General features: G+C 46.3%; 6 protein-coding genes and 1 long non-coding RNA gene across 10 annotated transcripts; 3 read left to right on the top strand and 4 right to left on the bottom strand.

The window, feature by feature from the left end:
• Positions 1-41,079: 41,079 nt before the first annotated feature.
• TK1 (thymidine kinase 1) lies at positions 41,080-44,760 on the top strand. Its single transcript, XM_077253467.1, has 7 exons — positions 41,080-41,366; positions 41,639-41,670; positions 41,746-41,859; positions 43,006-43,099; positions 43,181-43,270; positions 43,735-43,854; positions 43,947-44,760. The coding sequence occupies exons 1-7, from the start codon at positions 41,301-41,303 to the stop codon at positions 44,121-44,123; spliced, it is 693 nt and encodes a 230-aa protein (XP_077109582.1). The 5' UTR covers positions 41,080-41,300; the 3' UTR covers positions 44,124-44,760.
• Positions 44,761-54,003: 9,243 nt separating this feature from the next.
• Positions 54,004-64,273, bottom strand: SYNGR2 (synaptogyrin 2). The gene is made up of 4 exons (XM_077253466.1): positions 64,043-64,273; positions 58,592-58,829; positions 57,076-57,218; positions 54,004-55,797 (listed from the first exon to the last, which is right to left on the bottom strand). The coding sequence occupies exons 1-4, from the start codon at positions 64,139-64,141 to the stop codon at positions 55,597-55,599; spliced, it is 681 nt and encodes a 226-aa protein (XP_077109581.1). The 5' UTR covers positions 64,142-64,273; the 3' UTR covers positions 54,004-55,596.
• A 4,133-nt stretch (positions 64,274-68,406) lies between these two features.
• Positions 68,407-98,615, bottom strand: LOC143766079 (uncharacterized). Its single transcript, XR_013213518.1, has 3 exons — positions 98,486-98,615; positions 71,586-71,738; positions 68,407-69,356 (listed from the first exon to the last, which is right to left on the bottom strand). It is a non-coding gene; the product is annotated as an uncharacterized LOC143766079 (long non-coding RNA).
• On the top strand, positions 78,394-99,698 carry AFMID (arylformamidase). The gene is made up of 11 exons (XM_077253464.1): positions 78,394-78,472; positions 79,162-79,252; positions 80,484-80,588; positions 80,826-80,874; positions 81,674-81,759; positions 84,515-84,587; positions 90,788-90,885; positions 95,549-95,627; positions 98,505-98,634; positions 98,894-98,998; positions 99,079-99,698. Exons 1-11 carry the CDS (start codon positions 78,443-78,445, stop codon positions 99,106-99,108), a joined length of 876 nt encoding a protein of 291 aa, XP_077109579.1. The 5' UTR covers positions 78,394-78,442; the 3' UTR covers positions 99,109-99,698.
• Positions 99,699-111,907: 12,209 nt separating this feature from the next.
• BIRC5 (baculoviral IAP repeat containing 5) lies at positions 111,908-118,348 on the top strand. The gene is made up of 4 exons (XM_077253465.1): positions 111,908-112,057; positions 117,340-117,449; positions 117,594-117,711; positions 118,121-118,348. The coding sequence occupies exons 1-4, from the start codon at positions 111,908-111,910 to the stop codon at positions 118,217-118,219; spliced, it is 477 nt and encodes a 158-aa protein (XP_077109580.1). The 3' UTR covers positions 118,220-118,348.
• Positions 118,349-118,941: 593 nt separating this feature from the next.
• On the bottom strand, positions 118,942-123,201 carry LOC143766076 (uncharacterized). Of its 4 annotated transcripts, none has more exons than XM_077253460.1 (8): positions 123,109-123,201; positions 122,365-122,584; positions 122,186-122,269; positions 121,888-121,976; positions 120,506-120,691; positions 120,294-120,431; positions 120,029-120,221; positions 118,942-119,603 (listed from the first exon to the last, which is right to left on the bottom strand). In XM_077253460.1, exons 2-8 carry the CDS (start codon positions 122,516-122,518, stop codon positions 119,326-119,328), a joined length of 1,122 nt encoding a protein of 373 aa, XP_077109575.1. In that variant the 5' UTR covers positions 122,519-122,584; positions 123,109-123,201; the 3' UTR covers positions 118,942-119,325. The 4 variants fall into 4 exon arrangements, with proteins under 4 accessions (XP_077109575.1, XP_077109574.1, XP_077109577.1 ...); XM_077253459.1 differs by lacking the exon at positions 123,109-123,201 and adding an exon at positions 122,817-122,972; XM_077253462.1 differs by lacking the exon at positions 123,109-123,201 and adding an exon at positions 122,817-122,921 and having other exon boundaries at positions 122,365-122,579.
• A 17,330-nt stretch (positions 123,202-140,531) lies between these two features.
• Positions 140,532-142,770, bottom strand: SOCS3 (suppressor of cytokine signaling 3). The gene is made up of 2 exons (XM_077253458.1): positions 142,636-142,770; positions 140,532-141,349 (listed from the first exon to the last, which is right to left on the bottom strand). The coding sequence occupies exon 2, from the start codon at positions 141,262-141,264 to the stop codon at positions 140,680-140,682; it is 585 nt and encodes a 194-aa protein (XP_077109573.1). The 5' UTR covers positions 141,265-141,349; positions 142,636-142,770; the 3' UTR covers positions 140,532-140,679.
• Between the last annotated feature and the right edge of the window lie 845 nt (positions 142,771-143,615).

Genomic DNA, 143,615 nt, shown 5'->3' with positions numbered 1-143,615 from the left:
CTCAGCCGCAGGCCCGGTCTCCGCTGTGCGTGGAGACCGGCGCCGATCTCGCAGCTCCACTGGTACTACTCCCCCGTCCGTGGCTCCAGACGTTCAGTTGCTCCTTTCTCTGCTAAGAACCTGCATCCTCTTGGCAGGTCTCCTGGAAATGCTCTTAGGAGGCGCCCCCCGCTTCCTGCACATACTTAAAACACCAGGGCACCTGTTTTCTATTAGGGCTGTCTGTGCTCGTATGCCCTGTGCATAAAAGGCATCCTCCCCTTATGGGAGGTGCCTGGGCAACTTGTTCATTCCGTTGATTGTGGCCTCCTGCTCAGGCCACACTCTGCGTACTGAAGTTTGTTACTTGCGTTATACTAATGTGGTGCCCCACGGTCCTGGTCATCACAGTAGCATTGCTTTCCTCACGGGGAGAGTGATGTTACGTTTGGAAGCGATGAAGGATATCTTTTATCAGGTAACCACAATGCATACAACATGTTCACACTCCAGGCCAGAAGGGGGAGTTCTAAGGTTTTTGTAACTAACCTCATCATTCCTGAAGCGGTTAGATCCATGCCTTCATCTCTGAAATTATTTTCTACACTTAGATAATATTCGTCTACTGATTGTCCAGATTTCTGAGCCACCACTCCCGTTGTTCCTCTCTGCCTCTGTTTTTCCCTCATGAAAACCATTAAGTGATCTACAAATTGCGTACCTGATTCTATCGTTTGTAAGGCACCATCTCCTGCCTGGGGCCTATGTACCTGTAGATTTGCTAATAGCTCCTGGAAGAGTCCAGGAGTCATTTTCATTCTACATAATTCTTCTCCATCTGCCCAAACTCCAGCGTGAGTCTGCATAATTTGCTGTATATATTGTGCAAATCTAACTGGACACTGGGTGGGATCTGGTGCGTTATGCAAGAGAGACATGCCTTCAGCGGGGGACCAAGGGAAATATTGTCGAGTTTGGTGATATCTAGTTCCCATTACTCCGTCAGCACCAGGTTCCCTAAAGGGTCTTGGTACTACCCTAACAGGGGCAAGTACAGCGCCATGTCTAGGTGTACCACAGGCTAGGCAATCATTTCTCCAGTCTGGATTTTGTTGTCCACAGTGCGGACATACCCATCCTCCTGGTCCGGCTAAACTTTGAGGTGGTGTTTGGAGAAAAGATGGGGCATGTGGGTTAAGGTATGGGGGTGGGGTGTTCTTATATTCCACATTTTGTTTTTCTCCATAGCCTGCGGGTCTAATACACCACTTTTTATTCTGTTGATTATATGTCCATCCCTCTTTTTCTGCTACCCTAGAGACATCAATCAACGCTTGGATCTGATCTATCCATTTCTTGTCTCTGATTATGCCTTTTTTTTTTTCCTGAATTCCTTCCCATTTTTTTCTACTAAAGGCTTCTGCCTTAGTAACTCCAAACTTACTAAAAATCTTTCTCAGCCCCTTAGTGGCATCTTCACCACTTCTCTCCTTTATGATAGTATAGATATCTAATTCTTCTGGTTCCGACTTTGTTTGCTTATTCCCCATTTTCTTATCCTGAGCTTTTTTCTTTTCTTGCCCTAGGTGGCGTTTGGGTATGAGAATACCTCGTTACCTTCTTCCTAAGGAGCTAGGATGTTTAACGGCTTCTGCGTACCGTGTTGATGTAAGAAAATCCTGATTCCTACACCTATAGCAAACAACACAAATGCAACCAGACAGAGGATCAAAATACAACGTATCTTGTCCCAGGCTAATTTATCTGTCCTGGGCTCATACTATCATACACTTATCCGTCACCAGGTTTTCGTCAAAGACAGGATCAGAGATTGAACATAGGCGCGGAGGTCTCCCCGAAAGGACGCAACCACGTTGCCCAGTGGGACAGTCACTTCTTCTGTTTCAACACCCTGGGCGGCTTATAGGGCTATTCCCAACTTCCACACACCTTCTATTCACATTCACTCTCATTCAATGCCGTACTCCGTGAGGTGGTCAATTCCTAAGTAGTTCAAGAACCCGAGCTATAGGTATCCTCCTCTACTAGAACTACCCGCTAAAGGACACGACACAGAAAATCTTACGGACAGTGCAGGGCAGATATAAGAGATCTAACAGTGTCTCTTACCTGGCCAGGTTTTTATTCATCTGCCGTCCATTATCCCAGATTCTCTTTTCGTTCGTATTCTGCCGGTGTTCTTGAAGGAGTACACAGACCTCGGGTCCCTGTTCAGGCGCCAGGAAATGTCGGGACCACACTCAGTCGGAGCAGCCTTTGGAAGTGGGGAATCACCAGAAATAATACACAAGACACGTCTCGTATAGTATATCACTGGGATAAGCCTCTGAAGCACGCCTGCCTTCAAGGTGCTATCCCCTCTTTATATAGTTGTACAGGTAGTTTCAGTGGTTATACAAGTTTTGCTTGTTTAAACAAAGAGAGAAAAGAGAAGACAAAAAAAACAGTTTCGGCTATGTGATAGTTTCACAACAAACAAAACAGTACAGTTTTGCCTAAGTGGCAGTTTCACAAACAAAAAATAGGATTTCACACTATAGCTAAAATGTCCTTGAATGGACAGGTCAATATTGATCACAAATTCTTTTTGGTTCATTGAGGTAACCATTTTTGTTCCGCTCTTCACAACACTGACACGCAGCTTTAGGGCTTGCGTGTCATTGAGCGGCGGCAGGAAGTGATGTAATCGGAGGAGGGCAGACGCGCTATGCGCCGAAGTTACCGGCGGCGTGACCTATACTGCGGGCCGAGGATTGGACATCCCTAGGTTAAAAGCTCGGCTTTCCTTCACCCCGACACGCCCCCGGAAGAAGCTGGCGGCGAAACGCGCGTCGGGGTGAAGGGACGCTCGGGAGAAGTTGTGCGGCAGGTAACATTACATGCTTTCTTATTCTACCCACCGATTTGTAGTGAGGCTGCTGTGCCCTGTATATTAGCCCACTGTGGCATGGATATATTCAGTGGGGAGGTTTAGCATTTTTATAGAGGTCCTATGGTTTAGGATCTCGTGTTTCACAATAAGTGCCGCCCAACTTCTATTTAAGTGAAGGGGGTATTATGTCAGCATGTGGGTGATAGAGGTATATTTCATCACCCTCTAGTATATGTTTTATGCAGAAGGTTGCCACATGCAGATTGATGTACCCATTTTCTTCTTGTCCCGAGGCGTTCCTTTATACGGTATCTGATGTATATTTTGGATTGAATCATTGCTCTATTTTAATTATTTATCAATAAATAAAATTTTATATGGTATTTGTGGGATCTCTTCTTTGTCCCATTAATATTATTATGGGACTGTGGTTTGTAGTTATAATAAAATATGCATATATTGAAATGCTTAAATTGCGGGTTTTTGGTCGCCACAATGAAATGTGATAAGGAGAGATGAAAGCATGGTATATACCCCAAAATAGTCATAAAAACATCAGTTTACCATGCCAAAAATTAGCCCTCGCACAGCTTCCCAAGCCAAAAACAATAAACAAATTATATTTAATAAGTAACGGCATTGAAAAATGGGAACAAGATAATATTTAAACCTGCAAGGTCTTTATAATCGTATTGATCGGGACAATGATATTTCCAAGTGATTTTACTGGAGAAAATAACCATAGGAATAATAGTGATGAGGGGGCACGTGCGCACTGCTATTTTGATGACGTACTACATGTATTCATTAAAATGGCGCCGGAGTCAGCACGTTCACATACCGCGATCTGTGCCGCCATTTTATTGAAGACACGGTATATGCGAATACGCTGAAAAGTGCAACTAAAAATGCTCGCCACCCGAGTGTAGAATGGGTTCAATAGCTAAATTTATATATATATATATATATATATATATATATATATATATATATATATATATATTTTGTCCTCTTCTCTAGGATGGCTGGAGATGCGGCATTCTACAGCCAGCCAATTACAGCGCTTGTTCATGAAAATATGCAAATGAGCTGGTGGGAAAAACAACCGACTTCTCAACGAATTTCTCCTAAATATTCAGCAGGGGCGGTCATTTTCTCAGCAGGGGAGGGTCATTTTCTCTGCAGGGGTTGGTCAATTTGTTAGCAGGGGTGGGTCAATTTGTCAGAAGGTCACTTTTTTTTTTTTTTTCTTAGTCTCCATAAGGTAAGTGTCTGTGCCATGACTGGCATATACCGTATTTTTCGGACTATAAGACGCACCGGACGATAAGACGCACCCCAAATTTTCAGAATAAAAATAAGGAAAAAAAAAATGTTTCAAATTGGGGTACGTACGTCTTACAGTCCGAATTCAGCTTACCAGTGAAGGGATCACCACAGGTGGAGAAGTGGTCACAGGGGCCTTTCGGTGGTCCAGGCTGGTGCGTTGGCCTCCAGAAAATCCCATCCCGGGCTGGTGCTCTGTGCTTGGGCAGGGGTGGAGTCTCTGTGCTCCGGGACAGTGCTCCACTCCAGAACAGTGGCTGGGCTCCGGGGCACAGGCTGGGCTCTGGGGCACAAGCTGTGCTGCAGGCAGTGGCTGGGCTCTGGGGCACAGGCTGGGCTCCGGGACACAGGCTGGGCTCTGGGGCACAAGCTGTGCTGCGGGCAGTGGCTGGGCTCTGGGGCACAGGCTGGGCTCCGGGACACAGGCTGGGCTCCGGGGCACAGGCTGGGCTCTGGGGCACAAGCTGTGCTGCGGGCAGTGGCTGGGCTCTGGGGCACAAGCTGTGCAGCGGGCAGTGGCTGGGCTCTGGGGCACAGGCTGTGCTACGGGCAGTGGCTGGGCTCTGGGGCACAGGCTGTGCTGCGGGGCTGTGGCAGCGGCTCTCTGGGCTCAGTGGGGGCTCCGACGGCATTTCTTCAAAGCCCGGAGGCCCCCCGCTCATCCGGCATGTTGCGGTGGCCTCCGAGAACATGGGCGCCAGGAAAATAGCCGCCTGGCTGGCGCACGCTCAGATTCAGATCTTGTTGCCGAGATCTCGCCCCGAGATCTCGGGAGACGAGATCTCGTTGACGAGATTTGAATCTGAGCGTGCGCCGGCCAGGCGGCCATTTTCCTGGCGCCTATGTTCTCGGAGGCCACCGCAACATGCCGGATGAGCGGGGGGCCTCCGGGCTTTGAAGAAATGCCGTCGGAGCCCCCACTGAGCCCAGAGAGCTGCTGCCACAGCCCCACAGCACAGCCCCTGCCCGCAGCACAGTCCCTGCCCGCAGCACAGCCACAGCTGCACCAGCATGGGAAGGGAGCCTGCATCGGGACCGCCGCCGCTGCCGCATAATTTGTAAGTATTTTCCGACTACAAGACGCACCCCCATTTTCCCCTTACATTTTTGGGGAAAAAAGTGCGTCTTGTAGTCCGAAAAATACAGTAAATAGAGAGGAGGTATGTATATATAACTGTGTGCGGTGGAACCAGGGATCATGGAGTGTCCTGGCATCTATGAAGCTGTACCTTGTTAGGTGGAGATGGAGGTGTCATGTCATATATGAAGCTACACGATGGACATGCTGAGATCGAGGTAGTGTCATATATGGGCTACGTGGTGTTAGGTGGACGTGCTGAGATCATGGTAGTTACATGAAGTGGTCTCCCCCACGGCACACACCTTTTCCTACAGGTTTGGAGCTTAGTGACGGGTGCGGCACTGGGGTTGTGGGTTCAACTTCTCCCTTTTTTATCTGGTTTCAGGTGTGATTAGTTTGAAGAAATAGTTAAAAAAAAAGCTGAGTCTCCATATATGTTTCAAAGGGACGAATTATGTGAAGAGGAAACACTGACTAGTGAGCAACAACTTAAAATACAAATGAACACTCAGGTTTATTCACTCTATGCCCCCAGATCACTATTTCTGCTATACTCTTGCACGTTGGGAGTTCTAATATAATGCTTTCCCCTAAGTAGAATATAACAACTATAATAATGCCCTCATATGCACAAGAACATTCTTGTACATATAGGGGTAGTATTATAGTAGTTATGTTCTTGTCCATAGGAGGAGTATTATAGTAGTTATATTCTTGTACATAGGGGACAGTATTATAGTAGTTATATTCTTGTACATAGGGGCAGTATTATAGTAGTTATATTCTTGTGCATAGGGGCAGTATTATAGTAGTTATATTCTTGTACATAGGAGGCAGTATTATAGTAGTTATATTCTTGTACATAGGAGGCAGTATTATAGTAGTTATATTCATGTACATAGGAGCAATATTATAGTAGTTATATTCTTGTGCATAGGGAGCAGTATTATAGTAGTTATATTCTTGTACATAGGAGCAGTATTATAGTAGTTATGTTCTTGTCCATAGGAGCAGTATTATAGTAGTTATATTCCTGTACATAGGAGCAGTATTATAGTAGTTATATTCCTGTACATAGGAGCAGTATTATAGTAGTTATGTTCTTGTCCATAGGAGGAGTATTATAGTAGTTATATTCTTGTACATAGGGGGAAGTATTATAGTAGTTATATTCTTGTACATCGGGGCAGTATTATAGTAGTTATATTCTTGTACACAGGGGGCAGTATTATAGTAGTTATATTCTTGTACATAGGGGCAGTATTATAGTAGTTATATTCTTGTCCATAGAGGCAGTATTATAGTAGGTATATTCTTGTACATAGGGGCAGTATTATAGTAGGTATATTCTTGTACATAGCAGGCATTATAGTAGTTTGGACCTGGTTGACCTTTATCTGCGCTTGCCCTTTCTGGCGCCATGATTCAGAAATGCTTCAGGTACGGTTTGCATTTACTGTAGTCTTGCTTTTAATACATTTAGGAGGCCGTAATGGCACAGCGAATATAAACGTAGAGTAGGACTGCCCCATTTGAGACTGCCTTGGCATGGTGGGGTGGCTCAAAGAATTGATCGATTGTTTGCTAAATGTCTCATTTTGAAATACAGTTAGAAATTAGTATGTGCATGTGCACTTTATGTATTGCGTTCTGATCATAAGCAGCGCTGGCTTCTCCCCTTTTTTATTTTGACTGTTGCTCTATATTATGCTGTCCTCAGATTAACAAGCAAAAGCCTGCAGCCAGATTCCCTGCAATCCAAGTGTTTGACATGAGAGTTTTCACTATGAGCATGCCAAAATAGTTCGATCTTTGCAACAGAAGAGCGAAAATAAAAAAAATATATAAAAAACCTCTTCAAACCATCTTCCTGAGACATACCTCTCTAAATAACGCTCCATAAAACGTGACGGTGAAATCACAGTCTACTGTGCACATAGATATATCCAGATCCATCAGAAGTCTCTTATCTTCCTGGCTGTTCACGGTGGCCCGGATACGCTGCAGAGGAGAGGACAGAGTAAGGCTACGTTCACATTTGCGTTGTTGGGCGCAGCGTTGGCGACGCAACCAACGCATGTACACCACGCAGCGTTTTGCGATGCATGCGTTGTCATTAGATAGTAAAGATCAGGAATTTCGGCGCAGGGAAAACGCTACAAGTAGCGTCCTCTGTGCCCTGTCTTGTGCGTCAATATGACGCATGCGTCGTAAAACGCATTACAACGCATACCGGCGCATGTCCATGCGCCCCCCATGTTAAAGATAGGGGCGCATGACGCATGCGTCGGTATCCGTCGACGACGCTGCGCCCAACAAAGCAAATGTGAACGTAGCCTTAGGCGAGGGAAGAGTGCAGCTCCTAAACTAGAAGGGGATCATTTACACAACCAGAATGCCCCTTTAAGAAATGGACAATCCAATAACCTTTTTTTTGCAAGCATTATATATCAAAAGAAACCAGTCTACCTCTACAGATTTGTGTTAAAGGGGTGGTACAAGATTACAAATACAATTCGGGGAGGTGCCAATGGGTTACTATCACACCCGGGGTACTACTAAGTACTACTGAAGGACTCATTTGCCGCCATCTTGCTGCTGTTATGCAGCCCAACAGGTGGAACAGCTGCGAGACATTCAGCAGAGGTGACTCACATGGGTTTTTCAAGCACGCTGCAAACACTTGGGTAGCGCATGAGCATGCTCAGATAACGTCTTATCCGAGCACTTTCGCTCATCATAAAATTATAAATATTCCGTATTGCTGCAAGCGTGAACGCCTGGCCTATCAAAAAAATAAATAAACCCATATTGTGAATATCCTAAAAAAAATAAATACATTGTTAAAATCTAGAAATGCAATTTACTGCCCACCACGACCCCCTCCCCAAAAAATTGCAAAAAAAAAATCACATACCCCAAAACAGTACCAATAAAAAAACGACAGCTGACCAGAAAAAAAAGAAAAAGTTACGAGTCTCAAAAAACAACAATACGAACCTAATGTGTTCAAATGATGCATTTTTTGGAAGCAGCAAAATATATTAAAAACAATGAGATTTTTGTACTTACAGCTAAATCCCTTTCTTACTGAATACATTGGGGTCACAGTAAATGTGGGTATAGGCCCTGGCACTGGGTGAAAGTAAGGTGTTGGCTTTGGCCAGTGAGCTATACCGCCTGCTGCAACTTACATGAAAACAAGCAAGAACCAACACTACCTGAACAGAGAAAAAGAATGATGCTCAAAGGCGATTGGAGCAGACCCTGGTAAGGAAGAAACACAGAAAAACAGGGTGGAATCTGTGCCTTCCCTTTATGTATTAAACAAGAGAGATACAGTGCGTATAAAAATCCTTAGTTTTAATAGCAGTAAGGAAACCAGGTACAGTTCGACATCCTAGAGCAGTCTCAGAGGGTGGGCAAAACCCAAAAACCAACCCTGTAGTCCACCTAGGGTTTTACAGCACCTTACAAGCCAAGGTGGAATCAGTGAAGGCCATAATGAAATTCTTGAAAGCCTGGCAAAAAGTGTAGAATGATCCTCATATGGCTACATTGCTGACCTATAGGTGGATGCCGAGCAGCTGGAAGGAAGAATTCCAAGCACAAAGAGAATAGGGTGGGGTGCTTAGATTTTGGAACATATTGGTAGGATGGGTACAGGGGACATTCCCTGAGGAACTCTACATCAAAGGCCAAAAGATATGACTGAGGGTGTTAAAGAGGAGGAAATCTATACCGAAAGAAAAAACAAGATTGGGTAAGTGAAGAATCTTATGGGATGGACAACCCAAAGCTTCTACCAAGGAAGTAAGACTTCCAAGTCTGGGGATAAACCCTGCCAGACCAAGGTTCATCAGCCACCAAAACCCAAAGCTTCTACCAAGGAAGTAATACTACCAAGTCTGGGGATAAACCCTGCCGGACCAAGGTTCACATTAATATTGCAAAAAAAATAAATAAATATATATATATATATATATATATATATATATATATATATATATATATATATATATATATATATATTATATTGTTAGGAAAAGGCCATTCAAAAATTTTGGGGAGATTTGTAGAGGATGTGAAATGTATATTGTTCCTTCTTCTCCCCAACCCCTTTTAGACTGTTCAGTGTGTATTGTTAATGTGTTCATACACGACGGTGGCACTGTTACACAAAGTGTATTGTCACCGTGTACAAGAGTACTGCTACACCTTATGTGTATTACTCTGCATATTTACAGGTTTTGCACACACGTCGGTTAGGGAGAGCAAGTGCCCCAGGCCCTTATAGTGTTAGGGGGAGTAGTCCCCCAAGTTGGCCACTAGATGGGGGCATCTTAGTACACAGACATAGTGATAAGTATAGTTAGAATAGGAGGGGCACGATGGGGATAAGTATAGTGTAGCTTCCTGTTTTAGTCAGTTGGGGCCTGGGCGTCCGTGCAGCTCATACCGGGGCTGGCTAGCCCAGAGCACGAAGTGCCCCACAATGTTCTGTTAGGAAGGAATAGGCACAGCGAAAGTATCCTGGGGGCCAGAACTAAGTACAGAGAGAGAGAGAGAATACAGCAACAGCAGAATCAGCAGTGCAGCATTAGTGGGACTGCAGCTACTGAACAGAAGGCTGAGCCATTTGGGAGAAAGTGCACCAAGATGTTGCAGATTTTTGCATGGGCTGCCATTCTCAGAACCGGGGCGAAGCGGCGGGAAATGCCCCCACGAAAAGCAGAAATACTGGACACTGCGGAACCGTATAGTACAGACCTCCCCGAATGCGGGCTTAGCGACAGGCAAGGGTCAGAGACACCGATGCTGTAACAATGTGTGCCCTGGATGACAAGTTGCTGAGTAAAGATGTTGGAGTTGAAGTGAAACCGGACTGTGACTCTTTATTCTTGGAATCGTCTGCAGAGGTAACTGAGCCGTACCGGGAGCCCCTGGTGGCGTAGAGAAGAAGCACTGATGTACTTTAAGGGAAGGGGTCCAGGGAGTAATACAGGGTGTGATATCGGCCATGGCTACCGCTCTAGCACCCCCTGGCCCTTCCTTCAGATTCACAAGTAGTGGACTGCTGCTGGAGTCATTCCTTCAAGAGCCACCACACACAGATGTATCCAGGACATGGGCTACAAGTGTCGCGAGGAGGAGGACGAGTCCCCATTGACTTGCATTGGGTTTCGTGTTTCGGTCAGCCCCCCCAACATTTCACACGATCCGACTTTTGAGAAAGTCGGGTTTCACGAAACCCGACTCGATCCTAAAAAAGTAAAAGTCGCTCAACCCTAGTCCACACTGCCAAAAGTACCAATACCTGATTTACAAACAACGGTATCACTGTGCTTGATGGGCCAGCAAACTCGCCTGAGAATCTATGGGGTATTGTCAAGAGGAAGATGAGAGACACCAGACCCAAAAATGCAGATGAGCTGAAGGCTGCTATCAAAGCCTTTTTATCCCTTAGTGACGGAGCCACATTTTTAAAATCTGACCAGTGTCACTTTATGTGGTAATAACTCTGGAACACTTCAACAAATCCCAGTGATTTTGAGACTGTTTTTTTTTCGTGACACATTATACTTTATGATAATGGTAAATTTAGGTCGATATGTTTTGTGTTTATTTATAAAAAAAATGTCAGAAATTTGAGAAAAATGTTTAAAAATTAGCAATTTTTAAACTTTGAATGATTATCCCTTTAATCTGGATAGTCATATCACAGCAAAACATTAATAAATAACATTTCCCTCATGTCGGCTTTACATCAGCACCATTTGTAAAATGTTATTTTATTTTGTTTGCATTTGTTAGCATTTTAGGAGGTTTAAAAATGTAGGAGTAATTTTTCTTTTTTTTCAAGGAAATTTACAAAATGTATTTTTTTAGGGACCTATCCATGTTTGAAGTGCCTTTAGGGGTCCCATATATTGGGAAACACCCAAAAGTTATACCATTTTAAAAACCGCACCCCTGACATAATGAAAAACTGCAGTCAGGTAGTTTATTAAAGAGAATCTGTCACCCCAAAAATGGCCTATAAACTAAGGCCACCGGCATCAGGGGCTTATCTACAGCATTCTGTAATGATGTAGATAAGCCCCCGATGTAACCTGAAAGATGAGAAAAAGAGGTTAGATTATCACACAGGGGCAGTCCCAATGTGGTCAGGTCCGAAGGGCGTCGTGGTCCGGGTCCAGCGCCTCCTACCTTCATACGATGACGTCTTGTCTTCCTGCCGTGGCTCCTGTGCAGAAGTACTTTGCCCTGTTGAGGGCAGAGCAAAGTACTGCAGTGCACAGGCGCTGGGCCTCTCTGACCTTTCCCAGCCCCCTTATTTATTAACTATTTTGTGTGACATGACACTCTGATTTAAGGCACAAAAATTAAAAATGTGAAAATTGCTACATTTTCTATTTTTTTTTCCAAATTTCCATTTTTTTCATAAATAAACGCAAGTCTTATCGAAGAAATTTTACTAATAACATGAAGTACGATATGTCATGAAAAAACAGTCTCAGAATCAGTGGGATCAGTTGACGCGTTCCAGAGCTATAACCTCATAAAGTGACAGTGATCAGAATTGTAAAATTGACTTGGTCATTAGCCCCTTAACGTCAAATGACGGACAGAGTCCGTCATTGGACACTTCCCCCCGCTTGGTGCAGGCTCCGGCAATGAGCCTGCACTTTTTCCGGCACATGACAACTGATATGATCAGCTGACATGTGCCCCCTAACAGCCGCGAGTAGAATCACAATCCACCCGTGGCTGTTAACATGTCAAATGCCGAGGTCAAACTCTGACAGTGGCATTTAACATGCACGCGCAGAAAGCGTGTCATTACCTCCTCCCATCGGCGCCCGTATCACATGACCGCGGGTCGCCGATGGGTCAGCATGACAACCAGAGGTCTCTTGAGACCTCTATGGTTGTCACTGCTGGATGGCTATGAGCACCATCTGGTGGTCGGCGCTCATAGCAAGTGTGCAATTCTACTATATGGTGATCTGATCATTGCCTGTATGTAGCTGAGCAGATCGAGTTGTGCCAGCTTCTAGTCTCCTATGGAGACTATTGAAGCATGCCAAAAGAAAAGAAAAAAAATTTATTTAAAGAAAAAAAAATATGTAAAAGTTGAAATCACCCCCCTTTGGTCTCATTAAAAATAAAACGAAAAAAAAAAAAATCAAACACACATATTTGGTATCATCGCATTCAGAATCGCCCGATCTATCAATAAACAAAAAGGATTAACCTGATCGCTAAATGGCGTAGTGATTGAAAAAAAAGTCAAAATGCTAGAATTTTTTTTTTTTTGGAAAAACAGTGACAGTGCATTAAAATGTAATAACGGACGATCAAAAGACTGTATCTGCACCAAAACAGTATCATTAAAAACGTCAGCTCGGCATGCAAAAAATAAGCCCTCACCCGACCAGAGATGAAGAAAAATTGAGACACTATTGGTATTGGAATATTGCACAATTTAAAAAAAAACAACAATTTTTTAGCAAAGTTTGGAATTTTTTTTTCACCACTTAGATAAAAAAGAACCTACACGTTTTATGTCTATGAACTCGTAATGACCTGGAGAATCATAATGGCAGGTCAGTTTTAACATTTAGTGAACCTAGCAAGAAAGCCAAACAAAAAACAAGTGTGGGATTGCACTTTTTTGCAATTTCACTGCACTTGGAATTTTTTTTCACATTTTCTAGTACATGACATGGTAAAACCAATGGTGTTGCTCAAAAGTACAACTCGTCCTGCAAAAAATAAGCCCTCATATGGCCATACTGATGGAAAAATAAAAAAAGGTATGGCTCTGGGAAGGAGGGGAGCGAAAAACGAAAAAGCAAAACCGAACAAAGCTCAGTGGGTGAAGGGGATAAAGAAAGGGTAAAATTTTATGTTTGTTGCTACACTCTTGTCCTCAACTTCAATTTTTTGCCTGTTTTCTTTTTAATACTGTATATTCCCTATTTCTCACTCTATAAGCCCAATTCATTATTTGCGTTGTCCCTTTCTTTTATCTGTCTCTGGCTATTCGTTGACTTTTGCTGAGCCAAGTTCCTCAAAATGGTGCACAGGAGTCACGGGTTCTGTAGCCCAGCTACCCCTGAACAGATGCTCTATGGTGGAATATACTGCTCCTGAGATTGATATGTGGCATAGAAGCAGAGAAGGAATAGGGAGTCTGTCGTTGCAAGGAATATCTGCTGTCATCTGATGGCGTCTGCATTGTCTCCTATTTTGGTGAATTTTTGTAGATATTTCACGGACAGACTGATGGACCATCTGAGGAAACCTAATGGAAATGTCTGCTGATCTGGCTATTGTGCAGCATGACAGACATGTATGTGTTGAGTGGTCTGTCATTCAGGTACTACCCAAGACCCCAGAGCTGATCTATCCACATGAAGCAGCATGAGATCTTGGATATCCTGTCCGCTTTTGTTGCCCAGTTTCTTCTTCATGAATCCAGTTACACTCACCTCTTTCTCTTCTCACCTTCATTCTTTTCCATAAGTCTTCTCCTTGTACACTGGACATTTTCTGTAATCTCTCCAAATCTGTAGAATGCTATCTGATCACTGTTATTGACAGATGTCAGAGGTCATGGATTATTGGTGATATCTGCCTTCAAGTGTTTCATGTATGAAAAAAACCTGGCACTCAACTTATTGTATCTGGAGATATGTTTTATTGTCAGCAACAAAAACGTTTCGGTCCCAAAACGGACCTTCCTCAGTTACTGAAAGTGCAAATAACATATAAAATAAAATAAAATGAACAAACAAATAAACAAAGTATTTACAATGCTGGTCATCCAGTGTATGGCAAACATGGTGGTACAGTTGCTACAGTAATACAAAAACAGTACAGAACCAACCAATATTGGCACAATGCTACTTTGGATGGTGAGTGGTTAGAACTATTGTAAGTGAGGGGGTAATCACATACCGTTAGAAGTAGAGGATTGGAGAAAGATGTGCCCGTGTAGGCAAGTGACAAGTGGTTTCTGTAAGATAGGGCATATAGCATAAGTATTGGACCAGGGAGAGGGTGATTGTGATAACTTAGGAAAGAAAAAAACTTCTTGCACTTCTGCAAGGTAAGCCTGTCTCCAATGCGAGCGTTTTTTCCCTAACACAGCCTGGGCGTGCAAGCTGACAGTTTTGCAACCCTCCTTACCCCCCCCCCTTTTTTACCGATTAGGGCATTGCCCACTCAGCCTCACACAGACCTAAGGTCTGCATCCTCTTGGGTATGATTTTTTCTTTCCTAAGTTATCACAATCACCCTCTCCCTGGTCCAATACTTATGCTATATGCCCTATCTTACATAAACCACTTGTCACTTGCCTACACGGGCACATCTTTCTCCAATCCTCTACTTCTAACGGTATGTGATTACCCCCTCACTTACAATAGTTCTAACCACTCACCATCCAAAGTAGCATTGTGCCAATATTGGTTGGTTCTGTACTGTTTTTGTATTACTGTAGCAACTGTACCGCCATGTTTGCCATACACTGGATGACCAGCATTGTAAATACTTTGTTTATTTGTTTGTTCATTTTATTTTATTTTATATGTTATTTGCACTTTCAGTAACTGAGGAAGGTCCGTTTTGGGACCGAAACGTTTTTGTTGCTGACAATAAAACATATCTCCAGATACAATAAGTTGAGTGCCAGGTTTTTTTCATATATGGTTATGGTGTTGGAACCTACCTGAGCACCACTAAGATTAAGGCAGTGCACGAGTCTAACTTTTGGTTTGGTTCAAGTGTTTCATGGACCTGTTCAGCTTCTTTGGAGATGAGATGAATAAGTTCTCCTTCAGTGATGTTGTGGAGGAAGGTTATAGGAGAGGGGCAGTGGTCTGTTATACATAGGGATTGTGGTGGCTGAACAGTAAAGACTTGCCTGGCTTGGTCGATTTTATTTTTGAAATGTGAGGCAAAGTCTTCTGCAGAAATGAAGAAGGTTGGAGGAGAGGGCAGTGGTGGGCGGAAGATGGAATTAAAATTGTTGAATTACTATTTGGAGTTATGGGATAGAGAAGATATGAGGGTTGTGCACAGATTTTTGTGAGGTTGGTGTGCCAGGTTTGTCTATTGCTTCATCGTCTCCTGCTATGTACAGGAGGGGCAACTGAGTCAGTAACAGATGAGAATGTGGCATCGTTGAGAACGGTGCCAGTGTCTGCAGTGTGGAGTGAGGACATGGTGGAGAGTGGTGGAAAATAGGGAGATCTAGGTGTGAGAGTGCCTTGGTGTGAGGTTTCTGTTGGGGAGTCTGCTAACTGCTGGACTTGGGGGGCAGGTAAGGACAGGGATGAGAATGCAAGTAGGTGATGGTCAGATGGGGAAAAGTGAGGATGTGAGGTCAGATAGAGAGAAGCGGGTGAAGATGAGGACTACTGTATGTCCATCTGTGTGGGTGGCTGTGGAGAACCATTGTGCAAGACAGAATGATGAAGGCAGTGACAAGTTTGGAAGCCCGAAACTGGTGGTTCATCAATAGGGATGTTGAAGTCACCCATAATGATGGTGGAAATGTAAGAAGAGGTAAAGAAGTGTAGAATAAAAGCAGTGGCCGAGCCCAGGGTTCGGTATGACAGCCACTTGGAAATTGAGGGGGGAGTAAATAAACACAGAATGCTCTTCAAAAGAAGGGGTAATAAGGAGGGTAGAGGTGCAATTGGGTTGCAGGAGCTGTTGTTAGACAGAAGACCAACTCCTCCGCTATGCTTATTTCCAGGGTGAAAACAGTGGATGAAGTGAAGACCACCATAATACAGTGCAGCAGGGGTGCTGTGTCGGAGGGTGTCAACCATGCTTTAGTGAGGCCCAGAATAGCTGGATTACGAGATGTAATGAGGTCATGAGTGTCATGCTCTCAGCCGCAGGCCCGGTCTCCGCTGTGCGTGGAGACCGGCGCCGATCTCGCAGCTCCACTGGTACTACTCCCCCGTCCGTGGCTCCAGACGTTCAGTTGCTCCTTTCTCTGCTAAGAACCTGCATCCTCTTGGCAGGTCTCCTGGAAATGCTCTTAGGAGGCGCCCCCCGCTTCCTGCACATACTTAAAACACCAGGGCACCTGTTTTCTATTAGGGCTGTCTGTGCTCGTATGCCCTGTGCATAAAAGGCATCCTCCCCTTATGGGAGGTGCCTGGGCAACTTGTTCATTCCGTTGATTGTGGCCTCCTGCTCAGGCCACACTCTGCGTACTGAAGTTTGTTACTTGCGTTATACTAATGTGGTGCCCCACGGTCCTGGTCATCACAGTAGCATTGCTTTCCTCACGGGGAGAGTGATGTTACGTTTGGAAGCGATGAAGGATATCTTTTATCAGGTAACCACAATGCATACAACATGTTCACACTCCAGGCCAGAAGGGGGAGTTCTAAGCCTAGTTTAGGGTGAACTCCCCTATAAATAGATTGTGATCTGGAGGGAAAGGAGTTCAGTTCAGAAAGTGACAGACAGAGGAGAGAGCAGACTGACATAGAGTGTCAGGAGGTCTGAAGGGGCCGTGTGTTGTGGATTCTGTTTTTGGGCTCCCTCTGGTGGTTACGGCTGGTACTGGGTGACTTTGGTGGGTTGCGGTCTCTGGTTTCCACCTGTCCATCAGAGGCTGGGTGTTTCCTATTTAACCTGGCTTTCCTGTCATTCCCTTGCCGGCTATCAATGTACTCAGATGTGCTCAGTTTGGTTCCTGACTACCTGCTCCCAGATCTCTCAGGATAAGCTAAGTTTTGTTTTTCAGTTGTTTGGTTTTTTGTCCAGCTTGCTAATTATGACTCTATGCTAGCTGGTAGCTCTAGTGGGCTGAGTTTCTCCCCATGTGCCATGAGTTGGCACATGGGTTCTTGTAATCTCAGGATGGTTTTTGATTAGGGTTTTTTGCTGACCGCTCAGACCCCTTTTGTATCATTCTGCTTTCTAGTTATAGCGGGCCTCATTTTGCTAAACCTATTTTCATCTCTATGTGCGTGCCTTCCTCTCATTTCACCGTCAATACATGTGGGGGGCAACTATACCTTTTGGGGTTCATTCCTCTGGAGGCAAGCTAGGTCTTTATTTCCTCTGCAGTGCTAGTTAGCTCTTAGGCTGGCGCGTGGCGTCTAGAATCAACGTAGGCACGCTCCCTGGCTATTTCTAGTTGTGTTTGTCAGGAGTAGGGCAGCGGTCAGCCCAGGTTCCATCACCCTAGAGCTCGTCCGTTATTTATGTTATTTTGCTTGTCCAGTGCGACCCCCAGCCATTGGGATCCATGACAGTATAGCCGGCCCACAAAGTGTTAATTGTTTGGGCTGAAGCAGGAGAAAAAGAAGTGTTTAAGGGAATTTTTTTTTTTTTTTTTCCCCTCAGAGTTTTGCTGCCTAGCCCTTAATTGCTGTCTAGCTGCTTCTTACCTCCTCTTAACCCTTGAATGGCTCTGACCTTAGCTGTTTAACATGGATGTCCAGAGTTTGGCTTCCAGCCTGAGTAATCTTGCTGCAAAAGTTCAAAACATACAGGATTTTGTTGTTCACACTCCCATGTCTGAACCTAGAATTCCTATTCCAGAGTTTTTTTCTGGAGATAGATCTACCTTCCTGAATTTCAGGAACAATTGCAAATTGTTTCTTTCTTTGAAATTTCGCTCCTCTGGAGACCCTGCTCAGCAGGTTAAGATTGTAATATCTTTCCTGCGGGGCGACCCTCAGAATTGGGCATTTGCATTGGCACCAGGGGATCCTGCATTGCTCAGTGTGGATGCGTTTTTTCTGGCACTGGGATTGCTCTATGAGGAACCTAACCTGGAGATTCAGGCTGAAAAGGCTTTATTAGCCCTCTCTCAGGGGCATGATGAAGCGGAAGTATATTGTCAAAAATTTCGGAAATGGTCGGTGCTTACTCAGTGGAATGAGTGCGCCCTGGCTGCAAACTTCAGAGATGGTCTTTCTGAGGCCATTAAGGATATTATGGTGGGGTTCCCTGCGCCTACAGGTCTGAATGAGTCTATGGCTATGGCCATTCAGATTGATCGGCGTTTACGGGAGCGCAAACCTGTGCACCAGTTGGCGGTGTCTTCTGAACAGGCACCTGAGACTATGCAATGTGATAGAATTCAGTCCAGAAGTGAACGGCAAAATTATAGGCGGAAAAATGGATTGTGTTTTTATTGTGGTGATTCAGCTCATGTTATATCAGCATGCTCTAAACGCACAAAAAAGGTTGATAAATCTTTTGCCATTAGTACTCTGCAGTCTAAGTTCATTTTGTCTGTAACTCTGATTTGTTCACTGTCTTCCATTTCCGTCGATGCCTATGTGGATTCGGGCGCTGCCCTGAGTCTTATGGATTGGTCATTTGCCAAACGCTGCGGTTTTAGTCTGGAGCCTCTGGAAGTTCCTATTCCTTTGAAGGGTATTGACTCTACACCATTGGCTATGAATAAACCGCAGTACTGGACACAAGTGACCATGCGCATGACTCCCGTTCATCAGGAGGTGATTCGCTTCCTTGTACTGTATAATTTACATGATGTACTAGTGCTTGGTCTGCCATGGTTACAAACTCATAATCCTGTCCTGGATTGGAAAACAATGTCTGTGTTAAGCTGGGGATGTCAGGGGGTTCATGATGATGCACCTCTGATTTCAATAGCTTCATCTACTCCTTCTGAGGTCCCTGCGTTTTTGTCTGACTATCGGGATGTTTTTGAGGAGCCTAAGCTCAATTCGCTCCCTCCTCATAGGGATTGCGACTGTGCTATAGAATTAATTCCTGGCAGTAAGTTCCCTAAGGGTCGTTTATTTAATCTGTCAGTGCCAGAGCATACTGCTATGCGGAATTATATTAAGGAGTCCTTGGAAAAGGGACATATTCGTCCATCTTCGTCCCCTCTGGGAGCAGGTTTTTTTTTCGTGGCAAAAAAAGATGGTTCCCTGAGGCCTTGTATAGATTATCGCCTTCTGAATAAGTTTACAGTCAAATATCAGTATCCATTGCCATTATTGACTGATTTGTTTGCTCGCATTAAGGGGGCTAGGTGGTTCACTAAGATAGATCTTCGCGGTGCGTATAATCTTGTGCGGATAAAACAGGGTGATGAGTGGAAAACCGCATTTAATACGCCTGAGGGCCATTTTGAGTATTTGGTAATGCCTTTTGGACTTTCTAATGCTCCTTCAGTCTTTCAGTCCTTTATGCACAATATTTTCCGTGAATATCTGGATAAGTTTATGATTGTGTATTTGGATGATATTTTGGTGTTTTCTGATGACTGGGAGTCTCATGTTCTACAGGTCAGGAAGGTGTTTCAAGTCCTGCGGGCCAATTCTCTGTTTGTGAAGGGCTCAAAGTGTCTCTTCGGAGTCCAGAAAATTTCTTTTTTGGGGTACATTTTTTCTCCTTCTACTATTGAGATGGATCCCGTCAAGGTTCAGGCGATTTGTGACTGGACACAACCTACATCTGTTAAGAGTCTTCAGAAGTTCTTGGGTTTTGCTAATTTTTATCGTCGGTTCATTACTAATTTTTCCAGTGTTGTTAAACCTTTGACTGATTTGACTAAAAAGGGTGCTGATGTTGCTAATTGGTCTCCTACGGCTGTGGAGGCCTTTCAGGAACTTAAGCGCCGGTTTTCTTCTGCTCCTGTGTTATGTCAACCAGATGTTTCACTTCCTTTTCAGGTTGAGGTTGATGCTTCCGAGATTGGAGCGGGGGCGGTTTTGTCACAGAGAAGTTCCAATGGCTCGGTGATGAAGCCATGTGCGTTCTTTTCTAGAAAATTCTCGCCCGCCGAGCGCAATTATGATGTGGGTAATCGGGAGCTTTTGGCCATGAAGTGGGCATTTGAGGAGTGGCGTCATTGGCTTGAGGGTGCTAGACATCGTGTGGTGGTCTTGACTGATCACAAAAATCTGATTTACCTTGAGTCTGCCAGGCGTCTGAATCCTAGACAGGCTCGTTGGTCGTTGTTTTTTTCTCGTTTCAATTTTGTGGTTTCATACCTGCCAGGTTCAAAGAATGTGAAGGCAGATGCTCTTTCCAGGAGTTTTGTGCCTGACTCTCCTGGAGACTCTGGGCCTACTGGTATCCTTAGGGATGGGGTAATATTGTCCGCCGTCTCCCCAGACTTGCGACGTGCATTGCAGGAGGTTCAGGCGGATAAACCTGATCGTTGTCCACCAGAAAGACTGTTTGTTCCGGATGATTGGACCAGTAGAGTCATCTCCGAGGTCCATTCTTCTGTGTTGGCTGGTCATCCTGGAATATTTGGTACTAGAGACTTGGTGGCCAGGTCTTTTTGGTGGCCTTCCTTGTCAAGGGATGTGCGCACCTTTGTGCAGTCTTGTGAAGTGTGTGCTCGGGCTAAGCCTTGCTGTTCTCGGGCCAGTGGGTTGTTGTTATCCTTGCCTATCCCGAAGAGGCCTTGGACGCACATTTCCATGGATTTTATTTCAGATCTCCCTGTCTCACAGAAAATGTCCGTTATCTGGGTTGTGTGTGACCGCTTTTCTAAGATGGTTCATTTGGTACCCTTGCCTAAGTTGCCTTCCTCCTCTGAGTTGGTCCCTTTATTTTTTCAGAACGTGGTTCGTTTGCATGGGATTCCGGAGAATATCGTTTCTGACAGGGGATCCCAGTTTGTGTCTAGATTTTGGCGGACGTTTTGTGCTAAGATGGGCATTGATTTGTCTTTCTCGTCTGCATTCCATCCTCAGACGAATGGCCAGACGGAGCGAACTAATCAGACCTTGGAAACTTATTTAAGGTGTTTTGTTTCTGCTGATCAAGATGACTGGGTTGCCTTTTTGCCACTGGCCGAATTTGCCCTTAATAATCGGGCTAGTTCTGCTACTTTGGTCTCTCCTTTCTTTTGTAATTCGGGGTTTCATCCTCGTTTTTCTTCTGGTCAGGTGGAGCCTTCGGATTGTCCTGGAGTGGACGTGGTGGTGGACAGGCTACATCAGATTTGGAATCAGGTGGTGGACAATTTGAAGTTGTCTCAGGAGAAGACTCAGCAGTTTGCTAATCGCCGTCGCCGCGTGGGTCCCCGACTTCTTGTTGGGGACTTGGTGTGGTTGTCTTCTCGTTTTGTCCCTATGAAGGTCTCTTCTCCTAAGTTCAAGCCTCGGTTCATCGGTCCTTATAAGATCTTGGAGATTCTTAACCCTGTGTCTTTTCGTTTGGATCTCCCAGCATCGTTTGCTATTCATAATGTGTTCCATCGGTCGTTATTGCAGAGGTATGAGGTGCCCGTTGTTCCTTCGGTTGAGCCTCCTGCTCCGGTGCTGGTGGAGGGAGAATTGGAGTATGTTGTTGAGAAGATCTTGGATTCTCGTGTTTCCAGACGTAAACTCCAGTATTTGGTTAAGTGGAAGGGTTATGGTCAAGAGGATAATTCCTGGGTGGTCGCCTCTGATGTTCATGCGACTGATTTGGTCCGCGCCTTCCATAGAGCTCATCCTGATTGCTCTGGGGGTTCTCGTGAGGGTTCGGTGACCCCTCCTCAAGGGGGGGGTACTGTTGTGGATTCTGTTTTTGGGCTCCCTCTGGTGGTTACGGCTGGTACTGGGTGACTTTGGTGGGTTGCGGTCTCTGGTTTCCACCTGTCCATCAGAGGCTGGGTGTTTCCTATTTAACCTGGCTTTCCTGTCATTCCCTTGCCGGCTATCAATGTACTCAGATGTGCTCAGTTTGGTTCCTGACTACCTGCTCCCAGATCTCTCAGGATAAGCTAAGTTTTGTTTTTCAGTTGTTTGTTTTTTTGTCCAGCTTGCTAATTATGACTCTATGCTAGCTGGTAGCTCTAGTGGGCTGAGGTTCTCCCCATGTGCCATGAGTTGGCACATGGGTTCTTGTAATCTCAGGATGGTTTTTGATTAGGGTTTTTTGCTGACCGCTCAGACCCCTTTTGTATCATTCTGCTTTCTAGTTATAGCGGGCCTCATTTTGCTAAACCTATTTTCATCTCTATGTGCGTGCCTTCCTCTCATTTCACCGTCAATACATGTGGGGGGCAACTATACCTTTTGGGGTTCATTCCTCTGGAGGCAAGCTAGGTCTTTATTTCCTCTGCAGTGCTAGTTAGCTCTTAGGCTGGCGCGTGGCGTCTAGAATCAACGTAGGCACGCTCCCTGGCTATTTCTAGTTGTGTTTGTCAGGAGTAGGGCAGCGGTCAGCCCAGGTTCCATCACCCTAGAGCTCGTCCGTTATTTATGTTATTTTGCTTGTCCAGTGCGATCCCCAGCCATTGGGATCCATGACAGCCGTGTAGTCTGAAGTACTACAGCTCCTGGAAAGAGACATACCGAAAGCCGAACATTGTTCAATGAGCGTGAAGGAGAGCGAAGCACAGGAGTGTAACATCAGGGGAGACCTGCTACGAGCAGGCTGCCTCCCTCTGAGGCGCAGATGACCAGTAGCCGGACCACCGAGGTTGTAATGGACTCTACGACTTACATCAGAAAATGGCAGGACAGCTGAACTGCAAGTTACCTGTCCACCACACATACTTGAGACACAGTACCACATAGAGCCCGGGGCGTGCTAGAGTCCCTGTAAAAAGGCTTGAGTTACCTGTCATGCAGGTATTGTCCTATCCTATATGGGGGACAGAGAGAAGAACTGGGAGGACCTTATCTGAAGCCATAGGCAGTAAGGGACTACAACACCATTGCGCTAGAGGAAGGCTTTTAACTCCACCTGGTAAAGGGGACCCTGGATTCGCTTCCAAGCCGGCCGGACCCTGCCTACCCTGTGATCTGGAACCCTGGACTGTGGCTGCCTGAAGTCTTCAGTAATCCAGGTAAAGAGACTGCAAACCTGTGTCCTCGTTCTTTACTGCGCCATTCACCATCTTCCATCTACACACCAGGAGCCCTGGGTATATACTTCACCTGTGGGACGTTATACCATCTAGCTGCCATAACATCACCCAAGAGGACCCCTTAAAGCAGCGTTGGTCCACCCTGACCGAATACCACAGGTGGCATCACGAACATAAACTCTATTCACTAAACCCCTTTAAAGACTTTCCCCTTTTACATGGGCGCCCAGTGCCACAGACCGGGTCAACACCGTGACATCCCCCTGCGAACAATGGACCCGGTATCGGGTACCCCATGGCACTGGCGGGCGACTCATCTTGGCGTCACAAACAGGATGGACTGACCCAGCAAATCGGGTCATGTGCGCCTAAGAGACCATGCCTAACTGTGATTTATTGAGACTGTGCATTGTGAAGTGCCGTGATTGCCGCGCCGCGTGGAGTGCAAGGAGGAGGAGACAAACCTTCATGGGCGGAGCAAGCCAGAAAGAGCGCGCTGAAGGCAACGGGTGCCGCACTGCGAGAGGAACGCTGGAAGTAAAGACGCCTTACAGAGGAGCCAGAAGTGAGGACGCTGCAAAGTGCCGAGCAACGCACCGGAGGAACCGCTACCAACTCCGGAAGAGGGACACCGGCCCCTATAAGGTTAGCAAGGTGGAGAAGCTATGTCAGACCAGGGGGAGAAATTGCGGCGGACGCAGCCGCAGCCCCAGTGATGCCCCAAGACCTCGGGGTGGACGCGGCCGCAGCTTTGAGTCCATCTCAAAGTATGCCCTGATAAACTGAGGAACAAAGAAACAGACCTAGGAACATCTCCACCCATGGAAGATGAAGAGAAGAAAATTCACACTGTTCTTGGAGATTTTCCCCAGTCTTGGACTCAAGTACATCAGGCCATAGTGATACCTGTCTTAACCTTTCCCCAGCCAGAAATACAAGAAGTGACTCAGAACCATCCTGAACCAGAAGAGACTTTACACCAGCAAGTTCAAGCAGCAAGCGTCACCCCAGCAGTGGAACCAGAGAATCCACCCTCTGCTATTGGTGAATCTGTGAATCCAGTTTGCCAATACAATGCAGACCTACAAGTAGCACACACACTAGTGGGTCCACTACAGTAACAGCAGACATGTTAGATCTGGGACTACGCAGGTCTACTCGCAGTACTAAAGGTCAAATCCCAACTCCTTACAGGGATTAAAAATGTCAATAATTGCTGTTACCTCTTTGAATTGCTTGCTTACATTGATTACAGGTTTAAAATGGACAATAGGGTAATGGACAGTGAATTACCCAAAAACTGTATTTGTACATAGTTTGCACCCTCAAAGTGCACCCTGGTTCTACCCACTTGCCGACGTGGGTAGGGCCTTGTTTGCTTGTTTCTTCACAGACGCGAAGCAAAACCTTCTGGCGTGGCAAACCCTGGGTCTGTATATGCCTTGTAGCCCGCCCAAACCTACGTTGGGGGTTTATGACGGGTCTCTCGCTTGGGTACTTTCATTTATAAACAAAGACACCCTGGTATAAAACCAGATGTACTTTTATAAACTTGTTTTTGCAACGTTCAAGCCAAATATACCTCCCATTAAGGGAAGCCACAGTTCTATAATTGTTCAAATGTTTTACAAAATGTTTGTATTATGTAACCTGTAAATGTTGTTTTCTTTTCCCAGCTCGGGAGTACTGGATTTAATGGCGGGGGGAGTGTGGCGCCCCAGGGTCCTGGTCGCCACAGTAGCATTGCTTTCGTCATGGGGAGAGTGATGTTACATTTGGAAGCGATGAAGGATATCTTTTATCAGGTAACCACAATGCATACAACATGTTCACACTCCAGGCCAGAAGGGGGAGCTCTAAGCCTAGTTTAGGGTGCGCTCACCTATAAATAGATTCTGATCTGGAGGGAAAGGAGTTCAGTTCAGTTAGTGACAGAGGAGAGAGCAGACCGACATAAGAGTGTCAGTGAAAATGACAGACAGAGGAGAGAGCAGACTGACATAGAGTGTCAGGAGGTCTGAAGGGGCTGTGTAGTCTGAAGTACTACAGCTCCTGGAAAGAGACATACAGAAAGCTGACATTGTTCAGTGAGCGTGAAGGAGAGCGAAGCACAGGAGAGTAACATCAGGGGAGACCAGCTAAGAGCAGGCTGCCTCCCTCTGAGGCGCAGATAACCGGTAGCCGGACCACCGAGGTTGTAACGGACTTTACAACTTACATCAGAAACCGGCAGGACAGCTGAACTGCAAGTTACCTGTCCGCCACACACACCTGAGACACAGTAACACATAGAGCCCGGGGCGTGCTAGAGTCCCTGTAAAAAGGCTCAAGTTACCTGTCATGCAGGTATTGTCCTATCTTATATGGAGGACAGAGAGAAGAACTGTGAGGACCTTATCTGAAGCCATAGGCAGTAAGGGACTACAACACCACCGCACTAGATGAAGGCTTTTAACTTCACCTGGTAAAGGGGACTCTGGATTCACTTCCAAGCTAGCCGGACACTGCCTACCCTGTGATCTGGAACCCTGGACTGTGGCTGCCTGAAGTCTTCAGTAAATCAGGTAAAGAGACTGCAAACCTGTGTCCTCATTCTTTACTGCGCCATTCACCATCTTCCATCTACATCCCGGGAGCCCTGGGGATATACTTCACCTGTGGGAAGTTATACCATCTAGCTGCCATAACATCACCCCAGAGGACCCCTTAAAGCAGTGTCAGTCCACACTGACCTAATACCACAGTTGGCGTCACGAACATAAACTCTATTCACTAAACCCCCTTTAAAGACTTTCCCCTTTTACATGGGCGCACAGGGCCATGGACTGGGTCGCCACCGTGACATCCCCCTGTGAACACCGGACCCGGTACCGGGTCGGGGCGAGTCACTAATGCCTCTGTCTCCTCAGAATCCTCCGCTGGCAGTTCCCTATTCTGAATCCTTGTGGACTCTCCGGTTTCCACTCTCCTGGCTGACCACGCCGCTCCTCACGGAACTATCCAGATATTGCTGCCGGCTGGATCAGCCTTTCCCGGGATTACACAGATCCAGGATTCTCTCCATCAACAGAACCAGCATTCCACTGTCTTGTTAATACAGTCTGTACGGGTCATCCCTTTAGTCCGGGAACTGCGGCATTTAGGCCACCTGGTGTTGCAACGGGGAATCCCTGTTTAGGGGTACACCTTACCCGGAGCTCCACTACATGGTTCAGTGTCGTGGCCCACAGGGGTCTTCCCTCAGGCACCTCTTCCTTTTTGTTAAGCTTCCTTTAAATACATTTGGTTTTTGGAAGCTCGTTCTTCTTTCTCTTGTGTACCGGGTATACAGCTACCACTGCTTCATCAGTGGTCTAGTGAGTCCACTATACATCCCCACGCCTTGAGTACATAACAGTGAGTTACATGGAGTTTGTTACAGGTGGAGTGCTCCAAGGAGAGGGAGTGGAGGAGCAGGGGTGGGTGAATGAGTTTTAGGTAGGGACATAATGACTGAATTTGCAGAGGGTGTAGCCACAACCAGGCCCGCGTGAGAGGTGGGCCTGCCGACACCAGCACACATTCAACTGAAATGTATTGCAGCGCAGAGATCCGCCAGCTCCCTGCAATGCAATACAAGCCAGCAGGACTGTGGAATTGGAGTTGGTATAAAATGGAGCGACTTCGACTTCTAAAATATATTTTAAAAAGTTACAGTAGTACAATCTAGATTGTGATGTAAATGTTTTCATAAGAATTTGAAAAAATTATGAAATGGCCTATAAATGTGTGTTCTGTTCCTGAGATCTTGGCTTTTAGTTGAGATGAATCTGTGCTGCACTTTATGCACATGCTCAGTGCTGTGGGTCGGGGTCAAGGAAATTGAGGAGTCAGAGAGAGATGCTTGGCTTATCAACTCCACAGCCCTGGCTGCCGGCCAATCAGAGGTAGGCAGCTGACATTGGCATGTCCGTCATGGGTGCACATAGCAGTGACATCATGTGCTGCCTGTGCCTGGCATGGCAAAGTCAGCTACTTGCATCTGCCCTGGCTATAGAGGAGGACGCCACACGTCATGGCAGCGGAGGAAGGTAGGAAGAATCTTTTTTTTTTTTTTTTTTTTAAGGCTATGTGCACACATTGTAGATTGTATGCGTTTTTGCCGCGTTTTTTTGCCGCGAAAACACATACACAGCACAGCCCATTGAATTCAAGGGAATTCCGCAATGCTGTGATAATGCTGTATATTTTTCCGCAGCGGAATCGCATCACGGAAAAATACGTAGCATGCTCATTCTTTGTATCGCCGCGATTCCACACACATAGGAATGCATTGATCGGTTTACTCTCCGCATGGGGCTATGCCCACCCTGCATAAAGTAAGCGGATCATGTGAGGATGGTACCCAGGGTGGGGGAGAGGAGACTCTCCTCCAGGCCATTGTTTACCATATCCCTGTTGAAAAAAAAAAGAATTAAAATAAAAAATAGTGATATGCTCACCTTCTGGAGGCCCCCGGATCCAGCCCAGGCCTTAGGGATGATCCCGGCAGCTCCTGTTCCCAGTGATACTTTGCGACAATTACCTGTGATGACGTAGCGGTCTCGCGTGATGCTACGTCATCTGGGGTCATTGTCGCGAGGCATTACTTGGAACGGGAGTTGCCGGGAGCATCGCGAGGATTGGGGAGACTGTGGGGGCCGCCGGAAGGTGAGAATATCACGATTTTTTAATTTTTTATTATTTTTAACATTAGATCTTTTTACTATTGATGCTGCATAGGCAGCATCAATAGTAAAAAAGTTGGTCACACTTGTCAAGCACTATGTTTGACAAGTGTGACCAACCTGTCAATCAGTTTTCCAAGCGATGCTGTTATGGTTTCCAATGGCAAGGAAACATCAGAAGCATAGAATAAACGGACAAGCTCTCGGGTGATGGAAACTAGAGCTGACCGCGATGCTAAACCTACACACCACACTAGAAGTAGCCAGGGGGCATTCCTGCGTTGTCTCTAGATGCCGCGCGCCAGCCGGAGAACTAACTACCCCTGGTAGAAGAAAACACAGTCCTGGCTTGCCTCCAGAGAATGTCCCCACAGGAGATAGCAGCCCCCCACATATAATAACGGTGAGAGCAGATGAAAAGACACACGTAGTATGAAAGCAGATTTAGCACAGAGAGGCCCGCTAACTAAATAGCAGAAAGATACAACAGAGGACTTCGCGGTCAGCTGCAAAACCCTTCAAAACACCATCCTGAAATTACCTTAACTCATGTGACAACTCATGCCACTGGAGTGGTAATTTCAGCCCAACAAGAGCTTCCAGCTGCAGAGATTCACATAAGTGCAAACTGGACAAAACATACAAAAATAGACTTAAGGACTAAAGTGTCCAACTTAGCTGAGCAGAAAACTGGGAGCAGGAACATGCAACAGAATCACTCGGGATAGGGATACATTGATGGCCAGCATTAGAATGACTGAGGAGCAAGGTTAAATAGGATACTCCCACATCCTGATAGGAACAGGTGAACTGAGAAGGCAAAGCTTGCAGGACACCAGTACCACAAGAGACCACCGGGGGAGCCCACGAACCGAATCACAACACGATGCTACAGATCGCTTGGAAAACGCTAGCATTCTGCAAGCTAATTATGCTTGTAAAAGCTAGTGTTTAGCTGGAAAACGCATGCCAATTCCGCATGCGTTTTACTGGCAGCTGGGAATTGCGGAATTTCCGTGGAAATTTCCGCGCCAATTCAGCAACGTGTGCACATAGCCTAAATGTGTTGGAGAAGAGCTGCTGAATGGAGGACATTATTACAGGAAGGAACCTAGGATGAAGGACATTATTACAGGAAGGAGCCTAGGATGAAGGACATTATTACAGGAAGGGTCCTAGAATGAAGAACATTATTACAGGATGGGGCCTAGGATGGAGGACATTAGTACAGAGGGGCCTAGAATGAGGTGCATTATTACAGGAAGGGGCCTAGGATGGAGGACATTATACAGGAAGGGACCTAGTATGGAGGACATTATTACAGGAAGGGACCTAGTATGGAGGACATTATTACTTGAAGGGACCTAGTATGGAAAACATTAGTACAAGAAGGGGGCTAGGATGGGAGACATAACAGGAAGGGGCCTAGTATGGAGAACATTAGTACAGGAAGGGGCCTAGTACTGGGGACATTATTACAGGAAGGGGGCTAGTATGGAGTACATTATTACAGGAAGAGGCCTAGGATGGAGGACATTATTACAGGAAGGGGCCTAGTATAAAAGATATTAGTACAGGAAGGGGCCTAGGATGGAGAACACTATTAAAGGAAGGGGTCCAGCATGAGGGACATTATTATAGGAAGGAGCCCAATATAGAGGGCATTATTCTGGAAGGGGACCAGGATGGGAACACTATTAGTGGAAGGGGCCAAGATGGAGGACATTAATGCTGGAATGACACAGGATGCGGGACATTGCACCAGGAAGAGGTCCAGAATGGAGGACATTATACTAGGAAGGGACCCAGGATGGGGTACATAATTACTGTAAGTGGCCCAGGATGTTAACTTTATACGAAGAGGGGGCCCAGGATGGGATACATTATACCAGGAAGAGGCCAGGATGGGGACATTATTACACAATGGGGACATTACATGTGAGTTGAACACATTTGTCTTTATGGGATCTATAATGCTTCAAGGGCCCATACATCTGACCAACAGGCAGGTGTTGGACCATGTCCAAATTTTAGGCTAGAGAGGTTGCAGTAATTTTTAGCAGTTGGGGAGTGATAGAAGGCGGAAATAATGGGTATTAGCTACGCACAGTTCCGGCGTTAAAGGCAAGCATACCAGGCAGCTGCCTAGGGCCCCTGCTTCTCCAGGGGCCCACAGCCAGTGGCGTGTCGCTAATTGCTGCACACCAAGTGGCCACTATGGGTCCCGTGAATAAGAGGGGCCCGGCACCGCCCCCCCCTCCACATCAGTTGAAAGCAGTGATGGAGGTGAGAGCGTCACGTGACGCTCCCTCTCCCATCACTCCCCCTCTGCCTCAGCGTGTGGCAGCAGTGGTGCTGATGAGACGCTCTGCAAAAGCCATAGCAGCAGGGGAATGAGGAAAGGTAAGTATTGTGTGTGTGCACTATATTGTGTGTGTCTGTGTGTATGTGGTTGCACTATACTGTGTAGGTGTGTGTGTGGCTGCACTATACTGTGAATAGGGGCTGCATTACACTGTGTGGGGGGACTGCACTATACTGTGTGTTCAGGCTGTACTACAATGCTATGCAAATTATTTGGGACAAAGCATTTTTTAAGTAAAATCGTATGTGAGGGCTGCATTATACTGTGAGTGGGGCTGCTGTCATGATCTCCATGGCCAGAGAACTAGCATATGCCTCTATAGGAACAAGCTCTTGGAAGATGTAACTATACTGACCATGAACTAAACCTACCGCATCATCTAGAAGTAGCCAGGTAGCATGTCCTACTTTTTATCCCTATATGCCCAGCGCCGGCCGGAGAACTAAATAATGCTAGCAGAGGGAAATATAAGACCTGACTCACCTCTAGAGAAATGCCCAAAAAGGAGACAGAGGCCCCCCACATATATTGGCGGTGATATGAGATGAAACAACAAACGCAGCAGGAAAATAGTTTTAGCAAATTTGAGGTCCGCTTTCTAGATAGCAGAAGACAGAAAGCATACTTTCATGGTCAGTAGAAAACCCTAACAAAACACATCCAGAAATTACTTTAGGACTCTGGCATTAACTCATAATACCAGAGTGGCAATTCCTGATCAACAAGAGCTTTCCAGACACAGTAACGAAACTGCAGCTGTGAACTGGAACCAAAATACAAAAACAAAACATGGACGAATGTCCAACTTATCTAGTAGATGTCTGGGAGCAGGAACAAGCACAGAGAGGCTTCTGATAACATTGTTGACCGGCAAGCATCTAACAGAGAAGCCAGGTTATATAGCGACACCCAGATCTAATCAGAACAGGTGAACAGGGAAGATGATGTCACAAGTTCAATTCCACCAGTAGCCACCGGGGGAGCCCAGAATCCAAATTCACAACAGTACCCCCCCCTCAAGGAGGGGGCACCGAACCCTCACCAGAACCACCAGGGCGATCAGGATGGGCCCTATGAAAGGCACGAACCAGATCAGAGGCATGAACATCAGATGCAGTGACCCAAGAATTATCCTCCTGGCCATATCCCTTCCACTTGACCAGATACTGGAGTCTCCGTCTGGAAACACGGGAGTCTAGGATTTTTTCCACAACGTACTCCAACTCACCCTCAACCAACACCGGAGCAGGAGGCTCAACGGAAGGCACAACCGGTGCCTCATACCTGCGCAATAACGACCGATGAAAAACGTTATGAATAGAAAAGGATGCAGGGAGGTCCAAACGGAAGGAAACAGGGTTAAGAATCTCCAATATTTTATACGGACCGATGAACCGAGGCTTAAACTTAGGAGATGAGACCCTCATAGGGACAAAACGAGAAGACAACCACACCAAATCTCCAACACAAAGCCGAGGACCAACACGACGGTGACGGTTGGCAAAAAGCTGAGTCTTCTCCTGGGACAACTTTAAATTGTCCATCACCTGCCCCCAGATATGATGCAATCTCTCCACCACCGCATCCACTCCAGGACAATCCGAGGATTCCATCTGACCGGAGGAAAATCGAGGATGGAACCCCGAATTACAGAAAAACGGGGAAACCAAGGTGGCAGAGCTGGCCCGATTATTGAGGGCGAACTCCGCCAATGGCAAAAAAGCAACCCAATCATCCTGGTCAGCAGACACAAAACACCTCAGATATGTCTCCAGGGTCTGATTAGTCCGCTCGGTCTGGCCATTAGTCTGAGGGTGAAAAGCAGACGAAAAAGACAAATCTATGCCCATCCTAGCACAAAATGCCCGCCAAAATCTAGACACAAATTGGGTTCCTCTGTCAGAAACGATATTCTCAGGAATACCATGCAAACGAACAACATTTTGAAAAAACAGGGGCACCAACTCGGAAGAAGAAGGCAATTTGGGCAGGGGAACCAAATGAACCATCTTAGAAAAACGGTCACACACCACCCAGATGACAGACATCTTCTGAGAAACAGGCAGATCTGAAATAAAATCCATCGAGATGTGTGTCCAAGGCCTCTTAGGAATAGGCAAGGGCAACAATAATCCACTAGCCCGAGAACAACAAGGCTTGGCCCGAGCACAAACGTCACAAGACTGCACAAAGCCTCGCACATCTCGTGACAGGGAAGGCCACCAGAAGGATCTTGCCACCAAATCCCTGGTACCAAAAATTCCAGGATGACCTGCCAACGCAGAAGAATGCACCTCAGAGATGACTTTACTGGTCCAATCATCAGGAACAAACAGCCTATCAGGTGGACAACGATCCGGTCTATCCGCCTGAAACTCCTGCAAGGCCCGCCGCAGGTCTGGAGAAACGGCTGACAAGATAACTCCCTCCTTAAGAATACCTGTGGGGTCAGAGTTGCCAGGTGAATCAGGCTCAAAACTCCTAGAAAGGGCATCCGCCTTAACATTCTTAGAACCTGGTAGGTACGATACCACAAAATTAAACCGAGAAAAAAATAATGACCAGCGCGCCTGTCTAGGATTCAGGCGCCTGGCGGTCTCAAGATAAATCAAATTTTTGTGGTCAGTCAATACCACCACCTGATGTCTGGCCCCCTCGAGCCAATGGCGCCACTCCTCAAACGCCCACTTCATGGCCAAAAGCTCCCGATTCCCAACATCATAATTCCGCTCAGCGGGCGAAAATTTACGGGAAAAGAAGGCACAAGGCCTCATCACGGCGCAGTCAGAACTTTTCTGCGACAACACTGCCCCAGCTCCGATCTCAGAAGCGTCGACCTCAACCTGAAAAGGAAGAGTCACATCAGGCTGACGCAACACAGGGGCAGAAGAAAAACAGCGCTTAAGCTCCTGAAAGGCCTCCACAGCATCAGGGGACCAATTAGCAACATCAGCACCCTGTCTAGTCAAATCGGTCAATGGCTTAACGACATCCGAAAAACCAGAAATAAATCGACGATAAAAGTTGGCAAAGCCCAAAAATTTCTGAAGACTTTTAAGAGAAGAGGGCTGCGTCCAATCACAAATAGCTTGAACCTTGACAGGATCCATCTCAATGGAAGAGGGAGAAAAAATATATCCCAAAAAGGAAATTCTCTGAACCCCAAAAACGCACTTAGAACCCTTGACACACAGAGAATTAGACCGCAAAACCTGAAAAACCCTCTTAACTTGCCGGACATGAGAGTCCCAGTCATCCGAAAAAATCAGAATATCATCCAGATACACTATCATAAATTTATCCAAAAAATCGCGGAAAATATCATGCATAAAGGACTGGAAGACTGAAGGGGCATTAGAAAGACCAAAAGGCATCACCAAATACTCAAAGTGGCCCTCGGGCGTATTAAATGCGGTTTTCCACTCATCCCCCTGCCTGATCCGCACCAAATTATACGCCCCACGGAGATCAATCTTAGAGAACCACTTGGCCCCCTTTATGCGAGCAAACAAATCAGTCAGCAACGGCAATGGGTATTGATATTTAACCGTGATTTTATTCAAAAGCCGATAATCAATACATGGTCTCAAAGAGCCGTCTTTTTTTGACACAAAGAAAAAACCGGCTCCTAAGGGAGATGACGATGGACGAATATGTCCCTTTTCCAAGGACTCCTTTATATATTCTCGCATAGCAGTATGTTCAGGCACAGACAGATTAAATAAACGACCCTTTGGGTATTTACTACCCGGAATTAAATCTATAGCACAATCGCACTCACGGTGCGGAGGTAGTGAACCAAGCTTGGGTTCTTCAAAGACGTCACGATAGTCAGACAGGAACTCAGGGATTTCAGAGGGGATAGATGATGAAATGGACACCAAAGGTACGTCCCCATGAGTCCCCTTACATCCCCAGCTCAACACAGACATAGCTCTCCAGTCAAGGACTGGGTTGTGAGACTGCAGCCATGGCAATCCCAGCACCAAATCCTCATGTAGATTATACAGCACTAGAAAACGAATAGTCTCCTGGTGATCCGGATTAATACACATAGTCACTTGTGTCCAGTATTGTGGTTTATTATTAGCCAATGGGGTGGAGTCAATCCCCTTCAGAGGAATAAGAGTTTCCAAAGGCTCTAAATCATACCCACAACGATTGGCAAAGGACCAATCCATAAGACTCAAAGCGGCGCCAGAGTCGATATAGGCGTCAGTAGTAATAGATGACAAAGAGCAAATCAGGGTCACAGACAAAATAAATTTAGACTGTAAAGTGCCAATGGAAACAGATTTATCAAGCTTTTTAGTACGTTTAGAGCATGCTGATATAACATGAGTAGAATCCCCACAATAGAAACACAACCCATTTTTCCGTCTAAAATTCTGCCGCTCGCTTCTGGACAGAATTCTATCACACTGCATGCTTTCTGGCGTCTTCTCAGTGGACACCGCCAGATGGTGCACTGGTTTGCGCTCCCGCAGACGCCTATCGATCTGAATGGCCATTGTCATGGACTCATTCAGACCCGCAGGCACAGGGAACCCCACCATAACATCCTTAATGGCATCAGAGAGACCCTCTCTGAAAGTAGCCGCCAAGGCACACTCATTCCACTGAGTAAGCACAGACCATTTACGGAATCTTTGGCAGTAAATTTCAGCTTCATCTTGCCCCTGCGATAGGGACATCAAAGTTTTTTCTGCCTGAAGTTCCAAATGAGGTTCCTCATACAGCAAGCCCAAGGCCAAAAAAAACGCATCCACATTGCGCAACGCAGGATCCCCTGGTGCCAATGCAAAAGCCCAGTCTTGAGGGTCGCCGCGGAGCAAGGAAATCACAATCCCAACCTGCTGTGCAGGGTCTCCAGCAGAACGAGATTTCAGGGACAAAAATAGCTTACAATTATTTCTAAAATTCTGAAAGCTAGATCTATTCCCTGAGAAGAATTCCGGGAAAGGAATTCTCGGCTCAGATACCGGAGCATGAATAATAAAATCTTGCAAATTTTGTACTTTCGTGGTGAGATTATTCAAACCTGCAGTTACACTCTGAAGATCCATTATTAACAGGTGAACACAAAGCCATTCAAAGATTATAAGGAGAGAGAAAAAAAAGAAAGACTGCAGCATAGACAGACTGGCAAGTGATCCAATTAAGAGCACAGAAAAAAAAAAAAAAAAAAAAAAAAACTCTCAGCAGACTTCTTATTTCTCTCCTTTCTCAGCCAAGGATTTTAACCCTTTAGTGGGCCGGTCAAACTGTCATGATCTCCATGGCCAGAGAACTAGCATATGCCTCTATAGGAACAAGCTCTTGGAAGATGTAACTATACTGACCATGAACTAAACCTACCGCATCATCTAGAAGTAGCCAGGTAGCATGTCCTACTTTTTATCCCTATATGCCCAGCGCCGGCCGGAGAACTAAATAATGCTAGCAGAGGGAAATATAAGACCTGACTCACCTCTAGAGAAATGCCCAAAAAGGAGACAGAGGCCCCCCACATATATTGGCGGTGATATGAGATGAAACAACAAACGCAGCAGGAAAATAGTTTTAGCAAATTTGAGGTCCGCTTTCTAGATAGCAGAAGACAGAAAGCATACTTTCATGGTCAGTAGAAAACCCTAACAAAACACATCCAGAAATTACTTTAGGACTCTGGCATTAACTCATAATACCAGAGTGGCAATTCCTGATCAACAAGAGCTTTCCAGACACAGTAACGAAACTGCAGCTGTGAACTGGAACCAAAATACAAAAACAAAACATGGACGAATGTCCAACTTATCTAGTAGATGTCTGGGAGCAGGAACAAGCACAGAGAGGCTTCTGATAACATTGTTGACCGGCAAGCATCTAACAGAGAAGCCAGGTTATATAGCGACACCCAGATCTAATCAGAACAGGTGAACAGGGAAGATGATGTCACAAGTTCAATTCCACCAGTAGCCACCGGGGGAGCCCAGAATCCAAATTCACAACAGGCTGCATTATACTGTGTGTGGGGGAGGCTGCATTATACTGTGAGTGGGGGGAGGCTGCAATATACTGTGTGTTCAGGCTGTACTACAATGCTATGCAAATTATTTAGGACAAAGCATTTTTTAAGTAAAATCGTAGGTTGGTTACCAGTCAGTGATTCAAACCAGTTTTAATATATAATAAATAAATCTTGGTCAACTAGCCAGTGGAAAAAAGTAATTTTCAGAATTTGTATGTAACAGTGCATTATAACATTTTATTTTTTTGCTTTTTCCCAATTAATTTGCACAGCACTCTGTTTGTGGGGGCTGCACTATACTCTATGAGGGTGTGTTAGGGGTCGAGTTCCCACCTCTGCACAGGGGGAATCTCAGGCCATCTCCGCTGCGGTCTCCCATTCTTCTCCTGCCACAGTGGAGCCTGCTCAGCGGAGAGGTCAGTCCCAGCGTCTGGCACAGTCTGATATGGTGTGAATGGTTACTGCTGCCTTTCCAGGCTCAGCCATTGTAGCCAGTACTGGTCAGTGGCGAGCAGACATCTCTGGGACTAAGTCCTGCTTTTCCCCTTCTGAGCATGCCCAGGGTAAGTCCTCTCATTGAAGGTCGGGGGTCACATACTCAGGTCCTGTAGCAGCTCCCATTGGTCCTCTAGGAAGGTCCTGTAGTTGCTGCAGCTATAAAAGGTTCGCATGGCCGCACGACCATGCGCTAGTATTAACTAAGTTGTGTGTTCTGCGCCAGTGTGGTCATGTGTACGTGGTTTCAGGGTTCGGCTGAAATAAGCCCCTAGAATACCGGAACCTCCGGTGAGTTTTGCGTCTGCTATTCTGACTGCATGACCACTGTTCGCTCTATTTGGTAGCTGTGTTCCTCTGTGAGGTTAACAGGGCACAGCGTTCTCTTTTCTTAAGTGACTCTGTGAAGTAAGGCTGGTTTCACACTTGCGTTTTTGTCTGCAGCGTTTTTTGCACAAAAAACGCATGCGTTTTTCCCCCTATATTTAACATTGAAAACGCATGCGTTTTCTGCACATGCGTTTGGTCGCGTTTTCAAACGCATGCGTTTTTTGTCTGCATGCGTTCATTTTCAAAAATGCTACCTGCAGTATTTTCTTGCGCGTTTTTTTGCCGCGAAAAAACGCATGCGTTTTTTCGCGGCAAAAAAATGCATTGCTGTCTATGTAAACGCATGCGTTTTTAAGCACATGCGTTTGCGTTAAAAACGCATGCGTTTTTATAGAAAAAAATCAGAAAACACACTGAAAAGCCACCCACCACCATCAAGGTGATAAAGGGATCCAAACCCTAACCCTAACTCTACCCCTAACCTCACCCCTAACCGTTTAATGAACATTTTCTGACAGTCATATTGCCACGTATTTAAGTGCCACGTATCACGTATTTAAGTGCCACGTATTTAAGTGCCACGTATTTAAGTGCCACGTATCACGTATTTAAGTGCCACGTATTTCAGTGCCACGTATTTAAGTGCCACGTATCACGTATTTAAGTGCCACATATTTAAGTGCCACGTATTTCAGTGCCACGTATTTAAGTGCCACGTATCACGTATTTAAGTGCCACGTATTTAGGTGCCACGTATTTAGGTGCCACGTATTTCAGTGCCACGTATTTCAGTGCCACGTATCACGTATTTAAGTGCCACGTATTTAAGTGCCACGTATCACGTATTTAAGTGCCACGTATTTAGGTGCCACGTATTTCAGTGCCATGTATTTAAGTGCCACGTATCACGTATTTCAGTGCCACATACTTAAGTGCCACGTATTTAAGTGCCACGTATCACGTATTTAAGTGCCACATATTTAAGTGCCACGTATTTCAGTGCCACGTATTTAAGTGCCACGTATCACGTATTTAAGTGCCACGTATTTAGGTGCCACGTATTTAGGTGCCACGTATTTAGGTGCCACGTATTTAAGTGCCACGTATCCCGTATTTCAGTGCCACGTATTTCAGTGCCACGTATTTCAGTGCCACGTATTTCAGTGCCACGTATTTCAGTGCCACGTATCACGTATTTAAGTGCCACGTATTTAAGTGCCACGTATCACGTATTTAAGTGCCACGTATTTAGGTGCCACGTATTTCAGTGCCATGTATTTAAGTGCCACGTATCACGTATTTCAGTGCCACATATTTAAGTGCCACGTATTTAAGTGCCACGTATCACGTATTTAAGTGCCACGTATTTAAGTGCCACATATTTAAGTGCCACGTATCACGTATTTAAGTGCCACGTATTTCAGTGCCACGTATTTAAGTGCCACGTATCACGTATTTAAGTGCCACGTATTTCAGTGCCACTTATTTAAGTGCCACGTATCACGTATTTAGGTGCCACGTATTTAGGTGCCACGTATTTAAGTGCCACGTATCCCGTATTTCAGTGCCACGTATTTCAGTGCCACGTATTTCAGTGCCACGTATCACGTATTTAAGTGCCACGTATTTAAGTGCCACGTATCACGTATTTAAGTGCCACGTATTTAGGTGCCACATATTTCAGTGCCACGTATTTCAGTCACGTTTAGGGTTAGGGGTAGGGGTAGGGTTAGGGTTTTCTTGTTTTTTCTTGTGTTTTGTGTTTTTCTATAAAAACGCATGCGTCTAAAAAACGCATGCGTTTTACCGCGTTTACATGCGTTTTTCACACATGCGTTTTTTTAAAAAACGCATGCAGATGAAAACGCAAGTGTGAAACCAGCCTAAGAGTTCACTTATACTGCCATATAGTACCGTCAGTTACTAGCAGCAGGTTTCTCTCCTGCACGGTGGACCCCGGGTTGCGAACGCACCTATTACTCTTTAAATATATATTTGGTGCGTTCCGCCAAACTCTAACAGGGGTTACATTATATTCTATGAGGGAGGCTGCATTATACTCTATGAAGGGGGCTACATTATAATCTATGAGATGGGCTGCATTATACAGTTTTAAGGACCATGGTCAGTGCATTATACTCTGTGTACTATATGGGACCTGCATTATACGGTATCGAGGACTATCTCTCCTCATCATTCTTCCTCAGCCGGAGTAAAGAGGCCGGGAAACAAGAGTCAAACAACTTCAATATTGTCCATCACTCGTTTAACGGCCTGAACTCAGCGCATGTAAATATAACAGAAATGTTTCTGTGCGATATGTGAGCACTTGGGGCCCCACTTTAAACTTTTGCCTAGGGCCCCACTTTGCCTAAAACAGGCCCTGGCCATGTAGGACCAGGATTGGGCGATATATCGCTAGCAATGAGAGGGAGAGGAGGTTGGAGAAGGATATTCATGGCTTGTTTTGTATTTTAAAAGGAGGGATCTCAGGTTTCGGAGCAGGTGAACAGGTGAGGTCAGATGAAAGGAGAGATACGTATTTAGTAAGTGATGGAGTATGGCCCAAACCGTTTGGAGATAGTGAAGAGCAGTGTTGTGGGAACATGAAAGGCAGGTGCAGTGAGTGATTGGTCATAGCTCTTACCTTCTGGTCACTCCTGGCACATCCTGGTATATTTCATGGTGCCACATAAGCAACACATAACATGTTTCCAGGCATGGAGCAGAGGCACCCTCTGTGCAATACTGTTTATAGGGGCACCGTCTGTTCAGTATTATATATAGGGCACCGTCTGTTCAGTACTGTATATAGGGCACCCTCTGTACAATACTGTTTATAGGGGCACCGTCTGTTCAGTACTGTATATAGGGCACCCTCTGTACAATACTGTTTATAGGGGCACCGTCTGTTCAGTACTGTATATAGGGCACCCTCTGTACAGTACTGTTTATAGGGGCACCGTCTGTTCAGTACTGTATATAGGGCACCCTCTGTACAATACTGTTTATAGGGGCACCGTCTGTTCAGTACTGTATATAGGGCACCCTCTGTACAGTACTGTTTATAGGGGCGCCGTCTGTTCAGTATTATATATAGGGCACCCTCTGTACAGTACTGTTTATAGGGGCACCGTCTGTTCAGTACTGTATATAGGGCACCCTCTGTACAATACTGTTTATAGGGGCACCGTCTGTTCAGTACTGTATATAGGGCACCCTCTGTACAGTACTGTTTATAGGGGCACCGTCTGTTCAGTACTGTATATAGGGCACCCTGTGTGCAATACTGTTTATAGGGACATCTTTCTGGGGGCATCCTCTGCTCAGTACTGTTCCTAGAGTCACCCGGCTAATCCATACTGTTTATATGAGCACCCTTTCTTTGAAAATGTTGATGGGGGCACTCTCTAACCGGGGCTGTGTATAGGAGCACCTTCTTGGGTCCCTTCTGACCAGTACTGTATATTGGGACAACCTCTGACCGATGTTTATAGGATTACCCTCTGGCCAATACTGTACATAGGGGATGCCTCGGTCCAGTACTGTTTATAGGGGGCACCCTCCAACCAGCACCATGTATAGGGGCACATTGTGATCTATACTGATACTGGGGGGCACTATCTGACTGCTCTCGAAAGGACCGTGGCATAGTAATGTGTACACTCCCCAGTATTACACAGAGTACAGGCGGGATGGCCCCGTGTTCTCACACTGGCTCCGGTGCGGGAGGTGTGTGTCCCGTGGTCACTCCGGTGGATAATATATATATATGTTTCAAAAAAAGAGGCAGCACTCCATTAGTCCAATATAAAACGTGCAGGGTTTGATTTACCCACATATTCAAGCAACGTTTCAGCTCCTAATGAGCTTTTCTCTTTTTTTGAAACTTATTGACTTGGATAATCGGAGGACTGGTTGTCTGGGGGCTTTGCACCCGAAGATAAGTATATTTTTCTTGTGCTGTTCCTTTTTTTCGTGATATATATATATATGTATGTATGTATGTATGTAGGTATGTATGTATATATATATACTGCCTCTGTGCACTGTACTTGGCGGTAAAAGCCGCAAACGGAGCTGGGAGCCGCTCTGGGCGGGGCTTGGCGTCCCTTTCAGGCTTGGCAGTTATCTTGTCCCTGATTGGCTATCGCTTCGTGTAAGGAGCAGCTGATTGGCTGCCTTTTAAACCACAGCGCGGGAACGCTTTGCGGCAGTGTGACCGGTGTCTCCGTCTTCTGCGCTTCTTCTCCTCTCGGTTCCCGCTCTCTGCACAGCCATGAACTGCCTGAATGTGGCGGAGATCATGCCCGGCTCCCCCAGCAAGATGCGCGGCCAGATACAGGTGCGTGTGCACGGGGCGGAGGACTGACCTGCGCTCAGCACGGGTTTGCATTTGGGTGGGGGAGGGTGGAGATCCTCCTGAAGCTGCTTTGTGAGTAACCTGCCTACATCTGGGTGGGGGGTCACATAGGAATGTGCAGGGGTGCACAGACGTTTGCTTATGGGACAGGAAAGGGTTTGTTTGTTTGTGTATTTTTTTTTTTTATTGAATTTTTTTTTGTCCCCAATTCCCGGCAGATGGGAAACGTAACGTGTCTCTGTTCTTTCCTGCAGGTGATATTCGGCCCCATGTTTTCTGGGAAGAGGTGAGGACCCTCCTCTGGGGGTGGGTGATGGGGTGGGGGGTGACTTTCAGGCGCTGACCCCCTCTCTGTCCCCAGTACGGAGCTGATGCGTCGGGTGCGGCGGTTCCAGATCGCGCAGTACAAGTGTATGGTCATCAAATACGCCAAGGACACGCGCTACAGCACGGAGCAGCTCGCCACGCACGACCGGTAAGGGAACGTCGGCGTCCACAAGTAAAGAATCTGTGTACATTGGGGGGAAGCAGATACTGTTATTTTTTACTTACAATTTTCAATTGCAGCAAAACTAACCCCCCCCCCCCCCCCCCCCCGAAAAAAAATAAATAAATAAAATGTTTGCAGCTTCACTTTGGACTTGTGTCTCCATGGTAACAGACTACAAATCCACAGTGCGTAGTCTGATCCTGCTGCCTTCTAATCTTCCTGCTATTCTACATCAAGTGGAAGACACTTGACTGTAACCTTGGAGACACATAGGTTTACAATGAATAGATAAAATAGTGGGGGGGGGTGTATGAAGTTAACATGTTCTTAGAGCCTGGCCTTTCATTAAAGGTTTCATAACAAGGCATATCACTTTTAGATAAAAATGTGTTATTGCACCATCACAACCCCACCCAGTGTTCACTGCACCTGCTGAGATTGTGATCCTCAAACCTGAAGTTTTGAAGTTCAGGCCTTGTGGGTTTTTTTGTTTTGATCTCTCCTCCCCCCCCCCCCCCCCCCCCCCCCCAATCCTTCTACATAGCTAAAAGAATATTTGGTGTTGCAATTATCTACAGACGCCACCAGGGGGAGCCTAGTTTGCATGAATAGAGAGAAACTATGCCGCCACTAGGGGGAGCTCACTGCGACTGGATAGGAGGAAATTATTTTGCCACTAGGGGAGCTCACTGCGACTGGCTGGAAGGAAAATATGCTGCCACTAGAGGGAGCTCACTGTGTATGGATAGAAGGAAATGATACCACCACTAGGGGGAGCTTGCTGCACATGAATAGGAAACTACCACTGCTAGGGGGTGCTCACTGCGCATGGATAGAAGGAAATGATGCTACCACTAGGGGGCGCTCACTGTGCATGGATAAGAAATTATGCTGCCACTAGGGGGAGATAACCGCATGGATAGAGAGAAATGATGCTGCCACAATATAGATCTCATTGCGCATGGATAGAAGGCAATGATGGCTCAACAAGGGGGGCTTCACTGTGCATGGATAGAGAGAAATGATGCTGCCACTAGGGGGAGCTCACTGACTCCGATAATCTGTGCAGTAGCTCCCCCTGCTGAATCTCAGGAATATGAATTGCATATAACCTCTGCCTGTCCCCCGCAGGCACACTATGTCTGCCGTGTCCGCCTGTAACCTGTCTGATGTGACCATGGAGGCTCTCAGCTGCTCGGTGATCGGGATCGACGAGGGCCAGTTTGTAAGTACCTCCATGACCTCTAGGACGTGGCGTCTGTACGTGTGGTGCGGGTGAGTGACATCACTGTTTTTACACTTGCAGTTTTCTGGTGTTGTTGAGTTCTGTGAAAACATGGCCAACAGAGGGAAGACGGTGATAGTAGCTGCGCTGGACGGCACGTTCCAGAGGAAGGTGGGTAACGTGGTGGTGGTGTTCACCATTTTATCCAACCACTGAAATTCACAATTTCTGGGGGGTTTTTAGAACATAAATTTTTTTTTATTATTATGTTACAAGCGCTGATCTCACTACAGCTTTCATCTCACAGGAAGACAGTGCTTGCAGATGAGCCCTGGAGCATGCGATCAGCCCTCTGCATATAGTTCAGAAAGCTATGCATTATTTCCAAAAACTAAAATTAAAAATGTCTATCATAAATAAAACTAAGTGTTTCCCTATTGGGCCTAATTCTGGCTATTGATGTGATTGTTATGGTGCCACCTACTGGAAGACAGCAGGTACTGTCATAACAACTCGCTGAAGGTCCAATAAAGTGAGACAGTGGCTACATCCACAGCGTGACTGGTGCTAGTTTATTTATAGTTTGAGCGCCCCACAGTGGTGCAGTCGGTGACTTCTCGTTGTTCTTGTTTCAGGCTTTTGGTGATATCCTCAATCTGGTGCCGTTAGCAGAGAGCGTGGTGAAGCTGAACGCCGTCTGCATGGAGTGTTACCGGGAGGCGTCATACACAAAGCGGCTGGGGTCCGAGAAAGAGGTAACGACGGAAAGGGCATTGGGTGGTGAATATATGCACAGTGGGTTCCTGACCACCCTCTCTCACGCTGCCCTACACTTTCCTTCCTGCAGGTGGAGATAATCGGAGGAGCAGACAAGTACCACGCTGTGTGCCGGCCGTGCCACATCCGGAACCAGCCGCCGGAGGGGAAGGAGAATCCATACCTCCCGCTGAAGGACAAGGCCTCCGGAGTAATCGGCAGTAAAATGACGCCGCGTAAACCTCTGTCACAACTGCAGTGCCCGTAAATGTAAGCACTACGCAATCTCTGACCAGTAGGTGGCGCCAGAGGATGGCGCTGAAGACTTATATGCTGCATAGCTGGGACTGGGCGCATTACATGGGGGACTTGGTTTTTATGTCACAACTTTTATTATTTTGGCTGGGATTTATTACATTAAGGGAATTTTTACTGCCAGTAAAGGAAAAGATGTAATGCTCGGTGTGTGCAGGAGCGCTGCTCTGAGGAACAGCTCTGGTGAACGAGATGATGGATGTGCTTTCCCCGAGTCATCATTTTCTGTCACTGCCATGTATGTGATGAAAGCAATGCTGAAGGGTACAGGGACATCCTCCCAGGATTTAGCGTTGTTTGGTCATGCTGACGGTTATCTGGCCTTAAAGGGACATAATCAGTTGCCACCTACCCAGACCTCTGAGAAGCCGAAAATCACTGCCCCCCACTCCGGATTATTCTACAGCCTCTTATCTTTGCACTTGTACCCTGCAGAAGAACCTACATTTTATACATATATATTTGGTGTTGCAAGCAGAAGGCAGCCATTGTCCGATCTGCCTCCTGTCCGCTTCTTTTGTAGCCTCCGCTTTATGCTTTTTAAATCTTGTATTTATTTATTTTATATTTAATAAAAATCTGTAAATGAATTTTCTTTTATTATAGTAATTTTTCTATATTTGAAGTTACTTTAACTACTTAAAGGGGTTGTCTGATCTTGGGGTACGAGTCTGCAGTCAGTATGTGATTTGCATACTTCCGGTCACATTCCAACTAGACGTTCCCAGCCTCATTCAATGCAAGTGGCCACGTCTAGTTGGAATGTGAACGGAACAATGCAAATCGCTCCCGGCATCAGAACTCCAGCCTCCCTCAGACCAGCTGGCTGAACATTCATTTGGCAGAGCACAATCTTAAAGGGGTTGACCACTACTTTCCTTAGGATAGGTTATCGATTGGTGGCCGTGACTATCAGCTATACCTGATGTCGGCCCTTTCTGCACAGTACAGCTCAATTGACAATAGTGGCCACGGGCTGGTTACTGCACAGCCACCCCTTATTAATTTGAATAGATGTGTAGTACCTGAGCACGGCCACTATGTAGTTGACGGCGCTGTGCAGCTCTGTAACAGATCAGTTCCAGCTGCGCCCAACACTGGGAACAACTGATGGTGTGAATGAGCCCTTACAGGTATTGTTACACTGTGGATGTTCTGCAGGCAAATCTGCACATTTTGTATGGTTTTTGGGGGGCCGTGAAAAACATTTCTAGTGTAAACTGCTCCAGTAAAGGCTGCCTTTTGTATGTAGTTCTTAGAGGCTTTTGATGTTTCCTGACGCATATCTGGAAGAGGGTTTTTTTTTTTTTTTTGCAGCCTTCTAATTGTACAGTACCCAGTTTGGAGTATTCTACAGGAGACACTACAAAAAGCAAACTTTCTTTTCTAAATCTTGAAAAGAAAAAAACCCTCAATTCTGAACAGCCTAGTGGTTTTACAATGAAAATGAATGAGTCAAGTGTTTTTTTTTTTTTTTTTAAAGAATGAGTCAAAAAAAAGCTCTGCGCTCCTACTCTACTGGTGCAAGGAGTCCTATTCCTGACAGGGTACATTCACATGGTTTTTTCCTAGTTTTTTTTTTTTCTGGCTGAAAATTATTTTTGAGGGTGACTTTTTTTTTTTTTTTTTTTTTACTGTTTTGATGCCTTTTTCAGTGTGGTTTATGACAAATGTAGGAATTTATTTATTTTTAGCGTTTATGCTGCTCAATAACCTAAAACGCAACAAAATAACGGACATGAAACTTTAAGGCTATGTGCACACGTTGCAGATTTTCCTGCGGATTTTTCTGCACTAAAAACCGCAGCACTTGGCAGAAAACGCAGGTGTGGTTTTTGGTGCGTTTTTTGATGCGGTTTTTAACCCCTTCCCGACCTGTGACGCCACGTAGGCGTCATGAAAGTCGGTGCCAATCCGACCTGTGACGCCTATGTGGCGTCATGGAATGATCGCGTCCCTGCAGATTGGGTGAAATTGGAGTTAACCCTTTCACCCGATCTGCAGGGACAGGGGGAGTGGTGCTTCAGCCCCTCGTGGCTACAATCGCTCTGATTGGCTGTTGCACTTTCAACAGCCAATCAGAGCAATTTGTAATATTTCACCTGTAAAAAGTGGTGAAATATTACAATCCAGCCATGGCCGATGCTGCAATATCATCGGCCATGGCTGGAAACCCTGATGTGCCCCCCCCATCCCAGCCACCGACCGCCTCCCCAGTCCTCCGATCTGTCCCGTAGTCCCCTCCGTCCACCTGTCCGCTCCCCGTGCTCCGATCCACACCCCCCCCCCTCATACTTACCAAGCCTCCCGGAGTCCGTCCGTCTTCTCCATGGTCGCCGCCATCTTCCAAAACTTATCAGTGATCAAAATAAAAAAATAGTAAATGAACCCCCCCCCCCCCTTTATCACCCCCATAGGTAGGGACAATAATAAAATAAATATATATATATATATATATATATATATATATATATATATATAATTTTTTTTTTTTTTCTTTTCTCTGCACTAGGGTTAGGGCTAGGCTTAGCATTAGGGTTAGAACTAGGGTTAGGGTTAGAATTAGGCTATGTGCACACGGTGCGGAGTTGGCTGCGGATCCGCAGCGGATTGGCCGCTGCGGATTCGTAGCAGTTTTCGATCCGGTTTACAGTACCATGTAAACCTATGGATAACCAAATCCGCTGTGCCCATGGTGCGGAAAATACTGTGCAGAAACACTGTGTTGTATTTTCCGCAGCATGTCAATTCTTTGTGCGGATTCCGCAGCGTTTTACACCTGTTCTTCAATAGGAATCCGCAGCTGAAATCCGCACAAAAAACACTGGAAATCCGTGGTAAATCCGCAGGTAAAACGCAGTGCCTTTTACCTGCGGATTTTTCAAAAATGGTGCAGAAAAATCTCACACGAATCCGCAACGTGGGCACATAGCCTTAGGGTTGGAATTAGGGCTAGGATTGGAAATAGGGTTAAGATTAGGCCTGTGGTTAGAGTTATGGTTAGGGGTGTGTTGGGGTTAGGGTTGGGATTAGGGTTATGGGTGTGTCGGGGTTAGGGTTGTGGTTAGGGGTGTGTTGGGGTTAGGGTTGTGATTAGGGTCATGGCTAGAGTTGGGATTAGGGTTAGGGGTGTGTTGGGGTGAGTGTTGGAGTTAGAATTGAGGGGCTTCCACTTTTTAGGCACATCAGGGGTCTCCAAACGCAACATAGCGCCACCATTGATTCCAGCCAATCTTGCGTTCAAAAAGTCAAATGGTGCTCCCTCCCTTCCGAGCCCCGACATGCGTCCAATCAGTGGTTTACCCCCACATATGGGGTAACAGCATACTCAGGACAAACTGGGCAACAATTACTGGGGTCCAATTTCTCCTGTTACCCTTGCAAAAATAAAAAATTGCTTGCTAAAACATAATTTTAGAGGAATGAAAAATTATTTTTTTCACGGCTCAGCTTCATAAACTTTTGTGAAGCACTTGGGGGTTCAAAGTGCTCACCACACATCTAGATAAGTTCCTTGGGGGGTCTAGTTTCCAAAATGGGGTCACTTGTGGGGTGTTTCTACTGTTTAGGTACATCAGGGGCTCTGCAAATGCAACTTGACGCCCGCAGACCATTCCATCAAAGTCTGCATTTCAAAAGTCACTACTTCCCTTCCGAGCCCCGACTTGTGCCCAAACAGTGGTTTACCCCCACATATGGGGTATCAGTGTACTCAAGACAAACTGGACAACAACTTTTGGGGTCCAATTTCTCCTGCTACCCTTGTGAAACAAAAAAATTGCTTGCTGAAACATAATTTTAGAGGAAAGAAAAATTATTTTTTATTTTCACAGCTCTGCGTTATAAACTTCTGTGAAGCACTTGGGGGTTTAAAGTGGTCACCGCACATCTAGATTAGTTCCATGGGAAGTCTAGTTTCCAAAATGGGGTCACATGTGGGGGAGCTCCAATGTTTAGGCACACAGGGGCTCTTCAAACGCGACATGGTGTCCGCTAACGATTGGAGCTAATTTTTCATTCAAAAAGTCAAATGGCGCTCCTTCCCTTCCGAGCCCTGCCGTGTGCCCAAACAGTGGTTTACCCCCACATGTGAGGTATCAGTGTAGTCAGGAGAAATTGCCCAATAAATTTTAGGATCCATTTTATCCTGTTGCCCATGTGGAAATGAACAAATTGAGGCTAAAAGAAATTTGTGAAAAAAGTACTTTTTCATTTTTACGGATCAATTTGTGAAGCACCTGGGGGTTCAAAGTGCTCACTATGCATCTAGATGAGCTCCTTGGGGGGGGTCTAGTTTCCAAAATGGGGTCAGTTGTGGGGGAGTTCCAATGTTTAGGCACACAGGGGCTCTCCAATCGCGACATGGTGTCCGCTAAAGATTGGAACCAATTTTTCATTCAAAAAGTCAAATGGCGCTCCTTCCCTTCTGAGCCCTGTCGTGAGCCCAAACAGTGGTTCCCCCACACATATGAGGTATCAGCGTACTCAGGACAAATTGTGCAATAACCTTTGGGGTCCAGTTTCTCTTTTTACCCTTGGCAAAATAAAAGAATTGTTGCTAAAAGATCATTTTTGTGACTAAAAAGTTAAATGTTCATTTTTTTCCTTCCATGTTGCTTCTGCTGATGTGAAGCCCCTGAAGGGGTAATAAACTTCTTGAATGTGGTTTTGAGCACCTTGAGGGGTGCAGTTTTTAGAATGATGTCACTTTTGGGTATTTTCAGCCATATAGAACCCTGAAACTGACTTCAAATGTGAGGTGGTCCCTAAAAAAATGGTTTTGTAAATTTCGTTGTAAAAATGAGAAATTGCTGGTCAAATTTTAACCCTTATAACTTCCTAGCAAAAAAAAATTTTGTTTCCAAAATTGTGCTGATGTAAAGTAGACATGTGGGTAATGTTATTTATTAACTATTTTGTGTCACATAACTCTGGTTTAACAGAATAAAAATTCTAAATTTGAAAATTTCAAAATTTTAGCCAAATTTGCATTTTTTTCACAAATAAACGCAAAAATTATTGACCTAAATATACCACTAACATGAAGCCCAATATGTCACGAAAAAACAATCTCAGAACCGCTGGGATCCGTTGAAGCGTTCCTGAGTTATTACCTCATAAAGGGACACTGGTCAGAATTGCAAAAAACGGCCAGGTCATTAAGGTCAAAATAGACTGGGTCATGAAGGGGTTAATGCGGTTTTCTCTGCAGATTGTCTGTGTGTTTGACACAAATAAAGCTTGAACTGCAGTGGGGAAGAAAAAAAAAATGAAATGTAATTTCCTTGTCCAACCCTTTTCTTCTTCCATCCTCCATTTTGGTAATAACACACCAAAATGAGTGGACGTATTTTGAACAGTGACAGCGCTCCGCAGAGTGCTGATCGTAGCCCGCAGATCCAGCTCCGCACACCACACCGGATGGTAATGAGGGGTTATGTCACCTTGCTATTGTAAGGTGGTATTAAGCCCGGTTAATAATGGAGAGGCGTCAATAAGACGCCCATCCATTATTAATCCTATTAAAAGGATAAAAAAAATATATATGGGGATCCCCAAAAAAATGACATAGGGTAATCCTATATTTTTAGCCCAGAAAGGCTAGGCAGACAGCTGTGGGCCAATATTTGTGGCCTGGGAAGGGGTTAAAATACCTATGGCTGTTCCCAGGCCATGAATATTAAGCCCACAGCTGTCTGCGTAGCCTTTCTGGCTCTCAAATATAGGAAAAGCCCCCCCCCCCCCCTCCAAAAAAAAAGTGTTGGGGTCCCCCTATATTTTGAGGCCAGAAAGGCTACGCTGACAGCCGTGGGCTTACATTCATAGCCTAGGAAAGGGGCCATGGATATTTGCCCCCCCCCCTACAAATAGAAGCCCGCAGCCGCCCCAGAAAAGGCGCATCTAAAAGATGCACCGATTCCGGCACTTGGCCCCTCTCTTCCCACTCCCGTGTAGCGGTGGGATATGGGGTAATGAGGGGTTAATGCCACCTTGCTATTGTAAGGTGGCATTAAGCCCGGTTAATAATGGAGAGGCGTCAAGACGCCTATCCATTATTAATCCTATGAAAGGGTTAAAAAAAACACACACACTAGAAAAAAATATTTTAATGAAATAATGACACCCACTTTTTGACCATTTTTTTATTTGACTCTCAATCCATCTGAAGACCCTCGACCTGAAAAAGTAAAAAAATAAATAAAGCAAATTCATACTCCCTGGCCCTGTCCACAGAAATCCATCGAGGGCCCCACAAAGATCTGCCATGGAGAGCAGACACATCCAGAGATGTGTCTGCTCTCCACGGCTGCAGCAACACACTGACAGGAGCTCCGGCTCCTGTCGGTGTGTAACTGCGCATGCGCGAGAGTTTACCGGCGTTCATTGACCCCGGTACTCTCGCTTTACAGCAATGCTGCGTGGGTAAGTTCACATGCAGCTGTACTGCCGTAAACAGAGAAGCCGGAGCCATTGAACTCCGGTAAAGGACGTGATACACTGCTAGGAGCTTCGCTCCTGGCAGTGTATCGCCGGAGAGCAAGCGATCAGCGTGGGACACTCGGTATTGGATTCTGCGGACAGGGAGTATGGATTTGGTTTATTTTTTGGGGACTTTTTCCCTAGGGGACCGAGGGCTTTGCGTACTAGTGTGCTGTATGGTGAGTATATAAAGTCATGGACAAAAATTTTGAGAATGAGACAAATATTTATTTTTCCAAAGTCTACTGCTTCATTTTTTCTAATGGCAATTTGCATATACTCCTGAATGTCAGAGTGATCAGCTTAACAGCAATTACTGTACTTGCAAAGTCAATATTTGCCCAGAAAAGGAACTTTAACCCCCAAAACACATTTCAACATCATTGCAATCCTGCCTTAAAAGGAGCAGCTAACATCGTTTTAGTGCTTGATCCATTAACACAGGTGTGGGTGTTGATGAGGACAGGGCTGGCGATCAATCAGTCATGATTCAGTAAGAATGACATCACTGGACACTTTAAAAGGAGGCTGGTGCTTGGTATCATTGTTTCTCTTCAGTTAACCATGGTTATCTCTAAAGAAACACGTGCAGCCATCATTGCACTGCACAAAAATGGCCTAACAGGGAAGAGTATCGCAGCTACAAAGATTGCACCTCAGTCAACAATCTATCGCATCATCAAGAACTTCAAGGAGAGAGCTTCCATTGTTGTAAAAAAGGCTCCAGGGCGCCCAAGAAAGACCAGCAAGCACCAGGACCGTATCTTAAAACTGTTTCAGCTGCGGGATCGGACTACCAGCAGCGCCGAGCTTGCTCAGGAATGGCAGCAGGCTGGTGTGAGTGCTTCTGCACGCAATGTGAGGCGGAGACACTTTGAGCAAGGACTGGTTTCAAGGAGGGCAGCAAAGAAGCCACTTCTCTCCAGAAAAAACATCAGGGACCGACTGATATTCTGCAAAAGGTACAGGGAGTGGACTGCTGAGGACTGGGGCAAAGTCATTTTCTCTGATGAATCCCCTTTTCTATCGTTTGGGACATCTGGAAAACAGCTTATTCGGAGAAGAAGAGGTGAGCGCTACCACCAGTCTTGTCTCATGCCAACTGTAAAGCATCCTGAAACCATTCATGTGTGGGGTTGCTTCTCAGGCAAGGGAATCGGCTCACTCACAGTCTTGCCTAAAAACACAGCCATGAATAAAGAATAGTACCAGAATGTCCTCCAAGAGCAACTTCTCCCAACCATCCATGAGCAGTTTGGCGCCCAACAATGCCTTTTCCAGCATGATGGAGCACCTTGCCATAAAGCAAAGGTGATAACTAAATGGCTCATGGAACAAAACATAGAGATTTTGGGTCCATGGCCTGTAAACTCCCCAGATCTTAATCCCATTGAGAACTTGTGGTCAATCATCAAGAGACGGGTGGACAAACAAAAACCAACAAATTCAGGCAAAATGCAAGCATTGATTATGCAAGAATGGACTGCTATCAGTCAGGATTTGGTCCAGAAGTTGATTGAGAGCATGCCAGGGAGAATTGCAGAGGTCTTGAACAAGAAGGGTCAACACTGCAAATATTGACTTGCTGCATTAACTCATTCTAACTGTCAATATAACCTATTGGTACTCATAATATGATTGCAATTATATTTCTGTATGTGATATAAACATCAGACAAACACTAATAAAAACCAGAGGGCAGCAGATCATGTGAAAATATAATTTTGGTGTCATTCTCAAAACTTTTGGCCATGACTGTACTCTATGTTATATGGTGTATGTAATGTCTGTCATGTATGTTACGTTTATTGTATGTGTTTGTGTTTTACTGACAATTGTGCTAAGTCGCCGGACACAGGGACAACTCTCCCATCCTAATACCGGATGGGAGTAGTAGTCCCATACGGCGACTTAGCACAATTGGGTGGCACTATCGTCGCATGGGGACACACACACACACACACACACAGACAGACGCACACACACACACAGACTTCACATACATACACACACACACATACATACATACATACATACCTCCATGCTGACGGTCACACTCCGTCCACGCACTTCCGCCCGCTTCCCCGCACTTCCTGCTGCAGCGGTTTCTACACCCAAAACCGCAGAAAACCCGCAGATATTTTTTCATCTGCGGGTTTTACTGCAGGTTTGACCCTCACAATGGAGGTCTATGGGTGCAGAACCGCTGCAGTTCCGCAGAAAGAAGTGGCATGCTGCGGAATTTAAACCGCTGCATTTCTGCGCGGTTTTTTTCTGCAGCATGTGCACAGCGGTTTCCATAGGTTTACATCTAAATGTAAACGCAATGGAAACTGCAGCGGACCCGCAGCGGCAAAATCGCTGCGGATCCGCGGTAAAAACCGCAACGTGTGAACATGGCCTAAAAAAAAGGCAACGCATTCACGATCGGTGGGTTGTCGCAGTCAAATGAATGAGAACTTTGTTAAGAGCAGATTTGAAGTGTTTTTGTTTTATGAATTTGGTGAGGAATTGATGCCCAAGATCCACGTCAAAATGCTCCATGTGTACATAGCCCTAGGCGGAGGTCGCCAACAGGCAGCATTAAACCAGGGAAACTGTAATAAATTGGCATTTTATCCCACAGCTCGGCCATAGAAGGATCAAATGTAGTGATGAGCGAACGTGCTCAGATAAGGTGTTATCTGAGCATGCTCAGGTGACAGTGTCTTCGCCGTGCTCGAATAATATGTTCGAGTCCCTGCGGCTGCATGTCTCTTGGCTGTTCAGCATCTGCAACACATGGAGGGATTGTCAAATAAACATGCATTCCCTACATGTGTTGCTGCTGCCTAACAGACACGAGACATGCAGCCGCAGAGACTCGAACATATTATTCGAGCACACCGAAGACACTCACTCATCACATGACATACGGTAAGTATAGCGGGATGTCAGGTGACCATTCTCTGGCTGGAAAAGCTGCATAGCGTGCTGGGAGTTGTAGTTTTGCAGGCCAGCGCTAAGTCAGGGGAGCGCTGGCCTGCACAATTTATTTCTTGGTTCAGTGGTCCGTAGCCACCGGCATCCAAGTCCTTCATACCACCTTCCATTAGTCAGTCTGGTGCGATATTGTGCTGACATATCAGAAGGGGATACCAGTCAGGAGGAGGAGGAGGAGGTGACAGACTACTGATGAGGGTCTGGCATATCTCCTTAGCAGCCTAAAAACTAGCTTCTGGAATCATTTCCAAACCCAAGTATAAAAGGCCAATCTTGCCAAGAGTACCCATTTAAAAAAAACAAAATTCTACTGTCACCTTATTGGGGGGGGGCGGGAGAGAGAATCATTGCACATGTAGGACAGCAGGGGGTGATGTAACTGGTGAGAAAAAACTTTATTGAAATTCAAACCTGTGCATAGTGACACACAGCAAAATGCTTTATTTATCCCAGCACCAGAATGATTGCCCCTCCACCCTTCCCACCCCCCAGCGTGTGCTAAAGACGTCTCCAATGGCGGGAGGCAGCTGCCCATGGTAGCAACTGCCAGTGAACGGTGTCGTGCCATCCTGGGGGAGGCGACGTGCTGAGACTTCTGCCCTCAGTAACAGTTTGGCACAATGTGTAAGGCAGTGGTTATATAAAATACATTCAATATAATGACCTATGGGGGAGGGGTGGGGTGACCATGGTGAAATTTTCCATATTTTCAGGTGTCCAAACTGCTTGAAACTAGTGAACAAACCTTGAGGCCATATAGTTTGGCAGGTTTAAACTTTAAAAAAAAAAAAAAAAGTAAAAAGGAATATATAATACACAAATGTTCTATAAATGAAACATTCAAACAAAAAAACAACCCACCACCGCGCCAATACCGTAAGCTAAACGAGATCTCCATAAGGTCATGCCATCAAAACTATCCTCAAGTCATTTATAAACCTGTGTCATTGCTACTAGGAGGAGAACATAACACAACTGTGCAGCTCATCCAACTGGAAAGGACATAGGGGAGGAGCTTTGTGAGCCGTTTGCTGCACTCAGCCAATTAGAATCAGAGGGAGTGTCTTCAGCAATGCTGAGGAAGAGTCTGCTCATACAGTCCTTTTCAGCTGGATTCTAATTTAGCCCTTGAGAAAAGTGAAGTAGAGCTTTAAAGGGGTTGTACTAAAATAAAACAAGGCTTGTAATGCCAGCCATGTGTTCTCAATTAAAGGGTAACCTTTTAAAAGGTGTCATTTTCATTTACACAGAAAAGGTGCTGTAGACATGATGTCCGTCAGTCATTTCTGCACCCGTCTTATTGTTTACAACTGGATACATGCACAATCATAACGAGTGTGCACGATGCCTGGAGAATAGATGCCATGTCACCTCCCAATATGGAGGTTTAAATGCACCATAACTCAAGGCATGCCCCCTGGTGGTGACTAGAGGCACTCATCTTGTGCAAGCAACAAAGCAAAACAGACCTGCCACCTGAAACGAGACAGTCCAGACCAACAACCCCTCATGTTTAAGACAGTTGGGGACCTGCAGTTAATCACAAGATCCACCACATGGCACAACTGAGTTTAGGATAACTTAGAAATCATGCACAAAGCTTGTAAGGGGTTAATGGTGGCCATAATACAGCTGTGTATCTGAAGCTTAAATATCCAGTGACTGATCCTAGGTCACAACCGGTGACCCTCCAAGTCTGGTTTGGAGTGAGGCAAAGGAAAAAAAAGAAACTAAATCTACATTTCAACATCTAATGGGCTATGAGATTACAAACATATGGCGGCGATAAGACGCTGTTGGCGCCCCTGGACGTGGCGAGGACCGCGCGTCTGTCTGCGGGCGGCACTGGATAAGGCACTTGGGAAGCAGAAGAGCGTAGCCAGGCTCGCAAAGCTGTAGAGCTGACAGTCGGCGACCGTGGCCTCCGGATACTCCGTGTCTATACAGCTCTCAGGCCGGGGGGCTCAGTATGCGGGCGGCTTGTAGCCGTCGTCTGTCTCTGCGCTTTGTGTGAACGGCGGCCGCTGGTAGTTGTCGCTGACGGCATCCGGGTAGCTGGAGTAAGGCGAGGCAGGGGACAAGTTGGGGTCCATGTAGCTGGTGTTGGTGTTGAAGTCGTCCACTCCCATCCTGTACTTCTTAAAGGCCATGCTCGCTAGAGGAAACTGAAGACAGAGAGACATCAGCGTTACTAATAACAAACATATTCTAATATGGGATACCATAGAAGAAAAGAAGTGAAGAAGGATCATATGAGTAAAATAGTAAATTGATTAATAAATATTAAAACAAGTTTGACAAAAATATACAATTGTGATAAGAAGGGGGGAAAAAAGCCACCAGTACTAAAGGGGGAATTAGCAAGGCACAAAACCAACTAGAGAATATCAGTTGATTGACCAATAACCATGTATGCAATGCAAAGATGGCGGCTATATGTTGGTAAATAAACTTTAAACGGCACAAAACCGTATTTTCTGGACATATGCCATTCTTCTTGCCTTCTCTCTAAGGAATAATTAATACTTTAGGGATATACTCACATACACAAGGTGTAATTCCTGTATAGGCTCATGTACAATTCCCTCGTGCCTCTACTGCTTATTTATAGATATAACCACCATCTTTGCATTGCATACATGGTTATTGGTTAATCAACTGATATTCTCTAGTTGGTTTTGTGCCTTGCTAATTCCCCCTTTAGTACTGGTGGCTTTTTTCCCCCCTTCTTATCACAATTGTATATTTTTGTCAAACTTGTTTTAATATTTATTAATAAATTTACTATTTTACTCATATGATCCTTCTTCACTTCTTTTCTTCTATGGTATCCCATATTAGAATATGTTTGTTGTACTGTCGAAGTGACTTCAGCCGCTAATGATTTAGGACTATGGCAATAATATCAGCGTTACTAATGCAGCAAAGCCCCTTTAAAATATATCTGGTTTTCTCCATTTATTCTCCCCCCCCCCCCCCCAACTGAAATTAAAAAAAAGTTTAACTGTATGTCAGTTTGGATTGACAGTAGCATTTTTATTTACCTGTCATATATTTTAATTTATATTTCATTTATTTTACACATTATACTCCCATAATGTCATAAAAATACCCTCTGGGGGGCCTTTCAGTATTTAAATATTTTTACTTTCAACTCATTCCCCTGTAACTGGGGCTGGAATAATAGCCCCAGTTACAGAGGAAACGCAGACTCCTGTCTGCATCCCAAAGCCATCTGGGTCCCCAGCAGCTCCTGCTCCCTTCTTTTATGCAGGGATCCCATGACCTCTGTGTATGGAGGAGGCAGCGCAGTCAGCTTGGCTAGCACTGTGTATGCAGCAGGCAGAGACCGCAATAAACCATCTCTGCCTTCTCAATGAGAGACAGGTAGATTCTAGAAAAATCACTGCAGAGTTATTAAACCAGACAGCGATGAGACTTACCCAGGACAGGATGGAGAAGAAGCTGAAGGCAATAGCCGCCCGCGCGTTATCAGCCCCTGTATCAGTTAATGCAGAATCTGTTGTTGACGCCCACTGATTGGCCAAGAAGCAGAACCCAACAAACCACAGGAAACACCAGAGGCCTGAATTACAAAACCAGAGTAATGTTAGTGCCATCAATCCCAATGCTGAGCTGGTAATCTTTCAAATAAAAAAAAATTATAATGTTAACTCAGGATTTGTATCTTCGATCAATAATGGGTAGAAAAACACAGCAATATTTCTTGGTGCCGGGAAAAAAAAACAACAAAGAATGGGAGGGAAAAAAAATCTAATTGATGTGTTGCTGTTCCAACAGCTGACACTAGAGGGAGCCCAAAGAAAGCAGATTTACAGACCCCCAATTTGATCAGCAAACTCCCTCTAGAGGTGACCAGTGGGAATTTACGCAGGGAATAGGGAGTAGACAAGACCCAATACTAAGTAAATGAGAAAAAATGTAACCCCTTTCCTACCAGGCAAACCTTTGTTCTTTCCTCCCCTTTTTCCCTCCAAGAGCCCCCAATTTTTTTTTTTTACTTTTGACATGCTTCAATAGTCTCCATGGGAGACTAGAAGCTGCCATAACCCGATCGCCTCTGCTACATACAGGTGATGATCAGATCGCTTCTATATAGCAGATTTACTCACTTACCCGACCACTGGGCGACGCTCACAGCAAGCCGGCAGTGACAACCATAGAGGTCTCCAGGAGACCACTGATTGTCAGGCTAACCCTCCAGTGACCCATGATCACGTGACAGGGTCACTGGTGGGCGGATATCCAGAAGTGCATGTTAAATACCGCTGTCAGCGCTTGACAGCGGCATTTAACTGGTTAACAGCCGTGGGTGGATCGCGATTCCACCCATGGCTGTTCCAGGCACATGTCAGCTGTTCAAAACAGCTGACATGTTCCGGGGAAAGATGTGGGCCGGAGCCTCATGAAAGGGAGGGAGCCTGACATCAGCGTAAATGTGCGCCCGATGTTGGAAAGGGGTTAAAAATAAATACATATATTTTTCAAATATTTGATATATTTTATATGTTTTTATTCTGCTCGTGTCGCCATTATCTGAGACCAGTAACTTTTTCACTTTCCCCAATGATGGAGATCTGTTCTTCCCGATGTTTTCATTGATGCCACTTTGGGGGACATGTGGTGCTCTGATTATTTTTTGGAGCTTACCCTATGGGTTAAATAACGTTACGTTTGGATGGATCGAACTTTTATGGACACAAAAAGGAAACTTTTTTTATATTCCTTACTATAGGGACTCGAACCTGTGATCAGCTGATTGCTTGAACTATATACACTGCATAAAGCGCAGCCAAGATGGCGAGGACGGGGATGTAGCCCATTGGCTCCCAGCGATGCGTCACGTGGTGGAGGGGGTCGGGTGCCGGACTGATGGCGCCAATTCTATGCCACGGTCAGACTGACAGCAGCCGCTGCCCTCTACACAGATTTACTTACCCGCGAAGCCCAGGTCGGAGATCACAATGTACTTCCGAGTGTTGACGTTGCTGAGTGTCGGGAAGTAGATGTCCAGCCCGAGAAAGGCGAGCGCTCCCAGGAAGGCCAGGACGCCGATCCCTATACCGTAGTGACAGGCGTCCATGTTCGCATTGAAAACGCAGATGAGCGTGCTCTGATCATGCTTATTGACATAGCCGTCTGTCAGAATGCATGCGAAGACGATGAGCGCAAAAACCTGAAGAACGGGGACAAAAAAAAAAAAAGTCAGGTACTCCGCTTCATCAAGCCGACCATATTAGACAATGGTAGGTGCGATGAGAACCCACACAATGAACTGTCAGAGCACATGGCAGGAAGTGTTGTCATGGGGATTAGTTCAATAGAAATAAATTCATACTTTTACCTCCCACGTTGAATACTGCCATACTATGTCCACACTGAGCAACCACTCAGTGCCCAAATAATATCGCCGTATAATGCCCATATAATACCGCCATATAAGGTTTGACTATTTTCAAAATATGCCTAATACGTACATATAGTGCCCATATTACACAGTCATTCAATGCCTAAATGGTGAAGTGTTTTAGGGCAGCAGAGTTTCACGCTCAGTGACCGAGGGGCACTACACTTCCATCTACGTCACTGTGCCAGGTGCTGCAGTGCAGCGGCGCCCCGTCCCTGTCGATATCCTGGAAACTTGTACTCGCAGATTAGAATTATGAGATCCTCATGTTCCCAGTTTGTGTTTCCCACAGGACAGAGCAATAAATCCATATGGTGTGAACAGCCGAGCACACAACTCTCAGCACACTGTCACAGACCTCCAGCAGCGGAGCAGGACAAAGGTCACCCACCCCACCAGGCAGTGAGCAAGTACAGGTCCTGGACTCACCAGCAGGGGGGATACAGAGCCCAGCTGGAGACACAGTGTACACATCTATAGGATCTCATCATACCTAACAGACCGGACATTCAGCGTCTCCCACTCACACCACCTCCTCACCTCGCCCCCTATCTGTCGGACTCCCACAAGGTTCAGTCCTTGGGCCCCTGCTCTTCTCCATTTACACCTTTGGCCTGGGACAGCTCATAGAATCTCACGGCTTCCAGTATCACCTCTATGCTGATGACACAGATCTACATCTCTGGACCAGATATCACCTCCCTACTAACCAGAATCCCTCAATGTCTGTCCACTATTTCATCCTTCTTCTCCGCTAGATTTCTGAAACTTAACATGGACAAAACAGAATTCATCATCTTTACTCCATCTCACGCGACCCCCCCAACGAACCTATTACAGTAAATGGCTGCCCACTCTCCCCAGTCCCACAAGCTCGCTGCCTCGGGGTAATTCTTGACACTGATCTCTCCTTCAAACCACATATCCAAGCCCTTTCCACTTCCTGCCGACTTCAACTCAAAAATATTTCACAAATCCGTTCATTCCTCAACCAAGAATCTGCAAAAACCCTAGTCCATGCCCTCATCATCTCTCGCCTTGACTACTGTAACCTCCTGCTCTGTGGCCTCCCCTCGAACACTCTCGCACCCCTCCAATCTATTCTAAACTCTGCTGCCCGACTAATCCACCTGTACCCCTGCTATTCCTCGGCCTCTCCCCTCTCTCAATCCCTTCACTGGCTCCCCATTGCCCAGAGACTCCACTACAAAACCCTAACCATGACGTACAAAGCCATCCACAACCTGTCTCCTCCATACATCTGTGACCTCGTCTCCCGGTACTTACCTACACGCAACCTCCGATCCTCACAAGATCTCCTTCTCTACTCCCCTCTTATGTCCTCTTCCCACAATCGCATACAAGATTTCTCTCGCGCATCACCCCTACTCTGGAACTCCCTACCACAACATATCAGACTCTCGCCCACCATCGAAACCTTCAAAAAGAGCCTGAAGACCCACCTCTTCTGACAAGCCTACAACCTGCAGTAACCACCGATCAACCAAACCGCTGCATGACCAGCTCTATCCTCACCTACTGTATCCTCACCCATCCCTTGTAGATTGTGAGCCCTCGTGGGCAGGGTCCTCTCTCCTCCTGTACCAGTTATGACTTGTATTGTTCAAGAGTATTGTACTTGTTTTTATTATGTATACCCCTCCTCACATGTAAAGCGCCATGGAATAAATGGCGCTATAATAATAAATAATAATAATAATACTACTGACGCATTTCACCCCCATGTTACGGACATCCAGCACAACCTACTGGGAGTAGTAGTGTGTATGACGCCGTAATATTGGCATAACACTAGGACCATGTGCGACAGAAGAGGGCGGCCGTGAGGTGGTAATGATGGACAGGCACTGGCCGATTAGTAGCCACAACCTGCAATCTAATTCTTTCCAGTTCCTGGGCATGCTGGGAATTGTAGTTTCACCCCACCAAATAAGAGGATTTAAGAGGAATTATTCCTTCTTTTCTCTGCTTTTGTTACTTGGGGACCATGAACATTGGGGGTGGCCATGCAAGCATGCCATACAAGCCCCTGCGCATTCTGGGGGGGCATGCACCCATGCCATTCAAGGCCGTGCGCATTCTAGGGGGGAGGGCCATGCACCCACATCATCCATGCTCTTGCAGCAAGAGACCCTTTGCTCGTGTATCAACTCCTGGTGACCGGAGGGGCTGCACAAGTTCCTGTGACCAGAAGTGTGCTCCTAAGGAGTTAACTCTTTCAAAAAATATATCCCCGCGCCTGCATGTCTCGTGGTTGTTCCAACAGCCGCCACACACGCATGTGCGGGGACTCAAACGTATGATTCGAGCACCAGAGTCAATGGTTTAGAAATCGAGCATGCTCAGATAACACCTTATAGAGCACGTTCGCTCATCACTGGTGTCCATCTCTAAACCTTACCAAAACTGCAGTAATGAAAGAGTTACTCCCCGAAAGTGAATTCTACAGAGAATCCCCCACCCACCTTTCTGCTACCCCCTGCCCACACACAGACATCAAAGTGCAAAAAGGTTGCAATTCTGATTCTGGGATTTTTAACTCTAATAAAACAAAAGTATAAAAAAAAGAAGAGAAAATTAAAGGAAACAAATACAGTTCTGTGAAAATGTAATTATTTTTAACAATTATGAAACAAAAAAAGGGGGGGGGGGGGAATTATTTTGTAAAAGGTTCCGCACATTTCGGGAGATGACAAGGAGATCTGAAAAAAATTGCAAAATAAAGAAAAAAAAGTGGCCTCGTCCAGCTCCGGCCGGTGACATCGGACTGGTCCCTAGTCTCACAACGGCAGCCCCACGTCAACCCGGATCAGGCTGTAGAACCAGATCTACCGCCCCTGCAGCCTGCCAGGGAACGACTGCACCCCCCCTCCCAGATCTCTCATATCATCCCCTGTAAACAGACCCCACGTGCCCCCCCCCCCCCCCCCCCCCCCCCGATCACGAGACGCAGGCAAGCTGAGGGGCATGTGACCACCCGGGATAATCCCAGCATATGACTCAGAAGAAGGGAGAGAAGTCAGCTGATTCCAGCTCACGCAGCGTTAATATTGGCGTCTCCTCCGCGACGTGAGGGGTTAATAGGACATCCTCCTGAATTCTCCACCCAGGCCTGGAAACCTTTAATTAACCCCATCATTCCCGCAGATCCATATACTTAATTATTAACGCGGAGGCCGTGATCTGCACCCAGGTCCTTTGTCTTATTTTGGGAGCTCAGTTGCAGTCAGTGCCACTTGGCGGAGGATGTTTATACCAGCCTGGCATGGGTCACCCAACTTTCAAGGCCCTAGACCAAAAGTTTTAGCGCCCCTGGCAGAAACTAAAAAAAAAAAAAAAAAAAAAAAATTAAATAAAAAAATCATGTAGCAGACAGAGCAAAGCCTCCTATAAGCAGGGCGGGTACTGCAAATACTGGAGTATCTGACGAGAGACGCCTGGTGCGGAGCAGCTGGCAGTGCCAGGGTCCGATGCTATCAGGAGGTGGTCACATGACCACAGAGCGCTGCAACGTCACAGGTCGTTATTAAGGGTCTAATGAGTGTCACAAATCCCACCACAGTCATAGAGCGCACTGTGACCAAAGTCGCCATCTGTGAGGGGTCATGTGACCTCCAGGAATTATCCAATATTTATTATATAGAGGTGAGCGGCTAAAAGTTCACAGAAGGCGGCACCACAACCCCCAGCGTGCTCCGCAAAGCCCCCCACAGCAGATCACAACCCCCGGCGCGCTCTGCAGAGCCCCCACACAGCAAACTACAACCCCCGGCGCATCCGCAGAGCCCCCCACAGCAAACTACAACCCCCGGCGCGCTCCGCAGGGCCCCCCACAGCAAACTACAACCCCCGGCACGCTCCGCAGGGCCCCCCACAGCAAACTACAACCCCTGGCGCGCTCCGCAGGGCCCCCCACAGCAAACTACAACCCCTGGTACGCTCCGCAGGGCCCCCCACAGCAGACTACAACCCCCGGTACGCTCCGCAGAGCCCCCCACAGCAGACTACAACCCCCGGTACGCTCCACAGGGCCCCCCACAGCAAACTACAACCCCCGGTACGCTCCGCATAGCCCCCCACAGCAAACAACCCCCGGTACGCTCCGCAGAGCCCCCCACAGCAGACTACAACCCCCGGTACGCTCCGCAGAGCCCCCCACAGGAGACTACAACCCCAAGCAGGCTCTGCAGAGCCCCCACACAGCAAACTACAACCCCCGGCGCATCCGCAGAGCCCCCCACAGCAAACTACAACCCCCGGCGCGCTCCGCAGGGCCCCCCACAGCAAACTACAACCCCCGGCGCGCTCCGCAGGGCCCCCCACAGCAAACTACAACCCCCGGCGCACTCCGCAGGGCCCCCCACAGCAAACTACAACCCCCGGCGCGCTCCGCAGGGCCCCCCACAGCAAACTACAACCCCCGGCGCGCTCCGCAGGGCCCCCCACAGCAAACTACAACCCCCGGTACGCTCCACAGGGCCCCCCACAGCAAACTACAACCCCCGGTACGCTCCACAGGGCCCCCCACAGCAAACTACAACCCCTGGTACGCTCCGCAGAGCCCCCCACAGCAGACTACAACCCCCGGTACGCTCCGCAGAGCCCCCCACAGGAGACTACAACCCCAAGCAGGCTCTGCAGAGCCCCCCACAGCAGACTACAACCCCCAGCGCGCTCCACAGAGCCCCCCACAGCAGACTACAACCCCCAGCGCGCTCCACAGAGCCCCCCACAGCAGACTACAACCCCCAGCGCGCTCCACAGAGCCCCCACAATAAACAAAAACCTCCAGAGTTCTAAAATTCCAGGTGATTGGGGTCACACAACCACTACTCCCATCACAGATGAGGACCCTGACTACATAACACTGCTCCTGTCACCGCCGCCGCCAGCAGGTGCACAGCGCCCCCACCCGTACAACGCTGCGCACCACGTGATACTGCGTCACTGTCGGTACTCACAGCGCTCAGCAGCCTCAGGATGGTCTCCGGCCGTTTGAGGAACTCCAGCAGGTCGAAACTGCCCCCGGCCTTGGCCGCTCCGTACACCCCGGTCTCCATGCTGCAACCGACTAACCGAGCGCTTCCTGGACAGGAAACCACGCCCACAAGTCACAGGACGGGAAGATACGCCCACAAGACTCGGGCCAGGACGCCACGCCCACACAGGACCATGACGTCGCCTCAAACATGGGGGGAGGAGCTGTCACCAGGGGCAGCCATGCATTACATAGAAATCATGGGGCCATAGTAGAAGTACTAATTTCCTCCCCCATCCAAAAAAAAATAATTGCTGGAGTCACAGAGGAGCAGATCTCACAGCTTTCCAGACCATGCATAGTAATTTTTCTCCTGCTGAAGCCATGGATTCCTCTTTCATTGCCCTAATAAAGTATGATGCCAACAAAAGTGCCCCTCAAACAGTATGATACCCCCATGGTGAAGTCCTCCACATTAGTGTCTACATACACAGTATGATGACCCTACCGTACTCCCAAGGCAAAGAATGGTGACCACAACACAGTATAATCCCCCAACTGTGACCCCCATACAGCCCTCCATACAGTATAATGGGCCCACACCTCACCACACTGTATAATGGCCCCCACTAGCCCTCCACACAGTATGATGGACCCCACACAAACCTTCACACTGTTTAATTGCCTGAATACAGTACAATTATTATTATTATTATTATTATTTATTGTTATAGCGCCATTTATTCCATGGCGCTTTACAAGTGAGGAGGGGTATACATAATAAAAACAAGTACAATAGTCTTGAACAATACAAGTCATAACTGGTACAGGAGGAGTGAGGACCCTGCCCGCGAGGGCTCACAATCTACAAGGGATGGGTGAGAATACAGTAGGTGAGGATAGAGCTGATCGTGCAGCGGTTGGTTGATCGGTGGTTACTGCAGGTTGTAGGCTTGTCGGAAGAGGTGGGTCTTCAGATTCTTTTTGAAGGTTTCGATGGTGGGCGAGAGTCTGATGTGTTGTGGTAGAGGGTTCCAGAGTAGGGGTGATACGCGAGAGAAATCTTGTATACGATTGTGGGAAGAGGAGATAAGAGGGGAGTAGAGAAGGAGATCTTGTGAGGATCGGAGGTTGCGTGTAGGAAAGTACCGGGAGATGAGGTCACAGATGTAAGGAGGAGACAGGTTGTGGATGGCTTTGTACGTCATGGTTAGGGTTTTGTACTGGAGTCTCTGGGCAATGGGGAGCCAGTGAAGGGATTGACAGAGGGGAGAGGCCGGAGAATAGCGGGGGGACAGGTGGATTAGTCGGGCAGCAGAGTTTAGAATAGATTGGAGGGGTGCGAGAGTGTTTGAGGGCAGGCCACAGAGCAGGAGGTTGCAGTAGTCAAGACGAGAGATGATGAGGGCATGGACTAGGGTTTTTGCAGATTCTTGGTTGAGGAATGAACGGATTCGTGCAATATTTTTGAGTTGAAGTCGGCAGGAAGTGGAAAGGGCTTGGATATGTGGTTTGAAGGAGAGATCAGCGTCCAGGATAACCCCGAGGCAGCGAGCTTGTGGGACTGGGGAGAGTGGGCAGCCATTTACTGTAATGGATAGGTTCGTTGGGGGGGTCACGTGAGATGGGGGAAAGATGATGAATTCTGTTTTGTCCATGTTAAGTTTCAGAAATTTAGCGGAGAAGAAGGATGAAATAGTGGACAGACATTGAGGGATTCTGGTTAGTAGGGAGGTGATATCTGGTCCAGAGATGTAGATCTGTGTGTCATCAGCATAGAGGTGATACTGAAAGCCATGAGATTCTATGAGCTGTCCCAGGCCAAAGGTGTAAATGGAGAAGAGCAGGGGCCCAAGGACTGAACCTTGTGGGACTCCGACAGAGAGGGGGCGAGGTGAGGAGGTGGTGTGTGAGTGGGAGACGCTGAATGTCCGGTCTGTTAGGTATGATGAGATCCAGGATAGGGCCAAGTCTGTGATGCCAAGGGATGAGAGGGTCTGTAATAATAGGGAATGGTCCACTGTGTCAAAGGCAGCCGACAGGTCGAGGAGGAGGAGAACAGAGTAGTGTCGCTTGCTCTTGGCGGTTAAAAGGTCAGTGGTGACCTTAGTTAGGGCAGTTTCAGTGGAATGGTGTGGCCGGAAGCCAGATTGTAAGCGGTCAAAGAGGGAGCAAGAAGAGAGATGGGAGGACAGTTCAAGGTAGACGTGTTGTTCCAGTAGTTTTGAGGCATAGGGGAGAAGTGATATAGGGCGATAGCTAGATACAGAGGATGGGTCAAGAGAGGGCTTTTTGAGGATAGGTGTGATGGAGGCATGTTTAAAGCTTGAGGGGAAAACACCATTTGTTAGTGATAGGTTGAAGAGATGGGTTAGGGTTGGGATGAAGATTGTGGTGAGGTTTGGGATGAGGTGGGTTGGGAGCGGGTCAAGTGCACAGGTGGTGAGATGCGATCTTGAGAGTAGAGTGGCGAGTTGATCTTCTGTAATGGTGGAGTAGTTGGTTTTGGAGGTGGAGGGTAGGGAAGTTGGGAGGAAGGGCTCTGGGGCTTGTTGACCAAAACTGTCTCTGATGTTATCAATCTTCTGCTTGAAGAATGAGGCAAAGTCTTCAGCAGAGATAAGTGAGGAGGGAGGAGGTGCTGGGGGACGGAGGAGAGAATTGAAGGTGTTGAATAACTGTTTAGGGTTGTGAGACAGGGAGGATATGAGAGATGAGAAGTAGGTTTGTTTAGCTGTGGCGAGTGCGGTCTTGAAAGTAGTGAGGGACTGTTTGAATGCGATTAAGTGGTCGTTGGAGTGGGATCTTTTCCATCTGCGCTCAGCAGCCCTGGAAGCTCGCCTCAGTTCTTTGGTCAGGCTGGTGTGCCAGGGCTGTCTGTTGATTTTGCGAGCTTTGGTATGTGTAAGTGGGGCAGCAGATTCCAAAGCTACAGCTATTGTGGTGTTATATAGAGCGGCAGCGTCATCCGCATTGTGTATGGAAATTATGTCTGTGAGAGGGAGGAGGGATTCAGAGAATGAATGTAGGTCAAGATGTTTAAGATTTCTGCGAGGGTGTGAAAGTTTGTGGGGTGGGGACTCTAGACATGGAGTGGAGAGAGATGAGAATGTGAGAAGGTTGTGGTCAGAGAGAGGAAGAGGCGAGTTAGAGAGGTTAGATAGGGAGCAGAGGCGGGTGAAGATGAGGTCCAGTGTGTGACCATCTTTGTGAGTGGCTGCAGAAGACCATTGAGTGAGGCCGAAGGAGGAAGAGAGAGATAGAAGTTTAGTGGCAGCTGAGAGGGAAGTGTCAATGGGTATGTTGAAATCGCCCATGATGATAGTGGGGATGTCCGCAGAAAGGAAATGAAGTAGCCAGGTGGTGAAGTGGTCAAAGAAGGTGGTGGCTGGCCCTGGGGGGCGGTAAATGACAGCAAGTTGGAGGTTGGAGGGGGAGTAGATGCGCACAGAGTGCACCTCAAAGGAAGGGAGGGTAACAGAGGGTGGCAGTGGGATTGGGGTGAAGGAGCAGTTATCTGACAGGAGAAAACCAACTCCTCCACCATGCTTGCTGCTGGGGCGGGGTGTGTGAGAAAGGTGGAAGCCACCGTAAGAGAGTGCAGCAGGGGAGGCCGTGTCAGAAGGGGTGAGCCAGGTTTCGGTGATGGCGAGGAAGGAAAGTTTGGTAGTAACAAAAAGATCATGGATGTAGGAAAGCTTGTTACAGACAGAGCGAGCGTTCCACAGAGCTCCTGTTAGTGGGACTGGGGAAGCGGGGGCTGGGCGAATGGGTATAAGGTTAGAGAGGTTACGGAAGTTTGTGATGGAGCGTGGATGGGAGGTAGAAATGACTGTGGGAATATGGTGAGGAGGACCAGGATTTGGAGAGATATCACCAGCAGTGAGAAGGAGCAGAGATAGTGTTAGCAGGTGGGAGCAGGAGAGAGCGTGAGGGGGCTGCCTGTGCTTTGAGACAGAGGATTGTATGTTAAGGAACAGTTCTGAGGAGGAGGTGAGATGGATGTAGTATAATGTGCCTCCATAATCCTCCATATTCCTCCATATAGTATAATGCACTCCCCATAAACCTCTATATAATATAATGCACTCCCCATAATCCTTCATATTGTATAATGCGCCTTTCATAAGCCTCCTTATAGTATAATGTGGCCTACATACAGTATAATGGCTCCACACAGTATGGTGGACCCCACACAAACCTTTACACTGTATAATTGCTTACACACATGAATACCACAATTTCCAGATTCATTATTGTGACCACCATTTGTCACAAAAACATCATATTTACCTCCTTGCATCTACTGCATCAAATTAAAGAGAACCGAAGGAGACTTTGTATTTTAAAAAATTAATAAACCTTTATTATAACAACATTTAAAAATCGACTAAAAATGATCCGCATATAACATGGTAATGTACATGCACAACACACAAAAGTGCAAAAAAAGACACCAAATGCAGTTTGTGTGATGAGACTCCCCGTATGGTTTAATCATATCCCATATCCGCATAATGCTCTTATCCACATGGTTGAGACAATTAGCTCACATATATGTTCCAATGATCTAAGGTGCACCTGCTCTGTAAAAAGAGTCAGTCTCATATAAGATTATAGGTTTTAACCTGGGTAGATTCAGGTGTCCCTAAGAACTAATACAATGCTTGCAATACCTTGCTTGCAGTGAGCAAAAAACCCCCTCCAATGAGCTTATGAGGGGAGCATGTCTCACCTGACACCGGGTACGTCTCGGCACACACCCCTGACGCGCGTTTCGCTGCTGTGAGCCTCGCTTTCTCAAAGGGGGAATGTTTCAGAATGGCTTACAGGACCTTAAGTAACCATAGTAGCGCACCATGTGACCATCACATGGTGACGCCTCCCCTTTCGCTGTATGTGTACGGCGCATGCGTGCACCGCTGTCCAGGTCTCCCCGCCCCCGCCCGGACATATCCAGCAGTGGGCACAAGCAGGAACAGGAGTCCCGATTGCACTCACCCCAGGACGCCGCCGGACGAGAGCGGGGGGAGCACAGAGAGAGGAAACCCGCACGCGCACTACAGCTGGGGATGCCCTATTATGCAAGATTAAAAAACAGATAATGAACAGTGTAAAAAACTTTAAATGTGATATATATTATATCTTCTGCTGCCGAATTCAGAGGCTCTTGAGATGTCTATGTATGTCAGGAGGATTCCACCCATGATTCCATTCTTCAATAGAAGGTAGTCCATTTCATGAGAGTAAAGAAAATAGGGAAAATTCCAACTTTATTCCTGACATATCGCAGTGGTCTATATCACATAAAGCAAAGAAAAACAGTTAAAACCAAACACAAAACACAACTTAAAATACAAGATGGAGAGGGAACAGGAAAGGGGGGGAGGGAGAGGGAAAAGAGAAGATATTCAAAAGAACAGGCTTAGATCAATAGATCAAAAAGACCCCTCACAGATATGATGCAAAATTCAGAGACTCATTTAAGCCCGTGGGTTTCATAGTACCCAGGGTCACAATCCATTTTAATTCTCGTTGTGCTAACAATTTTTTAATATTACCTCCCCTGATACCCGTATGTACCACGTCTATGCCACTGACCCTGAAATCCCTGGGATCACAATTATGTGACATACGGAAATGTCTCGGGATAGTTTTAAGGGTTGTGACATCCTCCACTGTTGCAGCCGCGCTGATATTTCGCACATGTTCTCTGATGCGCACCCTCAATTCCCTGGACGTCAGTCCCACATATATGAGGGGGCAACTACATGTAGCATAATATATTACGTTTTTTGTGCTACAAGAGATGTACTCTTTTATCTGAAAACTCTTTTGGTCAGCTGAATCAAATGTAGACCTTGGATGGGCGTTGGTGCATGCCAAACAGTGGCCGCATTTAAAGAACCCTTTTCTTGGTTCACTATTACCAAAAAAGTTTTTACTAGGTGCTACGTAGTGGCTTTTGATTAACAAGTCACCCAGATTTTTAGAACGCCGAGGTGTCATCAAGGGTCTGTCAGTCAGGTAGGGTCTCAGGGAGGGCTCAGCACTCAGGATGGGCCAATATTTAGTCAAGACACTCCGCATGTTGTCCCACTCATGGTTAAAGACAGAGATGAAACGTATATGATCGTCTTTTTTATTTTTAGTTCTCTTCTGATATAACAATGAGTTTCGGGAGACCGACCTGGCTCTATTATAGCCATTTTTGATGCATCTTTGGCTATAGCCCCGCTGTTCAAATCTTTTTTTTAAATCAGAGGCCTGGTTCTCAAATTTATCTTCGGTCGAACATATCCGCCGCATCCTCAGGAACTGTCCAACCGGGACGGCCCTCACGGTGGACTGACTATGAGCTGTCGCTGCATGTATCAATGAATTCACCGATGTTTCTTTCCGAAAGACGTCAGTCTGGATGGTGGAGGATGAGTCCACCTCGAGACTGACGTCCAGGACATCGATTTTGGTTTTATCATGCCTGTATGTTAGTCGAATGTTAAAATTATTGTTATTCAGTCCCACCATGAACTCATCCAACTGCCGCACAGTCCCACGCCAGAAGATCAGAATGTCATCAATATATCGTAGCCAACTTAGCACATGGTCGGCGGCCCCTGCCCCCGCCTCACCAAACACCAACCTCTCCCAGTAGCCTAGGAAGAGGTTGGCGTACGCGGGGGCACAGGCCGCACCCATGGCCGCGCCACGTCTCTGTTGGTAGAACTGATCTTTGAAGGTAAAAAAGTTGTGCGTGAGGACAAAGTGTAGCAGTTCAAGGATGAGTTCACACAGAGGGCCGTCCAGGTTGGAGGTCCCAAGGAAGAAGCGGACCGCCCGAATTCCATCCTCATGGTTAATACAAGTAAATAACGTTTCAACATCTGCTGTCACCAGAATGATGTCCTGATCCCCACAGACACCGTCAACCCTAGTCAGAACGTCCGTCGTGTCCTTAACATAAGAAGGCAATGTTTCCACAATTGCTTTTAAATAATAATCAATGAACTTACATGCAGGGTCACAGAGGCCATCTATCCCTGACACGATCGGACGCCCCGGAGGGTTGACGGCGTCCTTGTGTATCTTTGGGAGCAGGTAAAATGTGGGTACTTTAGGGTACTGCACTGTCAGCCCCTCCAAGACCTTTTTACTAATTATGCCCGCATCAAAAGCTCTCACGAGAATTTTTTGGAGTCGTGCAGAAAAAGACACCATCGGATTATATCCTATTTTGGTATATACCTCATTGTCCCGCAACTGTCGAAACACTTCCCGCTCATATTTGACAGTTGGCCAGACAACGATATTCCCCCCCTTGTCAGCTGCTTTAAATACCACGTCATCCATGGATTGCAATTGGCGAATACTCTCTCTTTGTTTGTGAGTCAAATTATCATAGCGGCAGAAACTAGATAGAGTTTTCAATTCATTTGTCACCAACTTGGTGAATATCTCCACCGCAGGGCAGAGTGACAAGGGGGGGAAACTCGTTGATCTGGGGAGTATGTTTGTAGGAAACCTACCTTGAGCGTCTTGAGTTTGTTCCTCAAGGAGTTCTTCCAATATCCGTATGGTGTCTCTCTCTGCCGCACTCCAACCCTCCAAATCATTACCTCCTTTGCTATGAAGTTTTTTGAGAATTAACTTCCGCGAGAACAGATGTAAGTCCTTTAGTGCTGTAAAATAATCATAGCTGTTAGTTGGAGAAAACGAAAGACCCCTACTCAGTACTTGTATCTGAGTAGATGTTAGTATATGGTCAGACAGGTTAATTACCTGGAGCCCTCCCTGAGACCCACACTCCGATTGCTTCCCCTCGATTCTCTTTTTAGTATTCTGTCTGGTGTTAATTTTCTTATGGCCTTCACTTGTGGTGGGGCCCTCATTTTCCACCTCAGGGCGATTCTTTTTCTTAGTCTGTTGTGTGTCCCCTCTGAGTGATCTCACTGAGGCCGATCTTGACCGAGATTGAGATTCATTCCTGTAATATGGCCGAGATCTCTCATTGGGATTCCTCCATTTATACATCTTATTTAGCTGCTTATCATTAACATCCCGTTGGAATTTTTTTGACTTAGTCTGCTGAATTTCCTCCGCCCATTTTTGTGTTTCTTCCTGTATTTCGACATTAAACTTTTTTAGAGTCTCAGCCGACATTGCCTTTTTAATATCATTTTGGAGTTCATCCATTTCTTTTTCTATTGTTTGCAATGACTCTGCATTCATCTCCTTTAATATTGACATAAAGCCGGCTGAGCAATTGTTAGCATAATCTTCCCATTTTTCCCGTATCTCTGGGTTCTCAACAGGGAAAGAGGGGAACACTTGGACTCTCAGCCCCCTCGGGATAAGTCCCTTTTCCAGATATTTGTCTAAGAACGCATGGTTCCACCATATTTTTGTTCTTTTCCTAGTGAGGTCCTTGAATTTGCATGTCATCTCACTTAACCCCTTATCCTTCCCTTCTCCACCTGTAACACTGGTGTATTTAAATACATCGTTCAATTGTGAGAGCCATGCTCCGTCGCGGGCTCTATAATCCATGATTCTACAACTGGAATTAACTGTGAAAAACACAGAAAACAATATGAATACCACAATTTCCAGATTCATTATTGTGACCACCATTTGTCACAAAAACATCATATTTACCTCCTTGCATCTACTGCATCAAATTAAAGAGAACCGAAGGAGACTTTGTATTTTTAAAAATTAATAAACCTTTATTATAACAACATTTAAAAATCGACTAAAAATGATCCGCATATAACATGGTAATGTACATGCACAACACACAAAAGTGCAAAAAAAGACACCAAATGCAGAGTGCAATCGGGACTCCTGTTCCTGCTTGTGCCCACTGCTGGATATGTCCAGGCGGGGGCGGGGAGACCTGGACAGCGGTGCGCGCATGCGCCGTACACATACAGCGAAAGGGGAGGCGTCACCATGTGATGGTCACATGGTGCGCTACTATGGTTACTTAAGGTCCTGTAAGCCATTCTGAAACACTTCCCCCTTTGAGAAAGCGAGGCTCACAGCAGCGAAACGCGCGTCAGGGGTGTGTGCCGAGACGTACCTGGTGTCAGGTGAGACATGCTCCCCTCATAAGCACATTGGAGGGGTTTTTTTGCTCACTGCAAGCAAGGTATTGCAAGCATTGTATTAGTTCTTAGGGACACCTGAATCTACCCAGGTTAAAACCTATAATCTTATATGAGACTGACTCTTTTTACAGAGCAGGTGCACCTTAGATCATTGGAACATATATGTGAGCTAATTGTCTCAACCATGTGGATAAGAGCATTATGCGGATATGGGATATGATTAAACCATACGGGGAGTCTCATCACACAAACTGCATTTGGTGTCTTTTTTTGCACTTTTGTGTGTTGTGCATGTACATTACCATGTTATATGCGGATCATTTTTAGTCGATTTTTAAATGTTGTTATAATAAAGGTTTATTAATTTTTAAAAATACAAAGTCTCCTTCGGTTCTCTTTAATTTGTTGCTTACACACAGTATAATGGCCCTCACACAGCCCTCCAAATATTATAAAGGCCCCACATAACCTTCCACATAGTATAATGCACCCCCATATTCCTCCATGTAGTATAATGTGCCCCCATAATCCTCTATATAGTATAGTGTGCCCCTATAATATTCCATACGATGTAATGCACTTCTCATGGTCCTCCATAGATTATAATGCACCCCCCATGGTCTTCCTTAGAACATAATGCACCCCCTATGGTCCTCCATACTCTATTATGGCCACCAATCACTGATTTAAAAAAATAAATGCTCCGGTCTGCTGAGCGTGTGATGTGTGATCATTGCTCATGCTGACGGCCGGGAAGAATGGAGACTGGGGGGCAGAATGGAGACACAGGGGGCAGAATGGAGATGGGGTAGAATGGAGACACGGCAGAATGGAGACGGGAGTAAAATGGAGACGTGGGCAGAATGGAGACAAGGGGGGCAGAATGGAGACACGGGGGCAGAATGGAGACACGGGGGGCAGAATGGAGACGCGGGGGCAGAATGGAGACACAGGGGGACAGAATGGAGATGGGGTAGAATGGAGACACAGGGGGCAGAATGGAGACACGGGGCAGAATGGAGACGGGAGTAAAATGGAGACGTGGGCAGAATGGAGACAAGGGGGGCAGAATGGAGACACGGGGGCAGAATGGAGACACGGGGGGCAGAATGGAGACGCGGGGGCAGAATGGAGACACAGGGCAGAATGGAGACGCGGGGGGTAGAATGGAGACATGGGGCAGAATGGAGACATGGGGCAGAATGGAGACATGGGGGCAGAATGGAGACGGAGGAGAATGGAGACACGGGGCAGAATGGAGACACGGGAGCAGAATGGAGACGGGGTAGAATGGAGAAATGGGGCAAAATGGAAACGGGGCAGAATGGAGACGGGGTAGAATGGAGACACGGGGGCAGAATGGAGATGGGGTAGAATGGAGGCATGGAGGGCAGAATGGAGACATGGGGGCAGAATGGAGACACGGGGGGCAGAATGGAGACACGGGGGGGGCACAATGGAGACACGGGGGGCAGAATGGAGACACGGGGGGCAGAATGGAGACACGGGGGGCAGAATGGAGATACGGGGGCAGAATGGAGACGCGGGGGTAGAATGGAGACACGGGGGTCAGAATGGAGACATGGGGGTCAGAATGGAGACGGGGTAGAATGGAGACACGGCGGGCAGAATGGAGACACGGGGGGAAGAATGGAGATGCGGGGGGCAGAATAGAGACATGGGGGGAGGAATGGAGACACGGAGGGCGGAATGGAGACACGGGGAGCAGAATGAAGACACGGGGCCAGAATGGAGACATGGGGGCAGAATGGAGACATGGGGGGCAGAATGGAGACACGGGGCAGAATGGAGACATCGGAGGCAGAATGGAGACACGTGAGGCAGAATGGAGACAAGGGGGCAGAATGTGGGACATTATTATTGTAGAGCCTAATTAAAGGATATTATTATTATTATTATTGTTATTATCATTAATGCTGTGATGTATTTTATTTTTGAGGTACAGTTTTCAGTGAGGTTTCAGGTTGAGGTTCAGGTTGAGGTTTCAGTTTTCAATTCCTGTACCTCTGCAGGGCGACATTGTGGTTTTTTTTTCTTCATCTGGCGTAGTGTACAAGTTGGTGAAAAATTGTGAAATGTGCTCTAGATAACTGTTATTTTCTGCAGAGACGAGTCCTGGCTGGAAGAAGTGATGGTGGTCTGTGATGGATGAAGATGAAGGACTTCAACTAGAGACCTCATCAGCGAGTCAGTGTGTTACCTGTACACTTACACTACATACAGTATACTACATACAGAGCTCCTGTATGTAATGTCAGGATGCAACCCAGGATCAGTACAGGATAAGTAATGTAATGTATGTACACAGTGACTGCACCAGCAGAATAGTGAGTGCAGCTCTGGACTATAATACAGGAGGTAACTCAGGATCAGTACAGGATAAGTAATGTAATGTATGTACACAGTGACTGCACCAGCAGTATAGTGAGTGCAGCTCTGGAGTATAATACAGGATATAACTCAGGATCAGTACAGGATAAGTAATGTAATGTATGTACACAGTGACTGCACCAGCAGAATAGTGAGTGCAGCTCTGGACTATAATACAGGATGTAACTCAGGATCAGTACAGGATAAGTAATGTAATGTATGCACACAGTGACTCCACCAGCAGAATAGTGAGTGCAGCTCTGGAGTATAATACAGGATGTAACTCAGGATCAGTACAGGATCAGTAATGTAATGTATGTACACAGTGACTGTACCAGCAGAATAGTGAGTGCAGCTCTGCGGAATAATACAATATGTAAGTCAGGATCAGTACAGGATAAGTAATGTATGTACACAGTGACTCCACCAGCAGAATAGTGAGTGCAGCTCTGGGTTATAATACAGGATGTAACTCAGGATCAGTAGAGGATAAGTAATGTAATGTATGTACGCAGTAACGCCACCAGCAGAATAGTGAGTGCAGCTCTGGGTTATAATACAGGATGTAACTAAGGATCAGTAGAGAATAAGTAATGTAATGTATGTACACAGTGACTGCACCAGCAGAATAGTGAGTGCAGCTCTGGAGTATAATACAGGATGTAACTTAGGATCAGTAGAGGATAAGTAATGTATGTACACAGTAACTGCAGCAGCAGAATAGTGAGTGCAGCTCTGGAGTATAATACAGGATGTAACTTAGGATCAGTACAGGATAAGTAATGTAATGTATGTACACAGTGACTGCACCAGCAGAATAGTGAGTGCAGCTCTGGACTATAATACAGGAGGTAACTCAGGATCAGTACAGGATAAGTAATGTAATGTATGTACACAGTGACTGCACCAGCAGTATAGTGAGTGCAGCTCTGGAGTATAATACAGGATATAACTCAGGATCAGTACAGGATAAGTAATGTAATGTATGTACACAGTGACTGCACGAGCAGAATAGTGAGTGCAGCTCTGGAGTATAATACAGTATGTAAGTCAGGATCAGTACAGGATAAGTAATGTAATGTATGTACACAGTGACTCCACCAGCAGAATAGTGAGTGCAGCTCTGGAGTATAATACAGGATGTAACTCAGGATCAATACAGGATCAGTAATGTAATGTATGTACACAGTGACTGTACCAGCAGAATAGTGAGTGCAGCTCTGCGGTATAATACAGTATGTAAGTCAGGATCAGTACAGGATAAGTAATGTAAGTACACAGTGACTCCACCAGCAGAATAGTGAGTGCAGCTCTGGGTTATAATACAGGATGTAACTCAGGATCAGTAGAGGATAAGTAATATAATGTATGTACGCAGTAACGCCACCAGCAGAATAGTGAGTGCAGCTCTGGGTTATAATACAGGATGTAACTCAGGATCAGTAGAGAATAAGTAATGTAATGTATGTACACAGTGACTGCACCAGCAGAATAGTGAGTGCAGCTCTGGAGTATAATACAGGATGTAACTTAGGATCAGTAGAGGATAAGTAATGTATGTACACAGTAACTGCACCAGCAGAATAGTGAGTGCAGCTCTGGAGTATAATACAGGATGTAACTTAGGATCAGTACAGGATAAGTAATGTAATATATGTACACAGTGACTGCACCAGCAGAATAGTGAGTGCAGCTCTGGAGTATAATACAGGAGGTGACTCAGGATCAGTACAGGATAAGTAATGTAATGTATGTACACAGTGACTGCACCAGCAGAATAGTGAGTGCAGCTCCTGGAGTATAATACAGGATGTAACTTAGGATCAGTAGAGGATAAGTAATGTAATGTATGTACACAGTGACTGCACCAGCAGAATAGTGAGTGCAGCTCTGGAGTATAATACAGGATGTAACTCAGGATCTGTACAGGATCAGTAATGTATGTACACAGTGACTGCACCAGCAGAATAGTGAGTGCAGCTCTGGAGTATAATACAGGATGTAACTCAGGATCAGTACAGGATCAGTAATGTAATGTATGTACACAGTGACTGCACCAGCAGAATAGTGAGTGCAGCTCTGGAGTATAATACAGGATGTAACTCAGGATCAGTACAGGATCAGTAATGTAATGTATGTACATAGTGACTCCACCAGCAGAATAGTGAGTGCAGCTCTGGGGTATAATACAGGAGGTGACTCAGGATCAGTACAGGATAAGTAATGTAATGTATGTACACAGTGACTCCACCAGCAGAATAGTGAGTGCAGCACTGGAGTATAATACAGGATGCAACTCAGGATCAGTACAGGATCAGTAATGTAATGTATGTACACAGTGACTGCACCAGCAGAATAGTGAGTGCAGCTCTGGAGTATAATGCAGGATGTAACTCAGGATCAGTACAGGATCAGTAATGTAATGTATGTACACCGTGACTGCACCAGCAGAATAGTGAGTGTAGCTCTGGGGTATAATACAGGATGTAACTCAGGATCAGTGCAGGATAAGTAATGTAATGTATGTACACAGTGACTGCACCAGCAGAATAGTGAGTGCAGCTCTGGAGTATAATGCAGGATGTAACTCAGGATCAGTACAGAATCAGTAATGTAATGTATGTACACAGTGACTGCACCAGCAGAATAGTGAGTGCAACTTTGTAGAACAATACAGAATATATGTAGGGGGTATAATGGCATCCATATTGCCTATCACCCAGCTTTCCCATGAACAGATATAAATGATCAGTACACCTTAGTCTGCAGATAGGGGACACCTTGCCACGACTGAGGCAGGAGGGGACAGGGTGTGACCTTTGGCCTATGGAGTGGAACAGTTTGGTGACATTTCCTGTTAGAGTTGTGGGACCAGGAGCAGCATGGAGGACTGGAGAAAACTGGGGAAGGAGGTGAGGACAGAGGAGGCCATGTGCAGACACACTATATATCCCAGGTGATACTGGTGATCGAGATCTTATAGATTGTGGGAGATACCCACAGGGCAAAGTGCAAAGCGTGGCCGTCACCGGGACACCAGGGAAAGGGACACCGGACTGACTGCCGGCTACCGACATCACACACCCAGTGCCTCCACAACATTAGCAGATTCACATTATCTTTCTACAGTTTTGACCACAAAGAGGGAATGTTGAACAGACCACTTGGTGCACCCTATGTACTCGATTTATTAAATGAGACCCCTGGGAGATTAGCAGCACAAAGTATTTAAGGTTAGGAAAGTTTGTCTGATTAGTAGCAGTAACCTGTCTCTTCTGATAAGCGGATGGAGAGTAGTTATATAGTGGAATGTGCACATTTTCTCAGCAGCACAGAGTATTTCAGGAGAGAAGTTTCCTGGGTTTGTAAGTGATGCATGGTGAAAGTTGCAGAGTATTTTAGGAGAGAACTGCGCTGTCGAGATCATAGAGTGACAGTTACATGATGAAAAGGTCCTTTGCCAACCGCGCAGAGTATTTCAGAGAAGTAAGAATGCGACTCTATGAGTAAGAATACAGACTGAGAGTTACATAGCGGAAGGTGTAGGTTTCCTCAGCAGCGCAGAGGATTTCAGCACACACTGCATTCTTTGTATTTCCAGGAGTTGGAGCATCAGTACTCACCTAGTCACTGGTCTCATCGTATGGACAAAGATGCCGTCATCGAGGCGCATGTGAAGGAGATAACAGAAGGTACCAGTGTGGGGCGGACGTCAGTGCTGACTAATATTATTTATACAGTACCAGTCACAATTCTGGACACAGCTGCCCATGTAATGGTTTTCCTTCTTCTTATTGGAATGTGCACTTTGTAAATTCAGACTGAAGGCAGCAAACTACAAAGGAACAGATATGGAAACACGTTTGAAACAAAACAGAATATCTGTTACATATCGGATTCCAAACAAGTATCTTCTTTGTGTTTGTCGTCCTCAGTAGTTCAACCATAAAATACACTTCTCACAGCCTCCTCTGGACAGTTAATGTTAAGATGTGTCAGATAATTGATGTCTGTGAGTCATTTAAAAGGGCTTTTATCTGAAGGGCTGCCAATTTGTCCTTTTTTAGGCTGGTAATTGATGAACTTATCCTCTGCAGCACAGGCCATTCTTGTTCTTCTTTTACTGGGGTAATCCTCGCAAGAGCCAGTTTATTCGTCACAACTGATGGTTTTCATGACTGCATTTGAGAATACCTTCAAGGTTTTAGCAATGTTGCGGATTGATACATGCATGGTGCAAGTCGGGAGCAGGTGTATGAAGCAGTCTCATTGGGTGAGCCTACTCCATACCCAGCATGTGATGGCTGCTAGACACAGCCAGGATCTGCTTCTAACAGCCACAGGTGGAGCCGAGCAAGTGTTAATTTATTAAAGGTTAATGTGAACCCCTGACATGGGGTCGTCTCATTCTGTGCCTCCCTGCAGTTCTGCAATGCGATCACGATCACGGAGTGCTGATGGGTTGCTATAACTGCCGGGGGTCTGTTGAAGACCCCCATGACTGCTATCATGGAGCTGCTTTCAAACTCTGCTTGTGGTTGGTCTTTGAAGAAGATCATGGTTGTACCATAAGGTTCAAGCAATTAGACGATCGCAGGTTTAAGTTCCCTAAGGGGACTAATAAATACAGTAAAAAGTAAAAAAAATACGAAAAATTAAAAAACACATAAATCCATCATCGGATAAAGGTGGGAAGGACTTAGAGGAATCTAAGGTGTAACATATTCTGGTAGGTGTCACACGTGTTTCTGTACTTCGGGTTTCCACGTTTTTCTTTCTTCGTGGTTTTGCTGCCTCCATTTTGAATCCACTTTCCAATAAGAACAAGAAAAACAGGGGTGTACAATCTTGTGGCCGCTGCTGTATGTATATAGGTCTATCAGCTGTATCCATTAAGTGTCCTGACAACTCTCATCATCCCAGGTACAAATGTATCCCGGGTTGTGGCACGGACGGCACTGAACATCCAATATGGCGACAGTGACAGCGAGAAGATGGACTTGTATCTGCCAGAGGGAGAACCAACCAGTAAGAGTCATTCACATACACAGCCCAGTTCCCACCCTTGTTAATGCCCCCTGTTTTAAAGCAGATGATCCAGTACAACTAATTAATTTTCCTGCTTGCTCTGGACTAAAGAGTCCAGGGGGCGGTCCTACCTCCTGATTGACAGCTATTTGTCGCTGACACGGAATCACAGCTGAATCGTTTCTGCAGCCGATATACAGGATCGGTTTATCTGATTAGTAATGTTCTCCATTCCAGAACTCCCAGTCCTGGTGTACATCCATGGAGGATACTGGCAGTTTCTAAGGTAAACACCTGACAGGTAGCAGAGGTACCGACTACACACAGCTGTCATACTTTCCACTGCCTGTCATTATAGTGTAGGGTCCTGCTCCTTCCCACACACTCCTCACCTGAAATACTCTGTGCTGCTGGCAAAACTCTGCTCTTTCCACTTTTTTCAATTCATGACCACCCACAGGATCAGCCCATTCCTCTGCTGAAATACTAACTTTCATTCAGCTATCCATCACTAGATCAGTACATTTTCCAATTGAAATACTCTGTGCTGCTGCATCAACCTCCTTTTTCCACTAACTCTTAATCTGTGACCTCACACTTCTCACCTGAAATACTCTGCACTCCTGTTACAGTCTGCTTTTTCCACTATCTAACAATTAGTCTGTGACCTCACACTTAACACCTGAAATATTCTGTGCTGCTGCCATACCATACCCTTTCTACTATGCAATTCTCAATTTCTCAATTTGCTACCTGTCAAAAAGTCAGCACATTCCCCTACTGAAATGCCCTGTGCTGCTGGCTTCCACTATGTAACATCCAGTCTGTGAACTGTCACTAGATCTGCATGCCTATTCCCTGAAATACTCTGTGCTGCTGTGGGACCCTACCCCTATTACTATGTAGCTCAGTCTGTGCCTTCTCCCCCAATAAATAATTATGGAATCCTCCATCTATATCCATGAGATGCTGGGGGTGTAATACTGCAGGCCACACATATATTCCTGCCCGGTCCGATAAAATTCAGGACAGGTAGGGGGCGCTAATGAGCAATACTATTTCTCTATATGACCTTTTCCTTTCAGCAAAGAGGAGTCCGGATTTATGGCCGCTCCTCTCATCTCACATGGGATCGCTGTGATGGTGATGGATTATGACATTGCTCCAAAAGGTGAGACTGACTTTGTATCTATGTAGAAGAAAACAACAAATACTATATACCGGTACATTAACTAAATAGCGCTACATAGTGCCCAGATAAATGTCATTCAGTGGCTACATAAATCCATCATGTGCCGAGATAGTGCCCAGATAAATAGTGTAATGCTGTACATAGAAAACCAGTACAAATACTATCATAATGTGTTACATAGTGCCCAGATACTGTCATACACTGCCCAGATAAATGAAATATACTGTGCAGAGATAGTACAAAACAGCGCCCAGATAAATAGTATATTACAGTACCCAGAAAATAGTGCATAAACCACACACAAAATGTCAGAATGCCCAGATAGTGTCATACACTATATGCCTAGATAAATGGAGCACACTGTGTTGAGATAGTGCCGCACAGCCCCTAGATAAATAGTGCATTACTGTACACAGAAAAACAGTACAAATAATATGTCACATAGTGCCCACATGAATGGACCATACTGTGCCCAGATAAATTGTGCATTAGGGAATACAAAAAGGCACATAAACTACCTAAAAAATAGTGACATACAGTGCCTAGATAAATGGGGCATTCTGTGCTTAGATAGTGCCACACAGCTCTTAGACAAATAGTGCATTAAATTCGATAGACAAGCTGTATATAAAGTGCCCAAAATATTTCACTGAGTGCCCACATAATGTCATACAGTGTCCAGATAAATGGCGTGCACTGTGCCGAGATATTGCCACTCAGTTTCCAGATATAAAACAGAGATGCACGCTCTACTGTATATTTAGGTGCTGAGAAGGACAATCGAGATTTTCAGAAACTGGCACTCAAATTGTGATTGAAGAAAAATAATGACTTTATTTATGACTGAAAATGAAAAAAAAAATAATATTCACCAGCGTTTCGGCCATATGGGCCTTATTCGAGGTTTATCTGTGCATGTATAGGGTCCGGTCATGAAGTTTATGTGGTGATTATTTTTCTTCATTCACAATTTGAGTGCCAAAGTTTTTACAATTTCAGTTTCCAGATACACAGTGTCTGACAGCACTCAGAAACGAGTGCAAAATTCACACAAATGCCATGACGCTGACGCACAGTGCCCAGATAAATAGTGGATTAGAGCACATACAAAAACAGCCAATAAATGACCCATAATCTCAACGTACCTAGATAGTGTCATACACTGCCCAGAAAAATGGGGCATACTGTGCTGAAAAAATGCCACACAGTGCCCAGATAAATAGTGGATTACAGTACCCAGGAAATAGTACATAGCGTACAAAAATGTCACTGAGCACTCAGACATTGCCACACATTACCCAAATAAATTGTGCATTATAGCACATATAAACCATAATCTAAAAGTGCCTAAATAGTGTCATATTCTGCCCAGATAAATAGGAGGTACAGAGTCCAGATAGTGACCCACAGTGCTCAGATAAATACTGCATTTCAGTACATAGAAAAACCCTACATAAAAATTACCCATAATCTCAATTTGCTCACGTTATGTCATATTCTGTCCAGATAAATGGAGCATACTGTGCCAAGATAGTGACACTCACTTTCCAGATAAATAGTGCATTACAGTACTCAAGAAAAAGTGCATAAACCACGCAAATGTCACTCAGCACTCAGACATTGCTGTATAATGCCCAGATAAATTGGAACAATATCGTAGGAATAGAAAATATCACAAGGGTGTAAATGTATCGCTCCTGCAGAATAGCATTGTGAACACTTAATTCAGATAACCACCTAATTAAACACCGAGATAGCCATTCTTACCCATGTATTGCCCCAACACGCTTGGGCTTCACCCTGAGGAAGTGCCCAGATAATGTCACAGTGCCCATATCATGTAATTCAGTGTCCAGGTAATGTCACAGTGCACATATAATGTCATACACTGCCCATATAACGTCATACAATGCCCATATAATATCATACAGTGCCCATTTAATGTCATACAGTGCCCAGATAATATCACACAGCGCCCATATAATATAACACACTCCCCATGTAATGTCACAGTGCCCATATAATGTCATACAGAGCCCAGATAATGTTACAGTACCCAGATAAAATCATAGTGTCCAGATAATATCATACAGTGCCCAGATAATGTTACGGTGCTCAGATAATGTCAGTGCCCATATCATGTCATACAGTGCCCAGATAATGTCCCAGTACCCAGATAATATCATACAGTGCCCAGATGTTAAAGTACCCAGATAAAATCATACAGTGCCCAGATAATATCATACAGTGCCCAGATAATGTCATACAGAGCCCAGATAATGTCATACAGAGCCCAGATAATGTTATAATATCCAGATAAAATCATAGTGCCCAGATAATTTCATACAGTGCCCACATAATGTCATACAAAGCCCAGATAATGTTACAGTGCCCAGATAAAATCATATAGTGCCCAGATAATATCATACAGTGCCCAGATAATGTGACGGCGCTCAGATGTCAGTGCCCATATCATGTCATACAGTGCCCAGATAATATTACACAGTGCCCATATAATGTAACACAGTGCCAGATAATTTGAGCATTCTGTGCTAAGATAGTGCCATACATCCACAGGATAAATCATGAGTTACCTGTCACAGTGCCCAGATGAAGTCTGACTGACATCTTAACGAGTAGGAGGAGGGATTGTACTTAATAACAAGAGTCAATCTTAGTAAGCAGACCTGCAGTGTAAAGCATGGGTAGTAATGTTACTTGTTGATCATTGCAGGTGACATGGATCTCATTGTGGCACAGGTCAGACGCTGCATTGCCTCCATTTTTCATCTTTACCCACACAATGCGTAAGTCTGTGTTGAGAGACTATACCTGATGTGGTGTCACTATTACAGATGTAAATAGATTGACCATTAGATTAACTATTTACCTACCAGAGTCGGCTTGTGTTCTTCATCTATGACATGTTACAAGATTTCTCTGGTTTAGTTCTTGCACCTGCATAACTTGGCCCTGACACAAAATGGCGCTAAATGTTGCAGAAGTTTAGTGTGAAGAAGCGCAGATGTAATTCTGCTCTATTTTAGATGTATAACTGTTTATTACTTGCAATATCCAGCATAACGGATCTTGCTGTGTTGTGAAATTGGATTTTGGGCTCCCCCGGTGGCCACTGGTGGAATTGAACTGGTGTGCATCATCCTCTCTGTTCACCTGTTTCCATCAGGATGTGGGAGTCGCTATTTAGCCTTGCTCCTCTGTCACTTCCATGCCGGTCAACATTGTAATCAGAAGCCTTTCTGTGCATGTTCCTGCTGCTAGACAACTCCCAGCTAAGTTGGACTTTAGTCCTTGTTTGTTTTTGCATTTTGTTCCAGTTCACAGCTGTAGTTTTGTTTCTGTGTCTGGAAAGCTCTTGTGATCTGAAATTGCCACTCTGATGTTATGAGTTAATACTAGAGTCTTAAAGTAATTTCAGGATGGTGTTTTTTGATAGGGTTTTCAGCTGACCATGAAAGTGCCCTTTCTGTCTTCCTGCTATCTAGTAAGCGGACCTCAATTTTGCTAAACCTATTTTCATACTACGTTTGTCATTTCATCTAAAATCACCGCCAATATTTGTGGGGGCCTCTGTCTGCCTTTCGGGGAAATTTCTCTAGAGGTGAGCCAGGACTATATTTTCCTCTGCCAGGATTAGTTAGTCCTCCGGCCGGCGCTGGGCGTCTAGGGATAAAACGCAGGCTACGCTACCCGGCTACTGTTAGTTGTGCGGCAGGTTTAGTTCATGGTCAGTTTAGTTTCCATCCTTCCAAGAGCTAGTTCTTATGTTTGCTGGGCTATGTTCTCTTGCCATTGAGAACCATAACAGTTTGACCGGCCGGAAAGGGTTAAATTAATTGACAGAGAAAGGAGAGATAAGAGAAGTCTGCTGAAGATTTTTTTTTTTTTTTTTTTCCTTCAGTTCTGAGTGTGCTTGTAATTGAATCTCTTGCAAGTCTGCCTATATTGCAGCCTTTCTCTCTCTCTCTCTCCTTCTAATCCTGGAATGGCTCTGTGTTCACCTGTTTAAAATGGATATTCAGAGTTTAGCTGCAGGTTTGAATAATCTCACCACGAAAGTTCAAAATTTACAAGATTTTGTTGTTCATGTTCCTATATCTGAACCTAGAATTCCTTTGCCTGAATTTTTCTCGGGGAATAGATCTTGCTTTCAAAATTTCAAAAATAATTGCAAGTTGTTTTTGTCCCTGAAATCTCGCTCTGCTGGAGATCCTGCTCAGCAGGTCAGGATTGTGATTTCCTTGCTCCGGGGCGACCCTCAGGATTGGGCTTTTGCATTGGCTCCAGGGGATCCTGCGTTGCTCAATGTGGATGCGTTTTTTCTGGCCTTGGGGTTGCTTTATGAGGAACCTCAGTTAGAACTTCAGGCGGAAAAGGCCTTGATGTCCCTATCTCAGGGGCAAGACGAAGCTGAAATATACTGCCAGAAATTCCGTAAATGGGCTGTGCTTACTCAGTGGAATGAGTGCGCCCTGGCGGCGAATTTCAGAGAGGGTCTCTCTGATGCCATTAAGGATGTTATGGTGGGGTTCCCTGTGCCTGCGGGTCTGAATGAGTCCATGACAATGGCTATCCAGATCGATAGGCGTCTGCGGGAGCGCAAACCTGTGCACCATTTGGTGGTGTCTACTGAGAAGACGCCAGAGAATATGCAATGTGATAGAATTCTGTCCAGAAGTGAACGGCAGAATTTTAGACGAAAAAATGGGTTGTGCTTCTATTGCGGTGATTCAACTCATGTTATATCAGCATGCTCTAAGCGTACTAAGAAGCTTGATAAGTCTGTTTCAATTGGCACTTTACAGTCTAAGTTTATTCTATCTGTGACCCTGATTTGTTCTTTATCATCTATTACCGCGGATGCCTATGTCGACTCTGGCGCCGCTTTGAGTCTTATGGATTGGTCCTTTGCCAAACGCTGTGGGTATGATTTGGAGCCTCTTGAAACTCCTATACCCCTGAAGGGGATTGACTCCACCCCATTGGCTAGCAATAAACCACAATACTGGACACAAGTAACTATGCGGATTAATCCGGATCACCAGGAGATTATTCGCTTTCTTGTGCTGTATAACCTACATGATGTGTTGGTGCTTGGATTGCCATGGCTGCAATCTCATAACCTAGTCCTTGACTGGAAAGCTATGTCTGTGTTAAGCTGGGGATGTAAGGGGACGCATGGGGACGTACCTGTGGTTTCCATTTCATCATCTATTCCCTCTGAGATTCCTGAATTCTTGACTGAATATCGTGACGTTTTTGAAGAACCTAAGCTTGGTTCATTACCTCCGCACCGGGAGTGCGATTGTGCCATAGATTTGATTCCGGGTAGTAAATACCCTAAGGGTCGTTTATTTAATCTGTCTGTGCCTGAACATGCTGCTATGCGAGAATATATAAAGGAGTCCTTGGAAAAGGGACATATTCGTCCTTCGTCATCTCCCTTAGGAGCCGGTTTTTTCTTTGTGGCTAAGAAAGATGGCTCTTTGAGGCCGTGCATTGATTATCGGCTTTTGAATAAAATCACGGTTAAATATCAATATCCGTTGCCACTGCTGACTGATTTGTTTGCTCGCATAAAGGGGGCCAAGTGGTTCTCTAAGATAGATCTCCGTGGGGCGTATAATTTGGTGCGAATTAAGCAGGGGGATGAGTGGAAGACCGCATTTAATACGCCCGAGGGCCACTTTGAGTATTTGGTGATGCCTTTTGGTCTTTCAAATGCCCCTTCAGTCTTTCAGTCCTTTATGCATGACATTTTCCGTGATTATTTGGATAAATTTATGATTGTGTATCTGGATGATATTTTGATTTTTTCGGATGACTGGGACTCTCATGTCCAGCAGGTCAGGAGGGTTTTTCAGGTTTTGCGGTCTAATTCCTTGTGTGTGAAGGGTTCTAAGTGCGTTTTTGGGGTTCAAAAGATTTCCTTTTTGGGATATATTTTTTCCCCCTTTTCCATCGAGATGGATCCTGTCAAGGTTCAGGCTATTTGTGATTGGACGCAACCCTCTTCTCTTAAGAGTCTTCAGAAATTTTTGGGCTTTGCTAACTTTTATCGTCGATTTATTGCTGGTTTTTCTGATGTTGTTAAACCATTGACTGATTTGACTAAGAAGGGTGCTGATGTTGCTGATTGGTCCCCTGCTGCTGTGGAGGCCTTTCGGGAGCTTAAGCGCCGCTTTTCTTCCGCCCCTGTGTTGCGTCAGCCTGATGTTGCTCTTCCTTTTCAGGTTGAGGTCGACGCTTCTGAAATCGGAGCTGGGGCGGTTTTGTCGCAGAGAAGTTCCGATTGCTCCGTGATGAGACCTTGTGCCTTTTTCTCGCGTAAATTTTCGCCCGCCGAGCGGAATTATGATGTTGGGAATCGGGAGCTTTTGGCCATGAAGTGGGCTTTTGAGGAGTGGCGTCATTGGCTTGAGGGGGCTAGACATCAGGTGGTGGTATTGACTGACCATAAAAATCTAATTTATCTTGAGTCCGCCAGACGCCTGAATCCTAGACAGGCGCGCTGGTCGTTGTTTTTCTCTCGGTTTAATTTTGTGGTGTCCTACCTGCCGGGTTCTAAGAATGTTAAGGCGGATGCCCTTTCTAGGAGTTTTGAGCCTGACTCCCCTGGTAATTCTGAACCTACAGGTATCCTTAAGGATGGAGTGATATTGTCTGCCGTTTCTCCAGACCTGCGGCGGGCCTTGCAGGAGTTTCAGGCGGATAGACCTGATCGTTGCCCACCTGGTAGACTGTTTGTTCCTGATGATTGGACCAGTAAAGTCATTTCTGAGGTTCATTCTTCTGCGTTGGCAGGTCATCCTGGAATCTTTGGTACCAGGGATTTGGTGGCAAGGTCCTTCTGGTGGCCTTCCCTGTCTCGAGATGTGCGAGGCTTCGTGCAGTCTTGTGACGTTTGTGCTCGGGCCAAGCCTTGTTGTTCTCGGGCTAGTGGATTGTTGTTGCCCTTGCCTATCCCGAAGAGGCCCTGGACGCACATCTCGATGGATTTTATTTCGGATCTTCCTGTTTCTCAGAAGATGTCTGTCATCTGGGTGGTGTGTGATCGTTTCTCTAAGATGGTCCATTTGGTTCCCCTGCCTAAGTTGCCTTCTTCTTCCGAGTTGGTTCCTCTGTTTTTTCAAAATGTGGTCCGTTTGCATGGTATTCCGGAGAATATCGTTTCTGACAGAGGTACCCAATTCGTGTCTAGATTTTGGCGAGCATTCTGTGCTAGGATGGGCATAGATTTGTCTTTCTCGTCTGCTTTCCATCCTCAGACTAATGGCCAGACCGAGCGGACGAATCAGACCTTGGAGACATATTTGAGGTGTTTTGTGTCTGCAGATCAGGATGATTGGGTTGCTTTTTTGCCTTTAGCGGAGTTTGCCCTCAATAATCGGGCCAGCTCTGCCACCTTGGTGTCTCCCTTTTTCTGTAATTCGGGGTTTCATCCTCGATTTTCTTCTGGTCAGGTGGAATCTTCGGATTGTCCTGGAGTGGATGCTGTGGTGGAGAGGTTGCATCAGATTTGGGGGCAGGTAGTGGACAATTTGAAGTTGTCCCAGGAGAAGACTCAGCTTTTTGCCAACCGCCGGCGTCGGGTTGGTCCTCGGCTTTGTGTTGGGGACTTGGTGTGGTTGTCTTCTCGTTTTGTCCCTATGAGGGTTTCTTCTCCCAAGTTTAAGCCTCGGTTCATCGGCCCGTACAAGATATTGGAGATTCTTAACCCTGTGTCCTTCCGTTTGGACCTCCCTGCATCTTTTTCTATTCATAATGTTTTTCATCGGTCATTATTGCGCAGGTATGAGGTACCGGTTGTGCCTTCCGTTGAGCCTCCTGCTCCGGTGTTGGTTGAGGGCGAGTTGGAGTACGTTGTGGAAAAAATCTTGGACTCCCGTGTTTCCAGACGGAAACTCCAGTATCTGGTCAAATGGAAGGGATACGGTCAGGAGGATAATTCTTGGGTGACTGCCTCTGATGTTCATGCCTCCGATTTGGTCCGTGCCTTTCATAGGGCTCATCCTGATCGCCCTGGTGGTTCTGGTGAGGGTTCGGTGCCCCCTCCTTGAGGGGGGGGTACTGTTGTGAAATTGGATTTTGGGCTCCCCCGGTGGCCACTGGTGGAATTGAACTGGTGTGCATCATCCTCTCTGTTCACCTGTTTCCATCAGGATGTGGGAGTCGCTATTTAGCCTTGCTCCTCTGTCACTTCCATGCCGGTCAACATTGTAATCAGAAGCCTTTCTGTGCATGTTCCTGCTGCTAGACAACTCCCAGCTAAGTTGGACTTTAGTCCTTGTTTGTTTTTGCATTTTGTTCCAGTTCACAGCTGTAGTTTCGTTTCTGTGTCTGGAAAGCTCTTGTGATCTGAAATTGCCACTCTGATGTTATGAGTTAATACTAGAGTCTTAAAGTAATTTCAGGATGGTGTTTTTTGATAGGGTTTTCAGCTGACCATGAAAGTGCCCTTTCTGTCTTCCTGCTATCTAGTAAGCGGACCTCAATTTTGCTAAACCTATTTTCATACTACGTTTGTCATTTCATCTAAAATCACCGCCAATATTTGTGGGGGCCTCTGTCTGCCTTTCGGGGAAATTTCTCTAGAGGTGAGCCAGGACTATATTTTCCTCTGCCAGGATTAGTTAGTCCTCCGGCCGGCGCTGGGCGTCTAGGGATAAAACGCAGGCTACGCTACCCGGCTACTGTTAGTTGTGCGGCAGGTTTAGTTCATGGTCAGTTTAGTTTCCATCCTTCCAAGAGCTAGTTCTTATGTTTGCTGGGCTATGTTCTCTTGCCATTGAGAACCATAACATTGCTGTAAGTGAATAGGAATATTCTAATTTACATCCAGAAGGTGAAAAGTATGTAGCTTCCAGCAGCAGACTGATATAAGTTTAGAAGACCCCTCTCCTTCATATATCACAGCTCCGGCCTCTGTCCTCTGCTTCTCTTTTCCTATTATATGGTTTATTCATGTCTGACATTTTCTCCGCAGTGGGATCTATCTATGTGGCCATTCGGCTGGAGCCCATCTTGTAGCCATGACTCTCTTCACTGATTGGACTGAGTACAAGGTGACACCAGATATCAAAGGTCAGCACAGTAATATATTATTATTATTATTTATTTATATAGCACCATTAATTCCATGGTGCTGTGTATGAGAAAGGGTTACATACAAATTACAGATATCACTTACAGTAAACAAACTAACAATGACAGACTGATACAGAGGGGCGAGGATCCTGCCCTTGCGGGCTTACATTCTACAGGATGGTGGGGATGGAGACAGTAGGTCGGAGGTTGCGGTAGCTCCGATGGTGTTGAGGTGGCCGTGTGGTCATTATAGGTTGTAAGCTTCTTTGAAGAGGTGGGTTTTCAGGTTCCGTTTGAAGGATCCAAATGTCGTAGATAGCCGGACGTGTTGGGGCACAGAATTCCACATGATGGGGGATATTCGGGAGAAATCTTGGAGGCGATTGGGTGAGGAGCGAATAAGCGTGGAGGAGAGAAGGAGGTCTTGGGAGGACCGGAGATAACGTGAGGGAAGATATTGATAGATGAGTTCGGAAATATACGGAGGATAAAGGTTATGGATGGCTTTGTAGGTCGGTGTTAGTAATTTAAACTGGATATGCTGGGAAATTGGGAGCCAGTGAAGGGATTTACAAAGAGGAGAAGCAGTAGTGTAGCGAGGAGAGAGATTAATTAGTCGGGCAGCAGAGTTACGGACGGACTGGAGGGGTGCGAGAGTGTTAAAAGGTAGGCCACACAGGAGGATGTTGCAGTAGTCGAGGCGGGAGATGATTAGGGCATGCACAAGCATTTTGGTAGCGTGAGGGTTGAGGAAAGGACAGATTCTGGAAATATTTTTGAGCTGGAGGCGACTGGAGGTGGCGAGAGCTTGGATGTGCGGTTTGAAGGACAGGGCAGAGTCAAGGGTTACTCTGAGGCAGCGGATTTCGGGGACAGGGGAAAGTGTGATTTCATTTATTTTGATAGACAGATCAGGTAGGGAAGATATACAAGATGGAGGAAAGATAACTAGTTCAGATTTGTCCACATTGAGCTTGAGGAAGTGGGAGGAGAAGAAGGAGGATATGGCTGATAGACACTCTGGGATTTTGGAGAGGTGAGATCTGGGCCAGAGAGGTAGATCTGAGTGTCATCAGCATATAGATGGTACTGGAAGCCATGGGATGTTATGAGTTGTCCCAGGCCAAGTGTATAGATTGAGTAGAGTAAGGATACCGTCTCACAGTGGCACTTTTGTCGCTACGACGGTACGATCCGTGACGTTCCAGCGATATCCATACGATATCGCTGTGTCTGACACGCAGCAGCGATCAGGGACCCTGCTGAGAATCGTACGTCGTAGCAGATCGTTTGGAACTTTCTTTCGTCGTTGGATCTCCCGCTGTCATCGCTGGATCGTTGTCTGTGACAGCAATCCAGCGATGCTTTCGCTTGTAACCAGGGTAAACATCGGGTTACTAAGCGCAGGGCCGCGCTTAGTAACCCGATGTTTACCATGGTTACCAGCGTAAAAGTAAAAAAAAAACAAAAACGTACATACTCACATTCCGGTGTCCTTCAGGTCCCTTGCCGTCTGCTTCCCGCTCTGACTGACTGCCGGCCGGAAAGTGAGAGCAGAGTACAGCGGTGACGTCGCCGCTGTGATCTGCTTTCACTTTACGGCGGCAGTCAGTCAGAGCGGGAAGCAGACTGCGAGGGACCTGGCGGACACCGGAATGTGAGTATGTACGGTTTTTTTTTTTTTACTTTTACGCTGGTAACCAGGGTAAACATCGGGTTACTAAGCGCGGCCCTGCGCTTAGTAACCCGATGTTTACCCTGGTTACCCGGGACCTCGGCATCGTTGGTCGCTGGAGAGCGATCTGTGTGACAGCTCCCCAGCGACCACACAACGACTTTCCAACGATCACGGCCAGGTCATATCGCTGGTCGTGATCGTTGGAAAGTTGCAGAGTGTGACGGTACCCTAAGGGTCCTAGGACAGAGCCTTGAGGGACACCAACAGAGAGGGGGCGAGATGAAGAGGTAGTATGGGAGAAGGAAATGCTAAATGTGCTGCTGGTAAGGTATGAGGAGATCCAGGATAGGACGAGGTCTTTGATGCCAAAGGAGGAGAGGATCTGTAGTAGGAGGCAGTGGTCAACTGTGTTGAAGGCAGAGGACAGGTCTAGAAGGAGGAGTATAGAGAATTGTGTGTTAGCTTTGGCTGTAAGTAAGTCGTTAGTAATTTTGGTCAGGGCAGTCTCAGTGGAATGGTGGGGATGGAAGCCAGATTGCAGGTTGTTGAAGAGAGAGTTAGATGCAAGGTGAGAGGAAAGTTCAGCATGGATGTGCTGCTCAAGGAGTTTGGGTGCAAATGGGAGCAAAGATGTGGGGCGATAGATGGACACAACGTTCGGGTCAAGGGATGGCTTTTTGAGGATAGGTGTGATTGTGGCATGTTTGAAAGCAGATGGGAAGGTACCAGAAGTTAGTGATAGGTTGAAGAGATGGGTTAGGGATGGGATTAGTGTGGTGGTGAGGTTGGGGAGGAGGTAGGATGGGATGGGGTCAAGACTGAGCACAAGTGGTGAGGTGTGATTTGGAGAGAAGATGAGCAAGCTGTCCTTCAGTGATTTGGGAGAGGGAAGTTATGGGGTTAGGGCATTGGTATGGCATACAAAGAGGTTGTGGTGGTTTGTCAACAAAGACTTACCTTGTTTGCTCGATCTTATTTTTGAAGTGCGTGGCAAAGTTCTCAGCAGAGATTAGGGAAGTCGGAGGGGGCAGTGGTGGGCGGAGGAGGGAGTTAAAAGTGTTGAACAACTGTTTGGGTTTGTGGGATAAAGAAGATAAGAGTGATGTGAAATAGGCCTGTTTAGCAGAGGTGAGAGCTGATTTGAATGTGACTGTTGCTTGTTTGAGTGCAGTGAAATCATCTTGCTAATGCGTTTTCTTCCAACGCCTTTCTGCACTTCTGGATACTTGCCAAAGCTTTTTGGTGATGTTATTGTGCCAGGGTTGTCCATTGATTCGTTGCACTCTGCTATGCATGACAGGGGCGACCAAGTCGATGGCTGATGCCAGAGTGCCATTGTAGAAACTAGTAGCAGTGTCTGTGTTGTGGAGTGAGGATATGGATGCCAGTGGTAGGATAGAGTCAGAGAGCATGTTGGTGTCAAGGTGTGTGAGGTTTCTGTGGGGGTGCGCATGTTGCTGGACATGGGTGACAGGTCAGGAGGACAGGGATGAGAAAGTGAGTAGATGGTGGTCAGATAGAGGGAGAAGGGAGGTAGTGAAGTTAGATAGGGAGCAGTGACGGGTGAAGACCAGGTCTAATGTGTGTCCGTCTGTGTGGGTGCCTGAGGAGGACCACTGAGTAAGTTCAAAAGATGAAGTAATCAACAGGAGTTTGGAGGCTGCTGACTAGTGGGTGTCAATGGGGATGTTGAAGTCACCCATGATGATGGTGGGAATGTCAGCAGACAAAAAGTGATGAAGCCAGGTGGAGAATTGGTCAATAAAGGCAGTAGTTGGGCCCGGAGGTCGGTATATGACGGCCATTTGGAGGTTGAAGGGGGAGTAGATGTGGACAGAGTGGACTTCAAAAGAGGGGAGGATAAGGCAGGGTAGAGGTGGGATTGGGTTAAAGGTACAGTTGGAAGAAAGAAGGCCCACTCCTCCACCATGTCTGTTGCCAGGGTGAGGAGTGTGGGTGAAGTGGAGGCTGCCGTAACATAGGGCAGCAGGGGAGGCTGTGTCAGAGGGTATCAGCCATGTTTTGTGATGCCCAGAAAGGAAAGATTACGAGAGGTAAAGAGGTCATGAATCACGTGCAGTTTATTGCAGATGGAGCGGGCATTCCATAGTGATCGAGAGAGAGGGAGCAGGGTGGTGGGCGTCAAGGGCACGGATTTGAGGTGGGAAAGATTTTGAGAGTTTATATTGGGTTGGGAGCGATAGGAGGGGGTAATGGGAGGTATGAGCTGTGGGGGTCCAGGATTGGAAGATATGTCGCCGGTAGTGAGGAGAAGCAGAGAGAGACAGAGCAGGTGGGAGAAGGAGAGTGGGCGGCTTGTTTTGTGTTTTATTAGGAGAGATCTGAGGTTGAGTCAGGTGGGAAGGCAGGAGGGAAGGAGAGATTATTACTTGGATTATTACTTGGTTAGAGGGTGCTGGGGTTTGGGGATAGCGAAGGAGAGTGAGGAGTAATGGAGCCAAAACTGTTAGAGCATATGTCAGCATGATGAGTAAGTGTGGAGGAAAGAGAAAGAAGTTTAGTACATTTAATTACAGTGGTTAGTCGTACCTTCTGTTCACTTCTGGCTCATTTCTGGCATATTTCAGCTTTATCCTTCTAGAGCCATCCTTATAGAGACAGACCACAGTCAAGACAGACCTGTGACTCCGCATTTATAGCCAGTTAAGATGTATGTCCACCATGATCCAGATTACATCTAGAAATATTCTACTTACAGTGCAAAAAAATTTCATAAATATGTTATTACATATTATACTCCAGAGCTGCACTCACTATTCTGTGGGTGGAGTCACTGTGTACATACAATACTTATCCTGTACTGATACTGAGTTACATCAGGTATTATACTCCAGAGCTGCACTCACTATTCTGCTGGTGCAGTCACTGTGTACATACACTGTGTATATATAAAGTATACGGTGTCTGAACAAGGACGCTCACCCCGGCTGTGACTATCTTGCCTCCCCCTTCTATTACCAGGCGCGTTGCTGGTGAGTGGGGTATACGACCTGCTTCCTATCATAGACACCTATGTGAACGATGCTCTGAAGATGTCGCAGTAAGTTTCCACCTTTGCTTCTCCATAAGATCTCTGCTTGCTGTCAGTGAATGGAATTAGTTTTATTATTCTTTATCTTACACTGTGATACACTGTAACAATCCGTCAGATTTCCTGTACTCGGCTCCTAGACAGTCGCAGTGTATTGATGGCTTCCTATTACTGTCAATATCTATAGGGCCGATATCACATAGCAGCAACAGGAACACACTGCTATATTTCTGCTGTTACAGGGCGCTCAGATTAAAGTGCCACATACAGATAAATGCAGTCTATTGCTCCCTGTTATCAGCCCTTTCATCGGAGGAGAGGCTAATTACTGAGAGTCGAAAGTGCAGAAAAAACCTTGTCACCTAATGCCACCCATGGCCAGCCTAATAGCACCCATGGCCAGCCTAATGTCAACCATGGCCAGCCTAATAGCATAGTTAGGGCACAAATGAGGTATTCAGAGGCTCTGATCTCTGCTATTTAACCATTTAATTGCCACTGTTGTGGCACCCCAGGAGTTCAGGTACCACTGTGGTATTGCCTTCCTCTCGGGAAAGGGTGAGGTCATGCTTAGAAACGAGGAGAATCCCTTTGGCAGGTAAGCTATACATTCAACACGTTCTGACTCCAGGCCAGAAGGGGGAGCTCTGAACCCGGTTTTAAGGGGAACTTCCCTTTATATATTCTGGTCTGGAGGAGGAGTTAGTTAGTCTGGTGCAGAAAAGGAACAGTGAAGGAGCACAGGAGAACTACAGAGCTGGAAGGGAGCCGTGACTGGGCTCCTTCCAGGCAGAGGCACAGAAACCGGGCACCGGGAGCCCGAGGCCGTGTGAAACTACAAGTCCCATGGCAGAACCGGAGGGCCGGAAGCTGAAAGTGACTTGCTCACACTACACCTTAGCTACAGCAACATCCAGAGCCCGGAGTCCCCGTGTATAGAGACCCCAAGGGAACAGCTCAAGTTGCCTACCATGCAGGGACTGTCCCAGGACAGAGAGTAAACGAGGACCTTGTCAGGAAGCCACAGGCAGCAAGGGACTATTATTTAACGCATAGTGGAAGGCTCACAAACTGACCTGGAAAGGGATTCCCACTTGTTTTCAGGCTGCCTGGACTCCATCGACACCTGTTGTCAGTACCCTGGACTGAGGGTGTCTACAATAGCAAACCAGGTAAAGAAACTGCAACCCCGTGTCCTCCGGTTATTACCGACACCACACCATCCCTGCCCAGCACACCGGGAGCCCTGGGGACCCAGCTTCACCTGTGGGAAGCGACACCATCGTGCTGCTGTACCATCTACACACTGGGAAGCCCTGGGAATACACTTCACATGTGGGAAGGTATACCATCTAGCTGCAATAACATCACCCCAGAGGACCCTTTTAAGCAGCGTCGGTCACCCCTGACCTAGTATCACAGGTGGCGTCACAAACTTTTATTGCTTTACAACTCCCTTTAAAAACTATCCCTTTTACTTGGGCGCCCGGGGCCACGGACTGGGTCGCCAACACCGTGAACATCCCTTTAACGATGACCGGACCCGGTACCGAGTACCCCACGGCCCTGGAACTTTGGAACGCTTCTACAAATTCCAGTGATTTTGAGACTGTTTTTCGTGACACATTATACTTTATGATAATGGTAACTTTAGGTCGATATGTTTTGTGTTTAAAAAAAATTTCAGAAAAATATTTAGGATTGAGTGTCCTCAGTGGTTGACACCTGTGTAAAAAATTTCAGAAATTTGACAAAAATGGAAAAAAAAATTAGCAATTTTCAAACTTTGAATGATTATCCCTTTAATTCAGATAAAGATATCACAGAAAACCATTCATAAATAACATGTCTCTCATGTCTGTTTTACATCAGCACCATTTGTAAAATGTTATTTTATTTTGTTAGCATTTTAGGAGGGTTAAAAATGTAGCTGTAATTTTTAATTTTTTTCATGGACATTTACAAAATTATTTTTTTTAGGGACTTATCCAGGTTTGAAGTGACTTTAAGGGTCCTATACTGTATATTGGGAAACCCCCAAAAGTGATACCATTTTAAAAACCGCACCCCTCAACATATTAAAATTTGCCATCACGTAGTTTATTAACCCTTTAGGTGATTTTCAGGAATTAATGTAAAATGACATGACAGGAATGAAAAAGTGTATTTTTAACACCTAAATATTGCTGGCTGTTGAACAGGCCGCTGGTACCGGCAGACTCTAAGGCCACTATTTGCTCGTGAATTGCCATGGCAAACATCAGGGCCACACCATCATGATCTCAGGGTGCTGGTGGGGACAAAGAGGGAGAAGCCACACTCTTTTAACCATTTATATGATATAGTCATTATTGACAGCAGCACCTAAGGGGTTAAACATATAACACCTGTATGGGGAGGCTATTCTCTTATATCTCAGGTCAGTAAAAAGACGTATTAACGGTCATTAAGGGGTTAAAAATGAATATATTTGGCATCCGTACATTAATCCGTACGGCAAATAGAAAAAAATGCCATTTTTCCGTCGCTGCAACTCCCCCCTAAAAATGCAATAAAAACATTTTATGTACCCCAAAATGGTACCAATAAAAACTACAGCTTGTCACACAAAAAAAAAGTTTTCCAGCACAAGATATGATAACATAAATGGTGTCAATCAAAGCTACAACTCGTCCTGGTTATGTCGACAGAAAAATGACAAAATTGTGGCTCTTGGAAAAAGTCGAGGGGAAAAAAGGAAAAAAATAAGTGGGGAGTGAAGTGGTTAATAGAACTGAGCTGCAATACCTTCCATAACCCATGGACTGGTGTGGCGCCATTGCTGCCTGACAGGCAGACTCCATTGCAACGTGACAGAAAGTGATTACCTGATGCTTGTTTTCGCAGGGAGGTGGCGCTGAAGAACAGCCCCATGCAATATGTGAGACAGATGGATGCCGGGACGTGTCACGTGGTCATCGCGGTGGCGGAGCACGACTCTCCGGAGTTCCACAGGCAGTCACAGCAATATTTCCAGGTGAGGATGGCCCAGGGGTACGATATGGGAGCCCTGAAATGACCAACATCAATTTGGGAGGTGAATAAAGAAAAAATGGTGCTGCATTAGACATGGCAGTATTCACTTAGTCAGAGCTGCAGTACCGGACACCGCCTGTGGACAACGGTGGCACTGTTCTCTGAATGGGAAACCTGCTAAGATACTGAGCTACACCTTATGTATCGCTGCTTTCCTGAATCTTGGAAAGCGGAATTAACCACTTCCTCTCCCCCGTCAGAGCCTGATGAAATCGGGCCTTGACGCCTCCTATGTTCTTGTGGATGGGACCGATCACTTTAATATCATAGAGAAGCTATCCCAAGAAGCCTATGTCCTCACCCAGGTGAGCCCGCTGCACCGATGTAGCAGAGCTGGCTTTGTTTCGTGCAGCGCACTCACAGCATGCAACCTTTTTCTTTACAGCTCATCCTGAAGATGATCCTGAAACACTGAGACTTTTCACTTGGGACCCCAATGCAGGGGCCCAACACTATCACATGGCTTCTTATGTAAGATACCTGGATCCACCCATGATCACCGCCTCGCGTGTCGTAGTCATGTTGTCCTGTGAGGCTCACGCGCACAGGCAGCCCCTATAGCTAAGGCACTGCTAAAATAAAACGCTCACCACCAAGTAAAATCATCCTTCGAATTAAATTTCAAGATCTGGGAAAGCTGGGTGACCACCTTGTAGGATCTGTAACCCAGCTTTCCCACAGTCAGATATAATGAATACTGACTTGTCAATTTTATTTCTAAGTTAACGTTGATCAATCGCTGAGACACAACCATGATACAGTTCTCACCCCAGGCTATTCCTGCTTATTTATACAGTGATGGATTGGTCATCTCGGCCGCTGCCACTGAGGTACCTGTACAGATTCCAGCAGCTGAGATGGGTTTGCTTGGCTGTTGTGCTCTGCATAGGCAGCAATCAAGATGACAGAAGCTAAGCAGCTTATATATCCTGTGTACTGCACCAAGCTCTCCCCACAGCTCTCTAATGAAAGAGCTGTCCCAAGAGTATAAAAAGCATCCCCTTTAAACAAAAAAAAAAATACCCGGTACTATAATACACTTTTATTTTTTCCAACTCTAACTAGGGTTCAGGTTATAGCTTGGGTTAGAGCTCAGGTTAGGGCTAGAGTTAGCACTCAGAGCAAGGCTTGGGTTAGGGCTCAGGTTACAGCCAGAGTAAGGGTATGTTTCCACGTTCAGGAAACGCTGCTTGTTTGACGCTGCGCAGCGCTGCAGCGTCAAACAAGCAGCGTCCAGATGTTCCTGCATAGTGGAGGGGATTTGATGAAATCCTGTCTCCACTATGCGTGGAAACCCGCACGCGGCGGCCCTGCGACTCCGGACATGCTGCGCGTCTTTTCAGATCGCAGCATGCCCGTACACCTTGCGGGGACGCAGCGTCCCCGCAAGGCATATCACAGGGCCCTATGGGAGAGAGCAATCATCCCGGATGTGAAGAGTTAACACATCCGGCATCATCGCGTCCCATTAAGGGGGCGGGGCTTAGCGCCGAGCGGCTTCGCCGCTGCGGCGATACCGCCGCCCATCCGTACCGTGGAGACATACCCTAAGGGTATGTGTCCACGTTCAGGGTTGCATCAGGATTTGGTCAGGATTTTTCATCAGTATTTGTAAGCCAAAACCAGGAGTGGAACAATTAGGGTATGGCTCCACGGTACGGAGGGGCGGCGGTATCGCCGCAGCGGCGAAGCCGCTCGACGCTAAGCCCCGCCCCCTTTCTGGGACGCGATCATGCCGGATGTGTTAACTCTTCACACATCCGGGATGATCGCTCGCTCCCATAGGGCCCTGTGATATGCCTTGCGGGGACGCTGCGTCCCCGCAAGGTGTACGGACATGCTGCGATCTGAAAAGACGCGCAGCGTGTCCGTAGTCGCAGGGCCGCCGCGTGCGGGTTTCCACGCAGAGTGGAGACGGGATTTCATACAATCCCCTCCACTATGCTGGAACATCTGGACGCTGCTTTTTTGACGCTGCAGCTCTGCGCAGCGTCAAAAAAGCAGCGTTTCCTGAACGTGGAAACATACCCTTAGAGGAAAAGTAGAATAGAAACATATGCACAACTTCTGCATTTATCACCCACTCCTGGTTTTGGCTTACAAATACTGATGAAAAATCCTGACCAAATCCTGATGCCATCCTGAACGTGGACACATACCCTTAGGGTATGTGTCCACGTTCAGGAAACGCTGCGTTTTTGACGCTGCATTTTTCCGCAGCGTCAAAAACGCAGCGTCCAGATGTTACAGCATAGTGAAGGGGATTTCATGAAATCCCGACTCCACTATGCGTTAAAAAACGCATGCGTTTTTGCCGCGAAAACGCATGCGCGGTGCGTTTTTTCAAAACGCAGCATGTTGCTACAATGAGCAAAACACGCAGGCACACCGCAGGTGACCTGCCAGTGACCTCAGGTGCAGTTTTGGTCAGGATTTTACTTGCATAAAATCCTGACCAAAGCCTGAAGCAAGCCTGAACGTGGAAACATACCCTTAGGGTACGTCTCCACGGTCCGTTTCGCCGGCGGGATCGCCGCAGCGGCGAAGCCGCTCGGCACTAAGCCCCGCCCCCTTAATGGGACGCAATGGTGCCGGATGTGTACAGTACACATCCGGGATCATCGCACCCCTCGCCATAGGGCCCTGTGATATGCCTTGCGGGGACGCTGCGTCCCCGCAAGGTGTACGGACATGCTGCGATCTGAAAAGACGCGCAGCATGTCCGGAGTCGCAGGGCCGCCGCGTGCGGGTTTCCACGCATAGTGGAGACGGGATTTCATAAAATCCCCTCCACTATGCTGGAACATCTGGACGCTGCTTGTTTGACGCTGCAGCGTCAAACAAGCAGCGTTTACGTACCGTGGAAACATACCCTTATTGTTCAGGGCAAGGTTTGAGTTTGGCTCCGTTTAGAGGTAGAGTTAGGGTATGTTTCCACGGTCAGGAAACGCTGCTTTTTTGACGCTGCGCAGAGCTGCAGCGTCAAAAAAGCAGCGTCCAGATGTTCCAGCATAGTGGAGGGGATTGTATGAAATCCCGTCTCCACTCTGCGTGGAAACCCGCACGCGGCGGCCCTGCGACTCCGGACATGCTGCGCGTCTTTTCAGATCGCAGCATGTCCGTACACCTTGCGGGGACGCAGCGTCCCCGCAAGGCATATCACAGGGCCCTATAGGACAGAGCGATCATCCCGGATGTGAAGAGTTAACACATCCGGCATGATCGCGTCCCAGAAAGGGGGCGGGGCTCAGCGCCGAGCGGCTTCGCCGCTGCGGCGATACCGCCGCCCCTCCGGACCGTGGAGCCATACCCTTAGGGTATGTTTCCACGTTCAGGAAACGCTGCGTTTTTGACGCAGCGTTGAGCAGCATGCATACAAAACGCAGCATCCAGATGTTACAGCATAGTGGAGGGGATTTCATGAAATCCTGTCTCCACTATGCAGTAAAAGACGCATGCGGCACACCTGAGAAAACTCACATGCGGCGCGTCTTGTAAGAACGCAGCATGTCCTTACATTGCAGAAAAAACGCAGGTGACCTGCCAGTGACCTCAGGTGCAGATTTGGTCAGGATTTTACCTGCATAAAATCCTGACCAAATCCTGAAGCAATCCTGAACGTGGACACATACCCTAAGGGTATGTCTCCACGGTCCGGAGGGGCCGGTCCCTTCCTGGGACGTGATCATGCCGGATGTGTTAACTCTTCACATCCGGGATGATCGCTCGCTCCCATAGGGCCCTGTGATATGCCTTGCGGGGACGCTGCGTCCCCGCAAGGTGTACGGACATGCTGCGATCTGAAAAGACGCGCAGCATGTCCGGAGTCGCAGGGCCGCCGCGTGCGGGTTTCCACGCATAGTGGAGACGGGATTTCATAAAATCCCCTCCACTATGCTGGAACATCTGGACGCTGCTTGTTTGACGCTGCAGCGCTGCACAGCGTCAAACAAGCAGCGTTTCCTGAACGTGGAAACATACCCCAAGGGTATGTTTCCACGGTCAGTTTTGCTTCAGGCTTTGGTCAGGATTTTATGCAGGTAAAATCCTGACCAAAACTGAACCTGAGGTCACTGGCACGTCACCTGCGGTGTACCTGCGTGTTTTGCTCATAGTAGCAACATGCTGCGTTTCGAAAAAACGCACCACACATGCGTTTTTGCGGCAAAAACGCATGCGTTTTTTAACGCATAGTGGAGTCTGGATTTCATAAAATCCCATCCACTATGCTGTAACATCTGGACGCTGCGTTTTTGACGCTGCAGAAAAACGCAGCGTCAAAAACGCAGCGTTTCCTGAACGTGGAAACATACCCTAAGGCTATGTCTCCACGCTCAGGATGGCCGGCGGTATCGCCGCAGCGGCGAAGCCGCTCGACGCTAAGCCCCGCCCCCTTTCTGGGACGCGATGGTGCCAGATGTGTACAGTACACATCCGGGATCATCGCACCCCTCGCCATAGGGCCCTGTGATATGCCTTGCGGGGACGCTGCGTCCCCGCAAGGTGTACGGACATGCTGCGATCTGAAAAGACGCGCAGCATGTCCGGAGTCGCAGGGCCGCCGCGTGCGGGTTTCCACGCATAGTGGAGACGGGATTTCATAAAATCCCCTCCACTATGCTGGAACATCTGGACGCTGCTTGTTTGACGCTGCAGCGCTGCACAGCGTCAAACAAGCAGCGTTTCCTGAACGTGGAAACATACCCCAAGGGTATGTTTCCACGGTCAGTTTTGCTTCAGGCTTTGGTCAGGATTTTATGCAGGTAAAATCCTGACCAAAACTGAACCTGAGGTCACTGGCACGTCACCTGCGGTGTACCTGCGTGTTTTGCTCATAGTAGCAACATGCTGCGTTTCGAAAAAACGCACCACACATGCGTTTTTGCGGCAAAAACGCATGCGTTTTTTAACGCATAGTGGAGTCTGGATTTCATAAAATCCCATCCACTATGCTGTAACATCTGGACGCTGCGTTTTTGACGCTGCAGAAAAACGCAGCGTCAAAAACGCAGCGTTTCCTGAACGTGGAAACATACCCTAAGGCTATGTCTCCACGCTCAGGATGGCCGGCGGTATCGCCGCAGCGGCGAAGCCGCTCGACGCTAAGCCCCGCCCCCTTTCTGGGACGCGATGGTGCCAGATGTGTACAGTACACATCCGGGATCATCGCACCCCTCGCCATAGGGCCCTGTGATATGCCTTGCGGGGACGCTGCGTCCCCGCAAGGTGTACGGACATGCTGCGATCTGAAAAGACGCGCAGCATGTCCGGAGTCGCAGGGCCGCCGCGTGCGGGTTTCCACGCATAGTGGAGACGGGATTTCATAAAATCCCCTCCACTATGCTGGAACATCTGGACGCTGCTTTTTTGACGCTGCAGCTCTGCGCAGCGTCAAAAAAGCAGCGTTTCCTGACCGTGGAAACATACCCTAAGGGTACTGTCACACAGTGCCATTTTGATCGCTACGACGGCACGATCCGTGACGTCACAGTGATTGTATGATTATCGCTCCAGCGTCGTAGAATGCGGTCACACGTTGCAATCACGGCGCTGGAGCGATGCCGAAGTCCCCGGGTAACCAGGGTAAACATCGGGTTACTAAGCGCAGGGCCGCACTTAGTAACCCGATGTTTACCCTGGTTACCAGTGTAAAATGTAAAAAAACAAACACTACATACTCACCTGCGCGTCCCCCGGCGTCCGCTTCCTGCACTGACTGAGTGCCGGCCCTAACAGCAGAGCAGTGACGTCACCGCTGTGCTGTACTTTCACTTACGGCCGGCGCTCAGTCAGTGAAGGAAGCGGACGGCGAGGGACGTGTGACAGACATCAGAGGGTGAGTATGTGCTGTTTGTTTTTTTACATTTTACACTGGTAACCAGGGTAAACATCGGGTTACTAAGCACGGCCCTGCGCTTAGTAACCCGATATTTACCCTGGTTACCATTGTAAAACATCGCTGGTATCGTTGCTTTTGCTATCAAACACAACGATACACGGCGATCTGACGACCAAATAAAGTTCTGAACTTTAATCAACGACCAGCGACATCACAGCGGGATCCAGATCGCTGCTGCGTGTCAAACACAACGATATCGCTAGCCAGGACGCTGCAACGTCACGGATTGCTAGCGATATCGTTTAGTGTGACGGTACCTTTAAGGTACCGTCACACTAAACGATATCGCTAGCGATCCGTGACGTTGCAGCGTCCTCGCTAGCGATATCGTTTAGTTTGACACGCAGCAGCGATCAGGATCCTGCTGTGATGTCGCTGGTCGCTGAATAAAGTCCAGAACTTTATTTGGTCGTCCGATCGCTGTGTATCGTTGTGTTTGACACCAAAAGCAACGATACCAGCGATGTTTTACACTGGTAACCAGGGTAAACATCGGGTTACTAAGCGCAGGGCCGCGCTTAGTAACCCGATGTTTACCCTGGTTACCAGCGTAAAAGTAAAAAAAACAAACAGTACATGCTCACCTGCGCGTCCCCCAGCCTCTGCTTCCTGACACTGACTGAGCTCCGGCCCTGAAGTGAAAGTGAAAGCACAGCGGTGACGTCACCGCTGTGCTGTTAGGGCCGGAGCTCAGTCAGTGTCAGGAAGCAGAGGCTGGGGGATGCGCAGGTGAGCATGTACTGTTTGTTTTTTTTTACTTTTACGCTGGTAACCAGGGTAAACATCGGGTTACTAAGCGCAGCCCTGCGCTTAGCAACCCGATGTTTACCCTGGTTACCCGGGGACCTCGGCATCGTTGGTCGCTGGAGAGCGGTCTGTGTGACAGCTCTCCAGCGATCAAACAGCGACGCTGCAGCGATCGGCATCGTTGTCGCTATCGCTGCAGCGTCGCTTAATGTGACGGTACCTTTAGTGCTCAGAGCAAGGCTTGGGTTAGAGCTTAGGTTAAGGTACCTTCACACGAAGCGACGCTGCAGCGATAGCGACAACGATGCCGATCGCTGCAGCGTCGCTGTTTGATCGCTGGAGAGCTGTCACACAGACCGCTCTCCAGCGACCAACGATGCCGAGGTCCCCGGGTAACCAGGGTAAACATCGGGTTGCTAAGCGCAGGGCCGCGCTTAGTAACCCGATGTTTATCCTGGTTACCAGCGTAAAAGTAAAAAAAACAAACAGCACATACTTACATGCGTCCCCCAGCGTCTGCTTCCTGACACTGACTGAGCTCCGGCCCTAACAGCACAGCGGTGACGTCACCGCTGTGCTTTCACTTTCACTTTTAGGGCCGGCGCTCAGTAAGTGTCAGGAGGAAGCAGACGCTGGGGGACGCATGTAAGTATGTGCTGTTTGTTTTTTTTACTTTTACGCTGGTAACCAGGGTAAACATCGGGTTACTAAGCGCGGCCCTGCGCTTAGTAACCCGATGTTTACCCTGGTTACCAGTGTAAAACATCGCTGGTATCGTTGCTTTTGCTTTCAAACACAACGATACACAGCGATCGGACGACCAAATAAAGTTCTGGACTTTAAGGCCCCGTCTCACATAGCGAGATCGCTAGCGAGATCGCTGCTGAGTCACTAGTTTTGTGACGCAACAGCGACCTCCATAGCGATCTCGCTATGTGTGACACGTACCAGCGATCAGGCCCCTGCTGTGAGATCGCTGGTCGTGTCGGAATGGCCTGGACCTTTTTTTGGTCGTTGAGGCCCCGCTGACATCGCTGAACTGGTGTGTGTGACACCGATCCAGCGATGTCTTCACTGGTAACCAGGGTAAACATCGGGTTACTAAGCGCAGGGCCGCGCTTAGTAACCCGATGTTTACCCTGGTTACCAGCGTAAATGTAAAAAAAAACAAACAATACATACTCGCCTTCTGATGTCCGTCAGGTCCCTTGCCGTCTGCTTCCTGCTCTGACTGACTCCCGGCCGTACAGTGAGAAGTGAGAGCGCAGCAGTGACGTCACCGCTGCGCTCTGCTCTCAGTGTACGGCGGCTCAGTCAGAGAGCAGGAAGCAGACAGCAAGGGACCTGGACACCGAAAGGCGAGTATGTAGTGTTTGTTTTTTTTGGTAACCAGGGTAAACATCGGGTTACTAAGCGCGGCCCTGCGCTTAGTAACCCGATGTTTACCCTGGTTACCCGGGTGCTGCAGGGGGACTTCGGCATCGTTGAAGACAGTTTCAACGATGCCGAAGTCGTTCCCCTGATCGTTGGTCGCTGGGGAGAGCGGTCTGTGTGACAGCTCCCCAGCGACCACACAACGACTTACCAACGATCACGGCCAGGTCATATCGCTGGTCGTGATCGTTGGTAAATCGCTTAGTGAGACGGGGCCTTTATTCAGCGACCAGCGACATCACAGCAGGATCCTGATCGCTGCTGCGTGTCAAACTAAACGATATCGCTATCCAGGACGCTGCAACGTCACGGATCGCTAGCGATGTCGTTTCGTGTGAAGGTACCTTTAGAGCTAGATTTAGCACCCAGGGCAAGGCTTGGGTTAGGGCTCAGGTTAGGGTTAGATTTTGCACTCACAGCAGGGCTTGGGTTAGGGCTTAGGTTAGAGCTAGAGTTAGGGTACTGTCACACAGTGCAATTTTGATCGCTACGACGGTACGATTCGTGACGTTCTAGCGATATCGTTACGATATCGCAGTGTCTGACACGCAGCAGCGATCAGGGACCCTGCTGAGAATCGTACGTCGTAGCAGATCGTTTGGAACTTTCTTTCGTCGCTTGATCTCCCGCTGACATCGCTGGATCGTTGTGTGTGACAGCGATCCAGCGATGTGTTCGCTTGTAACCAGGGTAAACATCGGGTAACTAAGCGCAGGGCCGCGCTTAGTAACCCGATGTTTACCCTGGTTACCAGCGTAAACGTAAAAAAAACAAACAGTACATACTCACATTCCGGTGTCTGTCCTCCGGCGTCTCAGCTTCTCTGCACTGTGAGCGCCGGCCAGCCAGAAAGTGAGCACAGCACGTCTGACGTCACCGCTCTGCTTTCCGGCCGCTGTGCTTACACAGTGCAGAGAAGCTGAGACGCCGGGGGACAGACACCGGAATGTAAGTATGTACTGTTTGTTTTTTTTACGTTTACGCTGGTAACCACGGTAAACATCGGGTTACTAAGCGCGGCCCTGCGCTTAGTAACCCGATGTTTACCCTGGTTACCCGGGGACTTCGGCATCGCTCCAGCGCCGTGATTGCAACGTGTGACCGCATTCTACGACGCTGGAGCGATAATCATACGATCGCTGCGACGTCACGGATCGTGCCGTCGTAGCGATCAAAATGGCACTGTGTGACAGTACCCTTAGTGCTCAGAGCAAGGCTTGGGTTAGGGCTCAGGTTAGAGCTAGATTTAGCGCTCAGAGCAGGGCTTGGGTTAGGGCTCAGGTTAGAGCGAGAGATAGTGGTCAGAGCAATGCTTGGGTTAGGGCTCAGGTTAGAGCTAGAGTTAGTGCTCCGAGCAAGGATTGAGTTAGGGCTCAGGTTAGAGCTAGAGTTTGTGCTCAGAGCAAGGCTTGGGTTAGAGCTCAGGTTAGAGCTAGATTTAGCGCCCAGGGCAAGGCTTGGGTTAGGGCTCAGGTTAGAGCTAGAGTTAGCACTCAGAGAAGGGCTTGGGTTAGGGCTCAGATTAGAACTAGATTTAATGCTCCAAGCAGGGCTTCAGTTAGGGCTCACGTTAGAGCTAGAGTTAGTGCCCAGAGCAGGGTTTGGATTAGGGCTCAGGTTAGAGCTAGATTTAATGCTCAAAGCAAGGCTTGGGATAGGGTTCAGGTTAGAGCCAGAGTTAGCGCTCAGAGCAGGGCTTGTATTGGGACTCAGGTTAGAGCTAGAGTTAGCGCTCAGAGCAAGGTTTGAGTTAGAGCTCAGGTTAGGGTTGGGGCTCAAGTTGGAACTAGATTTAATGCTCAGAGCAAGGCTTGGGTTAAGGCTCAGGTTAGAGCTAGCGTTAGTACTCAGAGCAGGGCTTGGGTTGGGGCTTGGGCTCAGGTTAGAGTTAGGGCTAGAATTAGTTAGTTACTGTTCAAGTTAGGGCTAGAGTTATAGAGTTAGGTCTCAGAGCAGGGCTTGGGTTAGGGCTTAGGGTAAAGGGACTCTGTCAGCACAGAATAACTGTTCAAACCAAGTACAGTCGCTTGGTGCTTCAAGGCGAGGCCAATTATTTATATACACCTTCCCACCTGCTTGTTTTACCTCATTCTCCACCCTCCTCTGGCCCTATGAAGCCAGAGCTGTCAATTTAAAAAGAGGAGGTGGAGATAGAGGAAAAACAAACAGGTGGGAAAGTGTACATAAATGATTGGCCAAGCCATGGAGCGCCTGTTTGAACAGTTATTCTGTGCTGACAGAGCGCCTTTAAGGCTTAGGTCATGGCTTGGGTTCTGGTTAGGGCTCGAATTAGGGCCATGGTCAGGATTTGGACTCAGGTTAGGGTTAGGAGTAGGGCACTGGTTAGGGTTAGGACTCAGGTTAAGATTAGGGCCCTGGTTAGGGTGAGGACTCAGGTTAGGGTTAGGATTACAGCCCTGGTTAGTTAGGGTTAGGACTCAGGTTAGGGTTAGGATTAGGGCCCTGGTTAGGGTGAGGACTCAGGTTAGAGTTAGAGAAATCTTGTATGCAATTGTAAGAAGAGGAGATGAGAGGGGAGTAGAGAAGGAGTCTTGTGAGGTTTGGAGGTTGCGTGCAGGTAAGTACCAGGAAAGGAGGTCACAGATGTATGGAGGAGATCGGTTGTGGATGGCTTTGTATGCTATGGTTAGGGTTTTGAACTGGAGTCTCTGGGTAATGGGGAACCAGTAAAGTGATTGACAGAGGGGAAAGGCTGGGGAATAGCGGGGGGATAAGTGGATTAGTCAGAGACCAGATTTTAGAATAAATTGGAGGGGTGCGAGAGTGTTAGAAGGGAGGCCACAAAGCAGGAGGTTGCAGTAGTCCAGGCTGGAGATGATGAGGGCATGGACTAGGGTTTTTGCAGATTTTTGGTTGAGGAATGTATGGATTCGGGAAATAATTTGGAGTTGAAGTCGGCAGGAAGTGGAAAGGGCTTGGATATGTGGTTTGAAGGAGAGATCAGAGTCAAGGATTGCCCCGAGGCAGCGAGCTTGTGGGACTGGGGAGAGTGAGCAACCATTAGGTTAGGGTTAGGATTACGATCCTGGTTAGGGTGATGACTCAGGTTAGGTTAGGACTAGGATTAGCGGCCTGGTTACTGCTCAGGCTAGGGCTAGAGTTTTAGAGTTAGGACTCAGAGTAGGGCTAGGGCTCAAGTCATGACTAAGGTTAGGGATAGAGTTATCTAGTTAGGGCTCAGAGCAGGGCTTGGGTTAGAGCTCTGGGTTGGGTTGTGGTATTTAAGTAGGTACATAAATAAAAAAGTATATATAACAAGGTATATATTTTTTTAAATTGTATGTTGGATTTCAGCTACAATAAGCAGGAGAAAACTAGAGGACCAAAGGGCAGACTATACTTACATTAATATTTTCCTAAAATACAATACATGTGCTTGGGGATAAGGTATTCAATACTGGACTGGTGGAAAGGGCTCCAGAGAACTACAGGTCCACTGTTATGGGGTGTGAAATACTCGCCTTACCCCGGGGGCTGATAGCCCACACTATGCCAATGTATTGAGGGTGTCTGTAAAGATGGCCATATTGGTGGTCACCCAGCTTTTCCCGGGACTCTAATGGTAAATCTGCTCAGTTATATAGCACGGCGGCAATATTCATAGCCACCCAGCTTTCCCAGAGTTGGACATAACAAAGAAGCCACAGTCCCATGACCACGGTCAATCATTGGCGGGTGACGGTACAGTGTGTTTGCAGACAGCAGACCTGTCGCCAGGAATGTGCATACTCCCTGCGCTAATCTCCTTTACTGTAATTGCAGTCCTGTCCTGGAAATCTCCCAGGGTTAATAATTGTCGTGTTCTTCCTGGAGATGAATCAGTCATATTGTGCCAGGAATAACAACATGACCACACATGAGGAATAAAGATATCTGATTCTGGGAAAGCTGGGTGATTGCCAAGTACAGCGCTACTATGACTACCCACATGGGTCAGTTTTGCTGGGAAAGTTTAAGAAAAAAATTGATACTCCTGGATGAGCGGCACTTACTCCACTCTGTGTTCCCCACCAGTATCTGGCAGGAGAAGGAAGTTACATGACCGCTGCAGCCAATCGCGGGCCCTGATCTTCTGCAACGTTCACATTCTTTCAGACTTTGTTTCTTCCACCTTGAAGTGGATCAGGGCTCTTGTGTGGCGTGCTGTAGATTTTATTGGGATTCACCTGACATTTTGATCATCTCTTATTGCATTTTCTATTTTTTTTTGCCGCATTTACTTTATGGGTATCTGTATTACAAAAAAATGGGTGATTCAAATGTTGCAACGTTATACTGTATAACGAAAATCATGGCTTCCCCTCATCAAGCCCAATGTGTGACTGAACTTTTCAGGCGTACCAATATGGTGGTAATAGCAGCGCGGACGACTTACAGGGGTTGTACGGTGTGAAGCAAATCATCATCTATGCAGAATGGATGCTCGACCACCGCTTTATTCTCTATGGGGCCCATAAGGAGTGATATCCAATTTGCTTTCACCAGAAAACCCCTTTAAAGGCCTCTGCCAGAGATTTGCAGCGGCATATAAACGGTTAAACCGCACCGACTGTTGCCGGGTTCACACAGCCGGGTGTAGGGCGAGTTCCGCTCCTGAGGCCGCTCCGCGTACCTCGCCGTATTATTCCATGCCATGTTGGGAATGGGTTAAAGAAGTGGACAATTCCTCTAAAAATCTGCACAAATGTCAATTTCCACACAGATTTTCCACAACCTGAATCTAACGCCGATACAGGTAATACATGAAGTGTGAACATGGCCCTGAGGACCGCAACCTGTGCTGACCCCACAGCAATGGCTGCATGCTAAATAACACTGAAACGTGTGACTATGGGGAGGCTCCTGTCACCCAACGAGAATTGTTTGTGCACGTTTTGGTTATTGAGAAGGACATGAGGAGCAGCATGAACGGGTTAAACAAAAAATATACATGCATATTAATTTTGTCTGTTTCTTATATACACACATAAAGTTTGATGATGATGACGTCACGGACTGTGGTTTGATGCCGCGGTGCATTGCGGACCTTGTAGTTCGCTGTCACCATTACGTTCCTTCCCCCCTCCCGTGGTGCTTTGCGTCTTGCTGCGTTGATTAACTTGAATTGACCGCCATGGTGAACAGCTCTCCGCTCGTCCTGCCGGCGGCTCAGCCAGGGGAGCCTCGGTTACCGGATGAATGGCGCCTGTACCTGCAGGACACACGGGTCCGGACCTTCAGCAACTGGCCGTTCACTGAGGGCTGCGCCTGTACTCCGGAGCGGGTGAGGCAGCCGCCATGTCCTCTGCCTACAGCGCGCATGTGTATAGGAGCGTGTGCGGGTATACAGTGTGTATATAGGAGCGTGTGCGGGTATACAGTGTGTGTATAGGAGCGTGTGCGGGTATACAGTGTGTATATAGGAGCGTGTGCGGGTATACAGTGTGTATATAGGAGCGTGTACGGGTATACAGTGTGTATATAAGAGCGTGTGCGGGTATAGTGTGTATATAGGAGCGTGTGCGGGTATACAGTGTGTGTATATAGGAGCGTGTGCGGGTATACAGTGTGTATATATAGGAGCGTGTGCGGGTATACAGTGTATATAGGAGCGTGTACGGGTATACAGTGTATATAGGAGCGTGTGCGGGTATACAGTGTGTATATATAGGAGCGTGTGCGGGTATACAGTGTGTATATAAGAGCGTGTGCGGGTATACAGTGTATATATAGGAGCGTGTGCGGGTATACAGTGTGTATATGGGAGCGTGTGCGGGTATACAGTGTATATAGGAGCGTGTACGGGTATACAGTGTGTATATAAGAGCGTGTGCGGGTATACAGTGTATATATAGGAGCGTGTGCGGGTATACAGTGTGTATATGGGAGCGTGTGCGGGTATACAGTGTGTATATAGGAGCGTGTGCGGGTATACAGTGTGTATAGGAGCGTGTACGGGTATACAGTGTGTATATAAGAGCGTGTGCGGGTATACAGTGTATATATAGGAGCGTGTGCGGGTATACAGTGTGTATATGGGAGCGTGTGCGGGTATACAGTGTATATAGGAGCGTGTACGGGTATACAGTGTATATAGGAGCGTGTACGGGTATACAGTGTGTATATAAGAGCGTGTGCGGGTATACAGTGTATATATAGGAGCGTGTGCGGGTATACAGTGTGTATATGGGAGCGTGTGCGGGTATACAGTGTATATAGGAGCGTGTACGGGTATACAGTGTATATAGGAGCGTGTACGGGTATACAGTGTGTATATAGGAGCGTGTGCGGGTATACAGTGTATATATAGGAGCGTGTACGGGTATACAGTGTATATAGGAGCGTGTACGGGTATACAGTGTATATAGGAGCGTGTACGGGTATACAGTGTATATAGGAGCGTGTACGGGTATACAGTGTATATAGGAGCGTGTGCGGGTATACAGTGTATATATAGGAGCGTGTACGGGTATACAGTGTGTATAGGAGCGTGTGCGGGTATACAGTGTGTATAGGAGCGTGTGCGGGTATACAGTGTGTATAGGAGCGCGTGCGGGTATACAGTGTGTATAGGAGCGTGTGCGGGTATACAGTGTGTGTATATAGGAGCGTGTACGGGTATACAGTGTATATAGGAGCGTGTACGGGTATACAGTGTGTGTATAGGAGCGTGTGCGGGTATACAGTGTGTATATAGGAGCGTGTGCGGGTATACAGTGTGTATAGGAGCGCGTGCGGGTATACAGTGTGTATAGGAGCGCGTGCGGGTATACAGTGTGTATAGGAGCGTGTGCGGGTATACAGTGTATATATAGGAGCGTGTGCGGGTATACAGTGTGTATAGGAGCGCGTGCGGGTATACAGTGTGTATAGGAGCGTGTGCGGGTATACAGTGTGTATAGGAGCGTGTGCGGGTATACAGTGTGTATAGGAGCGTGTGCGGGTATACAGTGTGTATAGGAGCGTGTGCGGGTATACAGTGTGTATAGGAGCGTGTGCGGGTATACAGTGTGTATAGCAGCGTGTGCGGGTATACAGTGTGTATAGCAGCGTGTGCGGGTATACAGTGTGTATAGGAGCGTGTGCGGGTATACAGTGTGTATAGGAGCGTGTGCGGGTATACAGTGTGTATAGGAGCGTGTGCGGGTATACAGTGTATATAGGAGCGTGTGCGGGTATACAGTGTGTATAGGAGCGTGTGCGGGTATACAGTGTGTATAGCAGCGTGTGCGGGTATACAGTGTGTATAGCAGCGTGTGCGGGTATACAGTGTGTATAGGAGCGTGTGCGGGTATACAGTGTGTATAGGAGCGTGTGCGGGTATACAGTGTGTATAGGAGCGTGTGCGGGTATACAGTGTGTATAGGAGCGTGTGCGGGTATACAGTGTGTATAGGAGCGTGTGCGGGTATACAGTGTGTATAGGAGCGTGTGCGGGTATACAGTGTGTATAGGAGCGTGTGCGGGTATACAGTGTGTATAGGAGCGTGTGCGGGTATACAGTGTGTATAGGAGCGTGTGCGGGTATACAGTGTGTATAGGAGCGTGTGCGGGTATACAGTGTGTATAGGAGCGTGTGCGGGTATACAGTGTGTATAGGAGCGTGTGCGGGTATACAGTGTGTATAGGAGCGTGTGCGGGTATACAGTGTGTATAGGAGCGTGTGCGGGTATACAGTGTGTATAGGAGCGTGTGCGGGTATACAGTGTGTATAGGAGCGTGTGCGGGTATACAGTGTGTATAGGAGCGTGTGCGGGTATACAGTGTATATAGGAGCGTGTGCGGGTATACAGTGTATATAGGAGCGTGTGCGGGTATACAGTGTGTATATAGCAGCGTGTGTGGGTATACAGTGTATATAGGCGCGTGTGCGGGTATACAGTGTGTATATAGGAGCGTGTGCGGGTATACAGTGTGTATATAGGAGCGTGTGCGGGTATACAGTGTGTATATAGGAGCGTGTGCGGGTATACAGTGTGTATATAGGAGCGTGTATGGGTGTAGTGTGTGTATATAGGAGCGTGTGCGGGTATACAGTGTATATAGGAGCGTGTGCGGGTATACAGTGTGTATATAGGAGCGTGTGCGGGTATACAGTGTGTATATAGGAGCGTGTGCGGGTATACAGTGTGTATATAGGAGCGTGTGCGGGTATACAGTGTGTATATAGGAGCGTGTGCGGGTATACAGTGTGTATATAGGAGCGTGTATGGGTGTAGTGTGTGTATATAGGAGCGTGTGCGGGTATACAGTGTATATAGGAGCGTGTGCGGGTATACAGTGTGTATATAGGAGCGTGTGCGGGTATACAGTGTGTATATAGGAGCGTGTGCGGGTATACAGTGTGTATATAGGAGCGTGTGCGGGTATACAGTGTGTATATAGGAGCGTGTGCATACAGTACAGACCAAAAGTTTGGACACACCTTCTCATTTAAAGATTTTTCTGTATTTTCATGACTATGAAAATTATACATTCACACTGAAGGCATCAAAACTATGAATTAACACATGTGGAATTATATACTTAACAAAAAAGTGTGAAATAGCTGAAAATATGTCTTATATTCTAGGTTCTTCCAAGTAGCCACCTTTTGCTTTGATTACTGCTTTGTACACTCTTGGCATTCTCTTGATGAGCTTCAAGAGGTAGTCACCGGGAATGGTTTTCACGTCACAGGTGTGCCCTGTCAGGTTTAGGCTACGTTCACATTTGCGTTGTTGGGCGTTGCGTCGGAGACGCAACGCACAACGCATGCAAAACGCATTGTTTTGTGACGCATGCGTCTTTTTTTGGCATGTTTTTTGACGCACAAAAAATGCAACTTGCTGCGCCCTGACGCTTGCGCCGAAAAAACGCATGCGTCACAAAACGCAACACAACGCATGACCATGCGCCCCCCATGTTAAATATTAGGGGCGCATGACGCATGCGTCGCCGCGGCTGCGCCCGACGCAACGTAAATGTGAACGTAGCCTTAAGTGGCATTTTTTGCCTTATAAATGGGGTTGGGACCATCATTGTGTTGTGCAGAAGTCTGGTGGATACATAGCTGATAGTCCTACTAAATGGACTGTAAAGGTATGTGTCCATGTTCAGGATTGCTTCAGGATTTTATGCAGGTAAAATCCTGACCAAATCTGCACCTGAGGTCACTGGCAGGTCACCTACGCTGTCCTGTTACTGCATAGTGGAGATGGGATTTCATGAAATCCCCTCCACTATGCTGTAACATCTGGACGCTGCGTTTTTGACACTGCGGCTCAACGCAGCGTCAAAAACGCAGCGTTTCCTGAACGTGGAAACATAGCCTTAGAATTTGTATTATGCAAGAAAAAAGCAGCTAAGTACAGAAAAATGAGTGGCCATCATTACTTTACGAAATGAAGGTCAGTCAGTCCGAAAAATTGGGTGAACTTTGAAAGTGTCCCCAAGTGCAGGGGCAAAAACTATAAAGCGCTACAAAGAAACTGGCTCACAATGAGGACCGCCCCAGGAAAGGAAGACCAAGAGTCACCTCTGCTTCTGAGGATAAGTTTATCCGAGTCACCAGCCTCAGAAATCACAGGTTAACAGCAGCTCAGATTAGAGACCAGGTCAATGCCACACAGAGTTCTAGCAGCAGACACATCTCTACAACAACTGTTAAGAGGAGACTATGCAGCAGGCCTTCATGGTAAAATAGCTGCTAGGAAACCACTGCTAAGGACAGGCAACAAGCAGAAGAGACTTGTTTGGGCTAAATAACACAAGGAATGGACATTAGATCAGTGGAAATCTGTGCTTTGGTCTGATGAGTCCAAATTTGAGATCTTTGGTTCCAACCACCATGTCTTTGTGCGACGCAGAAAAGGTGAACGGATGGACTCTACATGCCTGGTTCCCACCGTGAAGCATGGAGGAGGAAGTGTGATGGTGTGGGGGTGCTTTGCTGGTGACACTGTTGGGGATTTATTCAAAATTGAAGGCATACTGAACCAGCATGGCTACCACAGCATCTTGCAGCGGCATGCTATTCCATCCGGTTTGCGTTTAGTTGGACCATCATTTATTTTGCAACAGGACATTGACCCCAAACACACCTCCAGGCTGTGTAAGGGCTATTTGACCAAGGAGAGTGATGCGGTGCTACAGCAGATGACCTGGCCTCCAGTCACCAGACCTGAACCCAATCGAGATGGTTTGGGGTGAGCTGGACCGCAGAGTGAAGGCAAAAGGGCCAACAAGTGCTAAGCATCTCTGGGAACTCCTTCAAGTTTGTTGGAAGACCATTCCCAGTGACTACCTCTTGAAGCTCATCAAGAGAATGCCAAGAGTGTGCAAAGTAGTCATCAAAGCAAAAGGTGGCTACTTGGAAGAACCTAGAATATAAGACATAATTTCAGTTGTTTCACACTTTTTTGTTAAGTATATAATTCCACATGTGTTAATTCATAGTTTTGATGCCTTCAGTGTGAATGTACAATTTTCATAGTCATGAAAATACATAAAAAGCTTTAAATGAGAAGGTGTGTCCAAACACCCCCACCAATCCTGAGGTCGCTGATCATTATCTTCCTCTTTACAGATGGCTGCAGCCGGTTTCATCCACCGTCCTGGCGGGAACAGCCCTGATGTTGCACAGTGCTTCTTCTGCCTGAAGGAGCTGGAGGGATGGGAACCGGAGGACGACCCCATGTAAGTGCTTGGGGTAGGGGGCACCATCCACTGTAGAAAGGTGCGGTGACTGCTGCAGGGGTCGCTCTAAAGGCAGCCATATTGGTAAGTGGAGCTGAGCGATCTGAGAGGAGTGAACCCCTTTGACTTCGGTTCTGCTTTCAGGCAGGAACACAAGAAGCACGCCCCGACCTGTCCCTTCATCAGCCTGAAGAAGACTGCAGAAGAGCTGACACTCATTGAGTTTCTAAAGCTGGATAAGGAGCGTGTGAAGATAAAAATGGTGAATGGACTCTGCCTCTCCAAAACTAACAAACCAATCAAAGCTTAGTATTTATTCAGAGAGACAGCGCCACCTCTGTCCACATCTGGTATTGCAACTCAGCATAATTCACTTGAATGCTGCAATACCACACCTGACACTGTTTGTGAGGGAACTGCAGACCCCCTTCTAACTGTGTATGCTGGGAGTTGTGGTTTTGACAAGGTGGCCACCTGTCGTCGTCCCCCCCCCCCCCCACATCTTCATTCATAATCCCACGGACTGGGTAATGACTGATACTCGTGTTCTTGTCACTCTATTGCAGGGGGAATCTTCCCCGTGACGATTGTGTAGGGCGCTAAGTCAGTTTAGCAATTGGAGTGCACCATCTTTCAGTATTGTATCTTATGTCCTGTCTCTTCTCTCCCAGCAAAAAGTGATGAACCAGCACATTGAGAAGTTCCAGAAGGTGGCGCAGACGGTGAGAGGATCGCTGGAGGAGCTGGAGATCGCTGGAGGAGCTGGATAAGGATGGCTGAGCCCCTCCATCCCTGCTGTGCGGTGTATATAGTGTTAATATTTTCTGTTGTTCCGTTGTTTTTACTGCTGCCTGTAACATTCCCTTTAATAAAGTGTCTATCTGGGTGTAAATAATCTATTCTCCTGCTGGCTAATGACAATGATTGCTGCACTATAGGGGTCAGGTAAAAGAAACGGGGTCCAGAAAATTCTTATCTCTTTCTGACAACTTTATCTTTGAAAAGGTAGAGAGAACAAGAGGATCTGCAATCTTGGACCTAACTCTTACCAACAGGGAGGACATGGTTGAGGAAGTAATAGTAGCTGGGAATTTAGGAAGCCGCGATCATGTGATCCTTTTAATTTTGGATTACAAGTGGAGGAAGACCAGCGAGGACTCTGACTCTAAAGCTGGACTTCAGAAAGGCAGAAAGATGGTGGGAAACGTCCAATGGCTGGATGTTCGCAAGGACAGAAATATCCAAGGAGATTTAAAGAGAGAAGACTGTCATTACATGTCTTGGACTAAAAAAATCTGCTCCAAGCTACTGTGGAGGCGTGTTCTTTCCCCTTTGTCTTGCCTGTTTATGATTGGTCAACATCATACAGGGGATGAACACCGGTAACGCCTCCTCCCCACCCCCTTGGACTTAATTTTATCCTATATTGTACATGCTAATATCTCTGCAATGGAGAGGAGAAAGGGGTTGTTTTTTATTATCACTATCTGTCTTTTTCTGAGCTCCTCTCTGCTGATATTAGACCACATCCAAGTCTGGCCGAACTTTGATGAGGTTTTTAAATTGCCACCGAGCAGTCCAGAAAAAGAGACAAGCGTTACAGACTCTCCCGTTGGGATGAGCTCGCTGATATTCTCTGATTAACTCATTTTTCAGCAATGAGATGACACTGGTAACACGTAGGGTACGATTAATTTTAGTCCTTCAGACCATTGCTTACTTAGATCTCATCTAGTGTGACAGTGGCCGGTTACATATTCAGCTCTGCTGTGCAGGTCACAACCCTTTATTCATGGACTGATTGATAGACGGCATATAATCTGTGATTCGGCAGTAGTGTGAAATTCCAGTGACGCCCCCCCACCTCTTCCTCTGGCTAGGGAGCCCCTGTGTTGTACTTTTGTAGTACCTGCTTTAGCTTCTCCAGTGCCTGCAGCGTGTTCTCTGTGGACACGTCCCGATGCCAGACGAGCCGTACGGTGCCAGGAGAAATGACCAGAGTTTTTACCACCACATCGGACTGCTGGTCGTCAGCGCTCAGCCGGTTGCACAGCTCCTGAGCGGTCAGCGGTGCTGTGACTGTGAGCAGCACCATGTTACTGTCCACTGCAGCCGGGTCCGTGCTGCAGACAGGCGAGGCCAGCTCGTGTACCGCTGGAAGGAAAAGATGGCCGTTTAAAGGGCTTGTCCAGGGCTATGTAACATGCACCTCTCTGCTGAGCTTTAGGCCAGCGTCAGACTGTCCATACATGGACCACGGGCCTCCAACCCAAACATATGGCCTTTATAGGCAAGTGTTTTCCGATGAACTCGGCTTTATGGGGAATAAGGGCTGTGTGGGGTGGAATCCACCCAGCCCGGAAAAGGGGAATCTGTATTGTTACTCAAGCAATACTCCATACTTTTTATTTGCAGCATAATTTGTGTTGCGTTAAAGTACAACTACTCCCGTTGTGGATGTCTACAGATTAAAGGGGTTTTCCAGGCTTACTATCATGCATGACCTATGCTTCGGAGAGGGCATCATGAATCAAATGGGATAGGCTCCAGCACCCCCCACAGATCAGCCCTGAACTCACCTTTGGCAAATGTCTTGGCGTTCTGATGATCCAACTTCACGGTCTCTTTTGCAAGTCTCAATGCCACCAGTCCGGGGGCCGCCAGTACGCCAGCCTGCCTCATTGCTCCCCCAAGCAACTTCCGTACCCGCCGCGCCTCCGCAATAAACTCTGCGTTGCCTCCAAGTAAGGAACCCACTGGTGCCCCAAGTCCCTGCAATCACAAGACGCAATAATCCTGTATAGATACTGAGTCGGACGTTTTCTCATTTTGTGAATTCCTTACTTTTGACAGACACAGTGACACGGAGTCACAGAAGCGGACAATCTCTGCGGCCTCCACCCTCAGCGCCTCTGCTGCATTCAGGAGTCGCGCCCCATCTAGGTGGATCTTCAGCCCGTAGCGATCTGCCAGGTCCCGCACCTGTGGAGGAGAAGCATGGGAGTGAGATAATCTTGGGGGGCATACAAAATGCAAGCGGGATGCACTGCACCCACCTCCTGCATGTAGGACAGGGGTAGCACGCGGCCCCCCATGCGATTGTGGCTGTTCTCCAGGCAAACGAGCCGAGTCTGAGCAAAATGCACATCTGGGTAGTCATGTTGGATCTTGCTCTCCAAATCCTTCAAGTCCAGGCGTCCATCTTTTAGGGTCCGTACGGAACGAGGGAACACTCCTGCAACCTGTGCGAAACGCGGCAACACAGATGTGAACAATGCGTACAGTCCTACAGGTCATTCTCTCCTGATTCAGTGCGGACGCTCAGTTGTTCCTTAGCTTTATTTACAAACCGCCAGAAGGTAACCGCTGCAGCCAATCAGTGGCCCCAGCATGAGTCTGACTGTTGTAGCCACTGATTTTTCACCCATGCATTCTATCCATGTTTTTCGTAGAACACGTACCCATGATAGTCTATGGATCTGTTCTCATGACTGCGTGGTTTTTTTTGGAGATCAAGGGATCGATTGATCAAGACCAGTCATTCTCTTACTGGTCTTGACTAGGGTTGAGTGAAACGGGTCGTTCATTTTCATAAGTCGCCGACTTTTGGCAAAGTCGGCGTCTCATGAAACCCGACCCGATCCCTGTGCGGGGCCGGCCATGCGGTACGCGTTCTTGGCGCCAAAGTCGCGTTTCATATGACGCGTTTAGCACCATTTTTTCAGCCAATGAATGAGCGTGGGCAGAGTGATGACATAGGTCTTAGGGGAGTGAACGCCTATTGTCATGTTATCGCTTGTGCGCAGCAGTGAGTTGGAATGTGCAATACGAAATTTTCTGTGCTGGGACGGAGGAGAGAGAGAGAGAGAGAGAGAAAATAAAATAAAATTTCCTTCATTGGGTTTCGTGTTTCGGCCGAAACCCGACTTTTCACGGTGGTCTGCTGATTTCACTCGACTCGACTTTTAAGACAGTCGGGTTTCACAAAACCCGACTCGACCCTAAAAAACTAAAGGTCGCTCAACCCTAGTCTTGACTGATCCAAACCCACAGTTATTAGACACATTGCAGGTGACTTCGGACCCTCCCAACTCTTGCAGGGACTGTCTAACAAACAGGCAATCCCTGCATGTGTTGCGTCTGTCGAACAGCCATGAGACATACAGCCGCGGGGACTTGAACATAGTATTGGAGCACGCCAAAGTTACTTTGTTAGCTCCTGAGCGTGCGTGATAGCGCCTTAGAGAGCACGGTCGCTCATCACTAGTCATTATATATCGTCCCTGCTGTTACAAGTGACGCACATCAGGTGGCAGCACAACATAAACGCACACAGGGTAGAACACATTGCAATGGCTCATGTGAGACCACCAGGCCATTCCAAGACCCCAGGATCGGGTCCCAGAAAATCACCCTTCAATGTCCCCGGGTGTCTTACCTGTGCCGTATTTCCCTGCTCATAGAAGAACATGTGAGACTCATCCCCAACCAAGACCTCCGATCCCCTGAGCCGGCAGTGAACCATGACTGGCGAGAGATGGGACATTAAACGTGATGATGAACCAGCGTGCCGCACCCTGCCAAGATCTCTGCTTGCTGTCCGTGAATGCGACGAGCCGCGCACTTGGACTTAGATGGGCGTCCCGGCCTCATTCAGTTGCAGCAAGCAGAGATCTTGAAAAGATGCATTAGACGAGTGCTCCATTTTTACAAACACATTAGCAGGGGCCACCTACCGGAGATCAGATTGGCCATGGTGGCGGTGGTCACAAACAGAGCGTCTTCCGTTCCGAGGAGCTGCGCCGCATGTCGCTGAATCTCTGTATCCGCAATAAGTAATTAGCTGTTAAAGGGATGTTTCACTCAAAGTTTGTGGGGTACAATATCCCCCCTCCAAACATGACCATGTACTCGCCATTCACAGTGGGGTCTTCACCATAGACGTCATCTCCCACCTCCGCCTCGGCCATGGCCCTCCTCATCTCTGCGCAGGGCTTGGTGACCGTGTCGCTGCGCAGATCCACCACCATGGCGCCTATGTTCGCACCGCTTTGGCTTCTTGTATACATGGGGCGTACTGGGGGGCAAAACGGGGGCGCTCTAAGTGCCGGGCTTCTGTGACGATGAGGACTGTCCTGAAACAAATATGGAAATGATTAGTCACATCTGATAATCCAGAATATCTGACACTCCGGCACCTGCCCATGCCAGTACACTATTACCAGTTTGGACCATTTTGGGGAGCTTTCTCCTCTCGCTCCCCTCTAGCCAAAAAGTCAAATAATGCAAAATGTCTTCCATGTTGCGAAATACACAAAATTCCTATATCTGCAAAGCAGCCATGTGTATAGAGCCCTAATACAATACCCAACAGCGGATCCCCAGGGACACAGCCGCCCTCACTCTCTTCATAGGGCAAGATATAGGTAACTCTGGAATTTGGACCTCAGGGGGCAGCGGAGTGACATAGGAAAACGCGCTGGAAATGCCGGACTACATTTCCCGTGATGCACCGAGCGCTCCTCCCGTAGGCGAGGGGTGGGGAAAGTCAAACAGGCACCCTGGGAGCTGTAGTTTAACCCTCTATTTGGCAGATGGAAATCGCAGTAATGTGTACATTGAAGAGAAGTTGATCATTAACCCTCTCCTCGATATGTACCTGACATTAGAACTACTCAGAAAACCACCAAAAAAATGAACGCATGTGTTAACTAAAGCAGTTTCCTTTAGCAGCCAATCAGATTCCGGCTCTTATTTTTTTTAAGCCAGGTTAGAGAATGAGAGATGGGATCTGATTGGTTGCTAGGGCCCGGGGCAACAACTGCGCAGCAAATGGAGGCCATTTTACTAGATTTTGGGAATTGCTAGATTAGCTATAATTTAAAGGGACAGACAAGTTTATAAGGCGCACTGATGGATTTGACAAGAAATACTATAACCTTGAGGGTTTCAGTCAGTGTACGTACATTTTCTAATAAAACTTTAGGACAGTGGTCTCTCTGGCTTTCCCAAAACTACAACGCCCAGCATCACCCGTCAGCCACCTGGTTTAGTTTTGCGTGCTTTTAATTGCGCTATGCGAGGAAAATTGCTATTTAAGTGATAGAAAAAAAGAGTTAATCCCATTTGTAATACTCCCTTTAAGACAATCGCTGAACTAGCAATTCCCTAACATGTTTTTAGAAGAATTTGCATAGCAACCAGCCAGATACCTTATTCCCATCATACCCCATAGAATGAGGGTAGTAGTTGACTACCGTGAACCCCTTTGACTGAAGAGGAATCATGAATCTGTCTCGTCCCCTTGTCTGAAGTCTGAGGAATCGTTTGTGTGACTTTACACCAAAAATTAAGGCGAATCACAGGACGGGCATCTTCTTAAGGCGTAGCAATGTATTTCCTCTGGGGTTGTTTCCACACCCCGATACAAGGTCTTAAAATAGCATCACCCAGCTTTCCTGAATAGGAAATAAGTAAACTGCCATTCAGGAGCCTGAGAAAGAACATTCCAAAACTATATGGTGGCAGTGGTCACAAACTGAGTGTCTTCCGCTCTGAGGATTCAGTGCCAATAAAAATATAAAAGCTATAATGGTGGCCAAATTGGCTGTCACCCACCTTTCCTAGAAAAGCTGAGTGAATATCGCTGCGCCATAATGGCAGCCATCATAATCTTGTTCAGAATGGAGGTGAGATACAGCTATGAACTGACGGCTCAAGGACTCTTCCTTTCTTGTTAGACTCCATGTTGGAGATGGGAACCCGATTGACCCTAAAAAGATCAGTGACCCTATTACAGCTGATTGTAGACACCATAAAGGAGCGGTATAGGCAGCCATCTTGGATATACTTGATCAAGCAGAACTGAATTAATGGGGTATTCCAGACAGAAATATTTATCACATCAAGGGCAGTATTGTGCCGGTGGTCCTTGGATGACAGAGAAGAGGGTCCCTGATTTTACTTCCTCACCTTCCAAGAGCTATAACCTTTTCAGCCCATATCGTTGTATCACGGCTTGTTCTCCAGGCCATCTTGGGATTCATATGACTTTTCAATCAGTTTTTATTCTCTTTTTTGGGGAATAATATAATTATTTAATTAAATTTATTTTTTGGGGGGGTTACCATGTGGGATAAATAACATAACGTTAGGTGCACACGTGGCAATACCAATTTACTGTATTTTTGGGAGGGCCATGACAATGCCATCGCCACCCCTCGATCTGTGGCAGGGAATGGTAACGGGCATCAGAAGCGACTTCTCCCCCCATTTCCAATCATTTAAATGTCACCGTCATGATTGACTGAGGCATATAGGAGGTAAAGTAGGTAGAATTGGGTGCCAGCTGTATAACACAGCCGGAACCTGCCCTGTTGGATGCAGAGCGCACATCCTTCATACATACAGGTGTGCTCAAAAGTTTACATACCCCATCAGAATTTTTGCTTTCTTGGCCTTTTTTCCGAGAATACAAATAATACCAAAACTTTTTCTCCACTAAGGGCTTTTGGTTGGGTGAAGTCATTCATTGTAGTGTTTTCTCTTTTTAAATCATAATGACCCTGATCAAAAGTTCACCCACCCCATTTCTTAATACCGTGTATTGCCCCGTGTATTGCCCCCTCTAACATCAATGACAGCTTGAAGACTTTTGTGGTAATTGTGGATGAGGTTCTTTAGTTTCTCAGATGGTAAAGCTGCCCACTCTTCTTGGCAAAAAGCCTCCAGTTCCTGTAAATTCCTGCGCTGTCTAGCATGAACTGCGCGCTTGAGATCTCCCCTGAGTGGCTCAATGATAATGAGGTCAGGAGACTGAGATGGCCACTCCTGAACCTTCACTTTGTTCTGCTGTAGCCAATGACAGGTCGACTTGGCCTTGTATTTTGGATTGTCATGTTGGAATGTTCAAGTTTGTCTCCAGTATTTCCTGATAATGTGCTGCATTCATCTTTCCTTCAACTTTGACCAAGTTTCCTGTGCCTTTGTAGCTCACACATCCCGAAAACATCAGTGATCCACCTCCATGCTTTACAGTAGGAATGGTGTTCCTTTCATCTTAGGCCTTGTTGATCTCTCTCCAAATGTAACGTTTATGGTTGTGGCCAAACAGTTCAATTTTGGTCTCATCACTACAAATTACCTTGTTCCAGAAGTTTTGAGGCTTGTCTCTGTACTGTTTTGCATATTGTAGGTGTTAAGTCCTTCTCAGTCCCTGGCTTACTAGAGGTAGGGATCCGAGTGAAATGACACGCAGCACAAAAGGTTGTGTGATCATATACAGGGGAAGCCCAGGAGCACGTCTGACTCACTGGACTCTACCCCTCCTTTTTATAGAAAAGAGTCATACATTTACAGACATGCGTACAAGCGCTCATATTTCACATCCTTTTACAAAAACAGTCTATACTAGAGATAAGGTTCAGCTTCTGGTATGTAGGTAAAAGGTTACAATAGTCAAGAAGGAATGCGTCCATAAAAGGAAATGTCAACTTTGCTTAAGTTTCTTGAAATAAGCCAGATGTCTCAGGAGAAAGACACAATGGATTCTTTCAGTCTGATCTCCACAATTCCCCCCTTTGACATATTCTTTTGTTTTTATTACCACAGGGCCAAAGACAAAGCCTTTATTTTTGGTATTACACATGTACATGCTTGTATTCAATAAGAGAATCAAATCTAGTATTAATTCTTCCGTTTAACTCTCGCAACCTTTTCTTTGTTTTGCAATAAGTTTGTTCATTCTTTTTTTCTTTATACGGCAGTATACTAAAACATTTATGAAACAACAAAAAGTTAATACGGTAATAATAATTAGAATCACTAGAAGATAACATAAGAAAAGAAAAAAAAAATTTATACTCTTGCATCTATTACACAAAGTTTATCTGTGCATACTGAGATACCCTTGAGCACAATCTGGAATAGTACGTATATGACTACAATAATCATAACTATATGTATTATGCTCTGCATAATCCCAGCAACCCACCCACCGATTCCTCTGAACCAGTTGGCTGGGTTAAGAAAAGAAAAGGTATCTGACCACCAGCTATCCTTATTCTGGTCATTATCTTTGTCATACTGATCTCTGAGTCGTTGTACGTCCTTTAATTTAAATGTCATACTCATAGTACTATTCGGGTCTATATAATGACAGCAGGTGGGTCCGATGATTTGACCCATACCCCCTTGTGAGGCAGTTAGGTAATCCAATACCAGGGTATGTTGGTTGACGACTATTATAAGCTGATTCTGTACAGCTATACTAGTGTTTAGTATATCCAATATATCCCAAATTTGATCATCTAGATAGTCTGTGGCCCTAACCAGTTTATCCCACATTTGTGTAATCATAGGGTAAATAAAAATAGAACTGACAATTTTATTGGCTATACCCATTTGCACTATGTGTGGTCTCCCCGAGGGGCGTGGTGAGTTATCTGCAGCTCTTTTATACAGTGTGTGCTTGGGCACGGCTTGCATATTCACTTGTTTATTTGAAATTATGAAAGTAGCCGGGGTTAGGCGTCCTAATGTACAAGTCCCCCTTTATACCTACGGGAAGCCATTTATATGCTCCTTCTCCGCATATCCAAAATGTACCTTCAGGCAGATCCCATAGAGCTGAGTGCTGCAATACCAATCTGTGAGCCAAATCCACAAATCTAGATACATCCTGAAGCATACACCAAGAGGGTTTTTGTCCCAAGGGGCTACAGTACCCGGCTGCGGGATTCCCACATACAGGCATTCCATTGACATACTCATCAGATTCATTACAAACCAGGTTCCCCGGTTTGCTTGTACAATCGCTTGCATTACCTTGAGGGAACAACTCAGAATGTTCCCATTTTCTATTATGTATGTATCTTTCCAATACTACAGGTTTGAAAGCATCAGAGGAAGGGACGGTTGTACTGAAACTGAGCTGTAGATTTTCAGTGGGGACCTGTCCTAGATCAGTTAATCCAGTCTTATTCCTAGGTACCCATTTTCCTCCCTTGAATGCTAAATATTGTAGATGTGTATTACTCCCTGAGAGATTACCCTGCCACCAAGGAAATTCTACCCATCCCACAATTGGTATGGCGATTGTAGTATTCCACAGCCTAGCATTACCAGTTTGGTTATTGGCCAGTTTGTCTGAACAATTAGGCCAAGCGAATATTTCTTCTGCTGACACGGGAACTGCTAGAAAAGGTATACTTGTGGCTGATACCGGTGAATGGGTACAGATCCAACAATCTGTCAGGGTTTGTGTATTGTTTAACAAGTCATGCACTAATTTTCTATGATGTTGTACGAATCTATTGTTCAAAGGGGCTAGAGAATTTAGTCTTTCCCATGCCTTTGTCGTGGTTAATACTATTAACATCAATATCATGAGTTTATACTGCTTTTTTTGCAATGGCTTGCATGTATCCATGATGCCTTTCCTTCAAGCTTGACTGATGTAGGTGTTGTCAACAGGACTTGGAAGGGTCCGTCAAATCTTGGTTCAAGAGCCTTTCTGGTGTGTCTTTTTACATAGACTTGATCACCTGGTTCCAACTTGTGACTTCCTTCAATGTTGTCAGGATCTGGAAGGGAAGCAAAAACTTGTGCATGCACCTTAGTTAATTGTTTCTGAAGATTTTGCACATAAGAAGTCAATGACTCAATATTTAACACAAGTTGCTGTGGAAAATAACATCCTAAATTGGCAGTCCTACCAAACAAAATTTCATATGGAGACAGTTTAGTCTTACCCCTTGGGGTATTGCGTATTGAGTAAAGGGCCAGTGGAAGGCATTCTGTCCAAGGCTTTCCTGTTTCAGCCATGGCTTTCTGTATTTTTAATTTTAAAGTTCCATTCATGCGTTCCACCTTACCAGAACTTTGAGGATGGTACGGAGTGTGTAACTGACTTTCAACACCCAACATTTTCAGTACATTTTGAAATATTTCTCCAGTGAAATGAGTACCCCTATCTGACTCGATCACTTCAGGGAGACCGTAACGGGGTATCAGTTCGGCAACTAGCTTTACAGCAGTGTTTTTAGCTGAAGCCTTCCGAACTGGATAGGCCTCTGGCCACCCCGAGAACATGTCCACACATACCAACACATACTCATACCCATTACTTTTTGGCAGCTGGATAAAGTCTATTTGTAATCGCTGAAACGGATAGAGAGGTCGGACGTGGTGCTTCATAGGGGTCTTTGTTGTCTGTCCGGAATTATGTGCCAGGCATATAGCGCATGCAGCACAATAGTCTCTTGCATAGTTGCCAAAACCTGGAGCCAACCAGACTTGCTTTGCCAGTAGTGTCATTGCATTTGCAGACACATGAGTAGGGTGGTGCAGTCCACCAACTACAATCGGGTACCAGGCTCTAGGTAGACATATTAGTCCATCTTTCTTCCAAATTCCTGCTTGTTCTTCTGCCCCTTCCTTTTTCCATCTATCCCTCTCCTCTTCTCCTGCATCTTCCTGTGCTTGTCTCAGTCTATCTTCAGTATTTTCTGTGGGGTTTACAGTATGAACCTGCTGTAAGGGTTTGACTGCCGCTGCTTTGGCTGCTTTATCAGCCCTATCATTTCCCCTAGATTCCCTAGTGTCGAGTCTCACATGTGCAGCTACCTTAATTACTGCTACTTCTTTTGTTTCTTGTGCAGCCTCTAAGATCTGTTTGATCAGAGAAGCATGTTTTACAGGTTGTCCTGACGCTGTCATGTAACCTCTAGCTCTCCAGATTACTCCAAAGTCAAACACAATACCGTGTGCATACCTAGAATCAGTGTATATATTAGCTGTCTGATTCTCAGCTATTTTTAGCGCTTCGATCAATGCTGTTAGTTCTGCTTCTTGTGCAGACTGTTTTGGTGGAAGTGGTTCTGCTTTGAGAGTTTCAGATTCTGACACAACTGCATACCCTGTATGGAAGTTACCTGTGTCATCTGCAAACCTACTACCGTCTATAAACAGCTCTAAATCTGGATTTTGAAGTGGTGTTTCGGATACATTGGGTAAGCCTGCCGTTTCTTGTAAAATGAGCTCTGTACAATCATGTGTGTCTGTAGGGAAAAAATTTGCGTGTGGATCAGTGTCCTTATTCCCCCCTTCAGACTCGAGAGGTAGCAGTGTTGCTAAATTAAGAGTCTGAAGCCTTGCAAATGTGATAGTAGAGGGGAGCAGCAAAGAACACTGTAGCCGCAAATGTCTGGCCATGGAAATGTGTTTTGGTTGGACCTGGTTTAATATCCCATAAACATCATGTGTAGTTTGAACTGTGAGTGGATGCTCTAGGACAATTTCTGATGCTTTGTCCAACAATAGTGAGACAGCAACAACTACACGTACACAGGTTGGCGCTGCTCTAGCTACGGGATCTAACCTTGCTGAAAGATATGCAATTGGTCTTTGTTTCCCTGCAAGCTTCTGGGTAAGAACTCCTGTAGCATGAGAATCAACTTCTGCAGCCATAAGCTGAAATGGTTTGGTGTAAGTCTGGTAGCCCTAACGCTGGAGCTGAAACAAGGGCATCTTTTAATTGTTGGAACGAAATCTGACCTTCTTTTGTCAACAAATAAGGTTCACTTTTTACACAGTCATACAGTGGTTGCATTAGTTGACTGGCATGTATAATCCATTGTCTACAATGAGACACTATTCCTAAAAATGCTCGTAGCTGTTTATGATTTCTAGGCTCATTCATCTGTCTTATTGCTTCAGTTCTTTGAGGTGTAAGATGCTTTTTACCTTGAGAAATGCAATGACCTAGAAAGACCACTTTGGTCTGACAAACTTGTAGCTTTTGTCTATTCACTTTACACCCTTCTTTTTCTAGAAAACATAGTAAACTTACAGTGGACCTTTCTGCGGTTTCTAGATCTGGGCAGCAAAGTAGTAGGTCATCCACATACTGTAAAATTACTACCTGTGGTTCGGGTTCAAACCTTTGAAGAACTGTTTGTAGGGCATTTGAATAAAGAGTAGGGGAGTGTATCATTCCCTGTGGAAGGCGTGTCCACGCCAACTGTTTGCCCTTAAATGTAAATGCAAACAAATGCCAACTATCTTGGTGTAAAGGAACCGAGAAAAATGCATTTGAAAGATCTATTACAGTAAACACTTGAGAACTGGCTGGTATCTGTGATAGTAACGTATGAGGATTGGGTACAACTGGGGTGATTGGATCTAGAACTTTGTTTATTTCTCTTAGATCATGTACCATACGATATTTGGGCATAGAACTCTTATCAAGAGTTCTCTTCTTGACTGGATACAGAGGAGTGTTAGCAGGTGATTGTATCTCTACCAAAACTCCTTTCTCTCTATATCCCTCTATCTGTTTTGTAATTGCTAATTCCTGCTGGGCACTCACAGGGTATTGTCTGAGCTGTGGGAGAACAGTTCCTGGTTGCACAGATAATTTTACAGGAGAAATATGCAATAATCCCACATCAGTGTCACCCTGTGCCCACAGTGTTTCTGGGATCATTGAGAGATCTAGATCTGTGGTGTACTCTTTTTCTTCAGTATAATCCTCAAAAGCCTGAATTCTGACATATTGTTCTAATGATTCTGCATCATCAGGGATAGTCAGCATAACTGTGCCATCTTCCCTAAAATTGATATTAGCTTTTAATTTCTTTAGGACATCAGTTCCTAACAGACATGTTGGGGCACCTCTGGCATACAAAAATCTGGATGCAAAACATTTAGGTCCTAATGAGACCTCTAGGGGCACAGTATATGGCAGTGTTCGAATTACCCCATCATAACCCTCAGCAGAAGTTGTTTGTTCTGAAATATCTTCCGGATTCGGAAGAAAATCTTGATTCAAAATTGAGGAAGTTGCACCTGTATCTATCAAAAATGGAATCTCTCTCCCCCCCACATTCACCTGTATCATAGGTCTTCTAGCTGGTAGGGAAGTTTGTAACACATCGAGTCAATCTGAATCTGGTATGGGACCATCTATGATGGTAGATTTCTGCTGGTTGTCCGTTTGGGGAGGGTTATTTCTGGGAACAAATTTGCCTGACTTTATATCTGCCAACTTCTTCCTGCACTCTCTTTGAAAATGACCTGGCTTTTTACAGTAGTGGCAAGGAAAATTGTGTCTCACTCTTCCTCCTGTATTAGCTTGTGCTATTCTAACAGGCTTACGATTCTCTCTCATATCCATGGCTATTCCTAAACATCGTTGTTTCACAATATTTGGTTGTTCAATTGTTCTCCAATCTGGAGTAGAGGATTTAAATTTTTCTCTGATTTTCGGATCTAGCCCCTCTATTAATTGTTTTGTAAAAAGTCTCCTTACTGAAGCATCAGTCAAATCCAATCTTTCATCCCTAAAGCTATTTTCTAGTTCTTGACTATATTCTTCAATACTTTGCCCAAATTTCTGCATAATCACACCTGTAGACCCCCTTTCCCTCTGTTTTCCTCTCATGAAAATTATTAATGCCTCTGTGAACTGGGTACCTGATGCTTCTGTCTGTAAGGCACCCCCTTCTGCCACTGGTCTATTGGGCTGTAGGTGTGTCAATAATTCCTGAAAAAGTCCGGGGGACATTTTCATTCTACATAATTCTTCCCCGTCCGCCCAAACCCCAGCATGAGTCTGCATGATTTGTTGTATATACTGCGCAAATCGGATAGGATATTGAGTGGGATCAGGCGCATTATGCAGGAGGGACATACCCTCAGCAGGGGACCAAGGAAAGTATTGTCTGGTCTGATGATATCTGGTGTTCATTACCCCGTCAGCACCAGGTTCCCTAAAGGGTCTTGGTACTACCCTAACAGGGGCAAGTACAGCGCCATATCTAGGTGTACCACAGGCTAGGCAATCATTTCTCCAATCTGGATTTTGTTGTCCACAGTGTGAACATTCCCATCCTCCTACCCCACCAAGATTGGGATACAAGGCTGGAAATTGTTTTCCTCCTTCTGCTCTTCCAGATGGTACAAATGATTGGGCTTTTGGATCTAGGTAAGGTGGCGGGATTATGTCACAACTTTTTCCCTTCCCCATGATCCATTTGGAAGTGTCTGGATCGTACTTCCAATTCTCCTCTTTAGCTGTTTTTGAGACCTCTATCATACAGTGTATGATTTCTTCCCACCCATTGTCTTTGATAATTCCACCTCGTTCTTTACTCAGTTTTTCCCATTCTGTACTGAACATAAGTGCTTCTGAAATTCCCAATTTTTCTCTTACCCTTCTAATCTGCCTTCTGACTGTCTTTCCACATCTTTCCTGTATGATATCTGCTGCTTCCACTTGTCCTAAGACGGTTTTTGTCTGTTTATTTCCCATTTTTCTCTTCAATATTAGCTATTTCTACCCCAGGTGACGTTTGGACAATCACTTACTCTATGGTGATGTCTCGTTGCCTTCTCTCCTAGGGAGCTAAAATATTGAAAGGCTTGTCTGCTCCGTTTCTTCTAATATGCAGGACGTACTTAAGTGCTATTATGCATGCAAACAGACCCAGCAACACCATACAGATCACAAAACTTTCTGTGTCAGTTAGCATACTTGTCCCAGGCTCATGAAACCGCGTCCTGGGCTCATTCTATCAAACCTTATCCAGAAATGAAGGAGGTTAAGCACTTAATGAGAGTCAAGCATGGGCGGAGGTCTCCCAGAAGGACGCAACCACATGACCCAGTTAGGCTGACTTTCGTGTATAAGGCTTGTGTCCCAAATATTTTGGCTTATTTTTCTACGCACTTTTGCTCTTCTTTCACAACATACCACAACCTTCACACTGTTCACACACTGCCAGGGACAGGACTCATAAATCTATACAATATGGTAACCCGAGTTTTATAGGTATCTACTCACTACTAGACTAACCCAGCGTGACACGGCTCATAGAGATCTTTCGGATAATACAGGGCAGATAAAAGAGAACTAATAATGTCTCTTACCTGGCCAGGTTTTTCAGTTCATTTGCCGTCCATTATCCCAGATCTCCGTTGTCCGTATCCGCAGGTAAATCTCGAGCAAATACTCTCACCTCAGGTCCCTGTTCGGTGCGCCAAAGTAATGTTAAGTCCTTCTCAGTCCCTGGCTTACTAGAGGTAGGGATCCGAGTGAAATGACACGCAGCACAAAAGGTTGTGTGATCATATACAGGGGAAGCCCAGGAGCACGTCTGACTCACTGGACTCTACCCCTCCTTTTTATAGAAAAGAGTCATACATTTACAGACATGCGTACAAGCGCTCATATTTCACATCCTTTTACAAAAACAGTCTATACTAGAGATAAGGTTCAGCTTCTGGTATGTAGGTAAAAGGTTACAATAGTCAAGAAGGAATGCGTCCATAAAAGGAAATGTCAACTTTGCTTAAGTTTCTTGAAATAAGCCAGATGTCTCAGGAGAAAGACACAATGGATTCTTTCAGTCTGATCTCCACATAGGTGAGATACTTTGTGGCATTTGCGCAGTAATGGCTTTCTTCTGGCGACTCGACCATGCAGTCCATTTTTCTTCAAGTGCCTCCTTATTGTGCATCTTGAAACAGCCACAACGCTAGTTTTCAGAGAGTCCTGTATTTCAGCTGATGTTATTTGTGGGTTTTTCTTTGCATCCCGAACAATTTTCCTGGCAGTTGTGGATGACATATTTGTTGGTCTACCTGATCGTGGTTTTGTTTTTACAGAGCCCCTGATTTTCCATTTGTTAATCATAGTTTGAACACTGCTGACTGGAATTATCAATTGGATATCTTTTTGTATCCCTTTCCTGTTTTATACAGTTCAACTACATTTCCCGTAGATCCGTTGACAATTCTTTTGCTTTCCCCATGACTCACAATCCAGAAATGTCAATGGCTGGATGAAAGATGCAAGAGTCTGTCTGGATCCCAGAAACTCACTCAGCTTTTATGCACACACACTGATCACAAGCAAACAGGATGTTGCCTTCAGTAGCCATTCAAACCCATTTGTGTCAACTTCTGTGCATGTTATCAGGCCAAAATCACCAGGGTATGTGAACTTTTGATCAGGATCATTTGGATGTTTTGGGTTGTCATTATGATTTAAAAAGAGAAAACACAGTAGTTTGACAATAAATGGCTTCACCCAACCAGTAACCATGAGTGGAGAAAAAGTTTTGGTGTTATTATTCATATTCTCTGAAAAAAGGCCAAGAATGCAAAAATTCTGCCAGGGTATGTAAACTTTTGAGCACAACTGTATATACAGCAGATGTTCATAATAGAAATTGGACAGCAAGGGCACCACAAGCGCTGGGGGCCCTCAATGATCACTAGGACAGCTGTATTTGCTTTGTCTCTAGGACAGGGATTCCCCTCGGTCATTTCCTCCGCTCATCCCACAGTCGCCCCATCCCAGTGTTCCCCGCGGCGAGCACGCCCCGCAGCTGTTTTCTGCCGTGAGCGCACGCTGCAGGAATCCAGTGTGGAAACATTTCTGTAAGCGTTTTGGAAACTGGGCGAAAATGAGCCTGTAACCATGGCGTTCCCAAAACAAACGTGTCGTAATCCCCCTTCCCCTCCGTGCGCCCTTCCCTGCCGCTGGAGAAGGGTTCTGGGAACGCTGCATCCAAGGACCGAAGACTTAAGAAACCTATTCCTGTAAAGGAGCCGTCATTTGTAGTCACACATGAGTAACAGACCAAGCTGGCCTTGGGGGGGGCGGTCATACAAAATAATCGCTTATACGGCAATTCCCTAATGTGCCGCGGTTTTCAGAATTGTTCTTGGGTTTCTGTGATTCTTGTCATTCAGTGGGATGGGAAAGCAGGATGAAATAAAGTAGAGATTATGGGAGTAGGAGAAAAAAAAAGATGACTGACAAAGTAGAGGCTATGGGGGCTGGGGAAGGCTGGATGAAAGATTATGGAGACTAGGGGAAAACTGGATGACAGATTATGGGGGCTAGGGAAAGCTGGATGCCAGTGATTATGGGGGCTAGGGAAAGTTGGATGACAGAGATTATGTAGGCAAGGAAAAGATGGATGACAGAGGTTATGGAGGCTAGGGAAAGCTGGATGACAGATTATGGGGGCTAGGGAAAGCTGGATGACCGAGATTATGGAGGCTAGGGAAAGCTGGATGACAGATTATGGGGGCTAGGTAAAGCTGAATGACAGAGATTATGGAGGCTAGGGAAAGCTGGATGACAGATTATGGGGGCTAGGGAAAGCTGGATGACAGAAATTATGTAGGCAAGGAAAAGATGGATGACAGAGGTTATAGGGGCTAGGGAAAGCTGGATGGCATAGAGATTATTGGGGCTAGGTAAAGCTGGATGACAGAGATTATGGGGACTAGGGAAAGTTGGATGACAGGGATTATGTGGGAAAGGAAAAGATGAATGACAGAGGTTATGGAGGCTAGGGAAAGCTGGATGACATAGAGATTACGGAGGCTAGGGAAAGATGGATCACAGGTTATGGAGGCTAGGGAAGATGGATGACATAGAGATTATGGGGCTAGGGATAGCTGGATAATGGGCGTTATGGGGGATAGGGAGGGGTGGATGACAAAGTAGAGATTATTTGGAGGCAAGATGATTTTGTTCCTCATCACAGCTGACAACAGAGAACAACAAATAAAGACTTTAGCTTCACGAGGAGCTGACTGTGACAATGGTCCGATTGTGTGATGGCAGCGCCTGGGGTAAACTTGCGCCCAGACACAGCGCTGATAGAAGCGTCTGGCACCTCTGGCTCTACAGGACTTGTTCATACAGGTGTTTGGGATCCCAACCACAGAGCTTCCTCCCCACTCCCCCCTTCTAAATTTCCTGGCACCCAGATAGGAATCCGTATGTTTCCTCAATGGTCTTGTTGTCGTGGAAACAAGGAAGTGCGTCCGAGGCGGCGCTAACAGGAATATAATGACGGATTATGACGCACGGGCAGCATTCCTAGCTGTGACAGAGGAAGGGATGACTTCCCTGAAGGAGAGGCCTCGCCTGTTAACCCTGCTGTATATGGCACAAGGGCCGTGTCATCGCTGTCTCACCTGGAGTAACCATCTGTCGTTCTCACCTGGCGGGGGAGTGGGAAGTCATAACCGTCACCCAGCTTTCCCAGGCTCTTGATAGACTAGCAGCATGCTAACACTTACAGTAACCATTCAAGTTGTCACCCAGCTTTCCCAAAGACAGATATAACCAGCGTCGGACTGGAGCACCTTGGGCCCACCAGAGAAAATCATTCTTGGGGCCCACTATGTAGCTACATAGAAATAAATACAAAACCACCACTTGTGCAGAAAAATGTGCTAATATCAGGGTATAATGTAAGGTAGTACACGTCTTAATTATGTAGCAGGGGTTAGAGTAGCCCCCTTCATAGAATATAATGCAGCCCCCTCATAGGGTATAATGCAGCACCCCACAAAATATAATGCAACCCCTCATAAGGTATAATGCAGCCCCCCATAGAGTATAATCTAGCACCCTCCTAGGGTATAATACAGCCCCCTCATATAGTATAATGCAGCCCCACCACTTAATATAATGTAGCCCCCTCAAAGTATAATGCAACCTCCTCACAAGGTATAATGCAGCCCCCCATAGGGCATAATGCTGCCCCCTCATATAGTATGATGTAGCCCCCCAGAATATAATGCAGTCCCCTGAAAGAATAATGCCGCCCCCATGTAGAATATAATGTAGCCCCCCCGAATATAATGTAGCCCCCTCAAAGTATAATGCAACCTCCTCACAAGGTATAATGCAGCCCCCCATAGGGCATAATGCTGCCCCCTCATATAGTATGATGTAGCCCCCCAGAATATAATGCAGTCCCCTGAAAGAATAATGCAGCCCCCACGTAGAATATAATGCAGCCCCCCGAATATAATGTAGCCCCCTCAAAGTATAATGCAACCTCACAAGGTATAATGCAGCCCCCCATAGGGCATAATGCTGCCCCCTCATATAGTATGATGTAGCCCCCCAGAATATAATGCAGTCCCCTGAAAGAATAATGTAGCCCCCACGTAGAATATAATGCAGCCCCCCCGAATATAATGTAGCCCCCTCAAAGTATAATGCAGCCCCCCTCATAGGGTATAATGCAGCAGCCCTCCACCACCATCATTGTTCTCCCCCTCCACCCCCATCATTGTCCTCATCACCAACTCCATCATTGCCTTCTCACCCACCACCCCTATCACTGCCCTTTCCACCACCTCCATCATTGCTTTCTCTCCCACAACCCCATCTTTGCCCATTCCACCACCTCCATCATTGCCTCCTCCCCCACCATTGTCCTTTCCACCACAATCATCATTGCTTTCTCCACATCACCTCCATCATCGCCCATTTCAACACCTCCATCATTGCCTACCCCCACCACCCCCATCGTCCTTTCCACCACCAACATTGCCTTCTCCACCACCACCCCCATAACTGCTCTCCATCCCCCACATCATTGTCAATCTCCAATACACACATCTCCAATACACACACACAGCACCACACACACACAAAGCACCGCACCGCATACACACGCAAGCACACAGACAGACACACAGCACCACTCACCTCTCCAAACGTTCCCCGCAGCCGCAGCACATCCCTGCAGCATGTTCGTCGCTGGCAGCTTTCTCTCTGAAACAGTTGCGCGTTGAATGATGATGTCATCCAGACGCGCTGTGTCAGACAGGAAGCGCCAGGCAGGAAGCAGGACAGCATCGGATCACTGCAGCTCTGCTCTGCTGCCAAGCTGCAGGGATCGCTCCTTGCCCGCCAATTGCCCTCAGGGTTAGCCGCCCTGGATGGGCCCACCTCTGGGGACCAGATGCAGCCGCCCCGGATTTACATGCGGGCAGTGTTAGCCTCAGCCTGCGGCTAACACTGCCCGCTACTAAAGTGGAATGAATACTCACTCCTCTCCACGCCCATGGGGCGTAGGGAAGCGTGAATATTCATTTCTCTTTAGCAGTGGGGACAGGCTCCTGTCTCCAGCTGCTGCTTCATTGGCAACGGGTGGGCCACCTTGACTCGCCACTGGCTGGGGGCCCCTGGAGCAGTGGGAGCCCTAGGCAGCAGCTGGCCAGGATGCCAGCAAGTGTCAGCGCCTGGGCCCACCGGAGAATCCTCCGGTTCTCTGGTGGGCCAGTCCGATCTTGAATATAATTAAGGGTGGTCTTCTATATAGAGTGCTTGGGGGCGCATGAACATCAGTGCAGTGGATTATATTCTGCTCTGCCACTAGCAACTCAGACACACACTAAGAAATCATATTTATGTAATATATACATATTACACACACGCCGACCCAAACACACACCATGAGGTGCATATACAGTATATGTAATATATACATATTACACATGCCGACTCAGACACACGCTAAGAAATCCATATATATGTAATATATACATATTATACACGCCGACTCAGACACACGCTAAGAGATCCATATATGTGTAATATATACATATTACACACACACACACACACACTCAAACACACACTAAGAAATCCATATATATGTAATATATACATATTACACACACTCAGACACACACTAAGAAATCCATACACATACACACATATATTACACACACCAACTCATATAAAAACCATAAGGCATCAATACACATACACACAGCAACTTTGATACACATATACACACTAAGAACATCCATATACACTAAGATAAGCATCCATATACATAGAAAAAATACACACACACTAAAATATCTATACGTACACACACAGCAACTCAGACACAAGATCCACACTGCGGCTTTGGTCACGACACACGTCATGCGACCAAAGATGGCTAGGTGTTGATGCAACATACCAGTGCAGTACTAGTGAATGGGGGTCACATTGCGACCCAGACATGCAAGTCGGACTCGCTCAGAATTTTTTGTGACCTGATAGTCGCAGTACAGTTGGGAGTCACAAAGTTACCCCATTCGCTGTTATCACACTGCAAGGAAGCTGCGACACTTAGCCAACTGTGGCCAAAGTCACAACATAGCCTCAGCCTTACACATACATACATGTATAGCCACACATATACATACACACCAACTTACACAGACATCCGCACTAAGACATATATAAACACACAGCCCAACTCAGACGCAAGCACACGCTAACACATCCATATACAAGCACACTAACACATCCATGGACATGCATACTAACACATCTATACACACACTAACACATCCATGTACACGCACACCAACACATCCATGCACACTAACACATCCATGTACAGGCACATTAACACATCCAAGCACACGCACACTAACACATCCATGTACACGCACACTAACACATCCATATACACACACACTAACACATCCATGTACACGCACACTAACACATCTATTCGCACACTAACACATCCACACGTACATATAGCCACTCATATACATCACACACATACACATTACACACATACATGATACAATAGACAATTTATTTTGTTTCCGCAAAAAAAATACTTCTGTTTATTATAAATTATAAAGCCTGATGTAAAATATAAATTAGTGCAAATGTCCCAGATAAGTGGTGCCTTTAGGGGGCACCATGTAAACATAAATGAGGTCACGATGGCAAATTCTGCCCTAGGACACGGGGTTATTCTGGTCCAGTCTCTTCTTGTGCAATATCATCCTGATGCAGACTGAACACATTCACACCATGGTGACAGGGCACTGCGTCGGCATCTTCCATCTTGCACCTACGACTCCCCACCCATCCATTATAGTAAAGTTTTTTTTTTTCATGAAGATGCCTCAACGTAAGAGGCCAAGTCGCTTGCTGTCTGTCACGTTGCCGCCGGTGGGACTACCACGGGGGGTGTGCATGGTTATTCTCGCTCTTCCAGCAGGTTAAGGCTATGTCGGTGACAATAAATATTTCTTCTGTATAACCGATGTGGAAATTCAGTGCATGGCGGGTGCTTGGCTCTGGTCTTGTGCCAGGGGAAAGGGACCAGAGCCAAACCTGCAGTCTACATAGTTCTGCACCCATGTAAACGTGTGGAGTTGGGTAAAGTCAGCCGTTCTGGGGGTCTCGACAGCCTCAACAGTCTCTCGTTTGGCGTCACTCCAGGTCTAGGCACCAATGACTGTCTCCGTCTTAGTAGGCACTTTGGTGATTCTTCCATAGTGATCAGTTGGCATTGGCGCCAACACTTGGCTCAAAGTGACATTGATCTTTGAGGTTCCAGTCAGCCAGAGTGCTCTTTCCACCACCATTGTGGCTCCTTCATTATACGGGGGAGTCGTATTCCTCTAGGAAGTCCTTAATGGGCAGCGGAAGTTGCTCCTTGGCACCACACTGGTCCAGCTGCCCGTTGACAGCCTTTCGACAGAGATGTTGCAGTGAGGAGACACTTGAGGACAGAGGCCTAGACAGTAATAATGGAACGCGCTCACCCGCGGCATAGATGTAATAAGACCGCTTGGCTTTGGTGGACATATAATGAGTGAGAAGTTTTAGTACACAGTCAAACCTCGGCACTGGCTGCGAACTGCGTTGGTCAGTCTGCAAAGAGAAGCCACAAGGATCGCACTGTATGCGCAAGTTCCTGGTGCCGGACTCTGTTTTGACGCTAAGGGTGAAGAAGTGTCTGTGATCTGAACTGTCACGGATAAGGAAAGTGCCCGCCGGTTCGGTGCGGAGGAGTGAGTTGGCTTGGGAACCGGATACAGTGCTCCAATAAAATCCGCTCTCCTGCAGCTTATGTACCGAACTCAGCACCAGGTTGTACTCGACTATAGAGGTGAAGGTCTTGAGCCGAAGGTTGGTGTCCAATACCCGGCTCATAGTCGGGAATTTGCTCTGAGTGACCATGACGGTGGGAGCCAGCTTTGCTTCGGGTCAGGATGGAGCCGGTGTGCCTCGAGAGAAGCGCCAAACTGATTTCTGTTACAATTTTCTGAAAAATAGAAAAAGGTAGGAGATTAGGATTTTCTATCGAGAAAACGATGCATTTCCCTAACTGGCAGCTGAGATACAGGGAGCAGTAGGGTGGACTTCTCATATCGGAAAGCAGGTGGTCGAAACCTCCCTAACCTGAGATCATAGTCACCGAGGAAGAAAGTCATGGCTGACCACTAATATGAAGAACCCCCCCCCCAACAGACAGCAACCCATATCTCAGCTTCCTTAAAGGAGTCACACCTGAATTTCCAGGTTTTGAATACAGTCAGGCTTCACGTAAATGCAGCTGTGCTCGGCCCGCGTATCATTTGCATAGTTTCAGGTATCTACCACCGACATTCTCAGAATAGACTATGACTAAATACAAGATTGGCCTTCGCTTAGCCCCCTTAAATCATACAAATCCAGCACAGCATTGCAGAACGGACCCCCACTGATGTAGCAGAGCCACAGTGACATATGGCACACTCAGCTCTGCTAACACTTCCTATCACAGTAGCAATTATCAAAAAAATGTACACTGACATACAATAATAAAAAAAATAATTATTATTATTTCTAATATAAATGAAAAAAGCAACAGTTTTCATTTAAATTTTTGCTTTTTCTTTTTAGCATATATATTTTATTGTCAATTTTTGTTAAACAACAAACAGAAAATCAACAGACAATCAAACAAATCCAACATAGTGGATTAAACTTTTCATCCAGTTTCTTTGCATTTTTTTTTTTAATTATCTCAATTACTATTTCCAATTTTTAAAAAATGGTTGCTTTTTTTTTTAATTAATCTGATTTTTGCATTTTTTAATTACGGTATCTCAATTATTATCATTTCTAATTTAAATAAAAAAAGCAAATGTTTTATTATTATTATTATTTCAAATATTATTATTTCTAATGCAATTTCTAATTAATTGGATTTTTGCATTTTTAAATTATCTCAGTTATTATTATTTCTGATTTAAATTAAAAAAATGCAACTTTTTTATTAATCGGAATTGGTATTTTTGTTAATTAGAAAAAAGTGTAAATGCAAACAAAATTATATATATATATATATATATATATATATATATATATATATATATATATATATATATATATATATATATATATATATATATATATATATATTTCCTCTAATGTTTTATTATTATTATTATTATTATTATTATCATTATTTTTTTATTGAAAAAAATAAAGAAAAAACTTAGATTTTTTTTTAATTTAATTTGGTAAGAAGGTAAACAAAAATTAATATGACTCGAGATTTCTTACCGGGTACGTTTGCAGAAGTTCAGCTCGGTTAACCCTGTGGGGTCCTGTAATATCCTATGTGGAGAGAGTGGAATATTCCGCTTCGAGGGACACTATAATAATCCACCGTTGTGCTTGCTCCAAGTTACATATGAGCATACAGCTCCATGAGATGACACGCACACACTTTTATAGTGATCTGAGCTGGCCCTCCTCCTCCTTCCTCAGACACTCCTCTTCCCCATACACAGCATTAACATTACAGGAAAAGCCTCTTCCAGGAACAGGCCTGTATCATGCACCCAGCTCACTGTGATGGCAGGGGGCCAGATCCTGCCTCCCTATTCCTGGCAGGGCTCAGAGGTTTCTCCCATTCTCTAGTAGTGTTTCCTTCCAAGAATCACAAAGGACACACACACAGCGAGACCCTGACTACAGGCTGTCAATAGTTTTCTGGAACCGTTATCATTCAAAAATGTCGCTTTCTGGCAAATTGCAAAAAAAGACATTCACAGGAAATTATTGCTACAAGTGCAGATTATCAGTAGTTGCGGTGAAGGTTCTTGTTTCTTTGTAATTTTGCATGAACTAATTTACTCCTTCTTTTGAATCCCCTATTATTTTTAATATTATTTTTTAACATTTTGTTTTATTAGAATTATTGCTATTTTTATTGTTTTGTTGTTGATGTTTTTCTTCTTATTAATTATGGTAATTTTGGTAATTAATTATAAATGTTTTTTTTCCAGTTCCTCTCTTATCATTTTCTTTAGAAGAACTATATAATTTACATTTAGTTTTATATCATTTTCATTATTAGAATTTTTTTTTTAAATATGTTTTCTTAAAGGGGTTGCCTGGCAAAAAAAAAAGGAATCACCCATCCTTAGGATAGGTGATAACTTGTTGATTGGTGGGGGTTCGATTGGGCTGATCAGCAGAACGGAGCACTTTTAACCCTTAATTGCGTAAACAGACTGCCGTATTAATTGTGCGAGGAT

Source organism: Ranitomeya variabilis, chromosome 4 (genome assembly GCF_051348905.1).
Source record: "Ranitomeya variabilis isolate aRanVar5 chromosome 4, aRanVar5.hap1, whole genome shotgun sequence".
NCBI lineage: Eukaryota > Metazoa > Chordata > Amphibia > Anura > Dendrobatidae > Ranitomeya > Ranitomeya variabilis.
The sequence above is the reverse complement of the archived record's forward strand: the minus strand, read 5'-3'. Positions and strand labels throughout refer to the sequence as shown.

Bases quoted from the DNA above. Each gene is read 5' to 3' on its own strand.
- TK1 (XM_077253467.1), top strand. From the start codon at position 41,301: ATGAACTGCCTGAATGTGGCGGAGATCATGCCCGGCTCCCCCAGCAAG. The intron at 41,367-41,638 runs GTGCGTGTGCAC...TCTTTCCTGCAG, and splicing joins AGATGCGCGGCCAGATACAG to GTGATATTCGGCCCCATGTT. The intron at 43,100-43,180 runs GTAAGTACCTCC...TTACACTTGCAG, and splicing joins GGATCGACGAGGGCCAGTTT to TTTTCTGGTGTTGTTGAGTT.
- SYNGR2 (XM_077253466.1), bottom strand. From the start codon at position 64,141: ATGGAGACCGGGGTGTACGGAGCGGCCAAGGCCGGGGGCAGTTTCGAC. The intron at 58,830-64,042 runs GTGAGTACCGAC...CCCGTTCTTCAG, and splicing joins TCCTGAGGCTGCTGAGCGCT to GTTTTTGCGCTCATCGTCTT. The intron at 57,219-58,591 runs GTAAGTAAATCT...TTTGTAATTCAG, and splicing joins CTCCGACCTGGGCTTCGCGG to GCCTCTGGTGTTTCCTGTGG.
- AFMID (XM_077253464.1), top strand. From the start codon at position 78,443: ATGGAGGACTGGAGAAAACTGGGGAAGGAG. The intron at 78,473-79,161 runs GTGAGGACAGAG...TTGTATTTCCAG, and splicing joins GGAGAAAACTGGGGAAGGAG to GAGTTGGAGCATCAGTACTC. The intron at 98,635-98,893 runs GTGAGGATGGCC...CTCCCCCGTCAG, and splicing joins AGTCACAGCAATATTTCCAG to AGCCTGATGAAATCGGGCCT.
- BIRC5 (XM_077253465.1), top strand. From the start codon at position 111,908: ATGGTGAACAGCTCTCCGCTCGTCCTGCCGGCGGCTCAGCCAGGGGAG. The intron at 112,058-117,339 runs GTGAGGCAGCCG...TCCTCTTTACAG, and splicing joins GCGCCTGTACTCCGGAGCGG to ATGGCTGCAGCCGGTTTCAT. The intron at 117,712-118,120 runs GTGAATGGACTC...CTTCTCTCCCAG, and splicing joins AGCGTGTGAAGATAAAAATG to CAAAAAGTGATGAACCAGCA.
- LOC143766076 (XM_077253459.1), bottom strand. From the start codon at position 122,861: ATGAAGAGAGTGAGGGCGGCTGTGTCCCTGGGGATCCGCTGTTGG. The intron at 122,270-122,364 runs GCGAGTACATGG...TTGCGGATACAG, and splicing joins TGAAGACCCCACTGTGAATG to AGATTCAGCGACATGCGGCG. The intron at 120,432-120,505 runs GTGGGTGCAGTG...TCTCCTCCACAG, and splicing joins CCCTGTCCTACATGCAGGAG to GTGCGGGACCTGGCAGATCG.
- SOCS3 (XM_077253458.1), bottom strand. From the start codon at position 141,264: ATGGTCACTCAGAGCAAATTCCCGACTATGAGCCGGGTATTGGACACC.